The sequence below is a fragment of the Urocitellus parryii genome, chromosome X, assembly GCF_045843805.1.
Source record: "Urocitellus parryii isolate mUroPar1 chromosome X, mUroPar1.hap1, whole genome shotgun sequence".
Classification (NCBI taxonomy): Eukaryota; Metazoa; Chordata; class Mammalia; order Rodentia; family Sciuridae; genus Urocitellus; species Urocitellus parryii.
Window position 1 is genome coordinate 21,574,848 of NC_135547.1, and position 106,839 is coordinate 21,681,686.

General features: G+C 35.6%; 1 protein-coding gene across 1 annotated transcript; it reads left to right on the forward strand.

Moving 5' to 3' along the window:
• Nucleotides 1-41,823: 41,823 nt before the first annotated feature.
• Nucleotides 41,824-106,617, forward strand: Znf280c (zinc finger protein 280C). The gene is made up of 19 exons (XM_077793876.1): nucleotides 41,824-41,934; nucleotides 50,687-50,733; nucleotides 56,029-56,178; nucleotides 59,353-59,418; nucleotides 59,518-59,654; nucleotides 63,929-64,019; nucleotides 66,621-66,797; nucleotides 66,942-67,048; nucleotides 70,922-71,142; nucleotides 73,923-74,080; nucleotides 74,524-74,624; nucleotides 75,356-75,502; nucleotides 89,525-89,656; nucleotides 92,381-92,697; nucleotides 93,789-93,929; nucleotides 101,646-101,708; nucleotides 104,665-104,783; nucleotides 104,930-104,966; nucleotides 105,092-106,617. The coding sequence occupies exons 2-19, from the start codon at nucleotides 50,703-50,705 to the stop codon at nucleotides 105,105-105,107; spliced, it is 2,211 nt and encodes a 736-aa protein (XP_077650002.1). The 5' UTR covers nucleotides 41,824-41,934; nucleotides 50,687-50,702; the 3' UTR covers nucleotides 105,108-106,617.
• The last annotated feature ends 222 nt before the right edge of the window (nucleotides 106,618-106,839 follow it).

Here is a 106,839-nt window from a genome sequence, read left to right on the forward strand (position 1 = left end):
GGCTGGCTTTGAACTTGTGTCCTCCTGCCTCAGCCTCTCAAGCCTCTGGGATTACAGGCGTGCACCATCACACCTGGCAGCTCCAAATCATTCTTACACCAAAGTGACATATTTTAGAGTAGCATATTATGATCCACCCCAAAGACAAATTACAGTGCATTTTTAAGTTTTTCAATATTGCCTATTTGCAGGGACAAGGAGGGGAACCTATTATATGTCCAAAATTGGACACTAAACATAAAATGTGGGAATTTTTTATTTAAAATTGAGAACATTTTTATTTTCATTAAAAGACTCTATTGAGAGGATGAAAAGGCAAGCCTCAGACCAGGAGAAGAGATTTTAATCTACAAATTGTATAAATCTCATCCTGTTTATATAAAGGACTTCTAAAAATTTAGTAACAATAAAATAGGCAACTAATTTTTTTTCAAACTTTGTTCTAATTAGTTCTACATGACAGTAGAATTCATCTGACACATTGTACACAAAAGGAGCACAAATTCTTTATATATATGTGTGTGTGTGTGTGTGTGTGTGTGTGTGTGTGTGTGTGTTTTGGTTGTAGATGGACACAATATCTTTATTTTATTTATTTATTTTTATATGTTGCTGAGGATTAAACCCAGTGTCTCACAGGTGCCAGGCAAGCGCTCTACCACTGAGTCACAACCACAGCCCCACAACTTCTTATTCCTCTGGCTGTACATGGTGCAGAGTCATACCATTGTGTAATCATACATGTATATAGGATAATAATGTCCATCTCATTCCATCATCCTCTCCACCCTCACACCCCCTGCCCACTCCTCACTCCCCTCTGCCCAATCCAAAATTCCTCTATTCTTCCCTACTTACCTCCCATTATGGATCAGCATCTGCTAATCTGAGAAAACATTTGGCCTTTTTTTTTAATTTGGCTTATTTCACTTACCATGATATTCTCCGAATCTACCTATTTCCCTGCAAATGCCATAATTTCATTCTTCTTTAAGGCTGAGTAATATTCCATTGTGCATATATACCACATTTTCTTTTTCCATTCAAGTGTTGTAGTGCATCTAGGTTAGTTCCATAGTTTAGCTATTGTGAATTGAGCTGCTATAAACATTGATGTGGCTGTGACATTGTCCTATGCTGATTTTAAGTCCTTTGGGTATAAACTGGGAAATAGGATAGCTGGGTCAAATAGTGGTTGCATTTCAAGTTTTCTGAGGAATCTCCATAATGCTTTCCAGAGTGGTTGTACCATTTTGCAGTCCCACCAGCAATGTATGAGTGTATCTTTTCCTCCACATCCTTGTCAACACTTATTGCTTGTATTCTTGATAACTGCCATTCTGACTGGAGTGAGATGAGTACTTTTGGTTTGCATTTCTCTAATTGCTAGAGATATCGAACATTTTTTTCATTTAATTTTTGATTGATTGTATTTCTTCTTCTGTGTAGTGCCAGTTCCTTAACCCATTTATTGATTGGATTATTTAGGGTTTTGGGGTGTTAAGTTTTTTGAGTTCTTTGTATATCCTGGAGATTAGAGCTCTATCTGAAGTGAAAGTGGTAAAGATTTTCTCTCATTCTGTAGTCTGTCTCTTCATGTTGTTTCCTTTGCTGAAAAGAAGCTTTTTAGTTTGAATCCATCCCATTTATTGATTCTTGATTTTATTTCTTGCACTTTAGGGAAACTATTTTAAATAAGGCATTTTAAGTAAAAATACTTAAAAATTTACATCAGCCACAGTAGAGGCTTCTGTGCCACAGACTGCCTACAGACAGCCTGCATTAACAGATGGCACAGTTACAGTTATCCACCAAGCTCTATGCCATTGTGAAGAAGCCCCTGAAAAGGCAACAGGTGCTCAACATCCTACAGCAGCCAGCGACTTCACTGAGCCCAGCACCCTGCGCCCCCGCACACAACAGAAGCAACCAGCCTATGCAGCACCCTCCAAGAACACAGACTTGGTTCTCTTGGATGAGAAACAAGCTCCACAAGCATGGGCTGGTGAGAAAACCATAGCAACCAGGGAAGTAGCTCCTAGGCCCCAGCACCACTAGAAGGCAACTCCTGAGGATAACCCCAAGTAGCCTGCGGAGAACCTCATGCATACACAAGGGCATTACACCGCACAGAGGGGTTTACAAAGGAGCATCCCACAGACACCAGCCACTCCATGGGCCCAGAAACAGGTTCAACAACCTGCAACCTGTACATTCCAAAGAAGCAGCAGCCCTGTACACCTTCACCAGCCACAAAATCCAGACTACAATACTTCTACCTTAGACCACTATATCCCTCATGCTCCAAAATATACGTGAGAAAGTCCACACTGGTTTTCAGAGGATAGAAGGAATTTACCTCAACATTAAAAAGGTTTTCTGCAACAACCCAAGGCCAACATCATATTAAACAGAGAAAAACTGAAAGCATTTCCTCTAAAAACAGGAGCAAGACAAGGGGTCTTACCACTCCTATTCAACATAGTTCTTGAAACTCCATCCAGAGCAATCAGGCAAAAGAAAGAAATTAAAGGCTACAAATAGGAAAGAAGAAGTCAAATTATTCCTGTTTGCTGGTAATTTGGTAGATGCCCCCCTCCCACTGCCCCCGGCCCAAAAAAAAAAAAAAAAAACAACTCCACCGAAAGACCTGTGGAACTGATAAATTCAGCAAAGTTGCAGGATACAAGATTAATACACAAAATTGATTCAACATTAATACACAAAATTCAGTAGCTTTACTATAATCCAATAATGAATCTCCTGAGAGAAATCAGGAAAATTATCCCATTCACAATATCCTTTTAAAACACTTGGGATACTCTATCCAAGGAGGTGAAAGACCTCTAAATGAAAAGCATAGAACACTAGAGAAAGAAATTGAAGACCTTAGAAGATGAAAAACCTCTCATGTTCTTGAACAGCAGGATTAATAATGTCAAAATGGACATACTACCAAAAGTGTTATACAGATTCAATGAAATCCCATCAAAATACCAATGTCATCCTTCACAGAAATAGAAAAACAGCCTTGAAATTTATACGAAAGAGTAAAAGACCCATAATAACCAAAGTAATCCTGAGCAAGAAGAGCAATCTTCAAGCCATCACAATATCTGATACCAAATTATATACAGAGCAATAGTAACAAAAACAGATGATACTGGTGTGTGTGTGTGTGTGTGTGTGTGTGTGGAATATATGTAATATATATATATAATATATATTATATATATACCATTGAGATATATATATCTCAAAAATCTGGGGCTGAGGATGTGGCTCAAGCGGTAGTGTGCTCGCCTTGCATGTGCAGGGCGTAGGGTTTGATCCTTAGCACCACATATATATATACACACACACACAAAGACCAATGGAATAGAATAGAAAACACAGACAAATCCACGAAAATATAGTTATCTGATACTTGACAAAGGTGCCAAAAACAGGTTGTTTTTTTTAAAAATATTTTTAGTTGTAGATGAACACAATATCTTTATTTTATTTATTTATTTTTATGTGGTGCTGGGGATCGAACACCAGTGCCTCATACATGTGAAGCAAGCACTCTACCACTGAGCCACAACACCAGCCCCAGAAAAGATAGCTTTTTAAACTAATGGTACTGGGAAAACTACATCCCCATGGAGAAGAATGAAACTAGATCCCTCTTACTCTGTAGAATAATCAACTCAAAATGGATCAAAAACCTAGGAATTAGACCACAAACAATGCAATAGAAGGAAACACAACATCAACACTCCAACATATTGGTACAGATCCCTAAACTACAAAAACTAAAACCAAGAATCAGTAAATGAGGTGGCATTAAATTAAAAAGCCTCTGCACAGCAAAGAAAACAAGAATGTGAAGAGAGCCTACAGAATGGGAGAAAATCTTTGCCAGGTACCCTGCCAACATAGGATTAATATCCAGAATACAAAAAAAAAAAAAAACTCAAAAGACTTAACAAAAATAAATAAGTAACCCAATCAATAAAAGGGCAAAAAAAAAAAAAACTAAACAAACACTTTTCAAAAGAAGAAAGATAGATGACCAACGAATGTATGAAAAACAAATGTTCAATAACCCTAGCAATCAAGGAAATGCAAATTCAAACTACATTGAGATTTCATCTCAGATCATTAAGAATATAAATAATAACAAATGCTGGTTAGGATGTGGGGGAAAAGGCACACTCACACCTTGTTGGTAGGACTGTAAATTAGTAAAACTTTGGAAAGCAATATGGGTATTCTTTAGAAGACTAGGTAGGGAACCACCTAAGACCCAGCTATCACATTCCTGGGTATTTATCCTAAAAAAAACAAAATCTGGGGCTGAGGATGTGGCTCAAGCGGTAGTGTGCTCGCCTTGCATGTGCAGGGCGTAGGGTTTGATCCTTAGCACCACATAAAAATAAAATAAAGATGTTGTGTCCACCGAAAACTAAAAGATAAATATTAAAAAATTCTCTCTCTCTCTCTCTCTCTCTCTCTCTCTCTCAAAAAAAAAAAAGAACTAAAATCTGCATATTACAGTGATACAGGCACATCATTGTTTATAGCAGTGCAATTCTCAATATCCAAGTTATGGAACCAGGTCAGATGCCTGTCAACAGATGATTGGATAAATAAAAAATGGTATATATACACAATAAAATTTTACTTGGCCATAAAGAAGAATAAAATTATAGATGGCATTTGCTGATAAAATGATAGAACTGGAGAATATCATACTAAGTGAAATAAACCAGAATCAGAAAGGCAAGTGCTGAGTATTTTCTCTCATATGTGAAAGCTAGACCAAAATCAGGGGGGAAGGGAGCAGGGAGAATCCCATTAAAATAGAAGGGAGATCAGTGGAGTTAACAAAGAGCATAGAAGAGGAGGGATGGGAAAAGGGAGTAACTGCAGAATTAAATTGACCAAATTTTGCTAAGTACATATATGAATATTCCACAGAGAATTTCACCTTTATGTATATCTATGAAGCATAAATTTTAAAAAATAAATAAATAGAAGGCAAACCACAGTAGAGTAGAATAAAGGGAATGGGGTGAGGGAGGAGGTGAGGGAAAGAAGTACTGGGAACTGAAGTGGAGCTAGTTATATTACACACATGGACATTTATGTAAACATGAACACCACTAGCTGCGTGCAGTGGTGCATGCCTGTAATCCCAGTGGCTTGGGAGACTGAGGCAGAAGGATCACGAGTTCAAAGCCATCCTCAGCAACAGTGAGGTGCTAAGCAATTCAGTGAGACCCTGTCTCTAAATAAAATACAAAATAGGGCTGAGGATGTGGCTCAGTGGTTGAGTGCCCTGAGTTCAATCCCCAGTACCAAAAAGAAAAAAAAGGAACACCACTATTAAGTATAACTGCAATGAACTAACAAAAACAAATAAATAAATACAAATACTTGAAAGGCATTTCATAGGTGAGTACATCCAAATGACTAATTAGGATATGAAAAAGGAAGCCAGATATGGTGGCACAACCCTGTAATTCCTACAACCCTGAAGGCTGAGTCAGGAGGATCACAAGTTCCAAGCCAGTCTCAACCCTGCCTCAAAATTAAAAAACAAATTTAAAAAAGGATACAAAAAATCGCTCAACATTATTAGTCATCAAAAAATTAAATTAAAACCATAATATACAATGACCACCATGGCCAATGTTAAGAGGACTGACAATATCAGAGGTTGGTAAGAATATGAAGCATCTCAAATTCTCACACAGAGCTGGTAGAAGTATGTATTAATTTTCTATTGCTGCATAACAAAATTGCCACAAATTCAACAGCTTAAAACAATACCCATTTACATTCTCACCATTTCTTAAGATCAGGGGTTCAGGCATGACTTAACTGCTTGTGGTCTCATGAGGCTGCAAATCAGGATGTCAGTCAGACTATGTTTTTTGTTGTTGTTTTCTTTTGTGTGTGTGTGGTGGGGGGAAGGGTTACTGGGGATTGAACCCATTCCCAGTCCCTTTTATTTTATTTTGAGACAAGGTTTCACTAAGTTGCTGAGGCTGGCTTCAAACTTGTGATCCTTCTGCCCCAGCCTCCTGAATAGCTGGAATTACAGATGTGAATCACTGCACTCAGTGCCAAACTATGTTTTTATCTTGAGACTTGACTGGGAAAGAATTTGCTTCCACACTCACTCAAATTGTTGCAGAATTTATTTCCTTGCAGCTGTAGCACTAAGGACTTTGTGTGTGTATACGGTTTTCTTTATTTGGTTTTTGCAGTGCTAGGATGAAACCCAGGGCTTCGTGCATGCTATGCAAGCACTCTACCACTAATCTAGTTACCTGCGAAGTGTTCCTCTCCATACTTAGGTCACAACAGAGCCACTTGCTTCTTCCAGGTTGGAGAGTGAGGATTCAAGATGTGGTTTTACCAATATCATATTAACTTAGTGGGTCTATTAACTTCTGTGATGAAGACTATATCTATTTTTAAAATTACACTGGCTTTAATATTTTTAATATTTATTTTTTAGTTGCAGTTGGACACAATACCTTTATTTCTTTTTATATGGTGCTGAGGATCAAATCCAGGGCCTGACACGTGCTAGGCATGTACTCTACCACTGAGCCACAACCCCAGCCCGGCTTTAATCTTTTTTTATGATTTAAAAAAGTACACAGTCATTATAAAAAACTTAAACTGCTGGATGGTTCATGACTGTAATCCCAGTGACACAGAAGGCTGAGGCAGGAAGATCACAAGTTCAAGGCAACCCTCAGAAACTAAGTAAGGCCCTAATCAACTTAGTAAGACCCTGTCTCAAAAATAAAAAAATTAAAAATGGGGGCTGGGGATGTGGCTCAGTGGTTAAGTGCCCCTGGGTATCTTAGTACCAAAAAATAAAACATAAAAATTAAAAACTTAAACTGTATACAAAAGTGGAAGAAAGATAGAAATTATCTGAAATCCAAACATCTAAAGACTACTACTTTTGACAGTCTCAAGATCTTCCTTCTACAATCAGAGAAGTGAAAAATTGTGCCCCATTTGTGTACAATGAATCAAAGAGCATTCTGCTGTCACATATAACTGATTAGAACAAATAAATAAAAAAGATCATCCTTCTAGTCCTCACCATTCGCATACATGAACTAATACTATAATTCTTGTGCTGTGCATCTTCCTGTCCAAGTTCCTGCAGGGTGGCCTAGTGTGCTAAAGTCAGAGTCCCACTACCTCTAATTTATCTTCCTCCAACATCAGGAAATAGATTTTCTGCTTTTGTTTTCATAACAAATAATACTTCCCCTGATTTAAAAGTTATGAAACTCTAAGGAAAGGAAATTCTAAAGAAAAAATTAAAACACAAATGATAAAAGTATAAAAGAAAACAAAAATAATGATGTAAACAACACTTCCACCACCCAGATACCAGCCCTAACATATTTTATATTAAATTTGTCTTTTCAGCCTTAACATTTTGATGTCTTTCCTTTTAGTCTTTCTGTGATTCGTACAATGGTCTGAATACAGAATAAATCTGATTACATGCTGCCTCCTCAGTGACATCACTCCCTCCCTCATCCCCCCTTGCTGCTTCTGGAAACCCACTCTCTCCCTCACTGTTTTCCCTTCCTATCAGCATTATGCTCTTCCCATGTTACCAAAAAAAGAAAATCTTCTGGGGCTGGGGTTGTGGCCATGTGGAAGAGCACTTGTCTACCATGCGTGAGGCCCTGGGTTCAATCCTCAGCACCACATAAAAATAAATAAATAAATGTCCAACTACAACTAAAAAATGTTTTAAAAAATCTTCTAACATTTCCTGCCCTCTAGATGCTGCCCAATTTCCTTCCATTCAGAGCCCTTCTTAAGTTTTTAGCTTTTTATTTAACTCCAATTATTATAATTTCAGCATGTAATTCATATAAAATTGTTAATGAGATATTTTAGTCTCTTTTTATACTAAATCTTTGTCTTTTATATTCACAGAAATCTCAATTCAGCCTAGCCATATTTCAAGTGCTCAAAGCCACACATGACAATAAGCCACCATACCAGGCAACAGAGAACTAACTCTTCCACCTGATGGATTATCACATACCTTTTCCAGCATCCCTCCAAAGAATCATCTAGTGCCCTGCTGTTCAACTGAGGCCAATTGGTGGCATCAGTACCACCAGAGATTGATAGAAATGCAGATTCTCATACCCCAGGTAGGGCCTATTTAAATCAGAATCTTCATTTTACACTAGGTCCAGGTGATCTGTTTGCACATGAAACTTTTACAAGTCTGTTCTGTCTCCTCTTCAACACTTCCAAGAGCAGGGAAGTCACTATCCCACTAGTAAAGAAGCCTATTCCTCCTCTAACTAGTTGTAAATTATTACAAATGTATTTATCCTTTCTTTCTTAAGCATTCTCTAATTGTGCTAAGTACTTCACACAAATGATCTCATTTAAGCTCAAAACTATGAGATAAAGACTATTTTGGATATTTTTGTGGTTGATGTTGTTGTTAGTAGCAAAATGCACATTGCATAAAATTTTCCATTTTAAAACCATTTTGCGTCTACAATTCAATTACATTAAGTCCATGCAAAATGTTGTGCAACCATCACCACTGTTTGCTTCCAGAACTGTTTCATTATCTCAAACAGAAATCCATTAAACTCTCACTTCCCCATCTCTCCTTCACCCCAGTCTCTGGAAATCACTATTCTACTTTCTGTCTCTATGAATTTGTCTATTCTAAGTACCTCATATAAATGAAACCATACAATAATTTGTCATTCCATGTCTGGAAATCAAAATAAATTGAAAGCAAACACACTGAAAACAGAAAAGCATTAAAGAAAAGCTGGCTCTCTGAGAATAAAACAGATATCCAGCCAAATTGATCAGGGAAAAAAGAATGCAATTAACTAGTATCAGGAATGAGACAGGGTATGATAAGATGATCCCTAATGATTTCAGCCTCCTGCTATCAAGCCTCTTCTCCTTCCCCCTTGAGCATGAACTGACCTGGTGACTTGCTTCTAACAAATGCAGTACAGAAAATGTTGTGAGATTTTACTTCTGGTGAGTCTATGATTACTATCTTGCTACAATCTCTCTATTTCTGGCTTTAATAAAGTAAGCTGTCATGTCAGAGAGGCCAATGTGGCAAGGAACTGAGGACAACATCTGCACAATGTTCAACCTTGTGCTCATTCCAACAACCCACAAGGATCTGAATTCCACCAACGAGCATGAGATAGGAAATGAGTCCTTTCAGTCAGCTTTGGTGGCACAGGCCCGTAATCCCAGCTACTTGGGAGGCTGAGGCAGGAAGATGGCAAATTCAAGGCCAGTGTGGGCAATTTAACGAGACCCTGGCTCAAATTTAAAAATAAATAAATAAAGGGGCTGGGGATGTAGCTCAGTGGTAGAGTGCCCTGAGTTCATGTCCCACTACTGGAAATAAAAGAAAGAAAGAAAGAAAAAAATATGGGTTCTTTCCCAATCAAGTCTTTATATGAGATCTTAGTCCTAACCAACACTTTGAGTCCATCCTGAGAGACCCTGAACATTGATCCCACCTAAGCTGTGCCCAAACTCATTCTGTCAGTCAGCAGCACTGCCCTAATACCAAATCACACAAACATATTACAAAGAAAACTAAAAAATAATATCTTTCAAGAAATTAGATTTAAAAGTTCTTTACAAAATTTTAGCAAATTGAGTCTAATAATATATAAAAAGGACAATTTGTTATATATCTACATGGAATTTATCTAGGGAATGTAAATTAGGTTTAACAAAGTCAATCACTATAATTTACCATATTAAAAAAAGAATAAAGCAAAACCATATAACCATGTCTAAAAGCACAGAGAAAACATTTGACAAAGTGTATCATCCATTCTTGATTAAATCTCTTTGCAAACTAGAAATAGGATCTTCCTCAATCTAATTAATGAAAAGAACTACAAAAGACCTACACTTAACATCACACTTACTGATAAGATACTGAAAAATTTTCCCCTAAAATCAGAAACAAGGCAAGCATACATACTCTTACCACTCACTTCTATTCAATGTTAAGCAGATAAAATTCTAGTGAATGAAATAAGTTATGAAATAAAGCATTCAGATAATAAAGGAAAACCTTAAACTCCCATTATTCCTGAATGATATGTTGTCCAAACAGAAAATCTTCTAGAATAACTAAAAAAACCTATATCTAATAAGTGGGTTCATTGAGGTTGCAGGATATGGAGTCACTACACAAAAACAATTATTATTTTTCTATACTAACCATGGATATTTACATTTTAAAAATATTTAAAACAGCATCAAAATATGAAATACGTAGTGATAAACATGATGGAAAATATGCAAGACCTGCACATTGGAAACTAAAAACAAATTGCTAAGAGAAATTTAAAGAAGGCTTAAATACAAAGATTTACTGTACTCATCATTTGGAAGACCAAATAGTATGAAAATATAAGTTCTCCTAAAATTGATCAATAGATTCAACACAATACCAACCAAAATCCCAGGAGACTTCCTTACAAAAGTGAGAAGCTGATAATAAAATGTTTACAAACGAACCTAAAATAGACAAAACTCTTTTTAAAAAAGGGTATAAAATTTAAAGGAGTTGCACTTGCCTTATCTCAAGATTTATTAGGTTAAAGTATTCAAGATAGGGTAGTTCTGGCAGAAAGATAGACACATAGATTAATGAAACAGAATGCAGGGTCTAGAAATTGACTCACAGATATTATAACTGATATTCCTTAGCAATCCAATAGGGGAAAGAATATTTTCAACATGATTCTGTCAAAATAGAATAATGTTATATGAAAAAATAAAAACAGGTTAGAGCCTAATTTCATGTCATATTAAAAATTAAAATTTCAGCTAATCACAGACTTAAGAGTATGAGTTATGTAAACTATTTCTTGAGAAAATTGTGTAGCAAACTGAATTCATAACTGACACAATTCATAACTCTGTTCCATAGTACAGAGAGATTCCATAGTGTAAAAAAAAAAGAACAATTATATTCCCTTCTTAAGGATTTATAATTTATAATAACTCATTAAAACTTGGCAAATTCATTAATAAATAAATCTAATTTTGCTAAACCCAGTAATATTCAAATATATTTGACCACACAGTTCTTTATTTATGCATTAGAAATATTCTATGTAACATACTTGAGAGACTGTAATCTTGTTCAAAACTTTTGCTTTAAATGTGATAAATATAAATGTGCAGAGAGTAATTCCCTTGACTAAGATCATTCATCTAATGGGAAATATCTTCAGGAATAAATCCTCTGCTCCTTAAATTACATAGTAGATTTTATTTTCATTGGCATGAAATATATCTTGAAGGGTTTTTTATCTTGAATTTTCCATAAACAAATATTGCTTTTATTTCTCTGCTTTCACTATTTCCTGGGCCAACCCTATAATAACATTCATCCTATAAAATAATTTGTCTTCCCCATAAGACTGATGACTCCTTCTGCCCAGGGAATGTGAACTAATCATTTTTTGTTTGTTTGCCCAATTAGTTTCATTCACTAGAATATGGTAGAATTTCAATAAATGTTCCATGAATGAAAGCAGAAAGGGGAATGATTTCCATATGAATAACTCAAGAACCAGAGTACAGACATCCAAAAGTACAGGATTCCATATTGGAATGCAGGAAACATTATCTAAGGGAGAAATTCAAGTTGATGGGGTATTAAGAACAATATCTGTGCACAAGGAATCAGGAAAGACAAAATGAGATGTAGTGGCATCACCAACACTGAATTTTTGTTTTAGGATAATTGGTATGTTATTGCATAATCATTAAATAATTGTTTATACTAAGCACCAAATTATGCTGTGTTCCATGCAAAAAATAGCACACTATAACATAATAACCACTTTAAGAAAATCATTGTAGAAATCAACCAAATTGTTATGTGCATATATAAATATATCACAATGAATACCAATATTGTGGATACTTATAATGTACCAATAAGACTTAATGGAAAATAAATTAGTCATTGGAGTTTGATAAGCACCAGTTTAAAGTATCAATTAAATATATATAGTTAAAAGTATCAATTAAATATGCCATAGGAAATAATTTCATTTATTTATTTGTTTTTCTCGTCTGGGGATCAAACCCAGGGCCTTGCACAAAAGGCTCTACCATTGGGTTACACCCTCAGCCCTATTTATTTTATTTAAAAAAATTTTTTTTAGTTGTAGATGGACACAATACCTTTATTTTATTTTATTTTTATGTGGTGCTGAGACTCGAACACAGTGCCTCACACATGCTAGGCAAACACTCCACCACTGAGCCACAACCCCAGCTCCAGCCCTACTTATTTTTTGAGAGCAAAGTTCTTACTACATTTCCCAGGCTGGCCTTGAACTCCTATGCTCAAATGATCCTCTGGCCTCAGCTTCCTAAGCAGCTGTGACCACAGACTGGGAAATCATTTAAAACTTGTTTTCAAAATGAAAATCATAGAATAAGGGAAAATGTCGCAGATGAGACAAAGGGGAATGAAGAGAAGGGAAAGGGAAGGAGAATAGGAAAGACAGTAGAATGAATTGGATATAACTTTCCTATGTTCATATATGAATATACCACAAGTGTAACTCCACATCATGTACAACCACAGAATGGGAAGTTACACTCCATGTATGTATAATATGTTAAAATACATTCTACTGTCATGTATAACTAAAAAGAACAAATAAAAATTATTTAATGTATGTCACAAAGGAAATTAACATTTATTGACCTTGGCATACATAAGCTCATCAAGATTTTATACCTACTCTGTCAGGTAAGTATCTTCCTTCCCTTTAAAAGGTTAAGAAACTTATGCATTATCATTGTACATATGCAGGGATACATTCATGCAAATAATATGGTTTGATCAATCTTATTTCCCAGTGCCTTCCCTTTCCCTCAGGCATGAACTTTGCCTTTTCATGTACTTAATTTTTTATATTATTTTAGCTATGATGTATTCATTTATTGTAAATTATTATTACATTATTACATTAAATTATTATTGTTCAAATATAACATACACAGAAAATGCTCAAGGAGGTTTACTGCACTTCAATGAATTTTCAAACAATGAACCCACATAACTGGCATCAAGTTCAAGAAAATACATTACCAGCACCTCAGAAGCCTGTCAAACCACCTTCTAGTAACTAGTATCTTCCCAAGGTAATCACTTTGCCAATATAACACTGTGGGATCTTTTGTCTCTGTTGAACTATATTTAAGAGCTATCATAAAATAGCTCTTGACTTCTTTCACTGACCATGATGTTTGTTAACCCATCCATGTTGTTGCATATTTTTGTAGTTTATTCATTCCTGTTGCTGCGTGGGTTTCCATTTAATGAGCATGGCTCAAATTTATTCATCTAACTAATCACAGATGAACATTTGGCTTATTTTCAGTTTTTCATTACTTTGAGTAGTACTATGTATCATCCTTAGGATAATAACACACCATGTCCCTGGAACGCTCCTTTAGTTACCAGAAACCCTGGCCAAGTCAAGGGAACAGGGAACAGATCCAGACTCAGAATGTCTAGAAAATAGAACAACACTGACTTTCTCACGTGTGAGGGGATATATGTACATGGTGCTAGCTGTAGAAAGCTGCTGCTTTGCATGTATGCCTGGACAGCTGCTCCTTGGCATGCTGGTCACACAAGGAACAAAGCAGACTAAGCAAGCTAATGCTGATGATGTCACTGCTTCTATAGACTAATTTATGAAACCCCTCTCTGTGGGAACTGGTGCAGAAATGAGGGCACTGTGGAAAGAATATATGTCCCTCATCCAGCTATTCACCATAAGATAAGATGTTCTGAAGGGGAGAATATGTTCTTTTCTGGTGTAGTGTTATGAGGAGAGGAGGTACTACTTGGCAAAGCACCATGAGGGACAGAGGTGTTCCTATCCAGCCATTGCCCCTGAACTCTCTGGTAAAGTCTCCTGGGAAGGTAACTGGTAAAGTTACCTTCAGGATTTCCCAATGAACCTTATGTCTCAACTCCCCCCCCCAAATAAATCTTTATTAAAAGATAAAGATTTAAGAAACTGAAGTATCCTCTCTTCTAAAATCTGCAATCTCTCTTAAATATCTAGGTTGCCCCATTTTTCCCACAACAATTTCCAAATCACAACATTTTTAATGCAGTGAGACTTTATAGTGAACCCATTTTTAAAAATAGTTTGATTTTCATGACTTGAAGAACCTCTTGTGGGGCACTTAAAAATGATAGTGTAGGGCTGGGGCTGTAGCTCAGTGGCAGAGTACTTGCCTAGCATGTGTGAGGTACTGGGTTTGATCCTCAGCACCACATAAAAACAAACAAATAAAATAAAGGCATTCCTTCCATTTACAACTACATAAAAACAAAAATAAAAATAATGATAGTGTAGCTCAGTGGTACAATGCATGCTTAGCCTTCCTAAGGCCCTGGGTTTAGTCTTTAGCACACACACAACAAAAGGATAACAGGTCCATCGTCTTGTTCAGAACATACTCTAGAAATTCAAAACAGTCCCTGTCCAAGGAGCATCCAAGACTTGAAGAAGTTCCTAACAGTTTTAGGTCAAAATCAATTTGTAACTGTTCATGGAATCACAAGTAAAAAGGAAATGAACACTTATAGAGTGTTTAATAAATTCCATATATTATGTTAAACACTTTATAAAGCTTCCCCTAACTTAATTCTCACACTCTCCTTATGATCTTTTAAAAATGGACTTTGCTTCTTGAATGTTTATTTAAAATTATGAGTTTCCAAAAGTTAGAAAAACAAAATACATAAATGGAAAAATGTTTAACAATGGAGATTATTCATAAGTACACAAAAATAGGGCTGATGATGTAGCTCAGTATTTGAGTGCTTGCCTAATATGCTTGAGGCCCTGGGTTCAATCCCCAGTACTGAAAAAAAAAACTTGATAAATACACAAAAAAATAAATTTAAGACAGAATTGTTGTAGGAATTAAAATCTAACTTACTCTAGATACTAGTAATATAATATGAATACAGGACAATCTAATAAGTTGCATGTGAAGATCAATCTAAACTTCTATTCATTTGTATAATTTGTTTCATTAATAGTCTACAAATAATAGGCCAATACATCAATAAATACTATTTACTAAGACTATTTGAAAATTACTGATTATGTTCTGGAAAACCAGTCAATTATATAAAAGGTTCTACCATTATATAATCTGTAAAATTTTGCCTATAAACTTCACTTTGGAATAAAATGAATCAAATTAAATTTACATTATTTACCAATGTGCAGGAAAAATTCATGTCCAATGAAATTAATACAAACAGAAACTCCAGAGGTAGTGGAGCACAGCTGTAATTTCAGTTACTCTGGAGAGTGAGGTAGAAGGATTTGAGGTACACAGTTTGGACAACACAGGGATACCCTGACTGGAAAAACCAAAAAAAAAAAAAAAAGAAGAAAGAAAGAAAGAAAGAAAGAAAGAAAGAAAGAAAGAAAGAAAGAAAAGGAGGGGGAGGAAAGAGAATACAAAAAAGCATAAAGATTCAATTCTAGGGGCAGGGATTGTGACTCAGTGGTAGAGCCCTTGCCTAGAACGTGTGAGACACTGTGTTCAATTCTCAGCACTGAATATAATTAATTAATTAATTAAAAGTCCATCAACAACTTAAAAAATATTTTTAAAAAAGATTCAGTTCTACAGGGCAGGTGTTGGTCTTGCTTCCTACCAGCAGTTAATGATGAAATTCAACCCATTAAAAGTAAGGGCACACAGTCTTTTGCTTTTAGTTGATATTTTTGACACTAAATATTTCCCATGTCAAAAAAAAAAATCCTGAAGCAGTCTTAACAAAAAAAGTTGCACAGCTTAAAAGGCTGGAAACTCTTGTCCTGAACAGGCTTTCTTGTAACTGACATCTTTCCCATATCATAAATTCTATCAAGCAGATCTTCGAGAGGAGAATGTACAGAGATGTTGAAAATTTTTATTGTTTATATATTTAAAATTTCAAATTCCTAAATCTCTAATAAACATCAGGGTCAGAGGGTGACTCATGTTTACACTGTTTTCCTCTTCACTAGGTAAATCAAATGACTGCTCCAGCATTAAAGTTTTAAATCTGCAAGTCAAGACATGACATAAAAGTTCAGATATCCACTTCGGGAAGCTGGACTCTAGTCCCAGAAATGCTCAAAGCAAATGTAGTTGACACTGCCTAATTTCCACATCGCTTCCCTCCCTCCCTTGTTCCTTCCTTCCTCCCTCCCTTTGTTTCTTTGTAAACCTCAGCAAAACCCCAAGAAGCCAAAGAAAAGTCCACACTGCACTAAAGTCGGGCAGATTACTCAGCTACTTGTGGGCCCCTATAGCAGCCAAATGCTGCTGCTGGGATTCATCTTTGATCCTAAGGCGGAGAAAAAGAGTTCAGGGAGAGATCACCAAAGCCCAATGTGGGGAGTGGGGATTTGGGGGCAGGCCTTAGAGGAGAGGAAGAACAAACTTCCAACACCCTCCACTGGTTCACAAAGCCCTGAGGGAATGGGCGGTAGAGACCAATGCCCGAACCCAGGGGCTTAGTCCACAAGTTCCTCCACGCTGCCGAAAACTGGAGGCATTTCTTACAAAAGTGCTGGCAGAGTTTTGGCCATCTCCAGCTACCCTTACCCAGAGGTGACTCAGATTCCCAAGAGTGCGGGGTCCAAGTCTTATGAGTGGTCAGTTAGGCTTTTATCTAGCAGAGCAGCGGCAGCCAGAGATTTTTTTTTTAAAAAAATTATTAGTTATTGTTGGACCTTTATTTATTGATTTACCTTTATATGGTGCTGAGAATCAAACCCAGGGCCTCACACTAGCTAGGCAAGCGCTCTACCGCTGGGGCACAGCCACAGCCCCAACCCTGACAGCCAGAGATTTTAAATGACCCTCCAGCAATGGCAACAATAGAATTGACAAGTTGGAAGGAGCTTAGGCTCTGTCAGGAACATGTCTGAGGCCACCAACACTCGAACGTTCCCTGAGGGTCCCTGGGGATCAGAAAGCTCCCCTTTGGATGTACTAGGCTTGTTATTAAAAAGAACACACAAACAGGCGTCCTCCTCCCCAGTTCAGCCTCCCCCATCTTTGGCTACCCTGCCCGCAGCCAGTCAGCCCTGGATGGCCGAGAACAGCACCAGTCGCTCCGCAATCAAAGTCTCCAGCTGTTTCCCATGTTCCAGACCCTGGGAGCCCGCCTGAGCCAAGCACAGAGTGGAAGGCGCAATGTGAGTGCTCCAAGTTCCCATCCTCGACCTGGGACATAAGCCTTGGGCCCCACTCAGCACCCCAGTGTAGAGAGGACTCTGGACTTGGTGCTTTGCAAAGGAGCCCCAGGGTGCCGCTTCTTCACCTCCAACACGCCCCCACCACCCACCAGCCCGAAATTGCCCGCTGCCCCATCACCACATCCAACCACTCCAATTAAAATTTCCTTGGCCTAATGGAACGGGCTCGAGTTTCCCCTTCCATTACCAGCCTCAGGGTTCCCTATTCCGGGCACTGGCTCTGGGATATGAGTGGGGGAGGTGGCTTTCATGTCTGGCTGCCCTTTCCTCCCAAGGAGGGCTGGCTGTCCCTCTGAAAACAACTGGTGGGACTTAGGCGAACATTTTTTTTCCCCCTGGGGTGGTTTCAGCACAGAGTGACCGCGCCTTCCACCCCTGTCGGGGCGAGGGGTAGGAGGAAAGGCCTTAGAGAACCATTTAGTCCCAATTCGCTCCAGCCACCTCACAAAGGAAGTGGGAGGCCGCGGGGGCAGGTGTGGAAGAGCCAGAAGGGCCACTGCATAGTTGCAAGACAAAGCGCCCAGTTGGGGGTTGGGGAGAAAGGCGGCACCGAGACCCTGCCAGCCTGGGCAGCAGAGGACAGCCCTCTTGAGAGCATGGCGCCTCCTCCCTCTCTCTCTTCTCACTCCTTCCTGAGGCCTTAAGGGGGACCCAGAGGAGATGTAGCAGAGGACACATCTAGATCATAGGCTCAGGCTACACAGAAGGATGACATCCCTGAGCCAGCCGCCTTTGAAGATGATAGCACAGGTCTAGAAGGCTCCACTGAGCGAAACGCAAAAGATGCTTGAGACTAGGGAGGGAGGATTCTGGTACACTGGTCAAATTCACTGCTGAGCTCTATGCAAGAGAAAAGGGAAAGCCCCACTCAAACCCCAGAAAGCCAGGTAGGCTTCCAAACATTCCATTCATTCAAACTCTCATGTCTACTGGGACTGAATAGTTTGATTCAGGGCCACAGAATTGCACAGCTGGATGAGTCCTTAGAAAATAGATCAGGACAACCTCTTTAAATTTTCAGAGGAGAACCAGACAGGTTTTGTCACACAACCACTATGGGCACAAGTTCTGAATTTGTCCTGAGGAAGAACCCTCAAATGGAGTAAAAAAGAAACAATTAATTACTCAGCACTAAAAAAGAACAAGATAATAGCATTTGCAGGTAAATGGATGGTATTAGAGAAGATAATGCTAAGTGAAGTTAGCCTATTCCCAAAAAACAAATGCCGAATGTTTTCTCTGATATAAGGGGGGTGACTCAAAGTGGGGTAGGGAGGGAGAGCATGGGAGGAAGATTATTTCTAGATAAGAAAGAGGGGTGGGAGGGAAAGGGAGGGGAAGGGGAGTATTAAGTATGGTGGAAGGTCATCATTATACAAAATACATGTATGAAGATTTGAATTTGGTGTCAACATACCTTACATACAGAGATATGATAAATTGTGGTATATATGTGTATTAAGAATTGTAATGCAAAAAAGAGAGTACATGTATAATGGCATAATTTGGCATGAACATATTTTATATACAGAGTTATGAAAAATTGTGCTGTAAATGGGTAATAATGAGTGTAATGCATTCCAATATTGTCATGTATGTAAATAAATAAATAAATAAATAAATAAATAAATAAATAAATAAAAAGAAACAATTACATGCCAGTACTGTTAAATCGAGGAGTGAAAGTGAAAATGTCTCCAGAGATAGAGGTCAGTCAATGCAGTAAAGACCTGTGAGGCCCAGGCAGAAGAGACATTGATGAGAAAGAAGTAATAAATTGCAAGAACAGACAGGGTCTAAGGACAATAGCATAGCAAGAAGGAACCATTGGATCTCAGAGTTGGATAGGAACAAGGAAGTGGATTCAGAGGAAGATATGAAAACCCTTCCTTACAACCAGAGTTGTTGTGCAAAGGAAGGAAATTGCAGCTTGGGATGGAGATTTTCCTGATTTTTGTCAATGGCTAAACCAAAACCCTGTGCCAGACCCTCTGTAGCCACCCCAGTGTTCATTCCTTTTTCTTGGTGCCCACCCCATGTTCTTTAGTGTCCATCCCTACTCTAGCCCCCTCTTGGAACACCTGAGTCCAATATAGGCAAATTAGCATATGAGCTGGCTATGACCATGACCCAGCTGAGGCCAATGAAAACAGAGACTTCCTGAGAGTGAGGGGGAAAGAAAAGTTTTTCTTTTTCACTCTTGAGGGGTTTCAGGGGTGACCCTCTCTTCTGCATGACTCAAAGAAACAAGATCCCTGGGGCTATAAGCAGCCATATTCCAGCCACAAGAGGCAAGTTAAAATTAGGCAGACATCAAGAAAGCATAGACAGAAAGAAACTGACTTTGGTGCTATTTTTGAGTCTCAAAATTAAACAGCTTCCAAGCCTACATTTATTCATTAGGTCAAAGAGATTAGAGTTTTCTGTTACTTCGAATCTAGTTTTTTAACTGATATAAGCCCTATGGTCACTTTTGGTAACAAAAGGCCCAAGCATGAAATGGGCAGATGAATTAGATAAGTTTTAAGGCCTCATTCCAGTGGTAAAATGCCACAACTCTGTGGGAGATTGCACACAGCTCAGTTGTAGAGCTAGACAGAAATCCTGGGGAAGGAGGAGGCATGTAATCTGATGTGGTGGATTAGTATTTGGTTTCAAGAGTAATGGAGAGCCAACTTTTCACCCTTCATCTACAACTGATTCAGAGGAAGAAATAGCCATCTGCTCAAATACACAGTCATGACAACTCCAGTGGGGAACTAACTGGTGAAAAGGTTTCATATTTATTAAGGCCCATAATGGATTATTTTATACTTTCTTTTCCTCGTTGAACTTTGAATTCCTTAAAGATTGGGGCTGCTAGGCATCTTTCTGCACCATTCAATGAATAAATTAGACACTAAAAATGAGGGCTGAAATGAATCTATCAATCATTTGACATAAAAGACAATTTTTTCATGCTCTAAAACAGCCTTTGCATGTGTCATTTTGATGGGGAAATATTATTCCTACCAGCATATTTCCTATAATATCTCTATACACCTGGGACTAACAGACACAATGCAATGTAAAAATCAGTTTAATAGCAATTGAATCCTTCAGTTCATGGTGTACCAGTCACAGTTGAATTCTCATGATTCTTGAAAAGCCAGCAAGAATATATCACATCTGAGATTTCCTATAGAAAATGTATTTACATTTACTCTTCTGCACATTTTAGATATGGATTTCCCTAAACCTTGCTACCATGCTTGTTTCTTTTAAAAGTGAAATTCGGAGAACTAAAAAATAAATATTAAATATTTATTTTTTTTTAGTTTCCGGCGGACACAACATCTTTGTTGGTATGTGGTGCTGAGGATCGAACCCAGGGCTGCACGCATGCCAGGCAAGCGCGCTACCACTTGAGCCACATCCCCAGCCCGCCCTCTCTCTCTCTCTCTCTCTCTCTCTCTCTCTCTCTCTCTCTCTCTCTCTCTCTTAAAAAAAAGAATAGTTTCAATTAAATTCATTGTTAGTGTTCCTAAGTCAAAACAAATAAAAATTATAAATAAACTTTAAAAAAAGTGAAATTCACCTAAACAATTAACCATTTTGAAGTGTTCAATTCAATGGCATCTAGTACTTTCACAATGCTTTGCAACAACCATCTCTCTGCAGTTTCAACTCCTTTTATGATCCCAGAATACTTTACACCCAGTAGGTAATCATTTCCCATTCACTCCTCCACCCATGCTCTGGGAGTTACTCATCTTCTGCCTACCTGTATGGATTTGACTAATCTGGATAGATCATATTTTTAAAAATCATAATAATTGGCTTTTGTGTCTGGATTCTTTCAATTAGCACTACATTTTCAAGGTTCTTCCATATCATAGCATGTATCAGTACTTTCTTGCACTTTATCGATAAATAATATTCTTTTTGTGAATATACCATAAACCCATGACCACTTAATGAGGGAAAATAGTCTTTTCAACAAATGGTTCTTGAAGAAACAGATATCTACATGCAAAAGAAGGATTTTTGGGGGGCGTGGGGGTACCAGGGGCAAAAAAGAAGGATTATATGCCATACCTCATACTGTAAATAAAAATTAATTCAAAAGATATCAAAGATCTAAATATAAGATTTATAATTCTAAATATTTAAGAAGAAATATAGATGTCAAATCTAATTACCTTGGATAATAACGTGGTTTCTTAAATATACCAAAAACAGGGGCTGGGGTTGTGGCTCAGTGGTAGAGCACTTGCCTAGCATGTGTGAGGCAGTGGGTTTGATTCTAAGTACCACATATAAATAAATAAAATAAAGTTCCATAGACAACTAAAAGAATAAAAAAATTTATATATATATATATCAAAAACATGAAAAGAGGAAGTATATAAATTGGTCTTCATCAAAATAAAAATCTATGCCTCAAAGAATACCCTCAAGAAAGTGAAAAGACAGCACAGAGATTAAGAGAATAATATTTAAAAATCATAATTTTCAAAGAGCCTACTATGTAAAATATTCACATAATTATCATACCTAAAAAAGGTAAACAATTTAGTTAAAAATTAGCAAAGGACATAATATGTATTTCTCCAAGGAAGGTAAACCAATGACCTGTAAATACATGAAAAGATGCTTAGTGCTATTAATCCTTAGGGGGTTATCTGGTTTGGTTCATACGTTGGAAGCTTGGTCCCCAGTGTAGCAATGTTAACAAGTAGCAGGACCTTGCAAGAGGCAGGGTGTAGTCAAAAGTCTTTAGGTCATTAAGGGCATTGCCCTGGGAAGAAATTGATAAATTCTCATCAAGTCCTGGTTAGTTCTCACAAGAAGGCTGTTATAAAAGAACAAGATTGGGGCTGGGGCTGTAGCTCAGTTGTAGAATGCTTGCCTTGCACGTGTGAGGCACTGGATCTGATCCTCAGCACCACATACAAATAAATAAAAATATTGTGTCCATCTACAACTAAAAATATATTTTTAAAAAGGAACAAGCTTGGCCACTCCCCAGCGGTCCTAACTTCCTGTCTTGCCATGTGATCCCTCTTGCTTGTGCTCCTTCCATAACGTCATCCACCATAAGGCTTTAATCACAGCCAGCAAATGCAAGGGCCTTTCCCTCAAACCTCCAAAACTGTCAACTAAACAAAACCCTTTTCTTTAGAAAGTACCCAGCCTCAGGTATTTAGTTATAGTAATAGAAAATCAATTAATACGGGGAAATACAAATTAAACCCACAAGGAGGTACCATGTTATACCTAAGAAAATAGGTATAAGTTTTTAAGTGTTTGGAAAGAAAGTGTGGAAATTCCACACTCATTCAAATGGGAAAGAATATTAAAAATATGTGGCCATAATGGAGATAGATTTAGCAGTATCTCACAAAGTTAAACCATAGTTGTCAGGTGCAGTGGTGCATGCCTGTAATCCCAGTGGTTTGGAAGGCTAAGGCAGGAATATCACAATTTCAAAGCCAGCCTCAGCAACTGGGTGAGGCTCTGCAACTTACTGAGACCCTGCCTCAAAACAAAAATATTAAAAAGGGAGGGGATGTGGTTCAGTGGTTAAGTTCCCCTGGGTTCAATCCAGTTACCAAATAAAAAGTTAAACTATAGTGACCATATGACTCATCAATTCCACTTCTAGATATATACCAAGAGAACTGAAAACATATGTTCACACAATAACCTGAACACCAATGTTCATCTCAGTTATATTCTTAATACACAAAAAGGGCTAACAACCCAAATGTTCATCAACTGATGAATGGAATAAAAATGGTATATACTCATATATGAGATATTTATCATGTAGCCATTAAGAGGAATGAAATAATGCTCCATGCTATCCCATGGAGGAAATTTGCTAATGTTAAGTGAAGGGATACAGAGACAGAAGCCCACATATGGTATGATTCCAGTGATAAATATTCAAAAGAGGCAAACAAGTAGAGTCAGCTAGGAGATTCATCGTTGATTAGGGCTGGGACAGAGGGTGGGAATGACAGATGATAGCCATAAAAAGTATAAGGGGGTTTCATTTTAAAGTGATCAATTATAGGGGGTTCTTTTGAGGTGATTAAATTGTATTATGATTAACTGCAGTATTGATTGCATATTCCTGTAACTGAAATAAAAATTATTGAATGTGTAAAATATAGGCCTGTAATTTATAGCTCAGTTGTTTTAAAAGACTATTATTTTTATATTCTAACACTAATCTGTCAGTACTCTGTCTATATTTTTCTCTTTTTAAATATTTTATATAAATAGGATCACATGTAATATTTTGTGTCTGGCTATTTTCACACAGCTTAATGTTTACAGGGTTTGTTCATGTGGTAGCATGTACTAGTGCTTCATTCTTTTTATGACTGAATAACATCTATTGTGTATCTTATTTTATCAATCTATTCATCATGTAATAAACATTTTTTTTGTTTTTCTACTTTTTTCATTAAGAATATTATTTCTATGAATATTCATTGATAAGTTATATATGTTTTCATATCTCTTGGGCATACACATAGGAATGGAATCTGGGTCAAATGGCAACTCCACCTTCTGTCTCACTGATTACAAAAATCACCTCAAAATGGATTAAAGACTTAAATGTTAGACCTCAAAAATTATGAAAATGCTAGAGGAAAACATAGGGGAAATGCTTCAGAACATTGGAATGGGCAAGGATTTTTTGGATGAGGTCCCAGATGCATAAGAAACAAAAGCAAAAAATAGACATATGGGATTACATCAAATTTAAAAAGCTTTTGCACAACAAAGGAAGCAATCAACAGAGTGAAGAGACAAGCTACAGAATGGAAGAAAAATTGGCAAATTTAAACATCTGACAAAGGGTTGATATCCAGAATACATAAGGAACTTAAAAAACTCAATAGCAACCCTCCCCCAAATAACCTGATTTTAAAATGTTTAATAGGCCTAAATAGTTATTTCTTAAAAGAAGACAAAAGATGGGAATAGTGGTTCATGCCTATAATCCCAGCAACTTTGGAGGATGGAACAGGATTGCAAGTTTGAGATTAGGCTGGGCAACTTAGTGAGATCCTGTCTTAAAATTAAAAATGAAAAGTACTGACGAGGTAGCTCAGTGGCAGATGCCCCTGGGTTTAATCCCCAGTATTGAGGGAAAAAATCAAAAGACAAACACATGGTTAACAGGTATGTGAAAACAATACTCAACATTATTAATTGTCATGGAAATGCAAATCAAAACCAAAATGATGGTGAGATTCACATACTGGAAACTGAATTAGAATCAATTATATTCCATGCTTTTATAATCATGTCAAAATGAGTGTAATGCTATGTATAACTAAAAAGAACCAATAAAAAGGAAAAAAATCACAATGAGCTATCACTTCAACACAGTAAAAATTGGCATTATTGAAAAGACAAAAGAGAACAAATGCTTGTGGGTATGTGGAGAAAAGAGAGCCCTTGCATGTTGTTGGTGGGAATATAAATTAGCATAGCTATTGTGGAAAACAGTATGAGGATTGACAAAAAATTAAAAATAGAACTACCCTATGATCCAGCAATCCCATTCCTGGGTATACAGCCAAAGGAAATGAAATCAATATGTCTAAGAGACAGCTGTTCTTTCATGTTCACTGCACCACTGTTCACAGTAATCAAGATATGGAATCAACCTAGAAGTCCAACAACTGATGAATGGATAAAGAAAATATGTATACTGGTAGTCAGCTTCTCTTTTTCTGTGACAAACTAACTGAGAAACACAGCCTAAAGAAGGACTGATTTATTTTGGCTTGGGATTTCAGGGTATTCAGTTCCATTGCTTTTAGGCCTGTGATGAGAAAGAAACATCATGGCAGAAGGGCATGGTGGAAGAAGGCGGTTCACCTAACAGTGGTTGGGAAACAGAGAGTGAGAATGAGGAAAGAGCGAAGGCAAGATATATTCTTCCAGAGCATGCCTCCAACTAGACCCCACTTCCAATATTTTCCACCATGTCTCACTAATGCTATCAAATTATTAATCCACCAATGGATTACTCCATCAGTGAGGTTAGAGACCTCATGATCCAATCAATTGCCCAAATCCCCACCTCTGGACATTGTTACATGGGAGAACAAGTCTTCAACCACAAATCTTTAAGGTACACTTCATAACAAACCCATAACATACATAATAGAATACTATTCAACCATAAAAAGAATGAAATCCCATCATTTTCAATAACATAGTTGGAAATAGAGATCATTATGTTAAATAAAATAATCCAGACACGGAAAGACAAGTGACACACATTCTCACTCATATGTGGAATCTAAAACAGTTGATCTCATAAAAACAGTGATTACCAGAAGCTGGAGTGGAGCAGAGAAGATTGAGAAAGGATGACAGAAGAATGAAGAAAGGTTGATCAATGGGTACTAAGTTATAGTTAAATATGAACAAGAAATTCTGTGTGCTATTGCACAGTAGGATGAATATAAAGAGCAATAATGTACTGTATGTGTCATAAACCTAAAGGAAAGTTTTTTGAGAGTTCTCATCTAAAAATGATAAGTGTTTGAGGAAATAAATATGTTTAACCTGATTTAATATTTCACTCAGTATACATGTATGGAAACATAACATTAATATGTACAACTTTTAATGTGTTGTTGTTGCTGTTCCAGTACTGAGGATTGAAACCAGGGCCTTTCACATGTTAGGCAAGCGTGCTACCAATGAGCTACATCCTCAGCCCATTTAAAAATTTTTCATTTTGAGCCAAAGTCTTGCTACATTGCCCAGGCTGGACTCAAACTTGCCATCCACCTGCCTCAGCCTCTTTAGTAGCTGGAATTACAGGCACACACCACCATGCCAGGCTTATTTATTTATTTAATTACTGGGGATTTAATCTAGGGATGCTTTACAATTGAGCTACATTCTCAACCCTTTCTCTTATTTTAAATTTTGAGACAGGGTCTCTCTGAATATCTAAGGCTGGCCTCAAACTTTCAACCCCCCTGCCCCAATCTCCCAAATCACTGGGATTAAAGATAATGTACCACTGGACCCAGCTTTAAAAAAAAAAGGATACATAAAAACATAAAAGTTGTAGCCAGGTACAGTGGTGAATGCCTGAAATACACATCACAACAATCACAATGAGATACTACTTCACACCTACTAAACTAGCTATAGTTTAAAAAAAAAGTACAATAGCTAGGTGCAGTGGTGCACACACCTGCAATCCTACCAATTTAAGAGGCTGAGTGATGCAGGAGGATTACAAGTTCAAGGCCAGCCTCAGCAACTTAGTGAGGCCCTAAGCAACTTATTGAGACCCTGTCTCAAAATAAAAAAATAAATAGGGCTGGGGATGTAGCTCAGTGTTAAAATTCCCCTGGTTTCCATCCCCATTACAAAAACAAAATAAAATAAATGTTGGAAAAGATATTGAGAACTGGGAAACTTCATGCATTATGGTGGGATTGTAAAATGGTAGAGTTGCTTTGGAAACACTTTAAACTCAGCCATTCCACTCTAGATGTATACCTTAGAGAATGGAAAACATATGTCCATATAATAATTTATACCCAGGAGCATTATTTATGTTCACTTCAAAATGGAAAAAGAAATACCAATTGAATTAATCTGTTTCTCTGTTTTTCCTCAACACATTAAGGGTAGATAATGTGGTCAATAATTAAAACAGCCCACATGTCAATCAGTTGACAAGTGGCTAACAAAAAGGAGATATACCAGGGCTGGGGTTGTGGTTCGAAAGAAGAACGCTCACCTAGCATGCATGAGGCACTGGGTTCAATTCTCAGAACCACATAAAAATAAAATGAAGGTATTGTGTCCACCTACAACTAAAAAATAAGATGTTTTAAAAAAGTTATACTCATGCAATGAAATATTATAGTAATAAAAAGGTATGAAGTATCATTTTGTGCTACTACATGGATGAACCTTGAAAACATGAAAATTAAAAGAAGCCAGACACACAAGACTACATATTATATGCTCCCATTTGTATGAAATGTCCAAAATAGATATAACTTTATAGACACCAACTCTCATGGAAGTTGTTTATGACTAGGAAAGAAAAGGAGGTTAGCAAGTTACTATCTAATGGGCATGAGTTTTCTTTTCTGCATAGTGAAAATGTTCTGGCACTGGATTGGTAATAGTTGCACAATATTTTGAATACATTAAGAAGCAATTAATTGTATACTTTACAAGTGTTAATTGTATGGTACATGAATTTTGGATCTCAATTAAAAATGTTTCCCATAAACAAAAAACACAGAATCCAATAAAAAATATATTTCATATTTAATACTACCAACAGTAGGGAATTTTTTATACTTTCTTATACCTCTAATCTATTTATGCTCATATGCCTATATAATGTATATTTCAACATAAAAAATGAGAACTTTTTCTAAGTACAATTTTACAGCCTAATTATATTTTATGAAAAGTAATGCCTTTTTAAAAATATTCTTTTTTTTTAGTTGTAGGTGATATAACCTTTATTTTATTTTTAAGTGGTGCTGAGGATTGATCTCTGTTCCTCCCACCTGCTAGGTGAGCGCTTTACCACAAACCCACAACCCCAGCCCAAATAATACCTTTTTAATGTGAATACAACAGTATAATTAGCTCTTATGTATTTACCATCTAGATGAACAAATATTCATCTCATGGCCAATTTTAGTTCATACTTAATTTTTGATTAGTTTAAATCAAACAAATTTGTAAAGATCCAGCATACATATCTAAAAAATAAGGATACTTCTAAAGTGTAATAATAATAGCTTTATTATACCTGTAATTTTTATAATGAAATTTTAAAATTTTATTAATGCATTATAGTCATACATAATACTGGGGTTCACTTTGACATAATTATATAAGCATGGAATATAATTTACTCTAATTTAGTCCCCAGTATTTCCATATTCCCTCCCTCCCTCCCTCCCCCTGTTCCCTTTCCTCTATTCTGCTAGTTTTTCTTCTATTTATTTACAGTTTTTTAATTAGTGCATTATAGGTATAATAAAGGTGAAATTCACTGTGATATGTTCATATATGTACACAGGATAGTTTGGTCAGTTTCATTCCATCATTCCTCCCTTTTCCTGTCCCTCCTCTCTTCCCCTAAATCCCCTTCCTCTACTCCACTGATCTCTCTTCTATTTTCATGGGGTCCTCCCCCCCTTTTATTTTCTCATTTTGGTCTAGCTTCAGTGGTAAAGCGCTTGCTTAACATGCTCAAGGCTTTGGATTCAATCCCCACTACCACAAAACAAGTTATAATAAATTTTAATAGCAACAATAGTCAGTGTTCAAACCCTCCCCAATTGTGTCATGAATGTTTTTGTTACAGTTAGATTACTCAGACTGAGATCCAAATACATTTCATATACCACACTTGTTTGATAGGTCTTAACTGTCTTTTAATCTAGAGTGCCTCTTCCCTCTTTCAGTTTATTGACAATACTGGGTTGTCTGTCCTATGCAGCTTTCCATAGTCTGTGTTTTTTGATTGTGTCACTTATTCTCTGCGTTTTTTGTAAGTCATTCTATAGACTTAGAGGCTTGGTGGGATTTTAGTTTGAGTTTTTTTTATAAGAACTCTTTATATGTGGTACAATACACAAGGCATCAGGGCAATGTTTTCATGAAGTTAACAACCTTGCAGATTCTGTCTGAGCTGCACTGTTTCATTAGGGATAATAACATGATGACATTCTATCATTTGTTCCTCATTTATTAGCTGCAATGTTTCTGTAAAGAGAAATGTCCCTTTTTAAACTATGTGTTTACCCTGAGGTAAAACATGTAAATGAAAAGTGGACTAAATACTTGCTATATTCTTTTATTTTTGTTTCCAAAACCATACTGATTCCCTAGTATTGATTTAGATTATCAATCTGAAGAATTTCTTGAATTCAATTTGATATATTTAAATCCATTTTCATTATTATTCCAACTGATGCTCTAATTGCCCCCTTTTGAAGCAGCAGGAGAATCTTCAAGTTGGCTCCTGAGTTTTTGACATGACCCAAAGATCTTTGATATTTAACTTCTGGTACAAGATGTTCCAGGATTATCTTGTAATTTCTTGCTGCAATCATATTTAATATTTAACAAAAATATACTCAATTGGCTCCTCTATGGCTTGACCCAAAAAATAAACTAGGGTGGATCATTCACCCATTAGGAGTACGTGCCTGTAAAGTGAGGCTTGTAAGCATTGAATTAAAAGGTGGCTGGACAGCTGGGTGCAGAGGTGCATGCCTGTAATCCCAGTTTCTCAGGAGGCTGAGGCAGGAGGATCATGAGTTCAAAGCCAGCCTCAGCAAAAGCAAGGCACTAAGCAACTCAGTGAGACCCTGTCTCTAAATAAAATACAAAATAGGGCTGGGGATGTGGCTCAGTGCTCAAGTACCCCTGAGTTCAATCCCCAGTACCCCCCCACCATCAAAAAAAGGTGGCAGGACACATGAAAATAAAACCTCTGTGAAGAAAAGTGTGTTTACTTAGTCCCTGATTCTCATTAGTCCTTCATTATATTCTGCTTCTTGGAAAAATAATCCCTCTGACAGTTCCTGGACATTTCATCATCAGTCAAGAACAAAAGACTTGGTGGGAGTATCATATAATAAATGAACAGTTTTATTGGTAAGCTTCTTTGGAGGTGGCTCACTTCTTGTTCATCCATGCAAGAAGTTTTTATTTAGAAAACTACTCCTATAAACAGAAAGCACTGAAAATTCACTGTGTGGTTGCTTGACAATAATTACACTGGCTAAAATGTTGAGGTGAATTAGGCAATCTTACACATAAAGGCAATTGGTATATATCTTTGGTTCCTGAAAGTTTTCTTTAATTTTTGAACATGATGCTTCTAATTATGATTGATATATCATTCAATCTGCCTCCTAGATAGAACTTTTTTATTATTAGTTGTTCAAAACATTACATAGTTCTTGACATATCATATTTCATACATTTGATTCAAGTGGGTTATGAACTCCCATTTTTACCCCGTATACAGATTGCAGAATCACATCGGTTACACATCCACGTTTTTATATTTTGCCATACTAGTGTCTGATGTATTCTGCTGTCTTTCCTATCCTCTACTATCCCCCTCCCCTCCCCTCCCCTCCCATCTTCTCTCTCTACCCATCTACTGTAATTCATTTCTCTCCCTTGTTTTTTTTCCCTTTCCCCTCACTTCCTCTTATATGTAATTTTGTATAACGATGAGGGTCTCCTTCCATTTCCATGCAATTTCTCTTCTCTCTCCCTTTCCCTCCCACCTCTCGTCCCTGTTTAATGTTAATCTTCTTCTCACGCTCTTCTTCACTAGTCTGTTCTTAGTTACTCTCCTTATATCAAAGAAGACATTTGGCATTTGTTTTTTAGAGATTGGCTAGCTTCGATTAGCATAATCTGCTCTAATGCCATCCATTTCCCTCCAAATTCTATGATTTTGTCATTTTTTAATGCAGAGTAATACTCCATTGTGTATAAATGCCACATTTTTTTTTATCCATTCGTCTATTGAAGGGCATCTAGGTTGGTTCCACAGTCTTGCTATTGTGAATTGTGCTGCTATGAACATAGATGTAGCAGTGTCCCTGTAGCATGCTCTTTTTAGGTCTTTAGGGAATAGACCGAGAAGGGGAATAGCTGGGTCAAATGGTGGTTCCATTCCCAGCTTTCCAAGGAATCTCCATACTGCTTTCCAAATTGGCTGCACCCATTTGCAGTCCCACCAACAATGTATAAGTGTACCCTTTTCCCCACATCCTCGCCAGCACTTATTGTTGTTTGACTTCATAATGGCTGCCAATCTTACTGGAGTGAGATGGTATCTTAGGGTGGTTTTGATTTGCATTTCTCTGACTGCTAGAGATGGTGAGCATTTTTTCATGTACTTGTGGATTGATTGTATGTCCTCCTCTGAGAAGTGTCTGTTCAGGTCCTTGGCCCATTTGTTGATTGGGTTATTTGTTTTCTTATTGTTTAATTTTTTGAGTTCTTTGTATATTCTGGTTATTAGGGCTCTATCTGAAGTGTGAGGAGTAAAGATTTGTTCCCAGGATGTAGGCTCCCTATTTACCTCTCTTAATGTTTCTCTTTAGATAGAACTTTTGAAACCTATTTTTTTCTAAGACTCCTAGAGAGAAGGGCAAAAACTCTTTATCTATAGAAAAAAAAATGAAGTTGTTTCCAGAGGGTGACCAGCATGTATTTTCATATATTACTTATCACACATTTTTATGATTATTTTTATTTGTTCTAATTAGTTATACATGACAGTACAATCTATTTGTATATGTTTATGTAAACATGAAGCATATCTTATTCTAATTAGAATCCCTGTCTTGTGAATATACACAATGATGAGATTGACTGTGGTGTATTCATATATGTACATAAGAAAGTTTTGTCAGCTTTATTACACTGTCTTTCCTAATCTTATCCCCCCACCTTCCCTTCATTTGCCTTTGTCTCATCTACTGACCTTCTATTCTTTCCTCCCCCCCTTTATTGTAGGTTAGCATCCACATATCAGAGAAAATATTTGAACTTTGGTTTGGGGGGATTGGCTTATTTCACTTAGCATGATAGTTTCCAGATTCATCCATTTATTGGCAAATGTCATAAAATCAGTCTTCTTTATGGCTGAGAAATAGTCCATTGTTCATACATACCACAATTTATTTATCTATTCATCTGTTGATGGGCATCTAAGTTGATTCTGGAGCTTATCTATAAGACTCAGTTCACAACAATAAACAATATGGAAAATAAATAAACAAAAAAAAGGAGACTCGGTTCATCCATAATTTGAAAAGATTGAAAGTAAGGTTTTGTGGGATACAAGTATTGTAGCTCAGCTAGAGAGCACTCTCCCAGCACACATAGGCCCTGGGTTCCATCTCCAGCAAAAAAAAAAAAAAAAAAAAAAAATGTACTGTTGGTCAAAATTAAGTAAAAGTAATTGAAATTCATAAGTATACTTTTAAAACAAAACCTTATTCAACCTTATTCAATGGAACAATCAATAGAGGAAGCCATACATCCTTCAAATTATAGGGACCTCAGGTATGCTTATGCAGAACTCAGAGTGCGTTTGAAATTGTAGTCTATATGTTCTGCTCTCATGCTGGTTATAATCTCCAGTACTCCAATAAAAAGTTGGTGTGCATGCATTCCTATAGGCTATCATATTCATTTCTCCTGGATTGGTTCATTTTGCTAATTGTGGGGCCAGGGCTATGTGGATGAGTTGGGTTGCCAAAAAAAAATACAGCACATAATTATACTAAAAATGATTCACTGTTTATCTTGAAATTCAAATCTAAGTGGGAGTCTCATTTTTTAATTTGCTAACTCTAGCAACTCTGTGGATGAGTGGAGAATAATTGTGACTATTCTTTGAAAATTAAAAGGGACTAAATATTATATAATGTATAGTAGCACTTCTTTTTTGGGGGGACGGGTACCAGGAATTGAACTCAGGGGTATTCGACCACTGAGTCACATCCCCAGCCCTATTTTGTATTTTATTTAGAGACAGGGTCTCACTGAGTTGCTTAATACCTCGCTTTTGCTGAGGCTGTCTTTGAACTCATTATCCCCCTGCCTCAGCCTCCTGAGCTGCTGGGATTACAAGCGTGTGCCACCGTGCCCAGTGTAAAGCAGTACTTTTAAACTTTAATGGACACACAAATTGTCTGAAGTGTTTTTTTTTTATAATAATCTAATTCTGATTCTGGAGACATAGAGCAGGACTAGAGGTTCTGAAGATACTGGTGTGTGGATTTCAGTTTGAGCAAAGCTAGAATAAAAAGCATGGTGGGGAGCGGGGAGCAGTGTGAGCACGCATGTGCATATATTCCACCAACCCCTGCACTCACTTTCTGCACTAAGGAAATTCATCAACATATGAGTCTTGGAAGAAAGTGAACATGGTTTCGAATATGGAAGCTAATAGAGGTGTCAAATTCTCACTTCACCTTTCTTGAAGTGTAGATTTAGTTGCATGAACTAAACACCACCAATCACAATTCCCACATAGGAATTTTCATCAGGAATTAGCAACCCAGAAAAGCAAAGATAGCAGTGAATTATCTCTATTTCAATAGCAACAGCTGTGGGCAAATTGAATGCCCAGGGCAGTGGTGGTGCTGGAGAAAGGAGGAGAGTTCAGCATATACTCAGAACTATCTGTTAAAGCAGTCTTCTCACTGAGCTGAATCTGCATCATGCTTTAGGGTGTGGACCATTTTGAGAGAGGAATAACTTCTACTGTGGAAGATCTATTTCCAGGTATACACCTCTATGTCTCTTTTATCACTACCTTGGTTGATGACTGATCTTCACGTAGCAACACTAGATTCATATGCTAACTCTATCATAAATATTTGTGTGACTTTCGGCAAATTTCTTAGACTCCATTTCCTTGGTTGTTAAAGGAGGATACTCTCCATAATACTGTTGTTGCGTATATTCACATTGTACCATATCATTTGTTTTTTCAACTTTTATTGATGTGCAAACTGCCCTTTTCAAGTTATAATTCAGTAACTTCTAGTAAATTTATCAAGTTACACAACCATCACTGTAATCCAGTTTTAGAATATTTCCATCACTTCATCCAATCCTTCAGGCACATTTATAATTAATAATTTTTTTGAGAATTTTTTTAATATTTATTTTTTAGTTTTCAGCAGACACAACATCTTTATTTGTATGTGGTGCTGAGGATCGAACCCAGCGACACGCATGCCAGGCGAGCGCGCTACCGCTTGAGCCACATCCCCAGTCCCTACAATTAATAATTAATCCCCATATCCACCCCAGCCCCAGGTGACCACTAATCTAATTTCTGTGTCCATAGATTTTCTTTTTCTAGCCATTTCAAATAAACTGGCTCATACAATCACAATTATTATTACACGTTTTTTTTTCTGCTAAATAGTGAGTTTCCAAAAGGCCTATGTCTATGAGCAGAAATCAATGCAATTGAAAAGAAAAACAATAATAAAACCAATTAAAAAAAAAAAACTCGGACTGAATGTAGTTCAGTGACAAAGCATCTGCCTTGAATTTGAAAAGCCCTGGGTTTGACCCCCAGTTCCAAAAAGGCACATACACACCCCCCCCACACACAAACATACACAAAGAGATGGATCTTTTTAAATATCAATACAATTGGCAAACCTCCAGCAAGTCTGACCAAAAAAAAAAAGACACAGATTACAGATATCAAGCATGAAATGACAGGGCACAGTAGCGCATGTTTGTAATCCCAGTGGCTCTCAGCAAAAGCAAGGCGCTATGCAACTCATTGAGACCGTGTCTCTAAATAAATTACAAAATAGGGCTGGGAATGTGGCTCAGTGGTCAAGTGCCCCTGAGTTCAATCCCCAGTCCCCCCCCCTCCAAAAAAAAAGAATGAATCAGTTCAGGCATAGTGGTGCATGCCTGTAATTCTAGCGGTTTGAGAGGCTGAGGCAGGAGGATTGAGAATTCAAAGTCAGCCTCAGCAACTTAGTGAGGCCCTAAGCAATTTAGAGATACCCTATCTCTAAATAAATATTTAAAAATGGCTGGGGATGTTGCTCAGTGATTAAGCACCTCTGAGTTCAATCCATAGTTTAAAAAAAAAAAGAATGCAGTAGGGAGTATCACTACCAATCCTGCAGCCATCAAAAGGATAGCAAGGGAATAATACAAAGGATTCTACATGAATATGTTTTAGACCTTATATGAAGCAGAACAACTGCTTGAAAATCACAAAGTAATAACATGTATTGAAGACAAAATAGATCATCTGAGTATTCATATAATTATTAAAGAATGTGAATTCATAATTTTTAATTGTTCTTTTTAGGTATTCATGACAATAGAGTATATTTTGGTATATTATACATACTTGGAGTATAACTTATTCTAATTAGGATCCCACTCTTGTGGTTGTACATGATGTGGTTTCACTTATCGTGTATTCATATATGACATAGGAAAGTATGTCCTATTAATTCTACTGCGAATTCGTGCTTTAAAACCTTCTCAAAAGCAATCTCCAGGTTCATATGATTTTAGATGAATAATTTAATAACATTTTCAGAGAAATCACAGTAATTCTCAAAATCTCCTCCAGAAAGCAGAATGGGAGATAACATTTCCCAACTAGTTTATGAGCTCAGTGTCACCCTGATACCAAAGCCAGACAGATGGCGCAAAATAAATAAATAAATAAAATTATAGACGAATATCTCCCCTGAACTTCAATGCAAAATCCTACCAAACTTAATCCAACAATGTGTAAAAAGAATTATACACCACGAGGTAGTGGTATTTATCCCGTGCATGAAAGGCTTAGTCAACATTTAAAAATTATTATACATAACCAATCATATTAATAGCCCAAAAAGGGAAAATCCTATGATTCTAGCAATTGAAGCTGAAAAATCATTTGGCAAAATCCAATTCCCCATTCATGAGAATCACTCTGAGTAATCTAGGAATAGAGGAGAACTTCCTCAAGTTGATAAAGAACAGCTACAAAAGCCTTCAGCTAACACCATGCTTAAGGATAAAAAAAAAAAAATCCTACTTAACCATAGAAGGCTGTTTTCTCAGAGGTGCAAAATCCACTCCAGAGAGGAGCAGAGACTAGCCCACTCACATTCCTCTGTCCTAGCTTCTGGTCGGTGACCAAAACCCTGTAGGAGTGACTATTTGTCCTTCCAAGTGGTCCCCCACAGCAAGAAGTTGTGGCCCCAGCATCTGCAAGGATGTATAGCAGCACATTAGGTTAGTGCTAATCCACAATCACCTCACTCAAAGCCTCAATCTTCACACATGCTCCCTTTCTACCCTGCACACTTTTCTTCCAAGACTTTTCTGCCTTGCACCTCCTCCAAGACCAGATCCCTTGATTTCTTCTCTAAAGTGAAAATAAATGAGAAAATAAGTCAAATTGTTGGTTAGGTAAACAGTACTTAGCATTTCTGTTAAGGTTTAGAACTAAACCTTCCACCAGCGTCCAGGCTTTTTTCACAGACTTCTTGCAGAGTGAAGCCCTTGAGACTCTTCTGTGAGGAGGAAGCAAAGGTATCCCTTCTGATTTCTTAGACACTATGGAGAATTCTTCCAACACTCTTGAGTGTCCTATGGAAAGAATGCTGAATTGGTCAATTTCTCAGCTAATTTATGGCTGTGTTCCAATCAGAGCACTTGTTACATGTTTCTTTTCACATCTGGAGAAAACAAAAAGCATATAACTAAAACACCATCACATTCTCCTGAATACGTTTTCAGACTTATGAGGCCACAGTTGATATATCTGTGAAGGTAAATTCAACAGAAGTGAAATGAGGACATTTAAATGAAATATGACTCAATCTAGGCTGAGTCAGGAGGCCACATGGAACACATCTCTATCATGGTGTATTTGTGTTTCTGAACCTGTTTCTACCACTTGAATATATGAAAATTGGAGGCATTTATCTCAGTATTCCCAACACATGACATAGTGCTCAATAGCATTTGCTACGTGAGTGAATACATAAAAGAATAATTTTTTAAAGAGAGAGTGAGAGAGGAGAGAAAGAGAGAGAGAGAGAGAGAGAATTTTTAATATTTATTTTATTTTATTTATTTCTTAGTTCTCGGCGGACACAACATCTTTGTTGGTATGTGGTGCTGAGGATCGAACCTGGGCCGCACGCATGCCAGGCGAGCGCGCTACCGCTTGAGCCACATCCCCAGCCCAAGAATAAATTAATGTTCACTTATTTCCCTTAAAACTAATATACAACTCCTCTAATCAGATGGATCACTTATTGTCTTACACAACCATACTTTTCATTTATATCTCATTACCTTCCTTCATGTCCCTACTGTTATCTGAAATGCCTCTTCTTTGCTTTATCAAGTTGTATTCATCCTTCAAGAACCTGCTTAGTCAAAACTCAGCTTAACACAGGACTTGCATGTCTACTTCCCTTTGCTCTAACTTCCCATTTCTCTAAATTCTCTCTACACTTGACAGTGTAAACCATATAAAGTTAATACTTGATTATCCGTGTTCTTGCATTGCTCACTAATAACTTCTGGGGTGTCAATCCTAGATTGCACAGGTTCACCAATTGTGATAAGTGTAACACTCTGGCAAGGGCTATCGATAATGGGGAAGGCAATGCATGTGGGAGATAAAGAGTATACAGGAATTGCTGCACACTTTGCTCAATATGCTGTAAACTTAATGCTCCTCTTTACAAAAGGTCTAATTTGAAAATTAGCAAAAGGATTTGGATAGATATCCAAAGAATATGTAACAAATGGCCAATAAATACATGAAAAGATGTTCAACAATATCAGTCTATCAGTCATCAGAGGAACGCAAATCAAAACCATAAGGAAATTCCCCTTTACACCCACTAGGATGGCTATAACCAAAAAAGCAAAAACAAAAATGAAAAAGACCAAGTGTTGAGGCTAGGGCTGTGACTCAGTGACAGAGTTCAGTCCTCAGCACCACATAAATAAATAAAGGTATTTTAAAACAGCTCTACCTTTTTAAAAAAGGGAAAGTTTTGGTGAGGTTGTGGAGAAATTACAAACTTAATAAATCCTAGTGGAAGTGAAAAATGGCACAGACATTGTGGAAAAGCTTGGCAGTCCATTAAATAGTTAATCATAATTATTAATATTACATATTCTAATATTTACACTTCTAGTTATATAACAGAGAATAATTTAAGCATATCTGCATACAAAAATGTACACACAAATATCCATAATATCCAAAAGATGGAAACAACACAAATGTCCATTAATTGACAAATGGGTAAACAAAATGTGCTAAATCCATGGAATATTATACAGTCACAAAAAGGAAAGAAGTATATGTTGAAACATGGAAGAATCCTGGAAACATGCCAAGGGAATGAAGCCAGTCACAAAAGATGGCATATTATATACTTCCGTTTATATGAAATATCCCAAACAGGGAAATCTACACAAAGAGCAGACTAGTGGCTATATATGTCTGGAAGATAACTGGGGAATGAGGGTGTGTAAGTAGAGTATGATAGCTAATGTATAGGGGTTTCTCTTGGAGTGATGAAGGTGTTCTAAAATAGACTGTGATGATAGTCACCATACTGATGAATATACTAAAAGCCATTACATTATACACTTTAAATGTGTGAATTATAGTACGTGAACTATACCTCAATAAAACTGCTTTTTGAAATGTTATATATCAATGTTCATAGTGACTTTTTTAAAATCATAGTTGAAAAGTGTATGCAACCCAATGTCCATCAACTAAAGTATGGGTAAACAAAAACTGATATATTTCTGCAATGAAATATTATGCAGCCATATAAAGAAAGGATGCACTGGTAAATGCTACAACATGGGAGAATCTACCTTAGAACCATGCTAAGTGAGCTGGGTGTGGTGGTGTGCACCTATAATCCCAGCGGCACAGGAGGCTGAGGCAGGAAGATCATTAATTCAAAGCCAACCTCAGCAAAAGCAAGATGCTAAGCAATTCAGTGAGACCCTGTCTCTAAATAAAATACAAAATAGGGCTGGGGATGTGACTCAGTGGTCGAGTGTCCCTGCCTTCATTTCCTGGTACCAAAAAACAAAACAAAACAAAACAAAACAAAAACAAGCCGAGTGAAATAAACCAGACACTAAAACTACATATTGTGTGATTGATTCCATTTATGTGATATCCAGAATAAGCAAATCCATAGATATACAAAGTTAATTAATCACTGCTAGGGAATAGAGGAAGGAAGGAATTGAGAGTGGCTACTAATAGGGTGTGGTTTTCTTTGGAGGGGATAATGAAAATTTTCTGGAATTAGATAGTAATGATGAATATGCAGTATTTTGAATATATGCAATAAATGAATTTTTATGTGAATTTATGATTATTTTAAAAATTATCACCACAACAGGCTATTTAGAAGCAAATCTTTATTTAATGGTAATTGTGAAAAAAAGAGAATACATGGCCAGTTAGTCAAGAGAACCAAAGATCAATTTTCTACAAGCACAGAAAGGAGTTTTAAGGATAGACAAGTTGAAATCACCCAGTTTCCCCATGTGTCAATTCCATTTTCATCAGATATCCTTTCCATTATGATTTGGCTTCTCATGTAGACTTCCTTTTCTTTTTCTCCTTTGTTGACAGAAAGTTTGCTAACTAGAGTTTTCTGGTCTTCTTGGCAGTTACATTTTTCATGAAACAATAATAAATTAAATTGGAATTTTGGTGTATAAATGTTTTCTAGTTATTCTGTTACGGGGCCCTCCCGCTTCCTAATTTTAATCAGATGAGGAGGCTCCTGACACTATTATTCACCAAGGATTCTGAGAGAAATTTTATTACCCAGGGAACTCCAGGTAGTGAGATGGACATGCAAACAGGTCTGGACTGACTTGAGAGAGGCAGAAGTAGTCAGTTGGGCCTTTATAGTGTCTAGAGGGTGGGGATGGAGATTAATATGTTTAAAATTTCTGCCTATTATAAAGGAAATGGCTGGCAGATTGGAAACTTGCCAGTTTAAATTTCCCACCTGCCTAAAATATGGGTGGGTGAGTTGGAGACTTGAAGCTTTACATTTTCCACCTGCACAGAAGAAAATGTCAGGCATGTTGGACATCTGCCAGTTGTTTGTTTTTTGTTTTTGGTACCAGGAATTGAACCCACTTAACTATCAAGCCACATCCCCAGCCCTTTTGATTGATTGATTGATTGATTGATTTTTTTTTATTTTGATACAAGTTCTTGCTAAGTTGTTTAGGCCTCACAAAGTTGCTGAGGCTGGCTTTGAACTTGAAATCATCCTGCCTCTGCTGGGGAGACATCTGCCAGTTTTAAACTTTCTGCTGTAGGTGCCAAAGGAGAACGCTCATGAGCTTTCTTATTAGCCTGCCTGGTTTTGAAACTTTTTCATGTTTGTAATTCTGGTTATTCTCTGTCATTTCCTGCAAAGCTTATTTTTAGGGCCAAAATCAAATGGCTGTATAGACGAGGAAAAAAAAAAACAACAGGACAAATAGGAAACATTAGGATTCAGTGAATTTCTGGACTTTTGTATGTGTTAAAGAATAAGCCAGGGCTGGGATTGTGGCTCAGCAGTAGAGCACTCGCCTAGCACGGGCAGGACCCGGGTTCCATCCTCAGCACCACATAAAAATAAAGGCATTGTGTTGTGTCCCTCTACACCTAAAAAATAAATATTAAAAAAGAATAAGCCACAGTTATATCTGAGTAACTCTTGAAAAGTGAAGCACTAGTGCCACAGGCCTCATGAGGAAAATTGGGAGGGGAAATATTCTTTACAGCTCAAAACCTGATGCTTTGAAAATGTGCCAGGGCATGGTGGCACACTACTGTAATCCCAGCAACTTGGGAGTCTGAAGCAGGAGGAGCACAAACTCAAGGCTAGTCTCAGCAACTTAGCTAAACCATGTCTCAAACTAAAAAATAAAAATAAATAAAAAGGGCTAGGGATGCATTTCAGTGATAAAGTGCTCCTGTGTTCAATCCCTGCTGCCCAAAACAACCAACCAAAAAGATGAAAAAACAAACAAAAAAGGGGGTGGGGGAGGGACAAAAACAACAAGCAAAAAAGAAAAAAAAGAGAGGAGGGAAAATGTGCAAGCAGTATTTTAGCAAGTGTTTATCTGGTAAATATATTTTTTTTCTTAACCTTTCTGTAATCATTATAGGCACCTTTATGACAGAATTAAGAATAACAGGGGCTGGGGATGTGGCTCAGTGGTAGAGCACTTGTCTCTAATGAGTAAGGCACTGGGTTCAATTCTCAGCACCACATGTAAATAAAAAAAAATAAAGGTCCATCAACAACTAAAATGAATAAAATAGATAAGAATTTTTAAAAATAACAGAGTCAAGCAAAAACATATTTAAAACAAACTTGGTGAAATTTACCAATTAAATGACTTACATTTCTTTGGTAAAAGATGAGGGATGCGTCAAATACAGATTTTAAAACTGATTTCCTCTAGCATTCACAACACAAGGAGGAATCAGAATTTGCATTTCCCTGTGATCAGAGACTATATGCAGCCCTAATTTTAGACTGCAATCCTAGGTTGAAGGGCAGGGCAGGTTCATTGGGGAGATTGATATCCCTGTTAGTTCCTCCCCTTGCCCAAGGTCCACAACCTACAGCTCTTGGCTCCTGCACAGTTGCCTTCGAGGGTGTGTAAAGCGGTGCACATGTTTGCACCCGCCATCCAGGGACCGTTAGAAGAGGTACCCGGATGTGCAGAGGCGGAGCGGGTTCTACCCATGAGGCAGCGCGCTTCGTTATATGCTCTGCACTCGCTGGGGCGCTCATTGCGCGCTGAAAATCTCAGGGGCATCCGTTGTTGCTGTGGCGGTCGCCTAGTATTTTCGCGCTCCTCCCTTTCCTCCTCCTCTTTCTCCTCCTCCTCTGAGCCCCAGTCAGGCCGATCTGAACTGCTCTAGGTAAGCGGCCCCCGCCCCCGCCTGTGCCCTGAGGCAGCGGCTCTCTGGTGTGTCTTTGAGGGCAGCCGTGGCTGCCCAGCTCTGAGGGCAGCGGGCTGAGGGTCGTGGTGCGGTGCGGGTATCCGGTATTGATTAGGTGGCGGGGGAGGGGATGGGCTTGGCGGCGCGACGGCGGGTGGGCCACCATTTTGCGTCGGCCTTAGAGGGGGAGGGATCTTGGAAAGATAGCTGTTCCGCGGCGAGGTTTGGCCGCCCAAGGCGGGTCGCGGTCTCGCGGGCAGCTGTCTACTGGAACAGGGCCGCGCGGGCCACAGTCGCCACCCCCTCACCACCAGAGGCCTGTGAGTTTCTCCATCCCCAGCTTGCTTTTGGCTTTTCTTACTGGAGACAACTCCCTTTGGTCTTTTGTACGATTGATGCCAAGGTTTGGCGGAGACCCGCCCACCCCCCAGTCTGTTCAATGGTGGGAAATACTAGGGGGCATCTGAACTTTCAGGCATCAGGGCTCCTTCGTACTGCCTAGGATCTCCCTCCTCTAGACCCAGGTTACCAGTAATTCCAGGCTCACACCCTTGTTCTTGCCGGAGGGGCTGCCTTTCCTCTGTCATAGAAATCGTGCTCCATCCCGTTATTGTCTAGAGGATACGAGCCCGGAGGAGAAACGTGGAGTTACACGGTTTTCTAACAGTGAGCTGTGCAGGTTTTTCATAATGAGATGGAAAAAATTATCCCATTCCGAGGTTTTCTTCACAAACCTATAAAGAGGAGGGAGTTCCTATTAACTTAACTAAACTTTTTATGCTTTTTTAAGGAGAAATTTGAGGACATTGTCAAGTGAAGCAGTTTCTACAAGCATGGGAGACCTTCATCCATGGAATTTTCTTTGTTTGAAAATATTTGTTTTGTACATAGATTTTAATCTGTGAAAATAAATTCTTGGCTTTATTGTTTCAGGGTTTGGACTAGGAGTTTTTAAATCTTTTAGTGTCATTAAACATAAATTTAAAGCCTAGAAATGGGATTTTAAATTACAAAAATATCCTCTTAGCATTTGTGAGGTGTCCTGCTTTGGGGCTGCAGTGCAAATTGTGACTCAAGCAGAAACTACACTGAGCCTATGAAGGCAGGGTTTGCTTTATTTTTTATTTTTTATTTTTTTTTATGTTTTGTGGTGCTGGGGATTGAACCCAGGGCCTTATGCTTGCAAGGCAGACCTACCAAGCTGTATCCCCAGCCTAGCAAGGTTTGCTTATCAGTACAAATTCTATTATATTATATTTGTATATTTCATTGAAGCCCTTTTTGAGGTGGGGTGTTGATGGAACTGTTGTTTTTTAGTTGGTTGGTTCTGGGTGTTTTGTTTTTGTTTTTGTGATACTGGGGGTTCAGCCCAAGGACACTACCACTGAGCTTCATCCCTGCCCCCCCCCTTTTTTTGAGACAGGATCTTTCTAAGTTGCCCAGGCTGTTCTTGAAATTGAGATCCTTCTGCCTCAGCCTTCTGAGTCACTAGGATTACAGGTGTGTGGTCACCACACCTGGCAATAGAACTATTTTAAAAAAATTTTTTTAGTTATACATGGATATAGTATCTTTATTTTGTTTATTTATTTTTTTATGTGGTGCTGAGGATCAAACCAGTGCCTCCAGCGGGCTCTGCCACTGAGCCACACCCCAGCCCCAATAGAACTATTTTGAAGGTGAGAAAATAGCCTCAAGGAGAGGAATTGAGCAGGTTTATGTGGTTTGGAAGCAGAACTAATTCTTGAGCAGTGGTCTCTGACCCTCATCCAATGCTCAGTTCACTAAATTATGCCCTGCTCTATGGGAGTGGGGGGCAGGGTGGAGAGTAAGCGAGAAGGTTCCCCTTAAAAATTCTACAAAATATTATTCAATTTCAATTCCCTTCTCCTTTATATTTATATTTCTAAGATGCCATGTTTTCAGCCTTTTAGTATTTCAATATTATTTCCAAACATGTTGAAAAATAACCTATTGAAAAAGTTCTGATATTGAAGAACTCCAAATCTCAGCTTTTTCTGTTTAATTTATTTCTTCCAGTTAAATTTTCTAGTCCAGTCTTGATTTTTCAGTCCAGCGTTTTACTCTGCACCGTTGTCTTTTTTAGAAGGAAAGAGAAAGGTAAGACCAAGGGCTTTATAATTCCATACCCTCCTTCCCTCCCACTTGTTTTGTTTTCTTTTTTTCAGGAGGACATTTAGAACCATTCCAAAATTTTGTGTGTGTGTGTGTGTGGTGCTGAGAAACCAGAGCCTGTGCATGCTAGGCAAGCGCTATACCACTGAGCTACGACCCCAGCCCACCAAGAATTTTTTGTTGCTGTTATACTAATTGGGAAGAGGAAATCCTAAATCGAATAACATTTTTTTGTAAATAGAAAGTATTCTATAGCTTTAAAAAGTGATAGATAGGATATTGAAAATTTATATTGAAAATATTTCATTACTCAAAAGTAACTTTTCAAAGACCAGAAATATTTATTGTTTATATTCACTAATTAGACATATAGCCCTGAATACTTTTTCTGTCTTCCTACTTTGGAGAGGAACTTAATATTTGGTTTTTAGTCAGGTTGTTTTAAGTAATGATTCATAAAGACTTGATTTTCTCAGTAATTTGAATAAAATGTGTCCAGACTTTTAAAAATTCATTCTCTGCAAAGTTGTTTTCTTTTAAAGAGTGTTTCACCTTCAGTATATCCATACAAATAGTCATCACTATGTACCAACTGGGTCCAATGGACCATTATAATTTTATTTTTTATGTTTTTAAGTCATTTACTAATAATTTACATTTAAAAATGAAGGAATAATGAAAACAACTTTTTAGATACTTAAGAATTTAGAGCCTGGTGCAGTGGTGGTGCATGCCTTGAATACCAGCTGCTCAGGAGGCTGAGGCAGGAGGATTGCAAGTTGAAAGCCAGCCTCAGCAACTTAGTGAGGCCCTAAGTAACTCAATGAGACCCTAATATTTTGTCTCTAAAATAAAATATTAAAAAGGGCTGGGGATGTGACTCAATGGTTAAATGCCCCTGGGTTCAATCCCCAGTACCAAAGAAAAAAGAATTTAGAAATACTTCTAGTTTTCTTTTAAGACAAGTGTTAAAGACATTGGCAAAAATGTAAATGCCATTTTTCTAACTATATTTTTTGTTTTAAAAATATTTTCATTAGGGGCTGGGTTGTGGCTCAGCAGTAGAGCACTAGCCTCACACATGTGAGACACTGGGTTTGATCCTCAGCATCACATAAAATAAATAAACAAAGGTATTTGTCCATCTACAACTAAAATTTAAAAAGAAATATTTCAATAAAAGTATTTATATAAACTTACAGTAGACTTTTTATTAAATATCAGATATAATCTACATAAACATAATTATCTGTGACGGTATTTTCTTTCTTTTTTCTTTTGATAACTGGGAATTGAACCCAGAGAGCTTTTTTTAATTCTTTTTATTTTTTATTTTGAAACAAGGTCTTGCTAAATTGCTAAGGATCTTGTTAAGTTGCTTAGGCTATCCTCGAACTTGTGATTCTCCTGCCTCAGCCTTGAAAGAAGTGCTGGGATTATAAGCATGTACCACGTTGCCCAGCTGAATTTTAATATTTAGTGCTTATACTCCACTTGTGCTATAACTTCAGATAAAGAATTATGAAGCAAAATAATTCAAAGTACTTTGCAAGAATTATCTCGTATGCTTTAAATTATTCATAGTTGTACTGCAAGGAAGGTACTCCTGTTTTTATTTTACAGATAGAGAAACTAGGTCTCAAAAAGTTAATTAAGCTTCCTAGATTTGGCAGCCATAAAGTGGTAGACCCAAAATTCCCATTGAGGTTTTTAAGCCCTGTGCTCAGTGCACTTAATTTACACTTTCCCTGTAATTTTTACTCCTATAAGATATGAATTAATAATACATGCTTCATGTATTATTTTAGGAATTAATGATTATAGAGTATGTTATTAAATTATGTAAAATATTTATTATATAGATTGCTTTTGAGAGGCCAATAATAGTGCATCAGTCTTTTCCCCAGGTTATGTCTTTTACATGTGAATTGCTCCAAAATTACATTCCTGTAGCTAGACCTTAGCCAGAATATAATATAAACATTATTTTGCAGAAAGTAAATTTTATTATAGTGCTCTATCCCAAAAACTAATATAAAAGAAAATGTTTTAAAATATAGGCCAACTTCACAAAATATTATGCTAGTGAATTTTAAATTCTAATTTAAACTAGCTATTTTCTTAAATAGACAAAGTATGAAAAATCAAGACAAAATTGAAAACACAAATAAATTAGGAAAAAAAACAGCAAAATTATTAAAGAAATACCTTCTCAAAATGTATCTGGAATATTTTGCTCAATATAAAAACTTCTTGAGAATATATCCTTCTTGAATTGTATGTGATTTGTTCCCAAAACCTGGTTTGGAAGTTTGAATTGTTTAGATGCCAGTGAAATTCTCCAAGGAACCAAGGAATAAACCAATATGTCTTGGTTTTGAGTAATGTACTAGTTAATTACTATTGTAAGAACATTTTTACAGGCACCCCATACTGAAAATGTTTAAAATATTCCCAGAGTTCTTACACAACGATAAAACAAAATAAGCACTTGAAACTACAAAATCAATGATATTTGAATCAGTTTTAATGTATTGAATGAATAATATATTTTGCTAAAATAAAGTTACTGCCTATTTATATTGATTTTTTTTCATATCTATATCATGAAGAGCAAGATTTTCCTATTTCAACCATTTCAATACCTTCATTTCTGTAGCTAAAGATAACTGTAATTTGCTCTTTTAGTGAAGATACAACATTTAGATATTCTGTCCCTTTGTTATTTTATTATTGCCATACCAATAAAAGTAATAATACTCAGTGACAATGCAGTAGTAAATACAGATAAAAACATCAGTACTAATATTCTGTGGTCAGGCTTAGTTATAAGGTGGTCATCTGGATGATCCCAGGGAACGTTTATGTTAATTTTTTAGATATACAGCAAAACAAAAACAATTATATTGTTAGTAGAGTTCTTTTGTACCATCTGGAGTATATCTTTTCCCCAGTGATCTGTTGACCTTGGTTTAAAAAATGTTGGGATAAACAGTTGGTAAATGTATTTTTTACTCTTGAATAAAAATGCTGAAATCTAGTTTGAAGTGAAGTAAACTGAAAATGATTAGTTTTTTTCCTCTCTTAACTGAAACCCCTTAGTTGATAATTTGCTTCCAATATGACTAGCTTCAGGTGTTTAAATGTTATTAGGACTTAAATCTCTCCATATCTTACCTCTTTGCTTTCTCTGCCCCCAAATCTTACAGCTTTACTATTCTCTTTGTTGGCTTCTTAAGTACTCTTTCTGTGCAGAGTGACTCCAATACTCCTAGTCTTAACTGCTACTATCTTATTATTTTTAATACCCTTATTTAAATATAATTTATATGACATACAATTTGCCCATTTAAAGTGTACAACTCAGTGGTTTTCATACAAAGTTCTATAAGCATCACCACAATCAACTTTAGAACATTTTCATCACTCTAGAAAGAAACCCTGTACCAATTAGACCTTGGTAGCCACTACTCTACTCTGTCTCTGTGGATTTAACATTTCTGGACATTTCATTATAAATGAAATCATATAATATCTGGTTTGTTTGACTGGCTTTGTTCAGCTAGTCTAATGTTCTCAACATTCATACATATTGTACATGTGTCAATGTGTCATTCCTTTTTATTCCTAAATATTATTCCATTGTGTAGATGTATCATATTTTATCTATTTGTCAATCTAAGAGTGGTATTATTTGGTCTTATATCTATGTGTTTAACTGTCTGTTTCCCATAGTAGCTGTACTAGTTCACATTTCTGCCAGCAGTGTATGAGAGTTCCAATTTTATTACATTCTTTTCAATGCTTGTCATTATCTGTCTTTTGATTACAGCCATCCCAGAGAGTATGAGGTGATACCTCTTAATTTTTAAAATTTTTGAATTATGTTAATCCATAATTTAAAAAAATTTAAAATATGGTTACATTTTACATGTATAAAAAGCAAAGCAGCTTGTAATCCAAGTGACTCAGGAGGCTTAGGCAGGAGGATCACAAGCTCAAAGCCAGCCTCAGCACAGTAGTGAGGCCCTGTCCCTAGCCCTGTCTCTAAATAAAACATAAAACGGGCTGGGGATGTAGCTCAGTAGTAAAGAGCCCCTGGGTTCAATCTCCAGTACAAAAAAAAAAAAAAACTGAAGCAAAAACCAAAAACTAAATATTATAATTATACAGAATACCCCCCAAAAATGAATGGGTTGTGTTCAAGAGGTATATCATTACTTGGAATTCATTTTATCTCCATAAGAAAAATATATTAAACATGGGTATATTAATTTACCTGAATCAGTAGCTGAAATGGAAAGTTCTTTCCTTCTTTTTGAGAACTCTTAGTTGCAAATGTAGAGACCCTCTGGAGTTGCTATTATTGGAGCTCTAAGATCCCCACTGCATATTTTTGCTGAAAATTCCATTTCTCTAACAGCTGACTTAATCCCCCATATTGTTTTTTGCCTTGCCACTACAACTCTAAAGTGATTACTTGAGAGGTTTTTATGGCCTCCAATTCTTCCCCAAAGGAATCTATGAATTTTTTTTGTTTATTTTTTTAAACTGGAACTAAATATGGCAGTGATCCTTTAGACTTGTGTTGTCTGATGGAAATGTTCTGTGGCTGCACTATCCAATACAGTAGCCACTAGTTAGCTGCTTGTGGCTTTTGAGCAATTGAAATGCGGCTAGAGTAATTACAGAGCTGAATTTTTTATTTTAATTAATTTAAATTTAAGTAACCACGTGTGCCTAGTGGCTACCTCATTGGATAACACAACTTTAAAATGAAGTTATGGTTCATGGGGCTGGGGATGTGGCTCAAGCGGTAGCACGCTCGCCGGGCATGTGTGCGGCCCAGGTTCGATCCCCAGCACCACATACCAAACAAAGATGTTGTGTCCACCGATAACTAAAAAAATAAATAAATAAAAAATATTTTAAAAAATGAAGTTATGGTTCAAATAGCATCTGAGGATTTCTGACTTTTTAAAATATTTATGAATGTACCAATTGAGGCTCCCTGGTGGCTGCTGTGGGCCTCAAGACATCTCTGTAGCCACATGCAGTGCATATGACTTATTCATAAACACTATTTACGCATTTAGTATTAATTTTAGGGTATTTATACTAATACATATTTATGATAATTTAATAAAAATGTTATTTGAGTCTTGCAGACTGTGCACTTATGACCCTTAAAATACATGCTGTGTCCTTCTTTAATGTTAAGCAAGAATTGTCATATATTTATCTAATTGACAGGTATTATTTTAATTCTAGTTTAGAGACAAGAACTAATGAAATAGTTGAGTTAGAGACTAAATAGGCCTCAGAAGTAAGGAAATTTATTAAAGGACAAAATTCACTCTTAGAGTAGAAATTCAGATATTTATGCCAGTAACTTTTTCTAGAGTTAGAGTAATATCTTTTTCTTGTGATTTAGGCCAAGTAATTTGGAATTAGGGAAAGTATACTTTTGCAAATCTGAGGATAAAGACAAATGTAAAGACTGAATTAGCTCTGTTTATTTTGCTACTTTAGATTTCTGATGCCTAGTTTTGATGTTTTCCGTTTTGTAAATGAAAGCTTTTTTTTAAAAAAAAAGAATAGTTTGTATGTAGAATATATGATATGTGTATGAGAATTCAGAATACAACTCAAAATAAAATTCTTACTTTAAATAAACCAATTCAAATGTTTTTGGTGTTTAATGTAATAGCTGTTTTAAAAATCCAAATAAGACTGGGGGTGTAGCTTAGTGGCAGAGTGCTTGCCTGGCATGTGTAAGGGCCTAGGTTTGATCCTCAGCACTGAAAACAAAAAAGCCCAAATAATTCTAGACAGATTGTAAACTTCTGAAAAAAAGGACTGTGACTTATTCATCTGTTTTTTCCCTAGAACTATGACTCATTCTTCTTGGTTGTTTTCCTGGAACTTAACACATTACACTGAGCACAGAAGGCAATGAGTAGTTTTATTAAATGAATTAATCTATGGTGAAATGTAGCCAACTAATTTTCTGTTATTTTCAGTAAGAATTAACAAGAAGTAAAAAAATTATATAAAATGAAAACTTATATAAATATGTGGGGTTTTTTTAGTAACAATAGCATTTTCCCTGAAATGTGAAGAAGAGATAGCAGTTAAATATAAATGTCACTTAGCATTTCAAAATTCAGATTTACAAAACACATATTACAGCATAATTATTCATTTTTATATAAAGTTGTCTAAAATTTATTTGTAATTTAATAAAACATTCAGCATTTTATTCAATAAATTTGCATTCATTCATGAATGAATCAATTATACAAAGTGAGTTACATGTGTATATTAAACATAACCAAATTCTAAAGGTAAGCTTTTATGGGAGAAAAAGATTAGGTACGTGTACATTTAATTAAGCAAAATCCACTCTAATAGTAGGTCTCTATTTTTTAGGGTGGAAAACTGAGACCTAACTTGCTACCTTGCCTGGTGTCACATGAGTTTGCTGGAGGTTGAAATTAGACCCAAAGATTTCTGAATCAAGTCTCATATTTCAGTATTTAGTGTTACTTAAAGTGACTCATAAAATTGATTGATGTCATGTGTTTGTTCTTAGGTGACTCTGCAACTTGATGGATGACGACAACTCTTTTCAACAAAAAAGTAAGTATTGCTGCTGCAGTTGATACTAGTATGCATGACTTTTGTATTGGAAACCTTTCTTAAGGAGTAAAGTTGAGAGATAAGTGGGCATATTTTGTTAAAAATAAAAATAGTTAAATGTATTAAAGTAATACATATTAATAGTCAAAATGAATACTATGCAATAAAAATGAAAGTAAAGTAGAAATGAAATGTTTCCTCCTTATCCCCAGAGATAACTTACAGGTTTGGTGTACATAAACCACAAAAAATAAATTATAGACAAAAAATAAATTTCTAAATAAGATCATACTGTACTTGCTATTATGTAACTTCTAAACTTCTTAACGGTACATCTTGACTATATTGACAAGGGCAGCACCTAATTTAAAAGAATGAGGAAAAACCTTTGTGTCCACATGGTATCACTATAATATCAATGAGTATAAATGATTTTTAAAAATTATCAGTATATATGAGTCTCCCTCATTTCTTCACATTTGGTTTTGCCTGAGTTTACCAAGTTTCTTAGCCTGTAGATAAAGGGCTTGGTACATATCCAATAGACTACTGAATATTGGAGGAAGTGCAAAGGTACAAAATGTGTTCTTTACTCTGAAGGAGCTTATTTTAGTTGAACATGTACATTTACAACATATTTAAAAACAGTGAGAAATTTGAAATCATACGTACTAAACCTTGAATTGCATGACGTAGATCGTCGGTATAGTAAGAGGTGGAAGAAAAATAGGTCTAATGGGTTTTTTGAGCAAATTATAATTGAACTGAAATGGCAGGGGATTAATATTTTTTGAGTATCTTAGGTATTTCATGTGGCATTTTCCTGAATCTCTCTTACCATTTCTTTTAGATATTGTAGGCATATTAGAAGTAAGGAGAAAGAGGCTCAAGCAGTTTCTCCAGATTCACATGACTAGAAGTAGTACAGTGAAGATTTATGTTATAGTGGTCACCTATTTTCTGGGGGATATGTTCCAAGACCCCCAGCTGATGCCTGAAGCCAAATTGTACCAAACCCTATAACTTAGTGCCTTTTCCATCTTTAAGCACTTATAATGCACTGTGGCTATAACTTTTGCATTTTGAGTTGCAACAGTGAAATTAGCACACATTTCTTTTTTCTTGTTCATAATTTCACAGATTGAAAATTTGTTCTTACCATAGATCTTTGCAACTTTGGTGTACCAATTTTTCTTTCATTGTTAAATCAATAAATTTCACTTGGAGCAATTTCCAGGTTATTTTTGGCATATCCAAATCACCAGCATTATTACTCTTGTGCTTGGGGGCCATTATTAAGTAAAATAAGAGTTACTTGAACACAACTATTGTGTTACCACTGATAACCAAGGTGGCTACTAAGTAAGTATAGGCAGATAGTATATATAGTTGTAAATAAATTAAACAAAGGGATGGATTTACATTCTAGAAAGAACAGAAAAGTGCAAGAATTTATTATATTCCTTAGAACAGATTGCAATTTAAAACTTACAAATTGTTTATTTCTGGAATTTTCCATTGGTATTTTCACACCATGGTTGACTGCAGGTAACTGAAACTATGGAAAGTAAAATTGTGGATAAGAGGGAACTACTATGTTCAGTTTTATGTCAAGTACATGCTCTTTCCACTGTACTTGAATGATGTGGACAGTATAATGTGAGGAGAAAGGATATTCTAGGTAGATGAAATAGGAATGAGAGCTCCAAGGAACATAATGAGGGTGGTATTTTCAAATATTCAGAGTATATAAGTGCTAAACCATTAATTATGCTTTTAATTATTTAACTTAGAACATTGTATATAATGTTTTGAGGTATCATTTGGAAAAGTAGGGGTCAGTTCATAATATTTGAGAAGCTAGGATGGTGATTTTCTTTTAAGGGGGTAGATGAAATACTAAGCATTAAACAATTTTATGTTAAGAAATGATTTGTGGATTAAGACCAAGCACAGTGGTGCATGCCTGTAATTTCAGCTATGCAAGAAGCTGAGGCAAGAGGATTACAAGTTTGAGGCCAGCCTCACCAATTAGCCGAGACCTTGTCTCAAAAAAGTGAAAGGGACAGAGGATATAGCTTAATGCTGAAGCACCCCTGGGTTCAATCCCTAGTACCACACACACACACACACACACACACACACAAAAAAAAAAAAAAAAAAAAGATTTGTGGGCTGGTGGTATAACCCAATGGTAAGAGCAATTGCTTTTTAACGTCTTTAAAGCCCAGGGTTCTAGCCCACTGACCACAGGAGAGAGAGGGAGAGAGCATGTGTGAAAGCACATGCACACAAGTAATTTGTGAAATACCTGAATTGAAGGGGAAATTAAAATAAAACAAAATTAAATTAAAAAAAAAGATAGCACCAGTTTGTTAAGATTTTTTCTGTGTGTGTGTGTGTGTTGCTATTCCCAAATCATTGCTTATAAATGACTTTAAAAGCATGACCTTAAAAGTCTTAATTTTGGAACAAAAGTTAAAATGACATAATTTTAATGTTATTTATTACCTTTACAAATTATGACATTTAAAAGATAAATATATCCTTGAATAAGCCAGACTCCTGAAGTTGTTTTATTTTATTAGTTGTTTCCCCCATCCATTTCTCACTAAATCACATATATACATGCCCATTGTTATTATTTTAGTTTAGGTTTCCTTCAATACTTTTTAAGCCATAACAGTATGCACCATTTTTGTAAGTCATACAATATGAAAAGGCTTTAAGTTGTGTCACTACAGTTTGTGTGTGTGTGTGTGTGTCTATGTGTGTATTTGTGTGTGTATGTGTGTGCACATGCACTGTATCTCCACCCCTTTTTACTTTTTGAGATAGGGTCTCAGCTAGTTGCTGAGGCTGGACTGAAACTTGCAATCCTCCTGCCTCATCTTCCTGAGTAGGTGGGATTATAGGTCTGTGCCACTGTGCCTGGCCATTACCACAATTTCTTGAAGAAAGTATGGGTAGAGATAGGTATGTGTATTCATGTGTGTACTCCCACACACACCACCCTTTTCCCCCTTAAGACATCTACTTTCAATTGTTTAGCTATTCTTCCAATAGTTATTTTCATATTTCTCAGTTTTTAAATCACATACACATATAAAACTGTCTTTTTAAATCACATATTTGCCATTATCTAGTGATTTTCTGTAAAGGAAAGTGAGAATTTCATGTTTCTTACACTTTAGCCTTCTCTCCAACCATTTCTCATATCTAAATTTTTAGTTAAATCATATTCAGTGTTTTTATTATGATGACCATAATAAATATTGTTCACTGATGAGCATAGTACCATGGTATCAATATGTTTTGGATACATTTTCTTTTCTCTTTTTTTCATATCCTGCAATTAAATATTTTTAGCCTTTAAATTTTTGTTAAACTCTATAGCAAAGTCTTTTTCTACACCCTTCCATAGCCTTTTAACTAGATTTTCTACATGGTAAAACTTGTCAGATAATCTAACAATTTAATATTTAATCTTTTTGCACGAAAGATTGTCAAACCTTCTTGAAATAATGTTCTGCTTTATTTACTGTGAGTGGTTGCTCAGTACTGAACAACTATTGTCCTGATTGTACCAGGATATGGCTCAATGGCAGAGCACTTGCCTAACCTGCTTAAGGTCCTGAGTTTTACCTCCAGCACTGAAAAACAAACAAACCAACTATTTTCCCAGGACTTTCCTTTATTTTTTTATTGTGTTGAATGTAATTTTTTGCATACTTCATTTTCCTTCTTCTTAAATCTCATATATTGGTGGATTCTTCCTGAAGAGGAGAGAATGGTAAATAATTTTTTTGATGTTGCTGGTCTTTATTCTTGATAAATGAATATCTATCTCATGCTTGATGAAAAGATTAAGTTTAGAAAAGTATTTTGCCATGGTATTTAAAACCATTATTTTAACTTTATTCTCCTTCCACCCCAGTTTTAGGATATGCTTTTATTTCCATCATTCTGAAATTTCATACGTCCCTCAGAGTATTTTTTTCTTGATCTTTTTGCTGCTTGATGGTGAGCCCTTTATTCTTTAGAACTGGGAATTTTTCTTGTATTTTTCTTTGATTTCTTCCCCTCTCCTTTCTCTCTGTTCTTTTGGTGAAATTTTTATTAGATGAATGTTGTACATTTGAAATTAATTTTATAACAATCTTGGCTTTTCTATTTAATGTATTTGTATATTTTGTTTTCAGTTCCACATTTACTCAACTTTGGCATTTGGGTTTTTTGTAATGGATTTTGCTGTGTTATTTTTAATCTTTTCCTGGATTTAATTGTTTATTATAATTTTTCTAAAGATGCTAATTATATTCTCTTTACTGTTTTCTCCATTGTATTATCTCTATTTTCTTTAAGATCTTTTCATGTGGTTTGTTGCTTGGGTCTTTCACATAGTAGGTTTTCTTCACATTTCTGGTGCTCATTGGCAGTGTGTGTGTGTGTGAGAGTGTGTGTATTATTTGGTACTAGGGAGTGAATCCAGGGGTGTTTAACCACTGAGACACATCCACAGCCCTTTACTATATTTTATTTAGAAACAGGGTCTCACTTAGTTACTTAGGGCCTCGATAAGTTGCTGAGGCTGGCCTTCAACTTGTGATCCTCCTGCCTCAGCCTCCTGATCATGCACCACCACTCCCAGCCCATAACCATATTTATGAGTGAACACTAAAATTCTTCCTAAGACCTCTGTGTGCTTAGTCAGAACTTACAGCCTGATGGTATTCACAGTATGTTATTTGCTTAATTTCTTCCAGTGAGAAATGTCTAATGTGTCTTAGTATGGAATAGACTTCATTTAATGTCCTTATTTTCAGTCTAGGGTCTTATCCCTGCTTTGCTCTGTGCTTAGTATTCATGAATCTGTATCAGTGTATTTCCTACCTATTGCTTCATATTTTTAGTTTATCTCCCTTTTGTTAATATAGGTGGATTTTTTTTTCAGATAATGATTAGGTACAATCCTTTTTGTAGATATTATCGTATCCTAGTCATATAACAAACTCACTTTGGATTTGATTTTAAAATTTATTGGCTACTGTTCTCTATCATCTATTGACCTAGCCAAGTTTTTTTTTTACTAATTTAGATCTTACATATTGAGTTCTGAGTTTTATTTTTGCTACCACGTACTAATTACAAATATCAATCTAGTAATTGCTATATATATATAATATATATATATATTATATATATATATATATCTTACATAGTATGTTTCATATTGCAAAACCAAGTATTTTTCTTTTTGAAAATAAGAGTTGTTTCTCTCTGCTTGAAAATTAGATAATTCAAAAATGGCAGAACTCTTCATGGAATGTGAAGAAGAAGAGCTGGAACCATGGCAAAAGAAAGTAGAAGAAGCTCGGAATGAAGATGATGATGATGAGCTGATCTTTGTTGGAGAGATATCAAGTTCAAAACCAGCCATTTCAAGTAAGTATTTACTTCAGTGAAATTTCATAAAAAATGTCTGTTGTTTCAAGTGGAAAAACCTTTGGTTGCGTTAATGTACTTGATTTACATGTTCTTTTATTGGAACTGGAGATGAGAATAAGGGTAAAGGTTAGTTAGAACTTGTAATAATCCTGATGGGGATGTGGTTGGGATGGGAGTAGGAGGTGAGAGGTTAAAATATCATATGTGAGAAAAAAAATAATTAACTAAGGATTAAAATCACTTGACAACATTATAGGCCTTTTAAGATTAGAATTCCTACTATTTATGGATACATTATAATTATTATAGTGGGATTCATTATTCACTAATATAATTTAGTCAGTTTTATTCACCAGCACACACCCCCACAGTACTCCTGGTACCCTTCCTCTACTTTGCTTGTCTCCCTCTATTTTCATGAGATTCCTCTCTTCCACCCCTGTTTTTTTTTTCCTTTTTTTCTCTCTAGCTTCCACATATGAGAAGATATTTGACCCTTGGCTTTGAGTGTGGTTTATGTTGCTTAGCACAGTGCTGTCAAGCTTGGAGTAGGACTGTAGCTCAGTGACAGAGCACTTGCCTAGCATGTGTGAGGTACTGGGTTTGATCCTCAGCACTACATAAAAAATAAATAAAGGCATGATGGCCATCTACAACTATTAAAATTTTTTTAAAAGCTCTATCCATTTTCCTGAAAATGACATAATGTTCTTTAATGGCCGAAAAAAAATTCTATAGTATATCCACTGTATCCATTCAATTGTTATTGGATATCTAGATTGGTTTTGTAACTTGGCTTTTGTGAATTGTGCTGCTGTTGTAAACATGAGTATGAATGTATTACTATAGCATGCTGACTTTAATTTTTTGGATAAATATGAAGAGGTATAGCTGGGTCATTCCTATCACTAGGTGATTCCATTTCTTATCTTTTTAGGAACCTCCGTACTGATTTTCATAATGGCTATACTAATTTACAATCACACAAGTGTCTTAAGTATTCTTTCTCCCATATCATTGCCAGCATTTGTTATTATTTGTATTCTTGGTGACTGCCATTCTGACTGGAGCGAGATAAAATTTCAGTGTAGTTTTGATTTGCATTCCCCTGATTGCTAGTGATATTGAACACTTTTTAATATATTTCTTGGCCATTTATGTTTATTCTTTTGAGAAGTGTCTGTTTAGTTTATTTGCTCCGTTTATTGATTGGGTTATTTGTGGACTCTTATTGGAGGTAATTTTTTGAGTTATTTATATATTCTGGATATTAATTCTATGTCAGAAGAGTAGCTGGCAAAGATTTTCTCCCATTCTATAGGCTGTCTCTTCATTCTCTTTAAGTGGGAAATGCTAATTATTAATGGAGCCAAGTAGTCTGGATTTTTTCTTTTTCTCCCTTCAGCCCAGATGTACAGAAAATGAAGTATTTGGAATGCTTTGCTTAAAATATCAAATTATACTGAATAAGTTTGTGTTAGTGTGTTATAGTGATTCTCACATATAGGCAACTGGCTCATCAAAGTATCATCTTGATTCATGGCTATAAAATGTATAGGCACTGCAAGATTATACAGTCTCTGTTCTGTGTGCTTACATGTGCTGTATGTACCTTCTGGCTACACCCATCTTACAGCAAGTCAATTGTAGACGACTATTAATAGCACTGAACTAGAATAGTGTCTATTCATTTTAAATGATTCTAACAAAAAAGGAATTGGACAACAGTGGAATTTTTTTCTTAATTATTAACTCAGAATTTAAATGTAAATAAGTTTATTGGTGTTTTATGTATAAATCATAAAATACTTTTAGCAAATGGAGTATGAACTAAATGTTTATGTAGAAGTACATAAAGTGCAGGAAGGAAGGTACTAAAAGTTTGTGTTCAGTAGACTCCCAACCACAGAAAAAGTAGAGGTAACTCTTTTGAGGAAGTGGATACTAGGAATTTACCCCATGGACAGTTTGCCACTAAGCTACATACCCAGCCCTTTTTATTTTTTATTTTGAGGCAGAATCTCCCTGAGTTGCCGAGACTGGCCTTAAACTTGCAATACTCCTGTCTTAGCCCCCCAAGCCTCTGGGATTACAGGCATGTGCTACTGGGCCAGCAGGAATAACTCTTTAATGATTTGAGTAAATACTTATCTTGAAATTTCTGAATGAAAACAATACCAAGTTTTTTGAATCAACAAATCTATTTTTCTGGAAAAGTTCTTTAGTGATCAGAAAATAACCCTTTGTGTGACCCTTTAATTTGTATAATTATTTTGTGAGATTAAGTTATTTTCTTTTTTGGATGAATATTTTTACTATTCTATTGAACATAGTCTTTAATCCTTATAACAAGGGCCTGCAGTTTACAGCCTGCCAGCCAAATCTAACCTGCCTCCTACATTTTTTTTTGTTCTTTTTAGTTATAGATTTGGTTCTTTTCTACTAGGAGATGAAAAAGGAAAATTTCCTATTCACATGGGTGCAGTGGCACATGCCTGTAATCCCACTGACTATAGGCTTTGGCAGGAGGATTGCAAATTCAAGGCTAGACTCAACAGTTTAGCAAGTGTTTAGCAAGGCCCTAAGCAACTTATTGAGACACTGTCTCAAAAAGTTAAAAAAAAAATTAAAAGGGCTGGGGCAGTAGCTCACTGGTCAAACACCCTTGGGTTCAATCCCCAGTACCAAAAAGAATTCTTATTTAGAACTCAAGAGTAATGGTACTGTATATACCTATAATATCAGTGACTCAGGAGGCTGATGCTGGGGTATCACAAATTCTAGGTCAGCCTAAGCAATAGCGAGGTCCTAAGCAACTTAGTGAGACCCTTCTCAAAATAAGAAATAAAAAGAGATGAGGATGTGGCTCATTGGTTAAGCAGCCCTAGGTTCAATCCCTGGTACCAAAACAAAAAAGAGTAATGGTACTGAGTAATCAAGAGCTGAGTAGTCCAATCAGCTCACCCCTAATGAAACTTCTAGGCATTTAGCAAAGTAAACGTGGCATAGAGATTGAGGAAGGTCTTGTATTTAGTCACAATCTTGTCACCATTAAGGGAAAGAAATATATTTCTGTTATTGGTTATATATGGATATACTTTTGGAAAAATTTTATTACTTTAATTTATTTCATTAAAATAATGAATTTTAAAATAAATATTATTTTTATAGATATTTTGAACAGAGGTAATTCCAGCTCATCTTCAAAGGGAATGAAAAATGACTCACTCAGTTCAGGTACAGTATTAATGTACTATTTTAACATTAAAGTAAAGTAATTTGACAGAATTGATTATGTAGAAATATATTCAATCTATGGTATAATTTTACATATAGGTATTCCTGGTTTATTCAAGTCTACAAGTCAACACTACAAAGACCCAGCATCAAATCCAGTGACTGCCTTGCCTAGATTTCATCCTGAATCTAAGTCTTCACAGAGCTCTGCTATTGTTCAGAATACATCTAAACCTGTAAGTATTTCTGAAAATGCACAATTGGTTCAGAGACATACTAGATACCAAGTAAAAATTATGAACTCTCATAGCTAGTTACCATTCCATTATAAGTATAATTGCCTCAGAAAATGTCACCACTTTTATGATATACTTCAACCAATACCCAGAATAATAACTACAAAACTAATTATCTACCATGTTAATAAATCAGGTAGCTTAAATAGGTATAGTATTGAAAACTATGCAATCGAAATATGCATTAAAAAGTATAATTAGTAATGAATATTGTATTGTGGCAATTTTACTTAATTTTTTATTGTAGTTGGACACTATACCTTTATTTTATTGATTTATTTTTATGTGGTGCTGAGGATTGAACCCAGTGCCTCTAATATGCTACATCTGAGCCACAACCCCAACCCCTTTATTTTAATTTTTTAAAAAAATATTATTTCGCTGGGCACAGTGGCACATGCCTGTGATCCCAGCGGCTGAGGAGGCTGAGACAGGAGAATCACAAGTTCAAAGCCAGCCTCAGCAACTTCGAGGTGCTAAGTAACTTAGTGTGACCCTGTCTCTAAATAAAATACAAAATAGGGCTGAGAATGTGGCTTAGGAGTCAAGTACCCCTGCGTTCAATCCTCGGAACCAAAAAATATATTATTTCATTGATACATAGTTGTACATATTTAGGAGATATGTGATATTTCAGTACATGCATACTACATGAAGTAATCAAATAAGAACAATTAACATCCGTCTCCTTAAACATTAATCCTTTCTTTGTGTAAGAAGCATTTAAATTCTTTCTTCTAACTATTTTAAAATGTACAGTGAAATATTTAATAGTCATTTTACTGTGCTATAAACACCAGAACTTATTCCTATTAACTAATTATGTTTTTTTAAAGATGTGTATATGTCTTTTTGTTAGAGAGAGAGAGAGAGAGAGAGAGAGAGAGAATGAATCTTTTTGGTAGATGGACACAACCCAGTGCCTTTATTTTTTTTTATGTGGTGCTGAGAATCGAACCCAGGTCCCGCCCTTGCTAGGCAAGTGCTCTAGTGCTGAGCCACAATCCCAGCCCCTAATTGTGTTTTTATACCAATCTCTGTGACTATTCCCTCTCCCCACTACCCTTCCCTGCCTCTAATGATCTTATTCTTCTACTTCTGTGAAATCAACTTAAGATCGTAAACAGATATTCTTAACTGAGAAAATTATTCCAAAGATTTTTATTCTGAACATACTTTCATTTTTCAGTTTTTTAAACTTAACATAATAGGTAAAGTAATACCATTTAGGGGTCTGTTAATATGCACAGTTCTTTGTGATATTGCCGTATATATAATATATATGTATCATATATATATATCTTTTATATATATATATCTTTCTTAGAACATTCCTATGAGGTAGGCACTATTGTCCCCATTTTATGGTTGAGGAAAGAGGCACAGAGAGGCTAAATGATCCACTCAAGGCCACAGAACTAGATATGGGATTTTGATCCAAGTTAACCCTGAGTTTTAAAAATGTGCCTATTCACAAATCTGTACGTATATTTAAGTATATTCTTTTAAAAATGAAAGCATTGCTTAAGGCAGTGGTGTTGTGCACAGAACCTTGAGGTTTCTGAGACTCTTTAAAGTGTCCAGGAGGTTAAAGCTATTATCATGACTCTAAGAAACCTGCCTTTTTTACTGTGTTGACATTGTAAAATTCTCCAGGTGATTATATTGTACTGCCAGGGTTAAGAATGATATAGATTCAGCTGGGCATGGTAGTACACACCGTAAGCCCAGTGATTCAGGAGGCTGAGACAAAAGGAATGTGAGTTGAAGACCAGCCTCAGCAACTTGGTGAGCCCATAAGCAACTTAGTGAGATCCTTTTCTCAAAATAATAAAAAAAAAAATGTGGCTGGGGACATGGCTCAATGGTTAAGTACCCTGGGGTTCAATCCCTGGTGCAGAGAGAGAAAGAAAGAAAAATGATAGATACATATTCTCAAATAAATTGAGAATCCTATTAAGAGTTTTATTTAATTTTTTGAACTATTTAATTCTCTCTTCCCCAACAATGAGGCAGGGAAAGAGATTAGAATCACTTTTGGAGTCTGTGCACTATAGCTTATGGGCAAAGTCTTTGCATTTTGGCAGACCTGGGTTCTAATTCCATCTACTGCATCAGCAATAAGCTGAGTTGCACTGAGAACCTTATTTAACTGCACTAAGCCTGAGCTTACCTATTTATAAAATAGGAGATTATTTAAGGTCTTTATTAGTATTATTGTAACAACTACTTAGTATAATACATGTACTATGAGTAAAGCAAGTACAACTGGGCATGGTGGTGCACACCTGTAATCCCAGCAATTTGGGAGGTTTAGGCATGCCTGTAATCCCTGCAAACTTAATGGGATCCTATCTCAAAATAAAAAGGGCTGGGGGATGTAGCACAATAGTACAGTGCCTCTGGGTTCAAACCCCAGTACTTCCAAAAATGAAAAATAAAAGAAAGAAAAGGAAAAAAAAAGGCAAATGCATTTTAAATTATCGGTGGCTATTATTTCTGTTGAAAAGATAAATGACTTGAAACTCAGAAGTGAACTTTCCAAAGTTATATAGTTTAAGTAAATAGACAGGTCTTCTAAATCCCAGTATATCACCTCTTCTGGTACCTTTTTGAATCATTATGAGACATAAGAAATTTCTAATTAGAGAATTATTTTAACAAGTTATTTGTCAAATAATGTGTCTGTACTCTGAAATTATGGTACTTAATTGATCATATTTGTCATTTCAGAAACAGTTTAAAATATTAACTTTATTTTGAGAACTTCAGTTAGATAACTATTTTTGGAAATTGAAATGAATATTTTCCATTTTTAAGTGCAACTATTTAGAGAAAATACCTTTCAGTAAGATTGTGCTTGATTACAATTAAGTATAACCATTATTGTTTTTCTACAATAAATATAAAGGCTTATGCAGAAATCTGCCTGTTATGCCTCAAATTCTAGAGATGGAATGGTTTGGGTCACTTAATATTTATCTTCTTAACAAACTAACATCATTAGAAAACAGTAGCAAAGTAAAATTCTTACAATCTACTGATCTCAACTTCTAAGCACAAAACAAGCAAGCGAAATCTTTATATTCCCATTATAAAAGTAATGTATATTGGAGGGGTTAGAAAACAAAGAAGACATACTGTTGTGTGACTTTTGTTCTGGTACATGGTTAGTGTGGTATATAGAGTATAATAACCAGGGCCATATTAATATTGGTTTGATAACCTATTCCTCATTTTTCATTGAACACTGTATTGAGAACATCTTTGTCAAAAGAGAAAGATTTCTCAAAAGCATGATGGTGAATGATAGTCTATCATTTAATTTATTTAACCATTCTCCATTATCAGATATGAGCTTTTATTTCTTACTCTTCTAAATAATTCTCCATTAAACATTTCCTTTGCATATCACAAATTCTTAGAAGTGGAATAATTGGATTAAAGGATATGAACTTATGAAAGCCCTTGAAAGATACTGCTAAAAATTTCTTAGAGAAAAGTTGTACCAAGCCAGGCGTGGTGGCACATGCCTGTAATCCCGGTAGCTTGGGAGGCAGAGGCAGGAGGATTGTGAGTTCAAAGCCAGCCTTAGCAAAAGCAAGGCACTAAGCAACTCAGTGAGACCCTGTCTCTAAATAAAAATACCAAATAGGGCTGGGGATGTTGCTCAGTGGTTGAGTGTCCCTGAGTTCAATCCCCAGTACCAAAAAGAAAAAAGAAAATTTATTTATTGTCTCTTAGAATAATTTAAAAACAAGCATAGAATATAAGGGAAAGAAAGAAAAGTTGTACCAAAATATAACCTCCATTTTGGGCTGAGGTCGTGGTTTAGCGGTAGAGTGCTTGCCTAGCACATGGAAGGCTCTGGGTTAGATCCTCAGCACCACGTAAATAAATAAAATAAAGGTATTGTGTCCAACTACAACTAAAAATATAACCTCCACTTTGCCAATAATATTATTATTTTTAAATTTCAACTTTTAGTTTCAAGCTAATTTTTAAATTTCCAGAAAAATTACAAAAATAATGCAAGGAGTTCCCATATATCCTTACCCAATAGGGGTTAATTTTGGCAGAAACTAGTAATTACCTTTTTGTTTTATAGTTTATAGTAATTTAATCAATAAAGTTTTCTTCATTATCTTGGCACACAATTAAATTTGCCATTATAAAAACTTATGAAACAAAATTTTAACTATAACTTTTTACAGGATTTTTCAAAGAATTCGTCACAAGTTGAATCAGATGATTCTTCAGTCTTATTGTTTGGCTCGACCCAGGATACAACACCACTGTCCCCAGGTATACTGAAAAAATTTTGGAAGGTTTGGTTTAGCACTTTTTAATAAAAATTACAGAAGGAGGCATGATGAATATACATAGGGAATTAAATTCTATCTTGAAGTCCATACATTTTGTTAATTTTTTGTGTGTATTTTAAGAATAGAGCTAATCATTTCTTCTTTTTTTTTTTTTTTTTTGATTTGTACTGGGGATCAAACCCAGGAGTACTTAACCATTAATCCACATTTCCAGTCCTTTTTTTATTTTGAGACACAGTCTCAAGTAAGTTGCTTAAGGCCTCATTAAATTGTGTGAGGCTGGTCTTAAATTTGTGATCTTCCTGCCTCAGCCTGTTGAGTCACTGAGATTACAAGTGTTTGCTACCACATCTGGCTAGAGCTAATAATTTCTGAATTCCTTTCTTGGGTGATTTTATGTAAAACCATATTTAATGAAGTTTTTTCTATACATGGAACCAGCAACGGGTTTAAAAACCTTGGTACAATTTCTGTGAGTTCAAGAAGTCCTCTAATGCTCTAAATATTTTTAAAAATAAAGTATTAATTATTTGCAAGTCCATTAGTATGAGAACAAATGTATGGTTATAGTTGATTCCTTATTAGACTAGTATCTTTCTGTTCAAATGAATGATGTGTAGATATTGTAGTTAAATATCATTATAGAGTAGTATTATAAAGTGACAGAACTAAAGAAGTAGTGATTTGCACATGATACATACTCAGTACATACCCATTGAAGGAATAGTAAAATTTTCTAATTGAATAATAATTACAGTTCTTTGTCTGCCATAATGAAGTTCTTCATTAACCAAAATAAATAATTGTGCCAGTGAAGGAATTTTATCTAGCTGAAAAATGCTCTATAATCAAAGAAATTACTATTTCTGTATTAGCTAAATTGATATATTTCATTAAATGGAGAAAGTGACAATTTTTTTTTCAGTACTGGTGATTAAATTCAGGGGCATTCTACTACTGAGCTATATCCCCAGCCCTTTTATTTTTTTATTTTGAGACAGTTTCATTAAAATGCTTAGCCTGGCCTCCAACTTGGGATATTCAGCCTAAGCCTCCTACTGAGTAGCTGGGATTATAGGCCTGAGCCACCCTACCCAGCTCACAAAAATTTTTTTTATGTTAAAATTTTTTACTAACAAATTAGTATACAACATTTATCAAACCCAAACTAAAAATTTATAGTAATATTAGTGCCCAAAGTATTTTCCCATTTTTTTAATACTTGTTTGATGTTCACCTGTCTAGGTATCTAGTTAAATACCCATGAACCAAAATAAATAGGGAGATAAAATAGTTGTCTTAAATCTGAATTTACAAAGCCCATTGTTTATTTATAGAATAAGTCTGAATTTCTAAAATTTCTAGTGGTTAAAGACAGTGACTTCTAGCTGGGAATAGTGACTCATGCCTGTAATCCCAGCAGCTCAGGAGGCTGAGGCAAGAAGATAGCAAGTTCAAGACCAGCCTCAGAAATTAAAAAAAAAAAAAAATGACCAGCCTCAGCAACTTTATCAAGACCCTAAGAAACTTAGCAAGACCTTGTCTCAAATAAGAAATAAAAAGGGCTGGGGATGTGGCTCAGTGCTTGAGTGTCCCTGGGATCAATCTTCAGTATCCCCCTCCCCCCCACAAAAAGATAGTGACTCCTATTCTTACTTTAAAAGTTATTATATTGCAGAGAGTGGAACTTTGCCCTGAATGATAAACACTGTTATAGTTGGCTAGGAAGATATATATATTTAAGCCTCTTTTCTAATGATATTTGTTGCCTTTATCAGGTCACCTAAGCTCTTTACATTTCAGTTTTCTCACGTTACTTTTCTCACACAATGCATTCATTCTCTAGATCTGAAATGAGCCATTTGGAGAGAAAATTGCTTATCTCATGGCTTTTTTTGAGGCCCACATAAGTGAAAACTGCATCATAAGTTTTTAAATACTTAAACTGTTTTTTATAGTGATAATTATGAATGATTGTATGTGGCATTTGTTTGGAAGCATGATTATTGAACTTGTGTCCAGTATGATCATAGAAGGTTCTTAGAGAAAATTGGATATGAACTTGATTTTGTTTTGTTTTGTTTTTGTGGTACTGGGTGGAGATTCTCTGTGCTTTTATTTTTCTTTCTTTTGGCTAGGAATTTTTGGGCCTGACTCCTTTCATTGATAACCTGTTTAAATATTTCTTTTGAAAGTAACTTTAGAATTTTCCTGCATAAAGTTTATTTCATGAATTTGCTACATATATATAGTCCATAAAAGCTGTTTATACAGGGCTGGAACTGTTGCTCAGTTGGTAGAGTGCTTGCCTTGCATGCACAAGGCCTGGATTCAATCCCCAGCACCAAAAAAAAAAAAGCTGTTTGAAACAGCTTCTACCTTTTGTTTATATAAATTATCAGCATGGTTTTTTTTTTTTTTTTTGGTCATTTGTATAACACGGTAATTCAATTATATTACCTTTAGCCCCAAGGTAATTTTTATGTGATTTTAAATATAAGGCTATTTTAGTAGTAATGTTATGTAATAGTCTATACTAAAGTATTTATAAATATCTTTCCCACTATTTAAATCTTTGTAGACATGGATCAATCTTCCTTTGGATTAAAACGTCCTTCTACTTCTAAAGTAAACAGTGTTAATCCAAAAAAGCCAAAAGCCAGCGAAAGTGTTTCTGAAATAAATCCCTCATCTTCATTGTCTTTAAATAACTCCCCTTCAGAGGCATCTTCCCAGGTTATGGTATCAACAACAACAGGTAAGTATGAAATCTGGCATATGAAAAAGAAATTGTATTATTTACAGAATTTTAGAAATTGTGATGAATTTTATAATGTTAGTGGTTATTTAAGGTTTAAAAAAAAGATGAATTTGAGTCATTAAAGTCCTTAATCTATTTTAGGTTCAAATACCTCAACTCAAAATAAAACTGGAGTACCTTTCCTAAGATCTTGTCCAAAGTGCAATATTCAATTCAGTCTTTTGGATCCTTTGAAATACCACATGAAGGTAAAGCTTTTTTCAAAATTTGATTTTTTAAAATATGTACAAATCCATGAAAATATTCAGGATTAATCCATAGTAAAGCTGGTTTGTTCATATATTTAGATAATAAATCATCTCATATTGGTATTTCAGTATAACTCAAGTAAAAATTGATATTTGTAATGATTGTCTTTATAGAAGATAATAAAATCTTCCCATTCCTAAAATTTAAATTTTTTTGAAAATTTAGTTCATATACATGCCACAGTGCATTCATAGTGCATTTTAATTTTGAATGAAAATAGTGTTAATCAGAATGCTCTATTGACTATATCATGCCATTCTTCAAACTTTTTGTAAAGCAGGCATTTTATTAGGCACTTGATTCTACATAAAACTTAAAATTCCTTTTATGTACTTTTAAAAATATTTTTTAGTTGTTGATGGATCTTTATTTTATTTATTTGTATGTGGTGCTGAGAATCGAACCCAGTACCTCACGCATGCTAGGCAAGTGTGCTACCACTGAGCCACAACCCCAACCTTCTTTTTTTATGTATTTTTTATCCATTGTGACAAATGCATGCCACATGACTTGTTGAAAATCTTAGTTTCCCCATTTAATTTTCAACAGACTACTAATGATAGGACATTGTATATGAAATGATAGTTTTAACTCAATCTGGAATATACTTTATATAGTTTCAAATGAGTTCTAGCTTTTCAGGAAACTCCTGAAATTAGGATTTAGGTGATTTTCAAAGTACTAATGAAGGTGTGGGATTTAGGAGAAACTCCACTTAAAATATTTTAGAAGATATTACAGTATTCTGTTTTGTCTGTATAAAGATAGTCTGTATTCTCTTTGCATGCCCAGTGTAAATGGCACGAAGTGGGGAAGGAAGCAAGAAAAAAGGTAATGTAGATGATATATGGGAAAGAAGGGATGAGAAGAGTGCAAAGCAAAGAAGCAACTTAGGAAAAGGTACTGCTCACTATTCTGAAGATTGGCATATTTTTATTGAAATTAAGCGTTTTACAAAAAAATAGGGGGAAAAGACATATTTTAAAATTCCAAATACAAATCTCTTTGGGGGCAAAACTATTGAATAGATTACTACACTTACTTCCCAGAGTGTATTTGAGAAAGGTGAATCCAAGTCTCACATTATCAATATTTTCTTTGGTATTTTCCTGTTCTAGTTTGTGGTGCTGCTCTTTAGGATATAGGTGGATATCTCTTTTATAATGTCATTGTGAATGTACCATTGACATTTTTTTAAATACCCTTTTTGTCTGATTGTTTCATGATTTTCATCTAAATTTCATTTTATGTGATAGCAAGCTTACAACCCTTGCTTTTTTATTGTTTGCATTTACCTGTTATTTTCTTATTTAGCCTTTTATTTTCAACCTTTTCAAATCACTTTATTTTTTGTAGATTTCTTATTTTCACTAGTTTCTTTTGTAATCCTACATGAAAATCTTTGTTTTCATTCATTTAAGCCCATTTATATTCATTGATAGGAGAGATTTAATTGGTAAGATACATTTAATTGGTCTTGGTTCTGTTTTATTTTATTATGTTTTATTTTTTGAGTCTTTTATGTTGTACTTATTTTATGTGTACATAGCTTAGACTTTAGGAAAGTTACTGTTTTCCACCCTAACTTGTTTTGTTATATAGGCTTGTCCCTTTTTTAAACCACTTTACTGAGGTATGACAAGAAGCTGTACATACTTCGTACATACAATTCAGTGAGTTTGGAAATTAGTTTACAGCTGTGAAACCATCTACAGTCTATGCCATAAATATATTCATTACCTTAAAAGTTTGCAGCTGCCCATTGTAATATTTTTGTGATAAGAACACAACATAAAATCTACCCTCTTGGCAAATTTTTTAAGTATGCAATACAGTATTGTTAACTGTAGGCACTATGCTGGTATAGTAGGCCATTAGGGCTTAGTCATGCTGAATAACTGAACTTTCATACTCTTTGACTAATACTAAACTTCCCCATTTGCTTCTTCTCCCAGATCATGGCAACTACCAGTCTATCCTCTGTATTAGTAGTTCGACTATTTTAGATTTCTCTTAAAAGAGGAATCGTGGTATTGTCCTTGCTGATTTATTTCACTTAATATAATATCTTGCAAGTCTATCCATTGTTCAAATGGTAGAATTTCTTTCTTTTTTAAGGCTGAATAATATTCATAGTGTGTGTGTGTGTGTGTGTGTACACACACACACACACACACACCACGTTCTCTTTATCCATTTGTATTTAGATTGCTTTTAGTTCTTAGCTATTGTGAATAATGATACAATGAACACAAGATTGCAGATTTGCCTTTGAAATCCTAATTGCAATTTCTTTGGATATGTACCCAGAAATAACACTGTTGGATTTTTTGGTACTTGTTTTTAATTTTTGAGGAATTTCCATATGTTTTCCACTGTGGCTGCACCAGTTTATATTCCCATTATGGGTATACATTTTCTCCACATTGTCACCAACACTTATCTTTTGTCTTTTTGGTAAAGTTTGAGGTGATAATTTGTCGTGGTTTGATTTGTATTTCCCTGATAATTAATGTTGTTGAGTGCCTTTTCACCTACCTGTTAGCTATTTCTATATCTGCTTTTGAGAAATGTCTTATTCAGTTCCTGTATCCATTTTTAAATCAGTTTGGGTTTTTTTTCTGTTGACTTATAAGAGTTCTTGTATGTTTTAGATATTAACCTTTTATCAGATCTGTGGTTTGTGAATATTTTCTCCTATTTTTGTTTTTAAATGATTCTAAGTGACAATAAATAAATTTTCTTTCTTTCTTTCTTTCTTTCTTTCTTTCTTTTTTTTTTTTTTTTTTTTTTTTTTTTGGTACTGGGGATTGAACGCAGGGGCACTCACCCACTGAGCCTCATTCCCAACCCTGTTTTGTATATTATTTAGAGACAGGGTCTCACTGAGTTGCTTAGTGCCTTGCTTTTGTTGAGGCTGGCTTTGAACTTGAGATCCTCCTGCCTTAGCCTCCCAAGCTGCTGGAATTACAGGAGTATGCCACCACACCTGATCCTGAATACATTTTCTTATTGAGAAAAAAGGCTTATGTATGAAAGTATTCCACAATAGGATCAGTTTATGTGAGGTTTTGATTTTATTCATGAGATAGACTTCCCTGTCTAATATTTAAGCATTCTAGATAGAATGTGTTGAGGTTTGCAAGATATAATTGATGCTTCTTTCTTTGTGAGACACATATCTTCTAGCACCTTAACTCTGGAGAATGGCAGGTTAGCAATGATTAGAGTCTGCTTCCAACCAAGCTTACTAAAGTACTACTTTTTTATTTAATAATTAAGCTTATGCATAGTCATTTCAAACAACCTTTTCTTTAAGCTATATCTTGCTGCAAATATGAAATATATTATTTTTGGCCAAGAAGCAAATTATTAAGTATTTACATTTATAAATATATAAGTCAAATATATAGATATCCCTGACCTTAAGGATTTCAATTTGTTTTTGAAGCTATTTCTTTATCAATATAGTAAGTATTTATTGTTAGAATTGTTCAAAATTTATAAAAGAAAGCCAACATTTTGGTGAATGTCCTTCCAGATATATTGCCATGCACAGTTTTATATGATCTGACCCTAGATGTAAACACAGAATTCGTTTTTATTTATTTGAATATTATTTTAATTGTAGATGGACCCAATATCTTTATTTATTTATTTTTATGTGATGCTGAGGATTGAACCCAGTGCCTCACACATGTGAGGCAAGTGCTCTACCACTGAGCCACAACCCCAGCCCAAACACAGAATTCATTTTTGACCTTTCACTTTTAAAAGAGATATAAAGAAGGCTTTTTTCCCCTTCTTTTTAGCGTTGTTGCCCGGACATGATAAATAACTTAATGGAAAGTGTTAAAACAGAACTTTCATGTGCCGAAGACAAAACTAATACTGGTTCAGAGAAAGGAAAATTGATCATGTTAGTTAGTGACTTTTATTATGGAAGACATGAAGGAGCCATGGAAGAAGAACCGAAGACTTACACAACCTTTAAATGCTTCAGTTGCTTGAAAGTTCTTAAAAATAATATTAGGTATGTAAATACTTACTTACAATTGTTTCACAATTAGATACTACAATGTATAAAATCCTGAATTTTGGAATATGAATATTATATTATTTTTCTTTCCCACTCTAGGTAAAACAGTATGTTGAAAATATTTTGCCCTCTCTTTATTTTTTCTTTTTTTAATATTTTTTTTATTTGTAGATGGATATAATACCTTTATTTTATTTATTTTCAGGTAGTGCTGAGGATCAAACCCAGTGCCTCACATGTTCTAGGCAAGCCTCTACCACTGAGCTATAATCCTAGCCCTTTTGCTCTCTTATATTTTAGTAGTAATACTACTATTATTAGTAATACTTGTAGTACTCCTGGATCTCCATAATCATATTTTTCAGTTAGTTTAAGGACAAAATATATTATAACTTAAGGAAAATTACTTCTTTGCTATCTATATAATAGTGAACTAAGAGTTTTGTAACATGTTTTTATTTTCTAGTTGCTTGTGAATCTTACATACCTTTTTTTTAACTTTTTTTTTGTTGTATATGGACACAATACCTTTATTTTATTTATTTGTTTTTATGTGGCTCTGAGGATTGAACCCAGTGTCTCACAGATGCTAGGCAATCTACAGCCACAGCCCCTTAACATTTCTTTCTATCACAAGAAAAAATACATTATCTAATCTAACCTCCATGCTGGTCTTATTTAATGCTCAAATTTTTCTGTTTGTACTTAAATTTTTTAACATATTTACCTATAGAGATAGTGATTTTTTTGGTGGTCATCTTTTAGAGACATTCAAGTTCTATGAAACATGTTTGCTTTGATTTTATGATTTAATACATTTTAAAACAGATTTAATTTCCAGTGGAATTTTTAAAAATTTATTTATTTATTCTAATTTGTTATACATGCCAGCAGAATGCATTTCAGTTCATAGTACACATATAGAGCACAATTTTCATGTCCCTGGTTGTACACAAAGTAGAGTCACACCCTCCAGTGGAATTTTAAAGATTTTATACATGTATGCTTTAAATTTTAAGAACTTGTTGTAGTCTTTGAGTTATGTGTTACATTACATATCTTAACATTAAGTGAGATTGTTTTTCTAATATTTTATAATAAAAATTTTTGAATATTCAACAAAATTAAAAAATTTTACAATGACCATCTGTTTATTACCTCAATTCTTTTTTTAAAGAGAGAGAATTTTTTAATATTTAGTTTTTTAGTTTTCAGTGGACACATTTTATTTTATTTCTATGTGGTGCTGAGGATCGAACTCAGCGCCCCGGGAGCGCATGCCAGGCGAGCGCGTTACCGCTTGAGCCACATCCCCAGCCCTTATCAACACAATTCTACCATTAACATTTTACTATACAAGTTGAATATCCCTTATCCAAAATTCTTGGCACAAGAAATGCTTCAGATTTGGGATATTTTATCAGATTTTGGAATATTTGCATATATCTATAATGAGATGTCTTGAATTCAAGACCCAAGTCTAAACACAATTTTTTTTTGTTTCTCATGTCCCTTATACACATAGCCTAAAGGTGATTTTATATAATATTTATGGTATACTTGACATTTTGCCTGTGACTCATCATATGAAGTAAGGTGCAGAATTTTCACCTTATGGTATCGTGGTGCGCAAAAGTTTTAGATTTGGGAGCATTTCAAATTTGAGATTTTCAGATTAGGGATGCTAAGCTTGTACTTGTTTTACCACATATGTATTTATTCATAGAACCATTTGATTTTTTGGATAGTTTTCAAATTGCAGACATTTTCCAAAACCAAAGGAATAAAGAAGATATTGCAAGGTGTTTCATAATCAACTCTAAAAAGAAGCAGTGTTTTGAAGGTGTAAAAAAAAGATAAATGTTAAACTTTCACAATGATTGCTATCTAGTCCACCCTGTTTCAAGATTTTCTTTAGGAACTTATAGTGAGTTATTATAAGTAGTTGACCCATTCTTAAAATTGTTGCTTTGATTGAAACTTTACTTTGAAATTCAGCCAAAAGCTTCAGTACACTCTTCAAAGTAGGTATGCCCATTTATTGTATACTCTGTGCCTTAAATGACATTCTGTAAGGAAAAATGAACAATTTGGTTTTTTTAAAAGAGAGGGGGGGGGAGAGAGAGAGAGAGAGAGAGAGAGAGAGAGAGTGAGTTAGTTTTTAAATATTTATTATTTATTTTCTTTTTGGCGGACACAACCTCTTTGTTTGTATGTGGTGCTGAGGATCGAACCCGGGCTACCGCTTGAGCCACATCCCCAGCCCAACAATTTGTAACAACAGAAAGCCAGTATCACTAAATAAAGCAAAAGGTTCTTTTAATTATTATCATTATTTTTACATGCATTTTGAAACCAAGATACAAATACATACATATATATCTTCAAAATCTTTAAAAGATTTCTTTCATGACTCCATAGCTACTGTTGGTGGTAGTTTTCTTTCTATAAGTGTTTTATTTTGAAATGTAAATAGTATTTCATGTGTTGGAAAGAAGCCTGCTATTTTTCTTTACCCAGAACGTTTTGAAACAAGATGAAAAGAAAAAGTGTTTAGTGAGCCACTTAATGAATAAAGTACACACTTTTTTGTGTGTGATGGGGTCCTGCTGTTTTGCCCAGGTGTTTTTTTTAGAGGACTTTAAGGCCTTGGAGATATTATTTTGATTTAGTCAGACAACTGTATTTTTAAAATTTAAGATCAGACATTTATTTGTGAGATTTCTCTCTGGTTATAAATCTGAATCTTTGTACCTATTGACAATGATTTATAGGTTCATGAACCATATGAAGCACCATTTGGAACTCGAGAAGCAGAACAGTGAGAGCTGGGAAAACCACACCACCTGTCAGCACTGCTACAGGCAGTATCCCACGCCCTTCCAGTTGCAGTGCCACATTGAGAGTACTCACACTCCCCATGAGTTTTCTAGTAAGTGACAATCCTTGAAATTATGAATATTACTGATTTTGATCATCTGAACTATGAAAGAACCTTAAGAATCCTAATGGTAAAATAGACCTTGAGGGTAAAATTTAAAAAAACAGTTTTTAACTCTTATACTTAAATAAAATTTGTTACTAAAATTGAAATGCCTCTTGTAAACAATTCATTAATATTTCTATATTTTTGGTTCATCTGAAAAATGTGGCTAAAACTAGTAGTACACTTCCCTCAGTGATGTTATGAGAATTAAATAAGCTAAATAATGCCCTTAGAACAATGTTAATAGTGATAGAATTATTAGAACACCCTCACTGTTATTTCTACCACTATTACTGTTACTTCTTGTTGTCATTGTTACAGATGTACAAAATGCATCCTTTTTAAATATACATCCTTAAAATTGTGTGATTTTTTTTCCCCACTTGCAGCCATTTGCAAAATCTGTGAATTGTCATTTGAAACAGAGCATATTCTTTTACAACATATGAAGGATACTCATAAACCCGGTGAAATGCCATATATTTGCCAGGTACACAGATTTTTTTGTATACTTAGGTGTCTATTTAATTTTCAGGTGCCATGAAATAATGTTGTTCTTTGGATTTTTGACCATTTAAGGTAGTTATCGTTCTAAAATTGAAGAGCCTCTTCATTAGTGAAAACTCCCTTGGGGGTGGTAGGCTAGATTTGCCTTGTGGGCCATAGTTTGTTGACCCTCCTGTTCTGGGCAAAGAGATATCCTGCTGGAGAAAGAAACCTAAAGGCTTATCATATTAGGGGAGAATGTAGACATTACAGGAAAACAGAAAATGCTTCTATTTATAGAGAACCCAATTACATGTTTTGGGACCATTGTTTTTCCAGAATTTAAAGTGACTGTCAGTAATAAGAAAGCAAGGTAAGGATAAATTGCCACCGTTTCATAGCCTTTAAAAATCTAAAGAAGAAAATACTTTTTTGTATAGCAGGAAAAACTTTACAGAACAAGAGGCATCAAAGTTTGAAAATTCAAGTCAAGATGGGGATGGTGAAAAGAAGGGAGTCTATGTTTTGGAATATACACCTAACTTTGAAAGATAACTCTTCAGTTTCAGAGTTATCTTTATTACTTTTACTAATAGGACTCTTGGTTGCATAGACAGTAAAGCTAAACTAGTAGTTCAGAATATTCTTAACAAGTACCTCATCATGGCTAATTTGATGTCATTTTATGCAAGTTATAAAGCTTCAGGTTAAACTAAAACTTCTTTATATTTTTAGGTTTGCCAGTTTAGATCTTCAACATTTTCTGATGTAGAAACTCATTTTAGAGCATCCCATGAAAACACGAAGAACTTGCTGTGTCCATTCTGCCTCAAAGTTAGTAGAATGGCAACCCCCTATATGAATCATTACATGAAACATCAGGTGAGATTTAGTAGTTCGTATTTGTTTGCATTGTTCTGATGAAATGTTAGACATACTTAGAACATTGGTTAAATTTCTTCTGAACAGGAAGCAAAGTTGCTCTGAAAGACATAATTAATTTACAGTTTATGCTTGTGAAACTTTCATTTCTTTCCCTTGCCTGCTTTCTGATGATGTTGAGGCTTATATACAATAAACGTTCTGAAAGGTAGTTAGAAAAGGAACCTCAGAATAGAGGGAAAGAGGAAGATGAGTGGAATATTCAGGTTGGATATTTTAGGGTCCAAGAGTGGTAGACACAGGAATGATTTTGAAGGTGGTTATCAAGAGTAGGGAAAAGAATATGTGAACCAAGGAAGCTTAAGACTGAGGACTCATAACCTTCTATTTTCCTTTTTTCCTCCAACCTTACTTCTACTTCCCAACTTTCTGTTACTGGAAGACCTGTGGTTGTCATCAGTGACCCAGAATGGTCTCTTGTAGCAGCTGATAGCAAAAGAAACAGCAGTGACCCTTATTACCAGATATGTGAATTATGCTGGAGAACTATATTTAGGTTGCAATTCTTTCCTGTATGACTTTGTACAGTTCTGCTATGTAATTTCTATACCAGTATTAGTGCTTGTACCTTCCCCTTGAATTCTCATTTTTCCCCCCACTGGTTCTTTTCCTGAAACAATTAGACTGTCACCTGGGCTGAAAACTTTCATGAAGCAGTGAGCCTGTTCTTGGATGTTTAAAAGAGTAACAGTGCTTCTGTCAAAATCAGAAGTCAGTGGATTTACTGAATCTGATTATGTAATCAAGCTTTGCCTCCTTACTGATCAGCTTATTATATTTTCTTATTATTGACTGCATTGTCATGGCCAATTTATTAAGTACTGGTGCTAATATGGGTTTTGGTTATAGTCATTAGATAATCATGAAATCAACTTGTAGTTGTTAATTGGAAAAAAATTATTAAATAATTTTTAGACACATTCAGGATTGTCAGTGTTACCATTGCCATGGTACCAATGTATTTATTTTTTTACCCTGGTCAGCTACCATGTTCTTAAGAAACTCTGGCAATATCTTTCCATTCAAGGATTTTCCCAACAGTGTTCCATCAGGTATTAATAGGTATTCTCACAAATTGTTCATAATAAATTTCACAAATGGCTGGGTTTACAAAATTAGTAGGATTTTTTTGCTGTGTTTAAAAATCCAGACTTTTTAGAGCTTTTAATATCCTAACAGAAATTATAAATCTTGGGCTCGGGTTGTAGCTCTGTGGTAGAGCACTCACCTAGCATGTGTAAGGCACTGGATTTGATCCTCAGTACCACTTAAAAAATAAATAAATAAAATAAAAGTATTATGTCCGCCTACAACTAAAAAGAAGAAGAAAATATAAATTTGAGGTGCAATGGCGCATGCTTGTTATTCTAGCATCTTGACAAGCTGAAGTAGGAGGATTCCAAGTTCTAGACAAGCCTCAGCAATTTAGCAATGCCCTGTCTCAAAATAAAAAGGTCTGGGGATGTGGCTCAGTGGTAAAGCAACCCTGAGTTCAATCCTTAGTGTGTGTGTGTGTGTGTGTATATATATATATATATATATATCTTCAAGTAGGACACAGTACATAATATTCCTTAAACTTGTTTGACCATTCTACCTTTTTTGTTGTTGTTGTTGATTGATTGTTTTGGTACCAGGGATTGAACTCAGGGGCACTTGGCCACTGAGCCACATCCTCAGCCCTATTTTGTATTTTATTTAGAGACAGAGTCTCACTGAGTAGCTTATTGCCTTGCTTTTGCTGAAACTGGCTTTGAACTCATGATCCTCCTGCCTAAGCCTCCCGAGCCACTGGGATTACAGGTGTGTGCCACTGTGACCGGCTTTCTACCCTTTATTTGTATGATACCTCTTAACATTTCTTAAGGAATAGAATTTGAGAAACACTATTCTTTGTGCTCTATATTTCAAGTTTTGGCTTTTGATTTTGAAAAGAATGAAATAAAAAGCAGTACTCTCCCTGCTTCATAATGAGGCTTTTAGCATAATTCTTTCCTTTGCTTTACTAGGCTCCAGAGTATGTGGATATAGACATGGAGTGAGTGATACATGCTTAGAAAGGTAGAAATTGATAGGTAGGCTATGTGGACTGTGTCTCTTTAAGTTCTCTATCTGATCTGTAGTCACTCTAAATGCCCTAGTTCATATATCCTAACTTACCAGGTGTGTTGGAAAGAGTTATCCCAGCACGTCTGAGTTGTCTGATGAGGGCCTGCTTCTTGATTTATAGATAGTCATCTTATCACTGTGTCCTTACCTGGCAAAGGGGTCCCAAGAGAGCTTTCCAGGGTCCCTTTTATGAGGACACTAACCCCATTTATGAGGGCCTCAGATTCATGACCTAATTACCTTTCAAAAACCTCACCTCCCATGCTATCGCATTAGAGGCTAGGATTTCAGCATATGAATTGGGGTGAGACTTAAACATTTGACCCATCACAGGAGTTCAATTTTTTTTCTTTCCTTTTTTTAAATACATAGACACAATATCTTTGTTTTGTTTTTTATTTTTATGTGGTGCTGAGAATCGAACCCAGTGCCTCCTGTGTGACGCAAGTGCTCTGCCACTGAGCCACAACCCCAGCCTTTTTTTTTTTTTTGATAAGTTTCATGTATCTAAGAGGTAGGCAGTCACCAATAAAAAAGAAAAGAATCTATTGATCAAAGGATCATCAGGCATCCCTCAAGTTATTTTCAGTTTGTGTATTATTCACTAAATACTCAAAAGCTAGAACTGAGCAGGATTATAATCTTATAATAGAAATGACATTATTAGTGCAATTTTAGACAATAAGAATCATTAAACCTGTAGTTTATTTTACAGGTTTTTGAAGACTTCGATTGTAACTTTTTTCTAAAAAAATAAATACATTATCATGTCTTGAGTGATTTTAGTGCTAGCAATTCAGTTTGTGTAACTTTTATGAAAGGATGAAAGAATTCAGATGTGTTAAATGTCTTCATTAACTCCTTAGTAATAAGAATATGCAGTTACCATATACTAATCATTTGCCATATGACAGCCACTGGTGCTTTTATGTGCACTATTTTGTTTAATATTTATAGTCACACTATTAAGCAGGTATGTAATTGCTTCTATTTTATAGGTGAGGAAATAAAGCTTTATAGAGAGTAACTTGCATAATATCACATTCTCCAATAAATGGCAAAGCCAAAAATTGACTTAAGAGTCCAAGTTTTTACTACAGACCCATATTCCACACACTGATATGAGGCCTAAAGAGAGATATTACTCATTACCCATGAAAAATCACTCAAATCACCCAAACATTATAATATGCTTGTCAAAAAGTTCAAGTCAGACAACTTTCTTCTTTACTCTTGGAACTTCACATTACTGTTTCTTTGGTTGAATATCATGTTATTTTTAAAAGGTACTATATCATCATCATCATCATCATCATCCTTAGCATCTTGAATGTATACATGCATAAGAGGGAATAGTAGATTAATGTCTCCAACCTCAGGGCTCTGTACAAATGCTCACTGAATGGAATGGTAGACATTTTGAACTAGCTAAATTGTGCCTGCTGCTTGTGTGTGGTCTGTCAGTCTCTTGCTGTCTGCCTCATTAATTAACAAATATTTATTGAACCTAATAAATGCCAGGGACTGTTTTAGGTATTGGGAATACAGAAGTGAGAAAAGCAAAGTTTGTGCCCTCTGGAATTTACATTGTTGTGGAAAAACAACATGTTTGCACATGTTTGTGTGTGCATGCACAGGTGTGCAAGTAAGGAGGAAGATCTGAATGTATGTGTATGCTAGCTGGTGGCAAGTACAATGGGAAAAATACAAATGGATAGGAAGTTGCCTTCTTAGGTGAAGGAGTGGTTTCTGTTTTTTGTATGAGGTAAAAAACAGGGGCCTCTTCAAAGGAGATAAGGGAGTAAGTCTAGTAGCTATCTGGGACAGACTATTCCAGGCAAAGGATAATGAAGTGAGCATATACCTAGGATGTTCAAGAAACAGCAAAGAGGTCAGTGTAGCTGGATCACAGTAAACAAGTAAAAAGAGATGAGGTTGCAGCAATAGAAAATAAGCCAGATTATACAGGACCTTATAAGCTAGAGTCAGGATTCTGGAGTATTAAGGAAAGCCACTTTCAGAAGTTTACGTATATGAAAGATATGCATTGTTTTTAACATCGCTCTGGCAGCCATAAGAAGAATTGACTGTAATGGGATTGAAGGGTGGAAACAGGGAGAAAAATAGAAGCCTATTGCAAGAGTTTACGTGAGAGGTTGGTTTTATACTAGTGTGAGTGGTAGAAGTGGTTAGAGGTGATGAGTGATGAGTTTTTTTGTTTGTTTGGTACTAGGGATTGAACCCAACCCAGGGATGCTTTACCTTTAAGTTACATCCCCAACCCTTTTTTAAAAAATATTTTTCTTTAGTTGTAGATGAACACAATGACTTTATTTTATTTATTTATTTTTATGGTGCTGAGGATCGAACCTAGTGCCTCATATATGCTAGCGAGCACTCTATCACTGAGCCACAACCCAGCCCCCAACCCTTTTTAATTTTTATTTTGAGACAGGATCTCCCTATGTTGCTTAGGACCTCACTATGTTTTGAGGCTGGCCTTGAATTTGCAGTCCTCCTGAGTTACTTCAATTACTGGCACACACCAGTGTGCCAAACTTGATGGAGATAATGAGAAGTGAAAAGATTATAAATGTCTTTTGAAGATATTGCTAATACATTTTATTAATGGGTTGAATGTAAGGTATAAGAAAAAGGAGTTAAGAATAACCAGGCTTTCTCCTTTTTTCCTTTTGTCCTACACAGCTGTGGAAATAGAGTTCCCATATACCGAGACATTGGCAAAACTAGGGAGGAACACATTCTCTCGCCATCACATCCACATACACACAAACACATACACAGTGAAACAAAGATGTCAAGTAGGTATTTGGATTGTGGCTATTTAAAGCCATGAAACTGACCCTTGCTGACAACATACCTGCGGTCCCAGGGACTTGGGAGGCAGACGCGGGAGGATTTTAAGTTCAAGGCCAGCCTCAGCAATTTAGCAAGACCCTGTCTCAAAATTTAAAAAAAATAAAAGGACTGGAAATGTAGCTCCATGGTACCCTGGGGTTCAATCCCCACTAACAAGTAAATAAATAAAGCCATGAAACTAGATGAGGTATAGGTAGAGAAAAGATTTCTGGGAATTATACTCTGTAGGATTTTCTTTCTGGTTATCATGATTTCTGTTTCTTGGCTGAGTTTTCCCCTTCCTTTTGTTGACTGTACTTATGATATAATATAAGACACCACACCTCCAAAACAGTCTGAAGATAAAACTAACATAGTAAAATACATTTTATATAATATGTAGTGTGAGCTTTTTATAGAAATTTTATTCACCACATGCCTGCTGTGCATCAGTAACTCCTGGTATTTTCATATGTCAGCTCATTTTGATTATTCTGAAAGATTGGGTCTTATATAGTGATATGAGCTGGGGTTGTGGCTCAGTGGTAGAGTGCTTGCCTAACACATATGAGGCTGGGTTCACTTCTCAGCACCGCATGCAAATAAATAAAATAAAGGGCCATCAACAACTAATAAAAATATTTTTTTAAAAAAGAGTGCTGTGCTTATGAAGCTAGAGCTTTAGAGAAAACATGTATTTATGTTCTGAATTTACATATAATAGAAAAATTTTAATTAATGCAAGCATATATGTAAAAATTACAATTAATAATATATAGTGGAAAGAACACTAACCAGCTCTGCGCAAGTGACAAATTTTTCTTGTGGCATAGTTCTCCTTTTTTTTCTTTGTGGTTCTGGGGATTGAACCCAGGGCCTTGTGAATTCTAGGCAAGCACTCTACCATCTGAGCTATATCCCCAGCCCCCCACTGGGCTATATCCCCCAGCCCCATATTTCTTATTAATAATAGGACTTTACTTGAGGAAGAACTCAGTCAAGTGGTTCTGAAACACTGCTCATTTAAAACCCTAACCCTAACCCTCCATACTCATGCTAACAATATTATAGCCTCTAGCCACAGGTGTCTGTTTAAATTTAAACTTATTAAAATTAAATAAAATTAGAAAATCAGCTTTTCAGTTGCAATTGTCCACATTTAAAGTGCTCAGTAACCACATATGAGTAGTGAAAATAATGGATAGTACAGCTGTAGAACATCATCATTGCAAAAGGCTCTATTGGATAGGTTTGCTTTTTATAACTATTTCTGTAGCATAACCTTCTTGGGAGTTTCTGGTTAGATTTGTTTGATTTTAGAAAGTTCAATTTATATTACTAACTTGGAAGACAAATGGAAATAGCTAAAATTGTACTTTACTTTTTCTAAGGATAAAAATGTAGTGTAATTCATTTTCATAGTATAATGTGTTTGAATAGTATATACTTCAAATTTATAATTAAAAGCACCTTCCCATTACAATTGGTATAGGACTTTCCCAATTAGATCCTAATTGATATAATTTTTATATTGGATATTTTTATGGTAACATGCCGCAGTCTGGCTGGGCACAAATCACGAGCCACTAAAGCAGGAACAAATTTTATTTTTTCTACTGCAAGAAAAAACCTCACACACGCTCCTGGGGAATCCTCCCGAAAAGCCACGAGGCTCCTCCAGGAACCCCCAGCCGGAAATATCTCCCCGGGGACCCTCCTCCTGCCCTTCGCCAACCAATGGGAACTCCCGGGGAATCCCCGTGAGAACTAAAAATAGCGCGAGAACTCAAAATTAGCGCTAGAACTCAAAAGTAGCGGCAGAGGCGGATATTAACGCCTTGCCTGTCAATCAATACTGTTGGCAAAATGCCAGGGGCCATACAGACTCGGCTGTGGCTCTCAGCATCTCCCCCCTTCTGTTTAAATAAACAACAAGTAATGTGGCTTAGGGACCGTGCCTGTTAGGTAGTCCAATTCAACATATGGTCCTTACCCGTCATCGGATGAACTGACCTCTAGGCGTCAGCCTCCTGTCTTAGGTTGGTACCACTGCAATCGGATCATACCCGTCACTGACTACCGGTCCAGCATACAGCCATACTTGTGGATAGGCCTTTGCACCAGTGGGGGGGGTGAGGTTCTTTGCCTCACCTCTGTTGGCCCCCAAACTTGTCCTTGGTGCCAATGGGGGGGTGAGGTTCTTTGCCTCACCTCTGTTGGCCCCCAAATTTTAGACCATCACTAGTAGAAGGGAGGAGGATGAAAAATGCCATGACACCAAGCCAATTGAGGGCTCCTTTGAAAAATTGTACCACCGGTGACACCATCAGCAAAGATGCCAGCATTACCACAATTCGCTGCACCAACAGATAGTTCACAATGCATACAAGTGATACATAGTCCAGGCAAGTTCTGCAAGCAGTTCAAAGTAGAGGAATCTGTCAATATGTCCATTTCTTCCCAAAGTAAATCTACTCCTTGATTGAGCATTACTTGTTGAGTTATTATTCACTGATGCATCAGTTTATACAGTTTGTTGATAGCTACCGAAGAAGCTGTAGTTTGGTTTTATCTTTGTCTTCACCGGCACTGGGATGAAGATAGGAATTCTGGCAATGATGCTAGGAAAAAAATTATGTAACATTCCAACAGGCATTAAGAAAACAATTTTTTGAACAATTTACATTATCCTGAACAGAATTATTAAATATAATGAGAAGGAAAGGTGAAAGCAAACAAACAGATCTGTTAACCCCCTTATTTGTTCACATATTAAAACAATTTTCAACAGCTGTTTACCCAATCTAAATTAAACCATTAAAATCACGTGAATAAAAAAAATTCGGATCCATTTATTCATGAGCGCTCCTCATATAAGATATATGGACATACACACATACAGACATACAACACAAAACAGAAGTGTGCGCACATAACATACAACATATAAGACAATAATAAAGGCCTTGTAGCTTTACCTAGGTGAAATCTCCATTGCAATGTTTAGAAACTCCACAGTCAAAAAATAAAACACAGTCAAAAAACAAAACTGATCAGAAAAACATTAACCTAGGTTTGTATGAGCTCAAAAAATAAAATAGAACTTTATGATGTGGGAAAAATGCAATAATAAAATAGATATTGAAAAAAGGCACCGTGGTTAATCACTGTCGCAGATGTAAGAATAGCCAAGCTGGAGCTCTGGATATCAGCTGTTATGGATTTCAGTCAAATCATCTTCTTTTTCTGTAGAAATTGTTTTGGTTAACCTCTCTGGAATCCAAATCGGCTGCTGTTCTCCCTGTGGGAACACACAAACGGAACCCCGACTCCAGACAATAACTGGGTCGGGACCTTTCCATTGTCCTGTTAGAATATCTTTCCAAAGTACCTTAGGCTTATGTACATTTTTCGGATACATATGTCTTTCCGCAGCACTAAGTCCTGATGAATCCAAATTTAGAAAGTTTAGAGTAAAAAGGGTTATTTTAAGTTTATCTTTGGGGGATATATACCCCTTTCCAATTCCCTCTTTTTGCTTTAATAAGTACGTTTTAATAGTTTGATGAGCTCTTTCAACTATGCCTTGTCCCTGTGGATTGTATGGGATTCCTGTTATATGAGTAATACCAAAAGATGAGCAAAATTGTTTAAAAGAGTTAGAAGTGTAACCAGGACCATTATCAGTTTTTAAGTGTTTAGGAACACCCACAGTGGCAAAATTTTGTAAGCAATGAGCTATAACATCTTTAGTTTTTTCTCCGGCATGAAGGGAGCCCATCAAAAATCCGGAAGAAGTATCAACTGTAACATGTAAATATTTTAATTTTCCAAATTCTGGCAAGTGTGTGACGTCCATCTGCCAAATATGGTTAGGTATCAGTCCTCTAGGATTGACTCCAAGATTAACTTGTGGTAAAAAGGTCACACAATTTTGGCATTGTTTTATTATATGCCTGGCTTGTTCCTTAGTTATTTTAAAACGCTTTTGTAAAGTATTAGCATTAACGTGAAACCTTTTATGAAAATTTGTAGCTTCTTCTACAGTAGAAAAAATATGTATATCATGTGTAGTTTTATCTGCTAAATCATTGCCCAAACTAAGGGCTCCAGGCAATCCTGTATGTGCCCTGATATGTCCTATAAAGAATGGATCTTTTCTATCCCAGATTAGACTTTGTATAGTGGAAAACAAAGAGAAAACAGTAGAGGAAGGGGAAATCCTACCAGCATCTTCAAGGGATATTATAGCATTAACTATATACTGACTATCAGAAAATAAATTAAATACAGAATCTTTAAACATCACAAAAGCTTGTAAAACTGCATTGAGCTCTACCTTTTGAGCTGATTGTTTGGGAACTAAAAATGTAAAAGTTTGATCAGGGGTAACTACTGCTGCTGTACCATTATTAGACCCATCAGTGAATATATTTGGAGCATTCACGATAGGTGTTTTTCTTGTCATTTTAGGAAAAACTACAGGATGCTTAGACCAAAAAGACAACAAAGGATTAGATGGTAAATGATTATCAAATGAAACATTTGATTTACACATGATTATTGCCCATGTATTTAACTCATTAGCTAACTCATCAATTTGCTCCATAGTATATGGAGTAATAATTTTATTGGGAGAAATTCCAAACACTCCCTTTGCTGCTTTTATTCCTTTCAGTATTAATTGTCCTACAGCCTCAGGATACCTAGTAAGAATAGTGTTAGGAGAGTAAGATAAATGTATCCACAATAATGGACCTTCTTGCCAAAATACTCCTGTAGGAATATTTTTTGTTGGTATTACAATGAATAATAAAGGCAAACTTATATCAATTCTGTCCAAATGCATATTTTCCATATATGTTTCAATAATTTTTAATGCCTTTCTTGCTTCAGGAGTTAATATGCGGGGTGAATTTGGATCTGATGGACCTTTTAGGATATCAAATAAAGGTCCCAACTCTCCTGTTGGTATGCCTAGATAAGGCCTTATCCAATTTATATCTCCCAACAACTTTTGAAAGTCATTAAGTGATTTGAGTTGATCTACTCGTATTTGAATTTTAGGTGGACGGACCATGGTTGAGGATAATAGAACTCCTAAATAATTAATTGGAAAATTTAATTGTACTTTATCTATTGCTATCTCTAGATTATAATTTTTTAACAAATTTGTAAGTGTGGCATAACATTCCAACAATGTGTTTTTATCTTTGTGTGCTAACAATACATCATCCATATAGTGAAATATTTGTAGTTCAGGATTTTGATTTCTAAGTGGCTGGATTGCTTTATTAACATAAATTTGACACATAGTTGGGCTGTTAGCCATCCCTTGAGGGAGCACTTTCCATTCATATCTCTGATCAGGACCTTCATGATTCAGTGCAGGGATAGTAAATGCAAAATGTGGACTATCCTCAGGATGAATTGGAATTGAAAAGAAACAATCTTTAATATCTATAGCTAAAACATACCAGGTTTTTGGTAAAGCAGACAATTGAGGAATCCCTGATTGAGCAGGTCCCATAATAACCATCTCATTATTAATGGCTCTTAAATCTTGTAATAATCTCCATTTACCAGATTTCTTTTTAATGACAAAAATGGGAGTATTATAGGGAGATACAGAAGGTTGTATATGTCCCTCTGCTAATTGTTGTTTGACCAGGTCATGGGCTGCTTGTATCTTTTCTTTAGTCAGGGGCCACTGAGAAACCCATACCGGTCTATCTGATTTCCAAGTGATTTTTATTGCCTCAGTGACCCCTTCTGAAAACCCAGTCCATGTCTATTTATTCTTTGATCTATTTGTATTGGTGCTGCTATACCTTGTTCTTGTTTTTCTAATCTTTTTCCTTTCCTAAAACCTTGTCTAGCCATAATAGTGGGTGCATTTTGATTGATATTATTTGTTAATGTCAAACCTAATTGATCTAAGACATCTCGTCCCCATAAATTTACGGGAAGATGATCCAATACATATGGCTGTATAGTTCCTTCACATCCTTCAGGATCCTTCCAATCTAAGACCATTGCACTTCTATGGGGATTAGTTGCCACTCCTAGGCCTGGAAGCGTTTGAGTGGCTTGTTGTAATGGCCAATGTTTTGGCCATTCTTGACGAGATATGATGCTAAGGTCTGCACCTGTATCCAGTAGCCCATTAAATTCATGTCCTTGAATATTTAGTTTTAGCATTGGGCGAGAATCTAAATTCAAAGACAGCATAGCCCAATCTACACCTGTGGAGCCTAAACCCCTGGAACCTCTTTCCATAGTAGTACTGGAAAATTTATCATGTAGGCTGGATATTATTAATAACTGTGCTATTCTATCTCCTGGTGAAATTACTGATATACCCTTTGGAGAACTAGCTATAATTTTTATTTCACCTTCATAATCGGGATCAATTACCCCGGAACTTATCATAAGTCCTTTTAGCGTAGAAGAACTACGTCCTAACAATAAGCCTACTGTTCCTTTGGGAAGAGGTCCTTTTACTCCTGTGGGAATGATTTGAACTCCCATCTCTGGAGTTAGTACTGCTCTGGCGGAGGCGCAGATGTCCAACCCTGCGCTCCCTCTGGTTCGTCTGATGAGAGATCGGATGGATAATGTGTCCTGGGTACTACCCTGATGGGGTTGCTGGGTTCCTCCATGGTTTTTCTGGGTTCCTCCAGTGCCCCGTACATTTGTGGTCGTGGGCCCCGGAGCATTGGGCCCCCTGTCCGTTTTTTGGCAATGGAGCCTGATGCCTTTCTCCACGATATCGTGGGTAACCACCTGGTCCTTGTCCATTTTTTGATAATGGAGTACCCTCTATGGTGGTTTGAGAACGGCATTCATTAGCCCAGTGTCTCCCTCTACGGCATCGTGGGCAAATATCTGGTGTTCTATTCCTTTGATACCTAACTTTGTTATACCTTCCTCCTATGGGGCAACTCCTTTTAAAATGTCCTGTTTGTTCACAATTGTAGCATGTTTTTGGCCTGGCATCTAAAGCCTGTTGTACTGCTGCCAAGACTTGTCCTTGTTCATTAATGTCTCTACATAATTTAATATATGTGTTTAAATCTTCATGTTTCCATGGTCTAATGACCTCTCTGCAGCAACGATTTGCTTGGTCATAAGCCAGTTGTTTTATAAATGGCATTGCTTGTTCTGTGTCACCAAAAATTTTGGAGGCTGTTTGAATAAGCCTATCTACAAAGTCAGCGTAAGGTTCATTAGGTCTCTGTATTACCTTAGATAGCTGACCTTGTAAATCTCCATGTCCTTGTAAAGTCTTCCATGCCCTAACTGCGTCTGCAGCAATCTGTGCATATACAGCAGGATCATATTGAATTTGTTGCCGCTGACCCTCATAAGGTCCTTTTCCTAGCAACATCTCTATACTTCTTTGAGGGTAACCGGCTGCTGCATTTCGTCTAGCTGTCTCCCTGCAAAATTCCTCATTGGCAACCTTCCATAACAAATATTGTCCTCCATTTAGCACAGATCTACACATGCTAGCCCAATCTGCTGGAGTCATGTCCAAGTTAGTAATGGATTCGACCATGCTTACAGTGAAGGGTGCATGAGGACCATAGGTTGTTACAGCCTCCTTTAATTGCTTCACTGTTTTGAACTCTAACTCACGGTGAATTCGCTGCCCTCCTGCCTGCTCAAGTACAGGGCATGCTAATCTTTGAGGTCCTGTCTCAGGATCCCATCTATCAACTACGGGGGTTGAGGGGGTTGAGGGCCACTCAGCTATCTCCATAGGTGGAGCTGTTGGCTGAATTACGCCCTCTGGTGATAGATCGGTGTTAGTAGCAGCCTCCTGTTGTTGCTTCCCCCCTGATAGCTGTTTCTCCTCTAAGCTTTCTTCCTTTAAATTTTCTTCCTCTGTCTGACTAGCTTGAGAGACCTTCTCTTTTGCTTGATCTAAATTGTCTTTCTCCATGGTTTGAACCTCTAACAATTTATTTAACACTCTTTCAGTTTGTTTTTTACTAATTTCTAATCTGTTACAAAGATAACGCAACCCAAAAAGATAACACAAAACAAGACCGAAACAGAATGAAACAAAAATGGAACAAAAAATCATTGTATCAATTTTCCTATTTTCTGGACATGTGCATTTGTGGTCTATTTCTATCTCTTCCTCAGGGGCAAACAACTTCAAACCTTGAGCCAACCATTTTTCCCAGTCTGCCTGAGAAAATTCTAGGGATAGGCAGCTTGAAACAAAACCAAAACAAATCAAAGCAAGAACATATTGTTTTTTAAAATGGTCACCCATTCTCTTGCCTTCCCTTAGGGGTAAGCAATTTCACTTACCCCGAAGCTTCAGACGTTCCCCGTCCGGGCCGCCAAATGCCGCAGTCTGGCTGGGCACAAATCACGAGCCACTAAAGCAGGAACAAATTTTATTTTTTCTACTGCAAGAAAAAACCTCACACACGCTCCTGGGGAATCCTCCCGAAAAGCCACGAGGCTCCTCCAGGAACCCCCAGCCGGAAATATCTCCCCGGGGACCCTCCTCCTGCCCTTCGCCAACCAATGGGAACTCCCGGGGAATCCCCGTGAGAACTAAAAATAGCGCGAGAACTCAAAATTAGCGCTAGAACTCAAAAGTAGCGGCAGAGGCGGATATTAACGCCTTGCCTGTCAATCAATACTGTTGGCAAAATGCCAGGGGCCATACAGACTCGGCTGTGGCTCTCAGCAGTAACAAAAACTTTTGAAACTCAAATACCAGTGTAAGGATTGATTTTAAAAGAAATAAAGCACTTTGCTAGTATGCACAATGCCCTGGGTCTCATCCCTAGCACCAAAAAGAAAAAAAAAACATAAAGAGGGTATTATGACATTATTTATAGTGAGAGATGGTAAGATACTGGTTTTAAATGGTTTAGTTATTAGAATTAAGATGAATTTCAGGCCCCAGAATTTATGGTGGTAAAAATTATTGTTCCTACTATTATTTCTACTATTTTATGTAAACAGAAAAAAGGAATTCATCGTTGTACAAAATGCAGGCTACAATTTTTGACCTGCAAGGAGAAAACAGATCATAAGACCCAGCATCGTACATTTATAAAGCCTAAAGAACTGGAAGGATTGCCTCCTGGAACAAAAGTGAGTATCAAATATGTTGTATTTTAACATTTTGTATAAGAGAAATAAACTTCTGCCTAGTTTCATCTGTTATCTATAATATACAAAATAACATCTGATTATAATTAAGACCTTAATTTTAGGTTTTATTGTTCTTATCTTGGAAAGGAAAACTTCAAAATTGTATTTTTGAGTTGATTGACATGTGCTTTGTTGAAGCAATATTACTTTGTAGAGAGTGCAACTAGATTAACTGTAGGCTGAGACAGCTGTTGTTTCAGTATTCTGTAGGCTGTTTTTGAGCTATTCCAGTTATTAGTATATGTCTGTTTCAGGGGCTAGACTACAAAATGTTTTAGTTCAGGAATCTTGTTTAATATCTTTGTGTCCCAAGCATCTGTCCTAATGCCTTGAATGCCATAGGTTTGTTGAAACAAGTTCTGTTCCTGGATAGCATTGCTGTTTTTAGTAAGAAGCACACATCTAACTACAAACTTTCCTTTTCCTGTTTGCCTTATATACATGTTTTCTCTGACTTCTTTATATGAAGTTATTACTTGAATATTTGATCCAAAGGAGGGATGGATAATCCAAACTGAAATAATCCCCAGACATTGATATTTAACTTTGAGTACATACTTTTGAATGTGAATATTTTAGTTAATTCAAATAGAAGATATAATGTGAAGCAATGATCTGAGATTTTGAAAAACTATCTGATGTCCTTCTCTGCAGTCATTCATTCCATGCAGAATACTAATGTAAGAAGTACACACTTCTCATATCTTCCCTTGCAAGTAACAAAGTGCCCCAATATTAATATTAATATCTTAGAGCATTTGGAATAAGCTTAATTCCAAATTTAAAAAGTTTATCAGTGTGCCTTTTCATACATTTTTTTTATTTAATCTATGCAGTGCTCTAATGAGATAGGCAAGGTACATATTCTCCCCATATTACAGATAAGAAGGCTTAGATGGGATAAATTCCTTACCCACAATCACATGGCTAGAAACAAGTAGTATGGAAATTTAATTTCAGGTCCTTTGACTCCTTGTCCTAGGCTTTTATATGATATCAAAGTCACGTGTATTTCACAGAACATCACATAGACTATTCCTCAAGTACATAGAGGGAATTATAGTCACATGATTAAAGAGAGTGTTAATAAGTGACTGTTTTCCATCGTTAACTATTGGGTATAATTGAATATTTTCTTTTTCCAAATGTTAGGTGATAACTTTTATATTAGCTACCATTAAGGAACTTCTGAGCATTATTAAAAAATCTCCATGCTGTACAATAAATTGATTTAACCTCCATTGTGATATCTGGAAGCAAAAATCATACCCAATGAGTCCCCAGAAAGAAAGAGAAGGTCACATTTACTGACGATCTGATAATGCAGGCCTTTACAGAGTGATTTTAGGCTGTGGGATTTATTTGTGTACATATGTAGGTAGGAGGTAGTTAGGTAGTTCGAAGGTGCTAGGGTTTGAACTTGGGGCCTTCTACATGCTAAGTGCTCTACCACTGAGCTATATCCTCAGCTTTTAATTTTGATCTCTATTTGTGAAAACTTTTTACTTATACTGAAGTATAAAAATAGCTAGGGAACATGCTTTTTTAATATTGCTAAAATTGCACTAACACTCCTAATTATCCATTAATATCTATGTTAACATATAACTGCTACCAATAGAAAAAATATATATAATATCAGGAAATTAATACCAAGCTAAATTTCATTTAATTGGTATGACCATCTAGAATAAATGAGAGAATTTATTGTTGTTTATATTTACTATTTTCAAAATAATTATATTTAACTTTTTGTATTACAGTGATTTTTTTGTAACAACTTTGTTGAAAATGCAATTCATATACCATGTAATTCATCTAGTTAAATTGTGCAATCCAATGATTTTATTTTAGAACATTCTCAGAGTTTTTAAAACATCACCAACAGTCAATTTTAGAACATTTTTATCACCCCCAAAAGAATCCCCATGCCAATTAGCGGTCACTCTGTTTCTCCACCACCATCCCATGCAAACTTACATCTACCTTCAGTCCCTGTGGATTTTCCTATTATAAATAAAATCACACAATATGTAATCTTTGGGGACTGATTTCTTTAGGCTGCCATAATGTTTCCTAGGTTCATCCATATTATAGCATGTTTCAATATCTCATTCCTTTTTATGACTAAATAATATTTCATGTTATGGATAGTCCACCTTTTATTTATCCATTCATCATTTGGTGGGCATTGAGTTGTTTCTCCTTTTGGCTATTATGAATAATGCTGCTACAAAAACTTATGTATAAGTTTTTGTATCATTGAAGAAATGCCCATTTATCTATTTTTTTGTCTGCTGTTTTTGCTTATGCTTTGGGTGACATATTTCAGAAACCATTGCCTAACTTATAGCCATGAGGACTTACTATCATATTTTCTTATAAAAGTTTTACCTTTTGAGGTCATAAAATTTGGTCTTTGGTACATTTGGAGTTAAATTTTGTATTTACTATGAAGTATGATTTGTGTATAGATATTAGTTTTTAACAGCACCATCTGTTGGTAAGAGTATTCTTTCCCCATGGAATTGTTTTGGCAACTTGTCTAAAATACATTGATAATAAATGTGAGAACTTACAGATGATATTTTTAACACTACTGTGAAATTAATTTTCTAGGAAAAAAAAAAATATATATATATATATATGTTGTTGTTGTTTTAGGTAACTATTCGAGCTTCATTTGGACCTCTTCAGCCAAGACCATCAAGTACACCATCCAATTGTGCTCCAAGTACTTCTTCTCTTCAGGTCTTACCTCCAAAGTCTAAAAGCACAACTGCTAAAAATCTCACAAAATCTAATGCAAGTAAATCTAAGACAAGTAAGCCTAATGCAGCTGCCTCTGCTGCAAGTAAACCCAACACAAGTAAACAGAGTGGAGGTGGAGTTACAACTAAAAGCAAAGCCAAACACTCTTACAAGCAGAAAAGACAACGCAACCGAAAAAATAAAATCAGCATAGCTTTGAAAAACTTAAGGTACTTTTTATCCTGATTAGTCCTGTTAAAAATACTAATTTAATTTTAAATATTAAAAGTTCATTTTAATATAATTTACTATATCACAGAACCCTCTTGCACATTTACATGATAATCACTTATCTGGCATAAAGGCAAGTGAATGTAAAAAGTATACCTTTTTATTACCATTTACATGATAAAAGATAGACTTTTTACATTTGCTGATTAAAATTCAAATTACTGTGTTTATTCCATATTTTTAATCCTTTACATCAAGCTTATATTTTGTGCTTTTATCTTGTGATAGTTGAATCAGCTAATTTGATCCATTTCATTCCATGGAAATATTAACCGGTGTTTGACTTTTTTTTTTTTTGAGAGAGAGAGAGAGAGAGAATTTTAATATTTATGTTTTTTTAGTTTTTGGCAGACACAACATCTTTATTTGTATGTGGTGCTGAGGATCGAACCCAGGCCACATGCATGCCAGGCGAGCACGCTACCGCTTGAGCCACATCCCCAGCCCGGTATTTGACTTTAAAAAAAAAATTGTTAGTTATTGATGGACCTTTAGTTATTTGTTTGTTTGTTTGTTTATATGTGGTGCTGAGAATCAAACCCAGTGCCTCACCCATGCTAGGCAAGCTCTCTACCACTAAGCCACAATCCCAGCCCCTGGTGTTTGACTTTTTGCACTTGTTCTAACTTATTGTTTCAAAGTATATTTTCAAACTTTAAGTTTCTATTTAAGGATATTAATTTAAACATCTTGTCTTTAATTAATGAATTCTTTATATACAAATATATTTTAGTTGTTGATGGATCTTTTTTTAATGGGGTTCTGAGAATTGAACCTAGTGCCTTAATCATGGTAAGCAAGCACACTCTACCACTGAGCTACAACCCCAGCCCCTCAATTAATGAATTCTTTTTTAAGACTTTTTATTTGTTCTAATTAGTTATACATGACAGTAGAAAACATTTTGACACATCATACATAAATGGAATATAACTTCATTTTTCAATTAATGAATTCTTAATAAGACATTGCATTGTTGTTTTTGTTTTATAATATGTTTTTATCATTTTTTTTCCTTTGCCTTCATAAGGTGTCGTCGGGGAATTTACAAGTGCATTGAATGTCATTCCAAAATAAAGGACTTTGCAAGCCACTTTTCTATATATATCCACTGTAATTTTTGCAAATACAACACTAACTGTAACAAAGCCTTTATAAATCATATGATGAGGTAAGTTAAATATGTAAATTGTTGATCAAAATTGTCATTCAGGGATGGGGGTTTAGTTCAGCAGTAGAACCCTTGCCTAGCATGTTGCCAGGCCCTGAGTTCATCCCAAGCACCTAAATAATAATAATAATTAAAATATCCATTCAAGAAATTTATTTTTTAAAAACAAAGTTCCCATATTAGAAGCAAGTTTGTCTTATCAAGGAGCTAAAAGTCTAACATAAGGGAACTTCAAGGATGTTCCTTGTACTGTTTCAGTATAGTAACTGATCAAAATACTAGGAAAGAAATTGTAAGAACAGACTAATGAAAGTAGAATGGCTTTATTAGGGAAATGTGTTTTGCTATGGGAATTTTTTTCTTCTCAGTAAAAAGTGGTTATTTTCAAATACAAAATTTTGATTTAATTTAGTTAAACTTGGTACTGGGTATTGAACCCTAGGCAACTTTACTATTTAGCTTCATCCTTAGCCCTTTTTACTTTTGAGTCAGGGTCTCACTAAGTTACTTAGGGTCTCGTTGACTTATTCAGGCTGGCCTCAAATCAGGAATTCTCCTGCCTCAGCCTCTTTAGTCACTGGGATTATAGGTGTGAGCCACTACACCCAGCTTAAATATAAAATTTTAAATGTCTTCAATATATTTATCAAATAAACACATGTAACTACATGAATTACCCTCTTCAAATGATCACTTTGAGAGGCTCCAGGTTTTTCAGTAATGCTAAGAATATTATTTACTTTTTCTTTCGGCCTGCTACTCTACCTGCCTCACTCTCTCTCCCTCTCTTTTTCTCTCTTCTTTTCCCTCTTCCACTCTTCCCTTATCCATTTATCCATTCCTTTCTCTAGCCATCCATCTATGTTTAAATTCATTCAATGAAATATGAAATAAGAAGCTATAAGAATACTCCATTCATACTATTGCTATTAGAATTCTGTCTTAAACATTTATTTTTTAATTTTAGATGGACACAATACCTTTATTTTATTTTTATTTGGTGCTGAGGATCGAATCCAGTGCCTCATGCATGCTAGGCGAGCGCTCTATCTTTAAATCACAACCCCTGCCCTGGAATTCTTTTTCATATATTGATTCAGCTGCCATAATTTGTGTACCTACTGTGTACTCCATACTAGAAGAAAGACTTCAGAGTTCATTTTACTTTCATTTGGACTTATTTTGTAGGGACTTATTCCTTCAGGATGGACTTTTTTAAATAGCCAAAAAAATTCAGATATAAATATTGAGGTAGTTCTATTTCAGTTAGTAAAAAGATATAACCAATAAAAGTAGTTTTATCGAATATTATAACAAGATCTCTTTGTTGCTTTCTGGTCCTAGTAGGCTACCCCAGGTATGAAGGGTTTTCCCTCACTTTTTGATGACTTCAGCACTTCCCACCCCACCTCCCATAACGTTCAGCCTGACCTCAGGATACTTTGACTTCTTGGTGCTAGCATTCCATGTCCATTTCTAACTTCTTTCACGTCCACTTCCCTTTCTTACTACAGTCTCATTTTATCTTATTGTACACAATATTGATTTCAAATTCTCATTACATTACTTTCAGGGTCTTGATCACTGTTTCTATTCCAGCAATATCAATCCAATTTTTTAGTCAACCTCACCAAGCCTCAAGGGTCATCTGTTTTGAATGGTGCTTTGTTTTTTGTCCTAGAATCCTTTTACATCTTCAGTCATGCTTAGTCTTGCTGTTCTTGAATCTTTTATCCTTTTTGAAGTATCTGTGCTTGCTTCTAGTCTATCGAACCACTTGTTTCAGCTGTGAATTGATGATCTTTAATTTGGTCTTTTAAAAATATCTGTTTTATCAGCATCAGTTGTCTAAATACTTTTCATGACCTTAAGAATTTTATTCTATTTTCTCAGTTATTAATCTTGCCTACAGATTACTCAGAGGTCATTGCTTTTGATTTTCCCAAGATTAACTTTTTCCTACCTCAAATTTTTTCCTTCATCCATAGTTTAATCTCAGAAAATAGACATGATCCACTTTTATAATCATCTATATTTCCTCCACAACTTTATTCAGCTGTTTTGGGCATTCATTTAATTTCTTTCTACACATATCTTCTGCCTATAAGAGTTCTTGGATTTTGGGGTTTGTTTGTTTGCTTTGTAGGATGAAGGTGATTTGTTTTTATTTTGTGTATTTGCTTATCTTTCTTTTACCATCAGCATTTACAAAGAATATTTTTTACTAGCTTATTTGTCATTTTTTACTCTTTGTAATTTGAGTATTATCCCTACCTATAACTAAAGTTACTCCTTTAAAAGGTAGTTTAAACTTTTAAACTAGGTGGCCAGGTGTGGTGGCACATGCCTAAAATCTCAGTGGTAGGGGAGGCTGAGGCAGGAGGAGTGTGAGTTCAAAGCCAACCTCAAAACTTACCAAGGCCCTAAGCAACTCAGTGAGACCTTATCTCTAAATAAAATATTAAAAAGGGCTGGAGATGTGGCTCAGTAGTTAAATGCCCCTGGATTTAATCTCCAGTATAAAAAATTATCAGTCATGTCCCAATACTAAATATGCTCACTAGTTTTCTTTCTTACCCCTCTGTGACTTCTTTAGAGTATTTGATAATTTTGACTAATCACTTTGATGTTGGGACCATGGATGAAACCCAGGGCCTTGAACACGCTAGTCAAGTGCTGTACCACTGAGTTACACCCTTTGTCCCTAATCACTCACGTTTGAAACTCAATTTCTGTTAAACTGTCACTACTTTAACCACTCTCAGTGTTTTCTCTTTTACCTTTCAACTGTAAATCCTCCCAATTTCAATGATGAGTTTACTGAGACCTAGTTCTTCATTTCTGTTTGATATTAAGTCAAACATTATTGTATGTCTAGGATTCAAACCACCTTCATCCCAATACCCTTTATACTCAGTCTGCTTCAGGGTATTATTTGCATAAATGTGAAGCAACAGCTGGAAATAATTCACTGTCCCAAGTTTCTGAAGCTGGTGAGGTTGTCTTGCTCTGCCACCATTTATTGTGGCTTCCTGAGAATCTACCTTCTGCAGTTTATCACTCTACCTTCCCACTACCTCAGTGGTTTTACACCCTTACCCCAGTTGTTCTAAATAGAGCCCCAGCCAGCCTTTTCCTCAGTTTGCTGCTGGTAGCAATGTTGATCTCACTCTGTGCCAAACACATGACTGCCCTAATAGTGCATTAACTCTGCCCCTCATTTATAAAGGATTAAATTGGAAAATATTTTTGATGTTTCTTAAACCTATGTGTGTTAGAATTCTGTGACTATGACAGAATACCTGAGATAAACAACTTATAAGGAAGAAAATTTTATTTTGGCCCAGGGTTTCAGAGGTTTCAGTCCATGGTCAGCTGGCTTTGTTTTTAGGACTGGGGCAAGGCAGTGCATTATGGTGGGGAGCACATACTGGGGCAAAGCCCTCACTATGTGGTGGCATGGAAATGAAAAGAAAGAGTCTGATGTCCCATAGACTTCTAGAGCACATAAAGACTTCACCACTTCACAGTAGTACCACAGGCTGATGATCAATTTTCTTTTTTTTTTTTTAATTGGTTGTTCAAAACATTACAAAGATTGCAGAATCACATCGGTTACACATCCACATTTTTACATAATGCCATATTAGTAACTGTTGTATTCTGCTACCTTTCCTATCCTCTACTATCCCCCCTCCCCTCCCCTCCCATCTTCTCTCTCTACCCCATCTACTGTAATTCATTTCTCTCCTTGTTTTTTTTTCCCATTCCCCTCACAACCTCTTATATGTAATTTTGTATAACAATGAGGGTCTCCCTCAATTTCCATGCAATTTCCCTTTTCTCTCCCTTTCCCTCCCACCTCATGTCTCTGTTTAATGTTAATCTTTTCCTCATGCTCTTCCTCCCTGCTCTGTTCTTAGTTGCTCTCCTTATATCAAAGAAAACATTGAGCATTTGTTTTTTAGGGATTGGCTAGCTTCACTTAGCATAATCTGCTCTAATGCAATCCATTTCCCTGCAAATTCCATGATTTTGTCATTTTTTAGTGCTGTGTAGTACTTCATTGTGTATAAATGCCACATTTTTTTATCCATTCATCTATTGAAGGGCATCTGGGTTGGTTCCACAGTCTAGCTATTGTGAATTGTGCTGCTATGAACATCGATGTGGCAGTATCCCTGTAGTATAGTACGCTCTTTTAAGGTCTTCAGGGAATAGTCCGAGAAGGGGAATAGCTGGGTCAAATGGTGGTTCCATTTCCAGCTTTCCCAGGAATCTCCATACTGCTTTCCAAATTGGCCACACCAATTTGCAGTCCCACCAGCAATGTACAAGAGTACCCTTTTCCCCACATCCTCACCAGCACTTGTTGTTGTTTGACTTCATAATGGCTGCCAATCTTACTGGAGTGAGATGGTATCTTAGGGTGGTTTTGATTTGCATTTCTCTGACTGCTAGAGATGGTGAGCATTTTTTCATGTGCTTGTTGATTGATTGTATGTCCTCCTCTGAGAAGTGTCTGTTCAGGTCCTTGGCCCATTTGTTGATTGGGTTATTTGTTTTCTTATTGTTTAATTTTTTGAGTTCTTTGTATACTCTGGATATTAGGGCTCTATCTGAAGTGTGTGGAGTAAAAATTTGTTCCCATGATGTAGGCTCCCTGTTTACCTCTCTTATTGTTTCTTTTGCTGAGAAAAAACTTTTTAGTTTAAGTAAGTCCCATTTGTTGATTCTTGTTATTAACTCTTGTGCTATGGGTGTCCTATTAAGGAATTTGGAGCCCGCCCCCACAATATGTAGATCAGAGCCAACTTTTTCTTCTATCAGACGCATAGTCTGATTTGATATCAAGGTCCTTGATCCATTTTGAGTTAACTTTTGTGCATGGCTAGAGAAGGGGATTCAGTTTCTTTTTTTTTTTTTTTAACATTTATTTATTTTTTCTTGGTTCTCGGCAGACACAACATCTTCGTTTGCATGTGGTGCTGAGGATCGAACCCGGGCCGCACGCATGCCAGGCGAGCGTGCTACCGCTTGAGCCACATCCCCAGCCCATCAGTTTCATTTTGTTGCATATGGATTTCCAGTTTTCCCAGCACCATTTGTTGAAGATGCTATCCTTCCTCCATTGCATGCTTTTAGCCCCTTTATCAAATATAAGATAGTTGTAATTTTGTGGATTGGTCTCTGTGTCCTCTATTCTATACCATTGGTCCACCCACCTGTTTTGGTACCAGTACCATGCTGTTTTTGTTACTATTGCTCTGTAGTACAGTTTGAAATCTGGTATCGCTACACCTCCTGTTTGACACTTCCTGCTTAGAATTGCTTTTGCTATTCTGGGTCTTTTATTTTTCCATATGAATTTCATGATTGCTTTATCTATTTCTACAAGAAATGCACAGGCTGATGATCAGTGCTTTAGCATGTGGGCTTTGGAGGACATTTAAGTTCTAAACCCTGACACCATGTGTCATTTCATTCTTCTTTTCCCATTTTCCATAGAAGCCCCAAAATATCTCATTGGACCTCTAGTCCCATTCTGTCCCTTATCATTCTCAATAGGCCACAGGCTCCCAACTTCCAGTGAGCCCCAAACCTGCACTGTCATTCCACACATTAAACTCTTATTTATCATTAGCCTTATATAGAACTGAAAGATTTCAGTTCTCTCTAAAGGCTTTATGGGTCCCTTTCATTTTTCCTACTTTAGTAGCACTATGCTTTCTTGCCTCATACCTTACTGTAAGTGGCATACCCTTACTCCTACCTGGTATAAACTTTTTTCTCATAGGACTGAGTTGTCTATAAGGTCAAGTACCTTTATTCCCAAACCATAACCAAGTATATTCTCAGAAGAAAGGCCCCCAGATTATTGATCTTTTTCACAAGATAGTTTCTCCATATTCAACATCTAAAGTGAATTTCCTATTCTTAGTTATTTCCTGGAATGCCCTCTCCTTCCCTCAGTTCACCTTCTGTGAAGTGTTTGATCATTGACACTCAACAGGGATAATTTCTCTTGAGTTCTGTAATATTTCATTATTCTGTTTCATATGTGTCTATATTATCTTGTGAGAGAAGCTCTTTATATTTACCATGGTACCTATTCTGAGAGTATTTTCTTGAGATTGTAGCTAGTCAGATTCTTTCCCCATGCATGCATAGTTTGCTGGTGGTGGTTACCTTGTGTTTGAGGGTAGCTATTGCCATGACATGTTTACTCATTTGTATCTGTTAGTGCAAAATACAGTTAGTGCTTCTCAAACTTTAACTTGCATAGGAATCAGCTAGAAAATGCATTAAAATCTATTTCTGGGCTCCACTTCCAGAGATTAATTTGTTAGATTTATGGTGAGGGAGAGCTGAGGTAACTGCATTTCTCATAAGATCTCAGGTGATGCTGATGCTGCTGGTCCATGGACCACACTTTTAGTGTTGCTGCACTAGGCTGGTCTCTAACAGGAAAGCTTTCCTTGTGAGTTAAAAGGTGGAGGATATAAAAACTATTACCATTGTCTACAAAGTTTAGATTGTTGTTTTTTGGTTCTTTGCATAGGAGAAGCATTCTTTTAACTCACAAGTTCCACTTCCTTAAATTTGCTTTCTTTAAAAGTTCTCCTAGTAATCCAGGCATGGTGGCAGCACATGCTTGTAATCCCAGGACTCAGGAGGCTGAAGCAGGAGGATCTCAAGTTCAAGGCCAGCCTGGGCAACTAAGTGAGATCCTGTCTCAAAATATTTAAAAAATTTAAAACAAACTGGGGATGTAGCTCAGTGGTAATGTACCCCTTTCTTCAATCCCCAGTACTGCAAAAAATAAAAATTAAAAATTAAAGTTCTCCCAGTCATTGCAAAAATCTCTTTAAATATTTTTATCAATATTGAGCAATATCATCTAGCTCAGGTAGCATTTACTTCTAGTATCATTAGGACTATTTGCCCTCCCCCAATGTTTTAAGATTAGAAAATAAATAATTATTATTCATAGCAATTTCTATTATAGCAAAATACATTAGTAGCAAATAACTTTTTAATTGTTTTTACTCTTAATAATTGAAAGAATTAATTTGATGCTGTTTGCATTTTTAACTCTTTGAGTATTTTTTTTATAGTGGTGAAGTACTGAACATCTTAAGAATGTTCTCAGGGAAATATGTCATTAGAAAATATACTACAGGTAAAATGGAATGTAAGATAAAAATATTGAATTAAACAGAAATGACTGTCTTAGTCCATTTGGGCCAAATACTATAGACTGGGTGGCTTTTTTAAACAACAGAAATTTATTTCTCATAGTTCTGGAGGCTGGGAAGCCCACAATCAAGGTGCCAACAGATAACAGGTTTCTGGTGAGGGCCCATTCCTGATAGCATTTTCTTACTGCATCATCACCTGGTGAAAGGGGCAAGCCAGAGTCTTTCTAAGGTCTCTCTTACAAGGGCATTAGTCTCATTCATAAGAATTCTGCTCTCCACTCAAAGGCTCTACCTCCTAATAGCATCACAATGGGGGTTAGGTTTTAACGTGAATTTGGGGGGAGGGACAGTAATTCAGATCATAGCAGTGATCAACAGAATCTTATCATTTAATAATGATCTTTTATTCAAAATTGAAAAATTAAGAAAAGAATTGAAATGTGGTCATGTAATTAATAAAACTTTTTATATAATAAAAGTTTTTAAAAATCTTGTTTGTGTTTTATCTCTCCAGTTCTCATAGCAACCACCCAAGTAAACGGTTTTATATTTTCAAGAAGCATTCAGGAATTCTCAGGTAACTGGTTGATCTTTTTCCATTCTTTTACTGAAAAATTATAGTAACTTTTAAAAACATAATAGTTGGGTACCTGATTTGAAACCCTCAGTGATTGTTACTCGACATGATACAATTCTGTTCACTATATTCTTTGATTATAGTGAGGGATGGCCTGTCATCTCTGACTGAACTTTGGTTCAGTGGTGCCAGGCATTGAGATCAAATCTTCATGCATTTGCATTGTAAAACAAAAAATAAGGCTAATAATATTTGAATAGAAATGAGTTCATTAAAACATTGTAATAGTTAAAATTAATATATAGCTTTCAAATTCTTAGTTTTTCTTTATGAAATAAAAGTACATAGCTTGCTTACTGTACAGAAAGAATTACTGATTAATATTTCTAAATGATAATTAACTTTGGTTATATCACAAAATCTTAGAAGCTGCTAAGCATTGTGGGTTTTTCAGTTTTCTAATTCCTTTTACATCCATCTTTCCTTGTTTAATTGTTTCACTCATATTGAATAGTGCGTGGCATGTAATAGGCATTCAGAAAATATTTGTTAAAGAAGTTAATGTACATATTGAAAATAACATGTGGATGATGTTGAACCAACAACTCATAAATGGAGGGAAATTTGATTCAATTTTTAAAACATAGTCATGCTATTTTAAATCATTACTCAATTCGGTGACTTGGGGGGAAAAAGTAAAATAAGTATTACCTTTACTGAATATTTTTAAAGAATTAAAATAGGTTCAGTGTTGAAGATGAGATTTTAATTTGATTTTCACTTTGTTGACAAGCTCACTTGTGTGCTTGGTTTCTAAATTAACTGTATGATTTTAAAGATCTGAGATGCTTTTTTCCTAACTTGGGTGGTTCTCAAATTTAAAAAGAAAATTAGTCAATTTTTTATATATGGTACTTAGTATGTTTATAGTTCTATAGAATAATATTTTTGTAATTACTATTTTATTAAAATGAATTCTTTATTTTTAAATTATTTGTTGTACATCTGCCACATATACATCAGAATATATCAGATCCTATACAAATTATAGTGATAAAGAAGGCAGCCAGCTTGGTACCTCCCTTCAAGGAATGTACAATTTATTGGAGGGATATAAATGTATGAACAAAAATAACTACAGTAATACAAGGAGGTTTGTAATAAGTACAATCAAAGCAACTGATTTCAAAGGACAGAGATGTTTTCTGCTTCTAAGAGGCACAGGGGCATTCTAGTTGGAAGAAATATCATGAATAAAAGTTTGCATAATGGGAAACAGAAAGCATACAGTACACATTCAGACATTCACAGTGGATAACTTGTAGTGTATTTTGGTAAAAACACAAAGTTTATATAATGTGGTATTAAAATCAATGTCTGCAGGAATAGTTTTTATTTTATTTATCTTTATTTTTATTTATTTATTTTTATGTGGTGCTGAAGATCAAACTCAGTGCCTCACACGTGCCAGGCAAGTGCTCTGCCACTGAGCCACAACTTCAGCCCATGGGAGAATGGTGTTGTGCTTAGATCCAGAGTTTAGAATTCTTTAAAACGATTCCAAGTCATTTATACTTAATTTTATAGAACATTGGGGAAACCATTGTTGTTTTGAGTAGAATCAAGGGTTCCAAAGGGAGACTGTGATTGGGTATATAAGATAAGTTGTAGTTGCATGAGGCATAGACTGATAAAGGTTATTGTGGTAGTTAAAACTGATTTAATGATGACCTAGGTAGTGAAGTGTTATCACATCATATTTAATATCATGAGCTCTGGAATCAAAGGGTTCAGTTTCAAACCTCATGCTGGCCTTGGTAGTTAAGTAAACTTGATCCTGTCCTCTATAGAAAAGTGCTAATGATAGCACCTGCTTCTCTGGGTTGTTAGAAAATATAAATCAGCTGATATGTCTAAAACCCTCAACCTGGCACAGCATAAATGCCCAATAAATTGTTACTGTTCTAGATGTTTGAAATATTGAATGTTTTAAGGAAAAGATAACTACTGGTTTGTATCAGTGTCAGGGAAGTGGCACCATAAAAGAGAACAAACAGGAAGGATGATTTGGGGGAGGAAGCCCACAATTTCAATTTTACAAAGATAATATGTGATTCATCTGAGTAAGAGCTAGGTATAAAAACAGACTATTAAGACTAGAACTTCAGGGGAGAATGAATCTAAGGTATGTTACTGGGTTTTTTTTCACAATATATATTTTTTATTTTTACGTGGTGCTGAGAATCGAACCCAGTGCCTCACACATGCTAGGCGAGCGTGCTACCACTTGAGCCACATCCGCAGCTCTGTTACCATTTTTTTAAATTTATTTATTTTTATGTGGTTCTGAGAATCGAACCCAGTGCCTCACATGTGCTAGGCTAGCACTCTAGCACTCAGCCACAACCCCAGCCCATATGTTACTGTTTTTTATTCCTATACAGGAAGGATATTCCAATTTAAAGTATCTGATGAACTTGAAAAATACATTTATGCTTTGTTAATAAACTGATAATAATTACATTAAGGAATTTATTTTTAAATCCTCACATTTTATTTTTTTTAGTTGTCAATGGATGTTTATTTTACTTATTTACACATGGTGCTGAGAATTGAACCCAGTGCCTCACATATGCCAGGCAAGCAGTCTACCACTGAGCTACAATCCTAGCCCATCTCACATTTCCTTTCTAATTTTGTCTTAAATTAGACACAAGATTATAGGCTGCATAGACTGTACCCTATTTCTTCACTAATTGTGTCTGTGATACCTAGTAGTACAATGTGCAAAGGAAGTCCTCGGCAAATGTATATTTCATATTACAAAATTTGAAAATGATAATCTTGGTACATAAAATAAAAAGTTATATTATGTGGAGCAGTAATCATTGAACTTGTGTATTGATTTCTATACAAGATAAGAGTCTCTCTTACCATCTAATTCTTTTTTCCATAGGGGCATTACTCTTGTGTGCCTTAAGTGTGATTTCCTAACTGATTCTTCTGGCTTAGACCGTATGGCTAAACACTTAAGTCAACGTAAAACTCATACTTGCCAAGTTGTAATAGAGAATGGTATGTATATATAATAGTGTTACTTTGAGTTTTAGATATTTAATCTAGTACTTTTGATCAGCCCCAGTATGGGCTTTCAGGTATTACAAATTAATTTATTCTTCATATATGCTATTTTAAATGTAAAACTCTTCTTCTGGTTACAGTTTCCGAAAGTACCTCAACTTCTGAACCCACTTCTGAGTAAGTTTAATTTTAATTCAGTGCATTTTACTTTGATGGATTTTAGCACTGTTGTAATTTTAAAATGTATAATTAATAGAAATGAAAAATATTAAAGTATTTTGTTTTTGTTTTTGTTTTTAAAGCGGCTTGTTGAAATAGATTCCTGCTCTATGGAGCTCGTGCAACCTGGTGCAAGACAAGTTGGAATTTCCTAAGTTCAAAGTTCTGAAGTGTTTTCTTACACAAAGGCAGTTTCCTAAGTTCAAAGTTCTGAAGTGTTTTCTCACATGAAGGTGGTTAAACAAAGTTCATGACATTCAGCTCTTTTCAGCTTTCAGATGGCACTAGATTCTTATTCCACCTTATCTTTGTGTCAGGTTAACGTGTTTTTTTTTTTCCTCTAGTTGACTTTCTCCAAAAATAACTTTTGTTGTTATGATCTTTTCTTGCTTTGCTTAAAATAATTTGTGTTTTTTTCTCCTGTACTTGCCTTCTGAATATTACATTCCAAATGACATAGCTGTTCATCTTTTTTGTCTGTTTTGTCTGCTTTCTTAATTTCTTATAAGTCTTACATTTTTAGGTCAGATAGATGTTTTTTCCCTCATTCTTTTGTCTGTCATTGTTCTATTTTTTTCCTATTTTTCAGATGCAGAAGCAACACAGAAATTTCAAAAAATGTCCAGTATACTCCTGGACAGTGTCCCCCTTCGATGGACACAACTGATGCCTGTTCTGTCTTTCCAAGGAATGTGAATTATTTGACTGTGAGACTTCTTCTAGTTTGTGGCCTTAAGGAATCAGATCTTGGGAGAGTCCCTTCCTACCTGACTGGCCTCCCATAATGCTGATGCTGATTTGGCCAGAGATGACCTCAAGGCCCACCAAATTGAGCACAACTCCCCACTGGGGGCTTTCATTCTTGATCTTAAGCTTATGGGTTGATTCTAACCAAGAAAAGCCCATCAAATCAGTGCTTCAACATCCAAGTTGAAGTTGAATCATTTTGGCTGCTGCCCTTTAATCTTCCTATAGCATGCATGCAGTCTAAAGAAAATGAAATTTCTGTTGTATAGAGAACCAAGATTACTTTTATGTTTTTGGAAAAGTGAACTTTAAATTTACAATTCCAAAGTAACAACTATTCACATTGTCATTTAAAGTTTTATCCAGTATTAATCCTAGGAGTTTTCAGCAATACTAATATTTAGATTTTTTAATTTAATTTTTTTTCATTAAATTTTAGTAGCTTGGTGTTATGTTGTTCATCAAATTTATTGATGTCCGTTTTGTTATGTCTATTTTTGTACTCTTCTCTTTAAAGCTTTTGTTTTGTGTTTGTTTTGTTTTTGTTAAGAACTCCAATAATTTTCTTTATAATTCTCCACAGATTTCATGTGGCTACCTACTGGTAGCTTCTTAATTTTGATACTTGTTCAGCTCATTAGACATTATTACATGCTCTATCTTGGGACTTTCATTAACATCTTGGGGATTGTGAGTTCAAAGACATAAAGAATTGGCAAAAACTCCTCTTTCAGACCTTAAAACAAATTTTAAAGTTACATTTCTGATTATCTAATACATAATATCTTCTTAGCCATTAATGTAATTCCTTTGGATAAAGATAATATATTCAAAAATATTGGGACCAAAAAATGCACTTGTTTCTTGCCCATATATATATATAGATGTATATTTTTTTTAATTTGGTGTTTGTTTATTTTGGTTACATTGAATATAGATTTGCTGAACAGTTTTGATGTTACTTATTTTTTTAATAAAATTTGTATTGTTAAAGGGCCTTGAGAATTGTTTTCTAATAAATAACTTCATATAAAACTGTAGATTGTATCATATAAGTAACTAGAAAGATTGCTTTGCTTCTCAA

Excerpts from the sequence above, each read along its gene's own strand:
- Znf280c (XM_077793876.1), top strand. The coding sequence starts at position 50,703 with ATGGATGACGACAACTCTTTTCAACAAAAAA. Across the intron at positions 71,143-73,922 it reads GTTCTTAAAAATAATATTAG|GTTCATGAACCATATGAAGC; the intron begins GTATGTAAATAC and ends AATGATTTATAG. Across the intron at positions 92,698-93,788 it reads ATAGCTTTGAAAAACTTAAG|GTGTCGTCGGGGAATTTACA; the intron begins GTACTTTTTATC and ends TGCCTTCATAAG.